This window comes from Microtus pennsylvanicus, chromosome 3, assembly GCF_037038515.1.
Source record: "Microtus pennsylvanicus isolate mMicPen1 chromosome 3, mMicPen1.hap1, whole genome shotgun sequence".
Classification (NCBI taxonomy): domain Eukaryota; kingdom Metazoa; phylum Chordata; class Mammalia; order Rodentia; family Cricetidae; genus Microtus; species Microtus pennsylvanicus.
In genome coordinates this window covers 53,574,703-53,696,598 of record NC_134581.1, presented here as the reverse complement: position 1 = coordinate 53,696,598, position 121,896 = coordinate 53,574,703, and the positions used below count along the sequence as shown (strand labels likewise).

The 121,896-nt window shown below is 41.4% G+C and overlaps 2 protein-coding genes, 1 non-coding gene and 1 pseudogene across 3 annotated transcripts; 2 read left to right on the top strand and 2 right to left on the bottom strand.

The window, feature by feature from the left end:
• Positions 1-16,232: 16,232 nt before the first annotated feature.
• Aph1b (aph-1B gamma-secretase subunit) lies at positions 16,233-38,424 on the bottom strand. The gene is made up of 6 exons (XM_075965403.1): positions 38,191-38,424; positions 36,812-36,982; positions 29,501-29,574; positions 28,876-28,998; positions 22,548-22,675; positions 16,233-16,766 (listed from the first exon to the last, which is right to left on the bottom strand). The coding sequence occupies exons 1-6, from the start codon at positions 38,301-38,303 to the stop codon at positions 16,599-16,601; spliced, it is 777 nt and encodes a 258-aa protein (XP_075821518.1). The 5' UTR covers positions 38,304-38,424; the 3' UTR covers positions 16,233-16,598.
• A 7,596-nt stretch (positions 38,425-46,020) lies between these two features.
• On the top strand, positions 46,021-46,130 carry LOC142847476 (small nucleolar RNA U3; annotated as a pseudogene).
• A 1,725-nt stretch (positions 46,131-47,855) lies between these two features.
• Rab8b (RAB8B, member RAS oncogene family) lies at positions 47,856-114,851 on the bottom strand. The gene is made up of 8 exons (XM_075965402.1): positions 114,644-114,851; positions 64,775-64,835; positions 63,091-63,151; positions 56,733-56,810; positions 55,988-56,077; positions 54,877-54,942; positions 52,686-52,736; positions 47,856-51,909 (listed from the first exon to the last, which is right to left on the bottom strand). The coding sequence occupies exons 1-8, from the start codon at positions 114,765-114,767 to the stop codon at positions 51,817-51,819; spliced, it is 624 nt and encodes a 207-aa protein (XP_075821517.1). The 5' UTR covers positions 114,768-114,851; the 3' UTR covers positions 47,856-51,816.
• Positions 70,421-70,528, top strand: LOC142847499 (U6 spliceosomal RNA). Its single transcript, XR_012910245.1, has one exon. It is a non-coding gene; the product is annotated as a U6 spliceosomal RNA (small nuclear RNA).
• Positions 114,852-121,896: the final 7,045 nt, after the last annotated feature.

Genomic DNA, 121,896 nt, shown 5'->3' with positions numbered 1-121,896 from the left:
GGTGTGTGGGTGTGCCTGCCGACCTGTGGGAGAGAAGAAACATGACCTCCATTCCCTCAGCATCACCAGAGTTGTTTCATCTTTGTTACTGTTTGGTTTTATTATTTATTATTTATTTTATTGCTGTTTTGTCTGTGTATGATGTGCACAGCTGGTGCCTGGAGTAGCCAGAATAGGTCAGCAGAACTTCAGAACTGGAGTTATAGACAGTCATAAGTCTTCACAGAGGTGCTAGGAAACCAACCTGGGTCGTCCGGAAGAACAGCCAGTATTCTTAACCATGGAGCCATCTCTTCGGCCTCATGTCGTTTCCTCTTAATGGTATTCTCTCCTCAGGTGTCCACACCTCTCACCCTTCTCCGTTCAGACTCGCACGGTTCTGGGGTTGAACGATGCCTCCCCTGACTTCTTTCTCTACAGACCCTGGTTTTCACTTTCTGGCTCTTGTTGCTGTTGGTGTCCTCTTCTCCTTGTGCTTGCCGCCCACTAGAACTAGGGATTGTGATGTCAGAGATACTCTGGAAAAGGCTCCGATCCCTTTGAATGAATGAGTATCCAGGGTCCCCTCGTGTCCATGGAGTTCACTTACAAAACTCACTTTTGGAGCTAGTAACAATGTTTGTTTTTTATTTACTCTTCTTATATTTGTTTTTTATGTGCCACAAGTCTAATTAATGTCTAATTGAAATTTACCTGAACACTTACTTACAAGTCAGTTTGAGACCAAAAAAATACAAAAAGATAAGCACATATAGACATAGTATCCATACATGATCAGACTTAAAATGGGCTTTTTTAGCAAAGATCTTGAATGTTATTGTTTGTTGGGATTATCTCTCCTGTAATCTTCAATGTAAAGAGAAAAATTACAAGAAAGATCGTTAGCAAAGATATAAAACCTTACATTTAGCGGTTTTATATTAAAAAAATTTGGATATGAGTTATGAATGAGAATAAAAAGCTAATTATTTTTATAGCTATGTCATGGATTTTTTGAGTTTGATGGTGGATTAATGCATAAAAATATATTCAATAGTAAAAATGGAAAACCCATTGTGAAATTCTACAGCTCCCATTCTGAATAGCTATTCTAACAGTATAGCAGTTCACTGAAATGTACAGATTAGGATGATTTTGGTGTAATTTTTTAAATATGTGATATTTTTATAATAAAGTTTTAAAAAGAATATTTCAAAAAGAAATACAATTTTATTACCTCTGGTTGTTATATTAATGAAATAAAATTATCTTGACCTACTTAGAACCTGCTTTGGAAGGAAATCCGTATCAAAAATCCCTGCACATAGCAATTTGGTAGCTTAATATTTATCTTATGACTCTAGTGAACATTATTTTATATAAACAAATAGCACTTTAAGGTTTTATTTAACACTTAATAGCCCCAAATTTTAATAAGTTTTAAGGTATTTCAAGTCCCCAGGTTTATAAATCTGTAAGTAATAGCCAAGCCTTTTAATATATCATCCAAATTTGGAATGCACATTTTGGTTGGGTGTGAAAGTAATAAAATAATTTTAGCACACAATAAAAATAAATTAAAAAAACTAAAGTAGCCACAGTTGGCAAAACTTTTTTTGGCATAAACAGAACATAAAAGCAATTGTCATAGGTACACATGACACAGTTTCATGAAGTCTAGGAACACCTAGTAAAAACGGAAAGCTTATATCTCAACCTCCATAAGTGTGAAAAAGGCTTGGTAACACCGAAAATCAACAGTTGGAGTTTGCATGTAAACTTAAGGTAAAGTCCTTTCCTTTTTTTTTAATATTTGAATTTATTAAGTAATGTTTTATTGACTTTACTAGTTAAAAATATCTTTTAAACAAATAAAAACATCACACACCAAAATTAACCAGACTTAAACTCTACAGAATTTAATGAACTCATAGGTAGTTAGAATTGGCATGCCAAATGGAAGGGTGTGGAGCTTGACATTAAACTTTACACTTTGCGTATTGAATATGTGATTTGCACTTATCCACCACCCAAACCAGAAAAATCCTTTTTAAGATCTAAATAGATGAGGGCTAGATGCCTTTATTGATGAAATGTTTTTCTTGGTGTTTGTTACTTTAGGCCAAAGGTTTTGGAAAGTGTTTTTAAGACTTCAGATTATGAGAAAACAGGTTCCCAGGAGGCAGCCAAAGTGACTGGGTCAGCCCCCGTTCCCATTGTTAGGAGCTCACAAGTAGACCAAGCTGCACGACTGTCACGTATATGCAGGGGGCCTAAGTGGGTCCCATTCAGGCTCCTTGGTTGTTGTTTCTGACTCTGTGAGTTCTATGAGCCAGGTTAGTTGTTTCTGGGGTTTTCTTGTGATGTCCTCTTGACCCCTCCGACTCCTCCAGGCTTTTCTCCCTCTCTTCAGCCTAATGTTTGGCTGTAGGTCTCTGCATCTGTTTCCATCAGTTACTAGATGAAGGCTCTCTGATGACAGTTGGGGTAGTCATCAACCTAATCACAGGAGATGGCCAGTTCAGGCTATGTATCCGTGTGTAATACAAGGGGAGGTGCTTAGCCTTACTGCAGCCTGACATGCCATGCTTTGTTGATACCCATGGAAAGCCTGCCCCTTTCTGAACAGAAACAGAGGAGTGAATTGGGAGGGGATGGGAGGAAAGGAGAGGGGGAAACTTGCAGTCGGGACGTAAAATAAATAAATAATTTTTTTTAAAAAAACAAAGACTTCAAATGAAGGCCCCTAATTGAGACTCGGCTGTTTCTAATGCTGGTGCCGCTGCAGGAAGGCACCCTCATCTGTGGTCAATGGTGATAGGGGATCCAGGGTTCCAGCATCCACCTGTTGCTCTTCACCTGAAGCTCACTGCACGTGGCCCCCAAGCAGGAAACGGGCAAGGATAGAAAAACCTAGGTCAGGGCCTGAGGCACAAGCCACCTCTGAAGGAGCTCATCCAAATGCGAACACCAAGACACCTGGGGCACAAAGTTAATAAGGATGCTGCCAAGACCTGGAGACCTATAGTTCTCAGACACAGGAGAAAGGCAAGGTGCGGACTCCAGGCAGCTTGGGAGGAGGAAAAGGCAAGTGTGTCTCAGAAGTCCCGGGAAGAGTTTTGTAGAGCGCGGGTATGCCTGATTGGCCAGATGCAGCTCACCAGGGAAGAATAGATGGATGGACGGACTGCTTTGCAGGGCCAGCAAGCACACAACCACAGTCGCACTGATTGGTTCCATCTGGGGCCACAGCAGCAGTACCTTCTGATCCACGTGGTAGCCACGCCCTCTCCACGCCATTCCTATCCTTTCAAGCACTGAGCAACCTCCAGGCTCAGTCATACCGGTGGTCTTGCCCTGCCCCTCTCTCTGACCCAGCAGGAGCATCTCGAGGTCCTGCCCCACTCAGTAGCCCTTCAGTTTGCTTTGAGTGAACTTGGAGCATTTAGGAGGTTAGTCCTACTCACGGTGCATTCCATGCAGTTAAACAGAATAGACATATAAACCAAATGCTGTGAGAGTATACACAAACTAAAGCATATCCACCCAGTGCTTAAACAAGCAGCTCAGAGTAAGCAAATGAACCACTGTCTTCTCCCACCTCTCCTGTTCGAAAGCTTCCCAACTTGCAATGTCTCCTACCAGCACAGAAATCTGCCTTGCGGCAGGTAGAGCAGCTTTCCTGGGTCCCAGGAATAAACAGAAACTGTGCTTTCATCTTCTGGCCACCCAGACCCAAATAATCACACAAAACTTTATTTTATTTTATTTTCACACAGCACTGATTATTTTAAATGCATCAAAATACAGATTTGCACACCTATGTTACAGTGGAGTTAACACCATCAGCTAAGGATCGTGGCAGGTCAGTCCGTCGGAGTCCGATGGTGCTGATGCAGGCTTCCAGACGCTGTGAAGGCGGCCCGGGCATGTAGGGCACAGCTGTACCTGGAGAGGCCTGAACTGACGTGACTGGGAAGGCAGCCTGCCAGGGGGCTTGTTAACTTCTAAGTAATTATTGAAAGGTGGACTTTTATTTTTTTCCTTTCCAAACTGCCCACAAAGACCATCTCACATATTAAACAGGGGTTTTAAAGGCACAGCTTCAGCACAGCATGTAAGCTGATAATGCTCCAAGCAAGTGAAGTGTTCTGTAACTTGAGGCCTTTTAGGAACACAGGGGAGGCGGTGGGAACATGATTGGTGCTGGGAGGTTTTTAACCTGGTTAAACACAATCAGCACAGTTTAGGGCAAGGAACTTACAGAACCAGATTTGGGGTTTAATAAACATCAGGTTGATAAATACACATCTAGAGGAACAAAATCCTTTTGCTTTTATGTGAAAGCCTGTCTACTAGGTACTCCGAACAAAACACTCACTCAAAAACACAACTGCAAGACGTATCTCCAAACACGACATGTTCCTTACACTGCAAAATGGCTTTACATGTAAACTTCAAAAATCACATGCTGTATATTAAATTTTTAGATTCAAAAATATCCCTGTTTTTCTAACCATGTAAACAGTAAAACTGAGGGTTTCAGTTAAAGGGGATAATACATAACAAAATTCCACTCTTTAAACAGTGGTTGAACATAAACCTCACTAATTGGGATTTGCCTTGGGTTACAGGAGGATTTTAACCCCTTGCTCATCTTTTTGCAGTGGGAGGTGTAGCTCCTATTGCCCCAAACTATGCACCTTTCAGGGCAGTTCTGCATCTGTTTTGCAGAATGCATTTCTGCGGCTCAACACCAGGGTCTAATGATGAGAGTCTCCAGGTGAGAAAAGAGAAGCAAGCGGTTTTTCTGGAAGCATTTAGGTAGGTGAAATTGTAGACAGTCTTGGCATCGGACTCTTGGAAGATGAAGGGCTCAGCCTGGGACACTGGGGAGGGGTGACACGGTTAGGACAGAGCCCTGAGCCAGTACACAGGGAAATGCTAGCATCCTTCTGCCTGGGGCTGTGCGCTTAGGCAACCATCATCAGGAGTAGTCTCTGTGCGGGCCAGGAGTGTAACATTTGAAGTAAATCGATCCTTCTTTTGATCGTCATCATTGCTATCATCACCATCATCATCATGAACACTCTCACATCTTACCTCAGCAAACGGAGCTGCAGTTTATTTTGCGGTACTGCCACGGCTGCGCTGACATGCATTTCCTCTTTCCCTCCCCATATGCTGTCCCTTCATCTACCCATTCAGCCACAGCTGGAATCAGACGGGGCTGGTTGTTACAAGCTCTGATTCAAGCTGAATGGTTTTAATTAATTAATATTAATTAATTATTTTAAAATGTGTGCTAGAGCGTGTGTACACATACCTGTGCGCACACACAGAGTCAGAAATAGCTAGAACGGTGCTGGGGAATATCAGGTAGCTGTTAAAGCGAGTAGCTCCCCACTTTAGTCATCTCGGCTTGAAGATGTAAACAAGGAGGTTTGCTTCCTGCAAGGTGGGTGCTTCATCGGGTTTGGTTGTAACTTTCCCACGCCGAAGCCACCACCAGCCTTCCCGTGCTCATGTCCATACGGGCCATGCAGGAGGTTACGTCAAGATGTGCCCAATAAAGTCCAAAAAGCACTTTGAATACTGTTCTGGATTCACTGTTGAGATCTCAGCTCCAGCGCCATGTTTAACAGTTTTTGCAGCGTGGGCAGCTTTCGTTTCCGCATCATAATGAGTAAGAATGTCAATAATGGCCATGAAGTAGACCTCTTTCCTGGGCGAGTTTTCATGGCATTTAATTGCATAACAAAACTTTATTAATTACAACACTGTTTGGCCAAATGGCTCAGGTGTATTCCTAGTTAGCTCTTATATCTTTTTTGTTTTGTTTTCTGTTTTCTGAGACAGGGTTTCTAACTCTTACATTTTAAATTAACCCATTTCTATTAATCTGCGTATTGCTATGAGGCTGTGGCTTACCAGTTAGGTTCTGGACATCCTCCTTCAGCAGCTACATGACATGCTTCTTTAGGCCTGCATTCAGTTTAGCTTTCCTGCTTAGCCCTAATTTGTCCTGCCATAGGCCAAAGCAGCTTCTTTATTAACCAATGGTAATAAAACATATTCACAGCATGCAGAGGAGAATCCCACATCACCCAGGCCCTCATCCCCATGGGCACACTTGCCCTCTCTAGATTAGGCTAACTCCCACTTAACTGCTGAGCTCCTTCCTTGGTGGCATTGTTCCATGGGCTCTTGTTTTGGTGGCCCCTTGTGATCTCTGGCCCTGTGAGGACTTACTGGCCTTAAGGGACCCCAACAGCTTCTCAGATGACCACACCCTTGGCTGACCTGGAGGCAGCTGTAGGCATGACCAGTGCTGGGGATGCTTAGATTCCAGCACAACCCCAATTAAACTGTCATCAGGAGAAGCTGGATGTGGGATATATAATCCCAGCACTCCTATGGTGAGAAGGGAGCAAAATGGACAGAAGATTTGCCTGCAGGTTTTCAGATCAGTTAGCCTGGAGTATAAACCACAATGGTGGAAACAAGGGAGAGACTACCTCAGTAAAGTGGATGGCCAGAACTGTCTCCAAAAGGTGTCTTCTGACCTCTATATGTGTACCCATATAGACACAAGAGTGCATACACATACACACATTTCAAGACAATAACAGGTTTAATATCAGGAATATATGACGATTACAAATGTAAAGTCATCTAGCAATAAAAAAACATAAACAAGATCTGAAAATTGAAGAAAATAGACAATTCAAATGGAAATTTAAACCTTGTGTAAAATATTCTAATCGCTCTCAGTAAATGATAGAAACTCTGGGCATTAACCCAGAAAGGCTCTAAAAGACCCGTTACACAATTACCTGACAGGTGCTAACACCGACTCTGTATTTTCAAGAACATAAGAAACATTTTCCAGATCAGATTAAACACTAAGACAGAAGGCAAATCTTCATATATAAAATAGATTTTACTTAAAGTATGGTTTTGTTTTGTTTTTTGGATTTTTAGAGACAGGGTTTCTCCGTAGCTTTTGGTTCCTGTCCTGGAACTAGCTCTTCTAGACCAGGCTGGCCTCGAACTCACAGAGATCCGCCTGCCTCTGCCTCCCGAGTGCTGGGATTAAAGGCGTGCGCCACCACCGCCCAGCTTAAAGTATGATTTTAATAGATATGTAACTAAATAAGAACCAGCAACACAGCTCCTTCAGAAATATGTGGGGGGGAAAGGATGTGGAAAGTCAACATCATATTTCTTAATAATTCCTGGGATATACTAGAAATTTTAAGGAAAGAATTGTTAATACATTTTGAGATGAATTAAACAGGAAACATTGGATATCAAAGTGCACACTATTGACCGGAAAATGTATCACTTTAAACACATGCCATTTTCCCTCAGACACAGCATCTCAACATACTCCTTCACCAGCTAGTCGGGGACCTGCTGTGTCCTAGAACAAGGCTTACCATCCAGAGTCAACACAGATTTTGTTTTCCCTGGAGCTCATTGAAATCAGAGGAGCTGGACCATAATTAATAACTTGCTTATGATTATGTCATACGATTTTTTGAAGAATTTGGTGAAAATATAACATGTTAATATAAATAAAAGTATTCCAAAACTATTTCAAATTATAGACACAAATCCTCATGTGTTAATATTTAAGATATTAACAACCCACCTTTTAAAATTAGTAGTGCATAAACCAAGCAATCTGGTTAGGTTTAGTGGTGAATAGCAATGTCCCCTGAACTCATTTATGTCCAGTGCAATCCAGCAGCAAAATGGCCCCAACGTTAGACTGTTCCACATTGCTCCTTTTTCCCTCTGCTTTGGCAAAGACTTCACATAGCCACCTCTACAGTTGCTGCGTTTTGGTTTTAATTTTTATTGTATATAGTCATTGTACAGAGTTTAGGTTGTATAAGACATTTCCACATGAGTATATATTGTGCAGTGAGGAAATTTTCCCATAACACCTTACCCTCTTTCCCCAGTTCCAATTCTTGCTAGTCTTATATGTTCTTCTATGTAGTTTCTTTCATGCAATATATACATACATGTTTTTCTATCTAGATAAAGCATGTGAGTCACAGATGGGAGAAATGTATGACGCTTTTGTATTTGAACTTTCTGAGACTGCTCTGTTTCACTTAATAGTATTATTTCCACTTGCATCTATTTTCCGGCAAAGGTCATAACTTCATTCTTTATGACTGGAAAATTCCATTGTGTACACACACTACATTTTCTTTACCCATTCCTTTGTAGATGGGACACCCAGGGTGCCATAGCTCCGACATGAATGTGCTGCCATAGGCACTGTATCACTGGAATGTGCCATGACTAGCAGAGAAGTCACATGCTAAGTCTATTCGTATTACTTTGAAGTGGTTGGAATACTTTACATCCCACCAATCATATACAAAGCTTTTCTTTTGTCTACATCCTCAATAGAACTGTTGTTGGAATTTTTTTCATAATGGTTGTCATTATGACTAGGGTGAGATGGAATGTCAAAGTACTTTTTATATGCATTTCTCTGGTGGTGAAATGAGCCTAGAGTAATGGATAGAGTGTGTAGCTTTTAGTCAACTCAGCATAAGCCAGAAGAATCTTAGAAGTGGGAACCGTAATTGAGGGTTTTTCTCCATCAGTCTGGTCTGTAGACAGGTCAGTGGGAGCATTTTCTTGATTAATGATTAGATTAGGGTAGGAGCACCTACCCATTTGAGTGGTGCCATCCCTGGGCAGGTGGACTAGGTTGTATGAGAAAGCAGGCTAAGCTAGCTGCAGAGAGCAAGCCAATAAGCAGCATTCCTCCACGACTTCTGCTTCAGTTTCTGCCTCCAGGTTCCTGCCTTGAGTTCCTGCCATGGCTTCCCTGGATGATGGACTTACCAGTAAGCAAAATTAAGCCTTTCTTCCCAATCTTGGTTTATCACAGCAATAGCAAACAAGCTAAGACATGGGGTATTTAGTGATTTTTTTTTGAGAGAGAGAGAGCATCTCACATGGTCAACTCTTTTATCTACAATTTTTAAGGCTGGACAGGATGGTGTTGCCAGTTAGACACAACATGAAGCCCCGATATATATTTAATATCAAGGTAGATGGGCAGTAAACTTTGTCTTGACATTCCTTGTCTACCTATTTCTTTGAGTTACAGATTGATCCATCTTTTTCTGGAATCAAATAGTCTAATAAACAATAAACATTGAGCTACCAAATGCTCATTCTGTGCCAGACACCCTTCTAGGCAAAGGAGATCTAGCAGGGAATATACAGTCGAGGAGCTGTTACAGAGGGAAACCTACTCTAAAGAGAAGATTGAACTCAGGAGGCGGAGGAAGAGGCAACCTAAATTTAAAACAATACCATCTACCAGATTAGCCTGTTGGCAAGCTTGTGGGGCCTAGTATTAACTGATAATTAATGTGGAAGGGCCCAGATCACTGTGGGCAGTGCTATCCCTGGACTAGTGGTCCTGGGTACTATAAGAAAGCAGGCTGAGCAAGACATGAGGAGAGAATCAGCAAACAGCCGTCTCCCATGGCCTCTGCATCAGCTTCTCTGCATCAGGCTTCTGCCTCCAGGTTCTTGCCTTATGTTCCTGTCCTAATTTCCCTGGATGATGGAGTCAGAGCTGTAAGAAAACAAAAGCAAACAACAGAAAAACCTCTTTCTTTCCCAAGTTGGTTTTAGTCTTTGTATTTTATTGCAGCAAAAGGAATCCTGCTTACGACAAACTATAAGAGCTTGTAACATGGACGACAGTGAAAAACTGATGACAAAAAGGAGCCAGAGACCAAAGAATACATAATGATTGCCTGAAGGGCTACAGAGTATATATAGGCATTATAGCCAATGTTGTTTACTAATACTATTGTGTGTGTGTGTGTGTGTGTGTGTGTGTGTGTGTGTGTGTTGGTGCTTAATTGTAAAAGAGGGGAAATTAAGTACCAAGCTGATTAGTAGGAGGGCATATAATTAGGCAATTAAATCATTTCTGCGTTTAAGGCAGTTTCTTAACTGTGTTATATAACACATACTTTAAAATGGGTAGAAAACACGATGCACTAATTTATTCCATTGTCTAGGACTTAAAATCCACTTTCAGAGCCCTAAATAAAACTCCTATTCCCGAAGAAGTAACTTATCCTCTCTGAACACCTCCTGATTCCTAATCCATTTTCTCTACCTATGGGTCCTACACAGCCCATACATAGAACCTGATAAAATTGGCTTATCCTTTGGCTTATTACTTTTAGCATAATGCATTCATTTTAGCATAATGTATGCACACTGAACCTACATCAGGACTTCATTCCTATATGACTGCATACTTTTCATCCTTGTACATATAGAGCCTTAGGCTCTTGTACAAGCATCTGTTCAGGCCTTTGTTTTCAACCATTTATTATACAGGAGTGGTTTTAGTATCTGTAGTTTTTAGTTACTAAAAAGCAGCTGTTTTACATATTCCTATCAGCAATTTGCAAAAGCTCCATTTTTTTCCATGTTCTTAGCAATCTTCTTTTCCTTTTTATTCTAGTAACTGTGAAGTTGTATTTCACAATGATCTTGATTTTTTTCTAATGAGTGAAGATAATAAGCATAAAGTGGTGACTGGCCATTTGTATGTCTTCTTGGAGAAAGGCCTACTAAGGTTCTTCACTGATTTTTATTTTTTGAGATTATAATATAATTGCACTTTTCTTCCTTTTTTTCCCCTTTATTTTTAAGTTGCATCATTCACCTTTCTGCTGTTGAGTTTTCGTTCTATTAGCCATACAATGTACCGGTATTTCTCTAGGTTTTCTTTTCATTTTCTTGATCATCTTTTGATGTGTAAAAGTTTTTAATTTTGAAGAAGCCCAGTTGTCCGTTTGTGTTGTTGTTGTCCTAGCTAGGGCTTACCTGCCAAACCCAAGGTTATGGAGGTTTACCTAACATGTGATTCCTTAGGAGTTTTACGATTTAGCTCAAATATTTGGATTATTGATCCATTTTGAGTGAAAAGCCATGGGTGTGTGCTGACAGGTGATCTTATCTAAAATGGGTGAAATGTTAGAAATTTTCTTTGGATGGTCTATTCTTGGGTAGTGCCTGGGACCCATAGACAGACCCATAGACAGACCCATGGGAGTATATGTACACTCCACAAGGAAAACTCGTCTTGCAGTGTAATCTACTGACCTTTTGCTCTAAACTAGCAAGCTACTAATATTCTGTATTTACCATTCACGCTGATTTCAATGAACATAAGATCATAGCCCAGGAGATGAACTGTTTATGCCTTTACCTCTAAAGATATAGGAAAAAGGCAAGGGTGGCTAAACTAGCCCTAAAGAAATTCCATCTCACCTGGGTGCCAGGAGGTACCCTGCTGGAGTTACAAGGAAATTCAGGTATTTGATGAACATACAAATCAAACACTTTGACCCATGGGTTGCTTTGGTTACCAAAGCTGTATTCCCAGTTGCGGGGGAAGAAAGCAGAAACAGCATTGCTGTGTTTTTCTACAATTATTAATCATAAACTTCTAGCTTAATTAGTTACACTTAAGAAATGTAGTTAGCGCATGAAAACATCTTCTTAAAATTTTGTAGTGATTTAAAGTCCCATTCTTAATTGATCCTCCTGGCATTTCCAGGGGAGCTTCACAGCCATGCCTCCTCCTCTGAGAGGCCTCCTTTACCTTCTTTTGCGATTCTGTGAAATGCATGCTTGTTACTATTCTTACTACCTATGGAATTGCTAACTTGTCTGTATGTGTATAAAAACTGAAAACCTTGTGGGGAAGAACCCTTTTTCTTCCTTGCCCAAGGAATAAAAAAATAAGCAGAGGAAACATGTTTGAGTCATCTTGTTCTGCCCCTCAAATCCCCCTTCTCAGCCAGTTTTTGCTTGCTGTAGAAGTCCTGTTCTGAACCCTAAGGGAATGCCGTGACTGGTACTCAGTAACTCCTGTTACTGCTCAAATTTGCTTAGTCTAAGCAAGGAGAAATGCAGGCAATTATGCTTTCATGGTCATATTTCTGATATTGGAGTGGCTTATGATGTTAGACCCTAAGCTAACCTGTAAGTCCCACCTGCCCAAGGACCAGGTAACTTCCTGGAATTCTGGGAGTTGTAGCTCTTGGAAAATAACAACAACCCTCATTGGAAAGTATGGTGGCCTATGGGTTTTATACTTATAAACCAGACAACATATGCCTTGGGGCCACTTATCTGGAAAGTTTCTGACCAAATTCCCTCTTGTTTGGTACATGGTCAAAACAACCAACACCCCTATATCCAAAGATTCTGGGATGATTGGAACCGTCACCCCAGTCCCTGGCATTCATTCTGGGATATTTGGTCATAAATATCACCTCAGTTCCTTGTCACACCCCTATATCCAAAGATTCTGGAATGTAATATTAAGCTAGGGGCATCACTCCAGCTCTCTAACACTCCTATATCCAAGAAGTCTGGGATGATTGGAAGCCCCGGGCCTGGCAGTCGCCTTGGCTTGGACTCCAACTCCCAGCCTGCCAAGCGCTGACCCCTCCCCAGGGAGGGTCAGGACCATTCCCCCAGGTTATTTAGGTTTGTGATGGAATCTTTCCCCTGCCATGCAATGGTTAGAGAGGGGTGTTTTTTTTGTTTTGTTTTGTTGTTTTTTTTTTTTAAAGATCTGTGTTCATTTTCTATTTTTGTGTGATGTTGTTGGGTCTTTCTTTGTCTAGTTTTGGTATTGGGGTAATAGTGGCTTTGAAAAAAACAATTTGGAAATGTTCCTTGAGTTTCTATTTTGCAGATTTATTTGAAGAGCATTAACATCAATTCTTCTTTGAAGGTCTGGTTGAATTTTATGTTGAATCCATTTAGTCCAGGGTTTTTGGATTGGGAGATTTTTAATTACTGCTTTTATTTTACTAGGGAATATAGATCTGTTTAAATTGCTTATCTGATCTTGATTTAAACTTTGGGAGATTGTATGTATCAAGAAATTCATCCATTTCTTAAAGCTTTGTCAATTTAGTGGAATACAGATTTATTAATTATATGCTTATTATTTCTCTGAATTTCCTCTGTGCCTGTTGTAATCTCCCACTTTGGGTCTTCTCTCAGTCATTTATTTAATTTGATAAAGGATTTGTTGTTGACTTTATCAAAGAAACAGAATCAACTCCTCATTGATTTTTTTTGGGGGGGGGTTGTTGTTTGCTTCTATTTCATTAATTTCAGTCCTGAATTTATTTCTTGCCTTTCACTCTTTTGGAGTATTATTATTTCTTTTTGTTCTAGAGCTTTCAGGCATGTCACTAAGTTATAATATGGTGTAGGCACTTAGTGTTATGAACTTGACTCTTAGAACTACTTTATTATATCTCATAGCTTTGGGCATGCTGTGTTTTCATTTTTATTCAATTCTAAAAGGTTGTTAATTTCCTTCTTGATTTGAATCCTAACTCACTTTTCCTTTGGTAGTGAGTTTCCACACATCCGTGTAATACTTTCTGCTGTTTTTGTTGTTGTGGATATTCAGCTTTAATCCATGATGCATCCAGAAAGGATGCAAAGCATTATTTTGATTTTCATTTATCTGTTGAGACTTGCATTGTGTCCCAGTATGTGGTCAGTTTTGAAGGAAGTTCCATGAGCTGCTGAGAAGTATGTTCTTTAGTGTTTGAGTGGAATGTTCTGTAGACATCTGTGAGGTCCTTCTGATTTATGGTATTATTTATCTCTAGCATTTCTATTTAGTTTTTGTCTGGATGGCCTGTCTAGTTGTAGGGGTGGGTAACTGAAGTCACTTACTATCACTTGTGAGGGTCAACATGTGATTTTAGCTGTAATAATGCTTCTTTCATGAACTTGGGTCTCCTTGTGTTTCACACATAAATGTTTAGAATTGCAATATCCTCCTGTTGGATTTTTCTTTGATGATTATGTAGTATCCTTCCCCATCTCTTCTGATTAGTTTTGGTTTGGTCTATTTTGTCAGATATTAAAATGGTTACACCTACTTGCCTTTTTTGGGTTCGTTTGGAATACCTTTTCCATCCTTTTACTCTAAGGTAATGTCTATCATTGATAGTGAGATGTGTTTCTTGGATACAACAGAAGGATGGATTCTGTTTTCTAATTCAATCTCTTAGTCTTTGTCTCTATATTGGGGAATTGAGATAATTAATATAGATAGTTATTCATGAGTAGTGTTTATTGATTCCTATTATTTTGTTGTTATAGTGTGCCCCATCCCCATTTTTTACTTACTGTTTTGGGATTATTTATTGCTTTTGTCTTCTTGGTGTATGTAGTTAACCTCTTCAGACTGAAGTTTTTCTTCTAGTGCCTTCTATAGAGCTGGATTAGTAGATTATTTAAATTTGGTTTTCTCTTGGGATGTTTTCTATCTTCATTTTTTGTACTTGATAGGTTTTTTTTTGGGGGGGTATAATACTCTGGGCTGGCATCCATGATCTCTCAGAATTTGTAGAACATACATTCAAGTCTTTCTAGCTTTCAGAGTCTCCATTAAAAAGTCAGCTGTTATTCTAATGGTCCTGTCTTTATATGTTACTTGGAGATTTTCTTCTACAGCTTTTAATACCCTTTCTTTCTTGTGTAAATTTAGTGTGTTGATTATTATGTGTTGTGGGTAATTTATTTTCTGGTCCTGTCTATTTGGTGTTTTGTATTCTTCTTGCACCTTGATCAGCACCTCCTTCATTAGACTGGGAATTTTTTCTTCCATATTTTGTTAGCAAATATTTTCTGTGCCTTTGACCTGGGTTTCTTCCCCTTCCTCTACACCTATTATTCATAGACTTTGTCCTTTCATAGAGTCCCAGGATTTCTGGGTATTTTGTGCCTGGGTTTTAGGTCACATTTTTTTTTGACTGAGCTATTTATTTATTCTACCTTGTTTGCAAGACCTGAAATTCTCTCTTCCACATCTTTTAATCTATTAGTGAGATTTACCTCTGACATTTTTGTTTGACATCCAGGACTTTTCATTTTCAGTTTTATTTCAAATTGCATTTTCTTTAGTGATTCTCTTTCTATTTTCATGTCTTAAAGTGTTTTATCATTTCACTCAACTGTTCACTTGTGCTTTCATGGTCTTCATTACAGCATTATTCATATCCCCTTTAAGGTCCTTGAATATATTCATAATTGCTATTTTGAAGTCATTGATGATTCAACTAAATTGTGTTTCTCAGGGCCTATTACAATACGGCTACTGACTTCTGGTGGAGGAATATTGTCTTGACTATTCCTATTTAGGTTTTTGTGCTATAATGTAGTATATGGAGTTATGTTTGTCCTTTATAGTCCAGGGAAAACCTTATATAAAGCTGCAAATCCACCAGCTCCAGCAGAAGCGCTGGTGTGGCAGTGCTGAAGTAACCTTTAAGGGGATAACCACAGAGGTTTCTCAGTGATTTGTAGTCTTCCTAGGAGCTTTACTGCTCTCGCATCTCTGCACTGAGACACTCACATGTTTAACCAATTAAGGTTTAGTTCAGGGGTAAGAAGCACACAGGTTCTTGGTGCCGGCACAGTGCTGTCAGGCTCATCTTCCATGGCACTGCCAAGTCCTCTCACTGCTGCTCCTGTTTCTTTCAGAAGATGCACGATGAGCTGGGGTCATCACTTTCAAGAAGACGTAGTTTCTAAGTCCCAAAAAAACTTGGATTGGGAACAGTTTCCAGTTAATACACTCCCAATTCAGTAGCATTTCATCGTAAGAAGAAAGTGAGCTGACTTATTTAGAAGACCAACAAAGCCTCTGGGTATTCTTAGAAAGGGAACTGTTTCACTGTAACCAAAACCAAGACAAACCTGCTGAAGATTGAAAGTCACATGCCAGCTTGAAATCTGGCAGCTTAATGTCTGTCTCAAACTTCCCCCTGTCGCATTTGGGTGATGGTGCTGTTTAGTGTCACCGGAGCAAATGAAAAGTCAACATCACACTACTTTGTGCTTTCAGCTGCTCTCATAAGGTCAGCGCCATTCTGCCAATGATACATCATTATCTCCCTGTCCGGCTTCTCAGAGATAAGAACAGTGAGCTTTACCTCGACCAGCCCAGCTCCAGACAGCACACGCAGCAGCTTTTAACTGAGAAGGCTCACAGACTTGGAACAATTTTAGACTCCCCCAAGGAAGCCAGCATGTCGTCACTCTTAAAGAGCCTGGATTTATACTAAAAAGAATAATTTTATCCTACAAGAAGAAAAATGTAAAATGAAAAAACATAAAACACAGGGCTACCCAGGTTACCACATCGAGAAATTTACTTGCTCAGCAGAAGTTAGCTTAGGAGACAGGTAAGTACCAAACCTCAATCTCTTTGGGGATTCTCAGAACTTCCCATTGGATCTGTGATTCTCAGCTGTGCTGCACACTCAGGACAACCAAATCTGGGGGGGAAGTCCAGAAGCATCAGTCTTTGTTTCCAGGAGGCCTCAAATGTGCAGCAGGCTGCAGGCCACACGGCAGCTCTTCCAGAGGCTGCTGCATGAAAGCACATGGACAGTTCTGCTGCTTCCAAGTGCCAGGAGCAAAGGGTCTTTTTAGAAAAGGACACAGTTGTGCTTCCTTTAAAGACACAGGCTGCTGTTTGGAGTGCCGACTGCCAGAGGTTATCTGGAGCGCTGGTTGTAAAGAAGAAAGTCTTTGTCTTGGCAGAGCAGGCAGAGTTTCAGGCTTCGGCAGCTCCCCCCAGCAACAAAAAATGCCCAGATGCCCATGAGCACCATGATTATGTATGCTGATACAAGATTTACTCCATAATGAGGACTGAGGAAGGTCTGCAAAGGAAAAATAAATCAGCCTGGGTAAAAACACAGCCTTTAAAACCTGTGGAATAAACAGATACTGGAAAACACAGAACCTTTCAAAATCTGGACAGCATCTCATAAATATGGGATGACTGACACATGTTAAAGACTCAGGAAGGCACAGCAGACACTGGTCTGTGACTTGCACTTTGCTTGACTCAAATGACAACCAGCTGACTGGAACTGGTTATACAGAAGTGAGAAGACACATAGGAAAAAAAGAGCAAGGTTTGACATTTCCTTTTGATTTCAGGACCAGTGAAGAGGAATGTCTCTTCCTGGGTCTATTGCCAAAAAGCAATGTCAACTGGTTTGCTTCTTGGCTTCTCTTATCTAGGGTTTTGTTTTGTTTTGTTTTGTTTTTGTGGTAGTGGTTTTTGTTTGTTTGTTTGTTTTTGGTGGGTGGAGGGGTGAAAGTGAAATCCTGTTAGCTCAGAGAGGTTGAGTAACAACTAGTTGACTTTCTCTCTTTGCAGGTGTCTCTGAAAGAGAGTCCATCTGCTACAACAAAATAAAAAGCCCATGCCACACAAAGTCCCTCCCTATGCCTTCCTGTGCATCTCTATCGTCTTACAGACACCCTCTGACTCTCTATTATTACTTTCTGTCAACTAGTTGCTAACTCTGCTTCCTGGCCCAAAGTTGATTTTATTTAATTATTCCACATGCAAACTCAGGGTTCACAGTGTGATCAAATAGCCCGCTACACAGTGACTCACACAAATTAAAATAAAATAATCTTAAAGACTTCCAAAATGAACAAACAACAATATCATTATATTTGAAAAAGTGAGAGTTTGGAAGGGTGGTTTGAGCAGAAGCCAGACTGGACTAGAAGTCTGAGGGATAAAGTAGAAGAGACAGGACCAGTGAGATGGCTCAGTGGATAGAGGTTCTTGTTGTCAAGCTGGATAATATCAATTTGACTCTCTGGAACCACATGGTGGAAGAACAGACCAAGTTGTCCTCTGACTTCCACACCATGCACACACACCTGCGCATGCGCGCGCGCGCGCACACACACACACACACACACACACACACACACACACTAATAAATACATACATACAAATAATGATTTCCTTTAAAAGGTAGAGACAGAATTTGTGGAGACTATACTTTGAGATTTGTGGTGTTATGAAAGCAAAAAATGTTGTAGGAGGGGCGAAAGTTGTATCAGCAAGTTTTGTGTAAGATGTGTCTCAGTGTACAAAAAGGGACAGACTGGTCCTAGACGATGGTGGCACAACCAAAAGTGGGAAGTACTGGGGGCAGGATAGATCAGGGTCACAGCCTAAACAGAGTGGCCTTAACCTGGGAGCCAGATTTTGTCTCTGTTGGGCCAGAGCTAGATTTAGAGCCTAAGTTCCCACCTAGCTCCAGCTTTATCCTAACAAAGGAGAAGATTTGACTGTGGCAATTGTTAACCAGATGATTTTAAAATACGTGTTCTGGGATTCACTAAGTAACCCCTCTCATCTCCACGCAACCTGTACGTGCTAAGGTACTGAACTTGACCTATCAACCCTGGCCAGGGAAGTGGGTTCATTTTGCAGGTAGCACCTCATACAGGAAGAATGCTGCATTCTAGAGGCATCTGTAGGCATGGCAGGTGTTGAGAAGTTTATGAATTCTTTTCTCAAATAATTCTAAGGCCAATCCCATAAAATTTTCATTTATATTTCAGAACCATCGATGAAGTCTTTTGCATTTTCTTCATTTATTTCCTTTAGAACAAGTTTCTCTTTTAAGCTATCACAAAAAATTTTTATAACTTTATTATAAAATACATGTAAAAGTTACATAAAATCTTACAATTTTATAACTTTATATAAAATTATATATAATTTATATAAATTTATTATAGAAAATGAGAACATACAAATGAGGAAACTAATTTTTAAGACTTAAAGCTTAGATTATTTAGTCATCAGAACATAAGAAATAATAAACCCCAATTAATTAGGTAATATAAAATGGGAAATTGGGACTGGGGATGTAACTCATGGGAGACTTGCCTATGTGGGAGCCCCAGAACTATAAACAAAACACCTCCAAAAACAATGTAAAAGCTGGATGTGGCAGCTGAGACAGGAGGATTGCCATAAATGAGACTGGTGAGAGCTCCAGAGTGAGCTAGTTTGGGCTATAGAATGAGACTATCTAAAGAACAAAACAAATAAATATGCTGTAGAAGCTATTTGTAATACATACACCCAACTAAACCTTTTTATAAAAAAATAAAAAGAATTTATAAAAATTTAAAGACAGTTGGAGGTAGATAAAATATTTGAACAACAGCTTGAAAAAGAATTCTCCAACTGACAGCAGACATATGAAGATGTGTTTATTACCAAGGGAATAAAAGTTCAAAGTTTACTGTGTGTCTACTATATTCCTGGAAAGATAAGAAAGTTATAACAAGTGTTGACAAGGACAAAGAGGAGTTGAAGCTCATGAATAAATGGTTAGTGTATAAGTCACCATAACCATGCTGAAAACTGAGTGATCCCACCAGCTGACTTAGTGATTCCTCCAGCCCAGCCAGAGTGCTTCTGGGCATGTATCCAAGAGAAACGTGCACACGTCTTTGCTGAAGGACATATGTGTAAACACTTAAGAGTCATTCTCTTCACAACAGTTAAACACTAGAGCACTAAAGCTATGACTCAGTGGGTGAAGTGCTTTGGGTGCAGCAGATGTGCCGCAAGCCTTTAATCCAGGCATTGGGGAGACAAGTACATGGATCTCCGAGAGTTTGAGGCCAGCCAAGGCTACGCAGTGGAAGCATGTCTTTAAAAAAATGACAGGTAGGTCCCATGTCTCTCCTCAGTGTGCTTGGCTCCCAGGACACTCAGCTCTCCGGGTGACCTAATTTCCTACTTTCAGTTACTCTTTGTGCTTCTTTGCTGACTCTCCTTTTTAGTCTAATCTCAAGGATGGAGTGTCATGGGCCTCTGTTTACCCACAATTTTTGAGCCACCTTTTATCAACCAAACTCCTCCCCAAAGCTACCCCTTTCCATCCAACTCTTATCTGACCTCTACCTTGAATGTTTAACAGAGCACCTTCTAAGTAATGGGCCCGAATAGAACCATGCCTCTCAAGCCCTCAAACTCAGCTAATGGCACTACTATCCTTTCAGTTGTCCAGGCCAAAAACATTAACCAAATCCTCTGCGCCTCTTCTTCCTCTCATCTGCCTCATCCACTCTGTGGAAACATTGATGGATCTACTTCTGATACGTATTTCCTTTATCTGGCTATTTCTAGATCTTCACTGCTCTTTCTCCACATCCTCCTTGCCTTTCCCTTAATGAGGAGACCTCTCCTAGCCAGTTTACTCTTAGTGTAGTAGTCAGAGAAATTCTTTCCATCTGTATGTCAATTATCCTTCATCTTCCCCTCCACTTCATATTTTAAGACAGAATCTCATTCTGTAGTCCAAGCCCAACTAGGCAGACAAATACATGCTTGGCTTTACACAGATGCCATCATGATAAAGGCAACTTTAGCGGCCACAAATACTGCAAGGTTTAACCATGTAAGTACGAGGCAAACAGACTGAATGTTAGCCGGATTAGAGGGCAAGAAACCCAGTGGATAAAATATGATAGGAATTCTAAATAGACAGGGAGGAGAGAAACAGAAGTAAGGTTCCATCAGTAGAGAATTTTTGTTTTTAACTTTCTATTTATTCTTTGTGTGTTTCACATCATGCATCTCCATCCCACTCATTTTCCCATCCTTTCATATCTGCCCTCTACCCTTGCAAACCATCCCCCGAAAATAGAATACAATTTAGGAGAAAAAAGAAAAAAAGAAAAGTAAAAGTCTCTCCATGGAAGTTGTAGTGTGATACAGTGTCTCACACAGGAAACCTTTTGTCCATATATATTTACTTGCAAGTGTTCATTGCCAAGAGTCATTGGTCTGGTTTCAGGTCTCTGGTTTCTGCTATACTATCTATGCTGCACCCTCACTGGGACTCCTCTTGGCTATTCTGTTGCTGCCCTCTGTTGTGGAGATCCTGCAGCTTTGGGTCTTCAGGATCAACCCCTTCAGGTTCTTCTGAAGATTATGGATGGGGTAGATGTTACTGTGGTCCAACTCATAACCCTGGTTCTGGACCTGGGTAGTTATAGGGTTGGTTAGTTTGCTAGTCCCCAACCCCCATGTCCTTACTATCAGGGTGAGCTCTCTAGTGTGCCCTGGCTAGTTCACCCCTTCCAGCAATTAACAAGGGGCAAGGCCAGTTCTCCTGCTTTCAGATCCTAAGGGTCAGCTCTCCCACACCTGGACCATCAGGGCCAGATCTACCTTGTTGCCCAGGTGAGGTGCAGGGGTCATTCTCCTGAGTGCTGCAGCTGGTGAGGGGCAGGGACAGCTCTCCCACATGCTTCAGGCATTGAGGGGTTGTGGGGAAAGGGTATCTCTTCCCTGCCCATGCCACCATATGACAGATGAATGTTGGGGCCAAATCTCTCATACTCAGATTCTCAGGCTGGCTCACGGGTGCCCCCTGAGAATATCGTCAGCTCCGCTGTGCTGCCCAGACAAGGTACAGGGCCTGCTTTCCCGAATGTTGCAGCTGGTAAAGGGGAGCGTCAGTCCTTACCAGCTAGAGGCAGTAGGAAGGAGGCAGGACATCTTTCCCTCATTCCCACCACCATGGAGCCACAAACAAGAGAGGTGGTACCAGCTATGCCCCTCTCACATGCTCAGGTGTGGCTCACCCACGCCCCTGTCTACAGAATCAACTCAGTAGAGACCTTTTTCTTTTAAGAATCATTTATTATGATTTGTGTGCGTATGTAACGCACATGCCAAGGTGCAGTTGTAGAGATCAGAGGACAATTTTTGGAAGCTAGTTTGGTTCTTCTGTCCTTCTCCAATAGCTCTGTAGCTCAAACTCAGGTCATCAAACTTGCCTAGCTTTACCTGTTATCCATCTCCCTGGCCTAGGAGAAACTTTTTCAAATTTCACATAAAATGCACAAAGGGTCTAGACAGGGCCATGGCAGGGTCATTTTGATAATGTCATGTATATAAACGACCAATGACCATGCAGATCCAAGTCCTTACACACTGCTTGCTGTGGAAAGAAATCTGACAACTGTTTTAAGCCTTACTTTGCAGACTGGTGCTGTTTTAATGTCAGTGAGGGACTGAAACCAGCACATCTGCTGCTGGTCAGAATGTGTGAAGTGTCGTCACTTTACGGAGCCCGTTTTAGCAGTTTGTATCAAGGACTCAAAATATTCACACCATTTGACTTCACAGTTCCCTGCCTCAAAACCTAAACACATGGGGAAAGTTCCATGCACATAAATAGTCAAGAAAGCTTCACAACAGCCAAAAAACAACAAATGGGAAATGATGAACCAAAATAATCAAATTAAAATAATTTCCACCTAAAGATTTAAACGTAAAATATGTGTCTTAAGGAGTTTATAATGAAGGAAAATTGCTTCAGATATGCTTCTTCACATGAGCATGATGCAGACTATCTTAGGCTTGGCCATACATCCACTAAAGGACAGACATGAGGAAAATCTCTAGTGAGACACCCCCCACCCCAAATTAGCAGAGACTGTCATTCTCCTAAAACTCACATGACCCACTGTCCACTTCCAGGGCTGTTCTGACTTGCCCTCATTTTCCCATGAGCGTGTCCTTCATTTGGGTGGAATTCACCACTCAGACCCACTTGAGCTCTGCAAGCACTGAGAACACAGAGACAACACTCACCTGGGTGGACACCAGCAGGTGAGTCAGGAGAACTGTAAGGAGTATGTACCACTTTTTCTTCTCACAGCCATCAAAAAACACAATGCCCCAGAACACATGCAGCAATATGATAACCAGCGTCATGAAAGCTGAAAAGACAAGTCAGCAATTAGCAGCCAGTCCTGCAGACAACAGACACCAAAGCCGGCTGAACCCCATCACTGTGCACCGGCTCTGAGGGTCCCCTGGCTGCAGTGATGGAGTCTGACCACAAGTGCACAGAACTGGCTTGATAAGAACTCCATGTTAGCTGGGCGGTGGTGGCGCACACCTTTAATCCAGCACTCGGGAGGCAGAGGCAGGCGGATCTCTGGGAGTTTGAGGCTAGCCTGGTCTACAAGAGCTAGTTCCAGGACAGGCACCAAAGCTACAGAGAAACCCTGTCTCGAAAAAAAAAAACTCCATGCTAACTCTTGGAGAAGTTATATTTTCTCCATATCTTTGTAGAAGTTATTCTTCTGGAATATAAACCTGTTGGACAAAAAGTCAACTTGGCTTTGGCTTTCAAGGAGTTTCCCTGAGGTATGCAATGATATTAGTATGAAATCTATGTAAGTATTTGTTTAAAACATATTTATTATTATATGTATAGACAATTTGTGTGCATATATGTCTGTGTGACACATGTATGCCTAATGTCTGAACAGGTCTGAAGAAGGTATCAGATCTCCTGGGACTGACATTATAGATAGTTATGACTGCCTGCAGCTGCTGGAAATTGAACCCAGGTGTTCTGGAACAACTGTCAGTGCTTTTAACCACTGAAACACATCTCTAGATCTAACGTAGCTCATTTTCAAAAACCCTTCAGCCCTATTTGTAGATAACTTTCTCAGTTGAACAGAGCTTCTGTCTAAACAAGTCTCTGCACTAAAGGGGACTTTTTCTTTAGAACCTTTTAAAAATGGTGTGATGAAAACAAACAAGAATGAAACTAAAAGATCTCTGTAATTATCTAAGATTCTTCTTCCACAAGTGGCAGTGATCAGCAACCTCAGGTCTCTAAGGAATACTGGCTACGTAGGTGTACTGTGTCCTGCATAACATTTCTTCTTTAAAGCAGACAAGTACCATATATTCTGTATACTTTAACATGAAAAAAGGCATATAGATTACCCTTTCCTGCCACGTAGTAAAGAGACCTTGAGCTTTAACCCACCAGACAGGAAAACCCAGGCTATAGTCCTACATGGCTTAAATTAAAAATAACCTGGTATTGCCAAGCAAAGGAGAATAGCTACAACTATTCCAGTCCAGAAAGGCATTTGAGCTACACTATAGACTAGAGACTGTATACGCTATACATTCTATCTGTACTACAAACCAGTTAGGTCTCGAATCAACAGATCACTATCCCAGGGACTTGTTACCAGTGTAAATTACTAGTATCCATCCCACCGTGGATCCGAAGCAAAGGGGCAGGAGCCCAGCAAAGCCAGTTTAAACAGCCTTCCTACAGATTCGATGCCTGGTCAAGTTTAAGAATCCTGCCAAGGAGGCTTTCTTATAAATGTGCATAAGGAGATACAAGAATATTTACCCCAGCGCTGCTGTAAAAACAAAGAATGCTCACCCTTGGGTATAATAAGTAAACTACAGTGTACTCACACAGTGGACTACTCTATGTGACCCACAACACGTATCATCTCGAGAACACAATGCTGAGTGAGAACAAACACACTGTGAAAATGCATATTATTCATGTGAAGTAAGAGATCCACAAAATAATACTAAAAGAACATAACTGGTGTGGCTAGAGGAGAATAAGCTGTCACATCTCTGTGACAGTGTTTTCTTGTCAGACTCTGAAAGATGACATAAAAGGATTCAGTTCAAGTCCAGCCATCATTCTGAAGAGGACAGTTCTTACACAAGACTCTTATCAATGGTGTGACACTGAGACCACTTAAGATGCCCAGGGGCTAAGCAAGGGTTTTCAAATTTCTCTGAGTCAAAAAAAGACCAAAACTGACACAGTGGCAACTTTTCTCTTAATCATAAAGTGTTCATACTCTAAGGAGGGGTTTTCTAGGACCCAGAGGAGTCCCTATCACAGGCATTTGCCATTTGCCTGGCAGTTTCTGCTTGCCCTTCTCTGTATGCATGGCCATGGGTACTGAGCTAGGTGTGCTCCCAGGGTTGCTCTTACTGATGACATTTTCCAGCTTGTTCTTAACCAGTGTTATTCTACAAGCTTCAGGCAAGTATCCTCTGGGCCTTACTGGTCCTGATCGTGCTTCCAGATTCCAGGTCTGAATGTCTTGATGCTTCCAGCTAAGAAGTCTGATGATAAAATGACATCTCAGACTAGCATTCAAGTTCCTGTACAGTCTAGACCCAAAGGACTTTAACAGCAGATTCTCCATGACTCCTCAACTGCTTCCTTGTGTCAGAAACACAGAACTCAAGCCAGGCATGGTGGTGCAGTACTTGGGAGGTAGAGACAGTGGCAGGTGGCTCAGAAAGTTCAAGGTCATCCTTGATTTGCTTAGAAGACTTTAAGTTATAAAAAGTAGAATTTAACTAAGGGAGTGCTGCCTCCATAATACATAATAAAAGGTAAGTAGTTTGCTAACCAAGTCTTTTAATGATAAACTAAATTTAGGATATAAGTAACTATTTGATCATCAAGATTAGGCTCCATTTCCATAACAGAAGTCACCCTAACTTAATGTCAACCATTATGCCCTACCCAGTATCAAAGAACATGCCTCTGACAGACAGCTCAAGAGGCAGCATAGGGTCACAACCACTGTCAAGTCCTGATGTGCCATAAAGCCCACAGTTCCCTTCTTGAGATAGCATAATTCTGCTAGATGGACAAAACGATCCCTGATCACAACTATTTGAAACAAACAAACAGATTGGCACACTTAAAATAATTCTGGCAATATCTTTACTGTGTAAATCTCTCATCTGCAAAAATTGCCAGATTTGCATCTTCTATCTCTGTTTACATTGTGTAGCCTGAGTGTGGGTGGGAAGGGGGGCGATTTAAGAATAAAAGCATATATAAAATGCATAAACCTAAGATGCATATATAAGTTAGTGGAATCTACTATTGGAGGCTGGCTCTTTGGGCACTAGCCATGGCTGGAAACACACTATTATTATTATTACTCTCCAAATGTGTAGAGTGACTTCTCAATGGGAAGACATAATATTTCTTTAACAGTGGCAGGAGAGAACTGATTCCAAGTTGTCCTCTGAACTCCACACATATGCCACGGTCATGCATGTAAATTTTATTCCACAACAATAAAAAATTTACAATGTGAATGCTTCCTCTAGAAATCAGGCCATGAAAGCACACTGATGTGCATAATCTGACTCTCACTATCAGAGAGGTGGGGAGGGAACTGGCACAGTAGAGCCAGGGCTAAACTGGAGAAGTGGCTGTGGAGCAAGTTAACAAATACCAAGATGCCTAGTCCATATGTCCCACACAGTCAGAGAGCCACATGGGTTCTAGCTGAGATAGTTGAGGAAGTCTAGACTAATAGAGCTTAAAAACAGTGTGAAATTTTCCCTTTCAGATCTTTATAGTACTGGGTTTATTTTCATTTAATGCTTAATGACTCTGAGCTGGGCATTCTTTCTTCATTTTTTTGTTTTCTTTAGACAGTGTCTTACTATGTCCCTGGCTGGCTTCCCTCACGGCAATCCACATGCCACCGCACCCTGAGTGCAGAGATGTATAAGTGTACACCACCATGCCCAACTTTTGGTCATTACTTCTGTCCTTTCCCAAAAAACTAGAAATTGAAGTCTGCAGGGAAGAGGTTTCTTCCTTCTATTTGGAACATCCTTCCCTGAAGCCCCTTCCTTGGTTTGTATAACCATTATTCATCTTTAAGTATAGTTCTATTCAAATGGTACTTCCTCCATAAGCTGTGAAGTGGCATCTAATAACTCTAGTAACAAAGGACTCCAAGAGGCGCTGAGGATGGAATTGAATGAGATAGCCATAGCTCTTGCTTATAGTTTAGACACAACTGAAGAGAGAAGTATTAAACAATAGTCATTCACAGCTGGGGCATATGTGACAAAGGCAAAGAACTTTACTGTCCCAATGTCAGTCAACACATCTCTTCTCTGTACATTTATATTATGCTTTTTGTTTGTTTTTATCTGGAAGGCATGGAGAAATCTTCAATAATTATTTATAGAATTCATAGTTAAATAATCAATTGGACTTATATCAAAATATTAGTGAGCTAGGATATGATTTGAACTTGGAATCTAAAGCCCATACTTCTCTACCAAGAATTTCCAAGAGACAGCAATGAGTTTAACTCGCTGCTGGCCTGCTCCACAAACACTGAAAAAAACTGTCTTACATGTGTACTTCATAAACTATGATTGCCTATAACATAAAAATTCATGTACATACAGGTATCGTACAATATGTGTATTATTAACATAACAGACACAGATATAGATGCTAATTAATGGCTTCATATCCCTTTCTTAACCTAATTACCATTTTAGGAACAAATCTACCCTCCCAAGGGACTCATTTTTAAATGGACTTGAAAACAGCCTGCTTTACGGAAGGAAATTAGCACCATCTAGAGGACAAAAGCCAGCAATACATGAGGATGGAAAGAAAACAGCTTGTCTTTTTATTTTCTACTGGGCTCTGATGGACATTAGCCATTAAAACTACATTTGCTTTTTACAAATCAAGTATTATTATCATTTAAATTTTATGCAGGGGGCTGGAAAAATGTCTCGGTGGTTAAGAACACTGGCAGCTCTTCCAGAGGACCCAGGTTCAATTTCCAGTAACCGCATGGGAGCTCACAACTCTCTGTAACTCCAGTTCTGGGGGAATTGACACCCTCACACAGCCATATATGCAGGCGAAGCACCAATGCTCATAAAGTAAAAATAAATCATAAAAAATTTATGTCAGAAATATCAAGTTTGGGAATCTGCTGTGTTGGAGGGAACATTAATAAGCACAATCCATTAACACACTTTCCCTTAGCTCACAGCCAGAGTTAAAGAGTCTGCACTGTATGCTGTAGGCCTCAGAGAGTCAAAGGCTTTCCAAACAGGGGAGACTAGCTTGCTGGCTTCACAGAGGACGGATTCACTTGAGAAGCTGACAGCATCAATGCCCACAGGGGAGGCTAAGATTTGAACTAACAAAGAAACTAAAAATGGTGGAGGGCTGTCTCTGGGTTCAGGGATGGACATGATGTCTCTAAACTATGGCAGCTTTTCAAAATTGGTCATTTCTTGTTATAACCTTTTTATCCTATTAAAAATATATCAAAACCCTATTTAGTTCTTAATCATATTCCCCTGCAAGATGGTAAGCTTCCTAATGACCTTTAGCCTGACTGTGATCTTTAAATTGAAAAATAAGTTTTAATTGAAAAACTGTGCATGTGAGTTCACTATTTTAATGACATAATTGCTGTTGGTCTAGACAACTACAAACACAACATATTTTTTTCTCTAAAAGAGAAATTTAATAAAATAATATTCTAATTATAAAACAAAGTTGTGATCATTGTGTCGAAACTTGTAAATAATCAATGTGAAAAGAGTTGGTTCTTTTTTACTGCATCTTTGCATAAAAAGATTAACTCATCTATTATCTTCCCCTCTGAATTTAAAGATCAAATCACCCTGCCTATCTGTAACAGGCACTGAGTTATAGATTAATCAAAAATTAGAATTTAGGACTAGGGGTCTTGTGTTGATACCTAGTACTAGGCCAGAAAGTAAAGGAGGGGCTTACAGGTTTATATTGAAGACGAATATAAAATGACAAAACAAAGAGGATATAGCTCACACAAATTAGCTGCTAATGTCTCAACTGTATTGTAACATTTTAGTATAGCCAAATGAATATAAAGAAATCTTTGGTTGGTTGGTTTTTGTTGTTTTTTTATGTTGTTTTGGTTTGGATTTTTGTTTTTTTAAGATAGGGTTTCTTCTGTGTAGCTTTGGAGCCTGTCATGGAATTTGCTCTGTAGACCAGGCTGGCCTCAAACTCACAGAGTGAGTGCTGAGTGTGTACCACTATGCCAGAAAAATATATAAATCTTATGCAAGATAAATTCCCATAATATTCTGAAGTACTCCAGTTATACCCCTGAACCCACTTCCAGGACCTTCACTTGTAATACCTAAAAATATCTTCCCTTAAAAAAAAGCCCTCCTTTTAAAAGGCTTTATCATAAATCGCCTTTACTTGAATTATGAAGTCAATAAATCACAATAAGGATGATCCGTTAGCACAGAACCCTGAACATACAGCTACGACACATACCTGAATTAAGGAAGAACTGAGGAGAATCACCATGAATGCCCACTGTGCCTGGCCCCAAGGAGTTAGACAGGGTGTTCACAAAGGAAAACACTCCACTCATGATTCCAAAGCCCAAGCCAGAAACTAAAGAGAAAGAAAAACACCGTTAAGCCCTTTTCCTGTTATGCGTTCAGCTCAAAACTAATTTGCAAGGACTGGGGAATACTATTTCACTGCAGGGAACAGGGTGCACCTGCTGCTGCTGAAGCCTCAGCAAGCTGGAAGGCTAAGTGAGAAAGGAGAGGAGGAAAGGAAGCACAGGATGTAAGAGTCAATGACCAAAGGAGAGGCGCAGAAGAAAGGAGAGGAAGAAGAGGGTAATGTGCTGAAGGCCCTGGCTTTGGTTTACTGTAGCCAGACTGTGAGGGAGAAACTGTGATTACAAGGTGAGATCTCTGGGCCAGACTGAGCTAATTCTACATGAAGACCTAGATCCAGAGAGAGAGAAGAGAGAGAGAGAGAGAGAGAGAGAGAGAGAGAGAGAGAGAGAGAGAGAGAGAGAGAGAGAGCATGCACTTGTGCCTGCATGAGTGCATGTGTGCCACTTCTATTCCCTTTCTTCCTGGCACCACAGGCTCTAACTTACCATAGGCCAGCAGACGCATTGAAGGTGCTGTCTCCTCCTCAGGGTTTATGCTTTTCAAACCCTCACTGGCTCTTCTAAAGTAAAAACACATTTTTATTTTTATTTTTATTTTTAAAGAGAAAGTCATATATCAAGCAGGTCACAGTACCTTTCAAAGCTAGATACTTAGTAAGGTTCCTGATCAGGTTACACTCCAGAATCCATTTATGTGAAACCCAGCACATTTTTGATAACTGAAGTTAAACAAAATTTCTATCAACCTCATCTAGCTTATGTCTCCATAAAAGAAAAATTTTAAATATTAGTAACAAGCCAATAGGGATTAAATTCAATAGAAATAATAGCAATGTTTTAATTTCTGGAATCAATAAGTATTTATCTCATTAGTCCGAGGGAATCTACCACTCTGAATTTTCTTTTTCCCAAAGGCTTATGTTTTTATCTCCAATTTACTGGCATTCTGTTGTATATTTCATTATGGCTATATTCTCTGAACCTTCATTCTGCTTTCCACTCCAAAGAACCAAAATCATTCTCACCCTTTTAACAGCAGTTTGGTATTTATTTATTTATTCATTTATTTATTTGTTTGTTTGTTTGTTTATTGTGTACACAGTGTTCAGCTGTTCAGCCTCCTTGTTTGCCTGCATGCTAGAAGAGGGCACCAGATCTCATTACAGATGGTTGTGAGCCACCATGTGGTTGCTGGGAATTGAACTCAGGACCTCCGGAAGATCAGCCAGTGCTCTTAAACCTCTGAGCCATCTCTCCAGCCCTGGTTTTTTTTTTTCTTTTCTTTTTTGGTGTAGTAACTAATCTCATGCCTCATACAGGCTAAGAACATGATCTATACTGAGGATCCAAATTCTCACACTGGTACTTAATCATAAGGTCTTTGATTCTAAAATATTTTACATGTTTAATTCATATTCACAATTCAGGAGCATATAAAGTCTGATGTTTCTATAATAGCCTGTATGAAATGCTACCTTTAGAATAGGCTATAAATACTATAATAGGAGAAACAAATACTTCTCAGTAATAAGTCAATCCAGCATGATCATATCCATACTTCTGTTACAGCCAGTTCACAAATATACCAAGAATCTGCTTCTGCCCCTCCCCCATCACCATGCAGACATATTAGAAATGATAGATGTGATTTGTTATACTACTGTCTCTATTACTAGTCCTGCTGCCCAGAAACTCTGCAATCACTTAAAAGCCAACTGAAAGAATATTTAAATTAAATCAAACATACTGTACAGCATATATATTAAAATAACAAAAGAACCAAAATACTTTGGAAGGACCTGTCAGTGCTGAAACAAAAAAAGGAGGTGGGATGAACTCTGAGAAAAGACAAGTTAACCAGAACATACCTATTTCCCAGAGATTGCATTAATTTAAACTCCATGGAAGCCAGGTGTGGTGTTTCATGTCTGCAATCCTAGCACTTAGGAGGCTGAGGTAGGAGAACTACTGTATGCCCAAGGCCAAGCTGGACTATACAGTGAGACACTATTCAAAGGGCCAATGTAAAATAAAATTTAAAATATCAAGGAACACATAGTTATTACTGTTGATCTATTCATTACATCAACACAGAATCACTGCACAAATATAAATTTCACTGATTTGGTAATGTAGAATTCAACCAAAATAGCCATGTGAATAGTAAAAAGTATTCTCTGCTTTTCTAGAATCAAAAGGAACAGTGTTGCCCACTAGGAAGCACTGTTTGACAGGAAGGATGTAACCCAGATATTTATGTGACTGTCTTCATATTTCTCTGGCACACCAACTAACTAAACTGTATAACTTTCCATGATAAAACAAACTTACTCGTAAGAGGAATTCTGCTAAAGATTAGTTCAACCTTATGAGTTATTCAAGAGCAGTAATCTACAGCAACAAATGTACCCATGTAGTTTATTTATTTATTTATTTTTGGTTCCCTGACCGGGAATCGTACCCATGTAGTTTAATCGATACATTTGGGAGAATTTTTGTTTTGTGTAAGTCTTTTCTCTCTATTAAATACAGTGTGGTACTGCAATTAGGAATATATTAAGTTTCTAGGCATGGTGGCTCACGTCAGAAATACCAGAAAGGTCAGAAGTTCAAGGTCATTCTCAACTATATTGAGTTGGAAGTCATGTGGGGACACATGAGACCTCCACTTTTAAAACAAGTTTTAAACTTTTAAAATAAAATAACAAAGCAAAACCACAGAAAAACCCAAATGGTGTATTTCTAGTCAGATCTCTTGATAATCTCGCTCTCATCTGTACACTCAAAAAAGAGTAAATGAGTCAGAGGTAATAGAGTAGCCCTTTAATCCCAGCACTTAGGAGACAGAAGCAGTTGGGGCTCTGTGAGTTTAAGGCTGGCCTGACTTATATAACAAGTTACAGGCCAGTCAGTGTTATATAATGAGATGCTAGCTTATAAAAATAGATAGATAGATAGATAGATAGATAGATAGATAGATAGATAGATAGATAGATAGATAGATAGATAGATAATAAAATAATTTATCAGTAATTTTGAAAAATTTATATTGTAAAAATTGGAACTTTCAATTTTTGTTCTTAGGAATCTGGTAGCGAATGCAACAGAATTTCCCCTTCAGTAAACGGAAGAGCCATCCTGCCTAGCACAGCCAACCATCTATTCTGTTCACCAGGAACTGAACTGGGAAACCCATCACGTTTTGTACTTTAAACTGTCAGTGCTGCAACACTTCCTCTCACAAACTCTGTAACATAGAACGAGGAAGTTTACTCAACTTCTGAATTCAGGTAGTTAAGATATTTGGAGTTTTTCCTTTTGCTTATTTGTTTGTTTGGTTTTTGAGATAGTCTCATGTAACTGGCTGGCTTCACTATTATTACGGAGCTAAGATTACAGATGTATACAACATGCCCATTTTATTAGGTCCTGGGGATAGAGCCCAGAGCGTCATGTTTGATAGGTAACTATTCCCCAACTGAGTTACACCTTGTAGCCCCTCATACATCACTTTAGAAATTTTACAAAACAGTGACAATTTAAAAAAAAAAAACTGTAGCTAGGCTGGGCTGGAGAGATGGCTCAGTGGTTAAGAGCATGGACTGCTCTTTCAGAGGACCTGGGTTCAATTCCCAGCAACCACATGGCAGCACACAGCTGTTTGCAAATCCAGCTTCAGGTTATCCAACATCCTCATACCAATGTGGGGGTGTGGAGGGAATATAGGTCAGTGGGGGAGGAGGAAACAAACCCACAGGAGGGGTTACCTTACCTTTTTTCTTTTCTATAAATGTTAAGATTTTTCTAAATTTACTAAATATGTACTTGTATTATAATAAAACTAAATTAGTGATGTGGGATGTCCTTCTGTATATGTGTTGCTTTTATTGGTCAATGAATAAAGCTACTTTGGCCTATGGCAGGGCATAATATAGCCAGGCTGGAAGGGATATAGAGAGAGTAGGCGGAGTCAAGGAGATGCCATCTAGCTGCCAAAAGAGACAGATGCCCTGGAACCTTACCAGTAGGCCACAACCTCGTGGTGATACATAGATTAATAGAAATGGCTTAGTTTAAGATGTGAGAATTAGTAAGAAGCCTGAGCTAATAAGCCAAATAGTGTTGTAATTACTATAGTTTCTGTGTGATTATTTGGGTCTCGGTAGATAGGAAATGAAAGAGTAGCCTCCATCTACAAATTAGGTACAAAACTTTCAATTCAAGCATAATAATTCTATACATTTTAGGAATCACGCAGTAGTTTCAGGGAACAAACAGTTACCAAAGACATCTGCTTTAGGTAGTTAAGTTATATTTTAGGCTACATAACTTAGAATATTTTAATATTTGTATGCCCACAAGCCAGTTTCTTATTCTACAAAGCCTTGTCATGCTGGCAGTTAAATTCATTCACCAAACAAACAAACAAAAACAAACATTCATGTATCTTGAAAATGTTAATTTAAAAGTTTGATAAACATCCACATTCTATGTTACAGAGTTCATGAGAGGAAGTGTCGCAGCACTAAAGGTTCTTACTATTAATATTCACTCATTAATCCATTCATGAGGAAGGAACTATTCCTCACTCATGGAAAAAAAAACTTATTTAGCTGCAATGGTTAAAAAGCAAATTTTAGACCTTAAAATAAAAGGCTCAATTTTTGACAAAACCTATTTTTGGCAGTGGGATATTTAAGTAAAATTTGATTAAAGCCAAATCTTTATCTTAATACAGTGTAGTATAAGAGTTTGATTTAAATGTATCCACTTACATGTTAGTTATTAACAACATGCTACAATAAAATTGTCAAAATTCTCAAGCTTGCTTTAGCATGGCTATATAATATCCAACAGTGGTAAGTTCTCCAGGAATCTGAGAAGTGTGTTTGTTTTGTTTTGTTTTGGCCTGGGGATTTTGTTTTTGTTTTTTGACATAGGACCTCATGTTAATCAGGTAAGCTTTAACTTGGAAGTAACTAAAGGTACTCCTGAACTCCTGATCCTTTCAGTCCAGTCTCTCAAGTACTAGGATTACAGACCAGGTCTGATGGAAAATTTTTGTAAATATACCAAAAGCTTATTAAATATGAATTCTGCAATGCAAACAAAGGCATTTATTAATGCATGTTTCTTTGACCAACTGATTGCAAATTTCCCAAACATCCTTTAAGAAGAACAAGAATAGCTTTCCTAGGAAGCCAAAGAGGTTTTTCTGAACTTCTTAGCTTGATAACATGCAAAATATCAGGATTCCTTCTTCACACAGTGCCATTCTCTTACTATTCTCATCCGAAAAGAGGACCTACTTTCAGTTTATAGTCTCTTGGAAACTCCAATAGTGCCAAGGAAAGGTTGTTGCTTCATGTAAAAAACTGAAGACATGGGCAGGAAAGAATAGCAGGTACCACATCTAAATCTTGGCAGTCTGGCGAAGCCAGGTCTTGAAACAGAGGCTACTAAGCCTATGTCCAAAACTGTAATACTGTATTAGAAATTAAGATTTTTCAAAATTAAAACTATCATCTAATGTCACAAAGGCAACAGGAGCCAGGGACAATGGCAATAGAAACTTAGTATTCTATGAGGCTGAGTTATTAAGAAAACAATGTCTAGTCAAAGATCACCCTGTAGTATAAGCATTTGTGGAAAAACAGACACCAAGAAGAGGGGGCCTGTCCACTGCCAGAGGCAGAAAAGGGCTTAGGAGACACAACTATGCCTTTGAAGAACTGAGGAGTGCTAAGACTTGACAGGAACCCTGTGACAAACACCATGGCACAGGCCAAAAGTAACCGTTTTGATTACCCTCACAGTAATAAACAGTTACATTTTAGGTTATAGATTGAGGGTTGGGGTATGAACTCTTTGCCTCTCCTGTGCAAGATCCGGGCCTCAATCCCTTGTACTTTCAAATTAAAACAACAATAAATTCAATCTTAGGATGGTAGTAACTAACTTCTGTATACCAGAAACATTCAATGCAATTAGATGTCAACACAATTAGATGTCCTCCCTGTAAAAATGTAAATGTTACTTTTTGTTTCTTTGAAAGTTCTGGGCTCAAGGTCTTTTCATTTAAGTAGCTGAGGCTACTGGGTGGTGGCCACCATGCTCAGCTTTAAATGTTACATTTTTTTCTCTCTTTGCTTTTTATTTCTTTTACTTTTTAAAAAAAGAATACTGGGGAATCAAAACCACCATGACGGGCCGGGCCGGGCCGGGCGGTGGTGGCGCACGCCTTTAATCCCAGCACTCGGGAGGCAGAGGCAGGCGGATCTCTGTGAGTTCGAGACCAGCCTGGTCTACAGAGCTAGTTCCAGGACAGGCTCCAAAGCCACAGAGAAACCCTGTCTCGAAAAAAAAAAAAAAAACAAAAACAAAACCACCATGACTCTGAGCATGCTGACATGGGCCCCACCAACTAAGCTCCATTCCCAGTTTTTAATATTACTTTCAATATTTACTTAATGCTCTCAGTTTTCCCCAGAGACTAGCAGTTGTGATTTTAAACCTTTACAAAAAAATCTTTTTAAAGTTACATGTAGTTGTTACTTATTTTCTCTGTGTGCATGCAGGTGAACACAGTAATGCTAAATGTAAAGGTCAGAAGACAACCTGAGAGAGTCTTTTCTCTTCTTCTATATGGACCAGGGGATTGAACTCAGGTCATCAGGCTTGGTGGCAAGCACCTTTATTCACTGAACTATCATCATGCCAGGAACCCAAAAGCTATGATTTTTTTTTTTTGCTTCTAAGCAATGGCTTCCTGGTGTTGAATTTATAATAAAAATTACTTCATTATAAAACAGATATCTAATATCTATTACTAAATGTTTTTTTAGTCCAGAATAATAACATATTAGGAAATCAAATTGCCAGAAGCCCTTCAAGGTGCTGTTGCTGAGGCTCACATTTTATCCATGAAATCCATGGAGAGTCTCAGTGACCAAAATGAAAACAGGACAGAACATTCGTCACTCCACTGAGCTTTACTCCACAAGCAAAGCTGATCTCATGACTTACTGAAATCACATGGGGTTCTGAGTACAAGCTGTGTCTCAAATTCGTGGTTTCCTATGAGGTCCTCATGGGTCTGACAGATGACCACATCTTATCCACAAAAGGGAGCTCATCCCTTGGGCTCTTAAAAAAAGTGTATTTTTTTTTCATTTTGCAGACTTGAAACTACAGAAAATGTTTTAAAATGATTTTTTTTCTCACCAATAGTCAAAACAATGAAAGGCATAATCTCCATAAGAATAATGTATTTCAGGTGGTAGGAGGGAAATATGATGTCCAAATGGAAAGGCTCTTGGTTGTTTCAGTATTTCTCGGAGCTATTTTTCTTCAAGGTACTTCTCATCTTATATTTATTTATTCATTTCTTGCTAGTTTCCTCCCATCATAAGCTTCAGGAGGTCAGACCTTCCCAGGTCTCACTATACTCTGGCTGTCCTGGAACTCACTGTGTAGACCAGGCTGGCCTCCAGAGATGCTCCTGCCTCTGCCTTCTGAGTGCTGGAATTAAAGGTGTGCGTGGACAGAACTTCTGTCTCTTTGCCACCTTTGTAACTCCAGTCTCTACAAAGTGTCTGACACTGGGCAAATTCTCAAGAAACACTTTTTGGGAGGAAGGAGAAGAAAGAGGAAAAGAAAAGGGGAGGATATGAAGGCAGGTAGGGAGGCAAACCAGGTCATAAGTTTAAATACTCCATATTTTCAGGGCAGAAATGTGCCAATCACCAAATCATAACTCAAGTCTAACTGGGAAAATAAAGCAAACATTTAACTTACTTTAACAGTCTATAATATGCAAGTCTGAACAGTTCTTGGATACAGACAGAGAGCAACACTCCGAAGATGAGCAGGTACTTCTGAATGGGTCCATCTTTGTTGTCAGTAATGACTCTCACTAGGTACCAAAAAACAGATGAAAGCAGAAGAGATACCAACCAGAAGAAAGCACTAGAATGTAGAAGAAAAAAGCCACAAATTAGCAGAAGCATAAGATTGGTAATGACTTTAAATCTGCTGGAGAAGAAACAAAGATTTTGATTTTTTTTTTAAGTTGGGAAAAAAAAATCCTCGAAGTGGTGTTCTGGATCAGCAGTTGCTGATCAATGATCTATTTCCTCCAAGTGAGAAAAACAGTTCAAGAGGAGCCAGAGTGCGCAACAAGAGTGTGCTCGGTGACCCTGTCATGTGCACACTAAGACACTGTGTCACGGACTGGCTAAGTGAAACTTGGCAGCTATTTTTTCTAAGCGATGTTTTGCCTCTTTGGTATGCCACAGAAATGCACAATTCGTCACTCTTGCGATTTTCATATCCTCAAAATTCTCCAGAAACTATGGATTTAATGGTTAGATATCTGTAAAGATAAGTGTCTTTTTTTCTGACAGAAAACAAAGATCTAAAACCTGCATTAAATAGCATGCGCCATGTAAAATTCAGAAGCCGCAAACCCGTGCGCTGATGTAGCTGTTTTCCAGGCCCGGTTCGTACAATCTCTCCTGCGGATTTTAATGACGACAGCAAGCTTTATAAGCCATTGGATCAACAGATTCTATTGTTTTTAAATTGCAATAGCGAAGGAGCACTATTCAAAGTGCTCAGTCCAGTCAAAAAGAAGCTCAGAAAGGAGGGAGTCCCTGGCCTAACTAGCTGGCCTGACGCCAAGTCCCAGAAACGGTCTCAGCAGGTGCAAAGACCGAGGCCACATTCACCAGCAGAGTTCAGTAGTCACCAAGCTCTCAGGAGGACGTGCCTCGTCCGGTGATGCTGCGTTTTCTCGGGCTTCCACCCTCGGCTGCATCCCCATCATCACCCAGGGGTCTACAAGAAAAATCTGAGCCCAAACCCCTCACAGGCATTCTGAGTCCGAGGATGGGGGTTGAGGAGGGGTGGGCTACTGATTCCCAGCTGACTTTAATGGCAGAGGGTGAGAACGATCTTCGGTGCCACCGGGCACCGAGTGGAAAGGGACCCCTACGGAAAGACGAAGGCTCCCACACTTAGCCCACGGAAGCCCAGACGCGCCTGCTCAGTCCGCCCTTCTCAGCGCCTCCCCTCCTCTCAGCCCCGGCAGTCCCACAGGGGGTGGTGACCCCGAGGTCGTGGGAACCCGGGCTCAGGAGGGGGCCCGCTGCGACAAGGACTCTGGGCAGTCTCACCCGGCGATGAGGAAGATGACGCGCAAAGGGTCGGTGGCGATGGTGAAGACGTAGAGAGCGAGCGCGGGCCCGAAGGCGATGAAGGCGCAACCGAAGAATACGGCCGCCGTCATGACGACCCGACCGCAGAAGCCAGTCCAGGGAGCCTGAGGGGACCGAGGAGCGTAGGGCGCTGTCTTAGCGGGTTGCCGGGCGGGGCCGGCTTGCCAGGTGCTCCGCGCTCCGTCAGAGCAGGAGGCGGAGCCTCGAGGTGCTCTATAGCAAGGCGGGGCCGAGGGCGGGGCTGGGGAGGCGGGGCTTCAAGCTGCTCCTTAGCTTGTCGGGGGGGGGAGGGCGGAGCTCTGGAGGCGGGACCTCGAGATGCCCCACAACAAGGCCGAGCCGTGGGCGGGGCGGAGCTCGTGAGGCGGGGCTTTGAAAAGCTCCACGAGGCAGAGCCGGGAGTGGGGCGGAGCTTGGAAGGCGGGGCCTTGAGCTGCTCTATAAGGCAGGGTCGTGGGCGGGGCGAAATCCAGGAGGCGGGGCCTCGAGCCTTAGTTTGTCGGGGGGCGGAGCTCTGGAGGCGGGGCCTCGAGATGCCCCACAACAAGGCCGAGCCGTGGGCGGGGCAGAACTCGGGATAAGGAGGCTGGACTGCACTTAGCTCTTGGTCGAAGAGGCGGGCCCGAGGCGGAGCTCCAGCTCGGGAGATAGTTCCGGGTGGTGCTCCAAAAGTGAACCAGGGGCTCAGGAGTCGGTTTCCTGAGAGGCTCAGAGTGCAGCCAGAGCCTTCGCTGGGGCTTCGAGAGGCTTCATATGTTGTTAGAATAGCGGTTCCTCGAGGGAATCTGCTCAGTGCAGGGGGACCGGCCTCGAGGGGCTTCGCATGCTATCAGAGCTGTGGCTCCGCCGGGAAGGATGAAGTGTGCTGGCAGGCAAGGGCAGGGGCGCAGCCTCCCTGGACTCCAAGTGCTGTCCGATGCGAGGAGCGGGGGGGGGGGGGGGGGGGGGGGGGGGAGGCTTGAGCTGTGCTGGCCTCAGGGCACGCGGGGCTGCAGGGCGGGGGCGGAGATGGGGAGGGTTCCTTCAAGATTTTCTGGAGCAAAGAAAGTTGCATTCGGGCTGAGCAGACTTTTTGGTGTGGGGAGATCCAGCGCCTGGACCTCCGGGGACTATGAGCTGCCCCAAGCCTCAGACCTGGCAGCGCTCCAGATCCTTATTCCAAAGTGTGGCTCACTGTGGACTTATAGATGTGCTCAGAGTCCTCATCCCCACACTGTCACTGGCGTCGGCAGGCTGTGAGGTGGCCTAGAAGGCTACTAGCCCACTTTTGTGCTGCAGGTCAACTGAAATAAACGGCAGGACAGAGGCAAGGTTCCTTTTTTTTTTTTTATTTTTAAGTACATTTTCCCATATGCACAATTGCAGGAACATCATGCACCATCATATGTTAAAAAAAAATCCAGACTGGCGTTACCGGTATGACCAAGGTGACGGAATTGTTCCCGATGGAAAAGGGATGAAAATAGTGATGAATTGTTCTGACAAGCTGGTTTCCTTGCCACTAACTCCTTATTTTCGAAAAATAAAGTTGTTTTTGAAGGCATTCTCTAAGTCTGAATTTAGATTTCACAGCCTCATCTGGGTTAAAGATTGATATTGACTAATTACAACTGCATGATTGTGGAGAATTGTAATCTTGTACGGAGCCAAATTATCTTGAGCGCTCTAGTGCACGGCTATCCATTGCCCACCTCTGTGTCTAAAGTCCTTGTGACTATCACATGATGTTTGTTCCCACCATATTAACTACTAGTCTCCACCAACCCAAAAGCTAACAATGTCATCAGAGACCTGTAGCAGAGATTTCCCTGCTTTGTTGTGTATCTGGAAGGGGCCTTGACTTATCGCTTTCTTTTATTTTGTAACTACAAGACCTTCATGTGCCCATTTCCATGTTGGAACACAGTATTTGGGGCAATCCTCCTAGGCAAAGATGACTCAAAATTGGCTCCAGAATAAACAGTTGTTTAAACCCTTTAAAACGAGAGCTGTGTTTTGCTTGGACATTCCTATAGCAACAGCAGCATTGCCTTGCTATATACTCTAACACAGGCTCATTTCACTGGCTCATCTTTCTCTTTAAATGTAAACCTCTAGAGGGCAGAGATGTTATTTCTCAGTGCCTAGAAGAAACTCACTAAACTACTTTTTCAAGGGATAAAGTGATTTTAGAAATGAAACTTAGAAGCATCTGTAATTTAATAATTTCTGAGAGGTTTGGAAATATTGTAAAGTCCCCTGGTCATTCATCTTTAAGATCCAGCTTTATTCATGTTAAGTGAGAATAATATCTCATTACTGGTCCTTGAGGACCAAACATGGCCCACCTGAACATTCTTTAATATTCACTGCCATAGTCTGAACGTGAACTGCCCCCTTCAGGCACATGTGTTTGAACACTTGGTCCCCAACTGGTGGCACTGTTCGTGAAGGCTGTGGAAGCTTCAGGAGGCAGAGCACTGATGGAGGAAGTGCTTCCTTAGGGATGGGCCCTGAGGTTTTGTAACCCAATCCCATTTCCTGTTCATGATCTGCTTAGTGACTGTGGGTGCAATGTGACTGGTCACTTCCCCTCCTCAGCCTTGTCTTCCCCACCCTGATGAAATGTAAGGCCCTCAACTGGAACCAAAACCAACCCTCTCTCCCTGGCACTGCTTGTTAAGTACTTTGTCACAGCCACGAGAAAAATAACTAACATATCCATCACAGATAGTTCTTGGAAAGTATTAGTCAAAAGACAGACTGGTAGGAAAAGCTGGGGACTGACAGAGGCATTTTGCTTATCACCTAAGAAAATAGGTATTTATTTCTTATAGAAACTCATCTTTGCTACCTTAAACAGTCACAAGTACAACCCATTTATTCCACTGAATACTTTGTCATTTTAAAAAACAATTTATTATTATTATTATTTTGAAACAGTGTTTTACTGTGTAGCTCTGGCTGGCCTGGAACTTACTATGTAGACTAGGCTGGCTTTGACTCATAAAGAGCTGCCTGCCTCTACCTCCTTAGTGATGGGATTAAAGATATATGCCATACTCAGCCTTATTTTTATTATTTTGAACTATGTGTAGGTGTGCGTTTGCATATGGGTATGTGCATGTGAAAGTGATACCCATGGAGGACAGAGGAATCTGACCTCCTGGGACTGGAATTACAGATGGTTCTAGGAACCACACATGGATCCTCTGGAAGAATACCAAGTACTCATAACAGCTAAGCCATCGCTCCAGCCTGTACCACTTCTTTTTAAAATTATCTCATCCTGTTAAAACTGGTGTGCAGACAGAATGTTTTGCATTGACCTAGAATCAAAGTTATCAATGCAATTTGGCTACTTCAGTTCCAAGCAGAAATAGCTCCACAGAAGTGTAATATACTTGCCTTGAATATAAATTGAAGTTTCTCCTATACATATATTATTAAACTCTTGTTCTATTTTCTTTGAGATAAAGCCTCATTCTGTATTCCAGGTTGGCCTTGAACTTACTGTGTAACCCAGCCTGGCTGCTCAAGTTTCCCTGGTGCTGGGATTATAGGCATGAATCACTTTGCCCCGCAATAGAACTTCTATTTGCCTTTTCTTTTGGCCAGCTCTCGTGTTCAGACTGAAAGCTAATTCAGCATGTTCAGGTGTCCTTTGACTCCTAGGCAGATGGAGGTAGATTTAAGATTCAGTTATAGCAACTATTATTTCTGTGTGTGTGGTTGTTGTAATTTCTTCCTTGGTTTCAAAATAAGATTCTTTCCCCCATGTTTTAATGATTTCATTACCACTATTTTAGCCAGTCCCTACGTCTCTTCATTAAAGCCACTCATTTTAGAAGCATAGAAAAGCCTGTATGGCGGTGCATATCTGTAATCAGAGTACTTGGGAGACAGGGAGAGGAAGGAAGACCTTGTCTGGAGAGGGAGAGAAATGAGAGCAAAACTTTAAAATCATCTTAATTACATGGTTGTTTTTACTCAGTGTGCGTTCATGTGTGCACACACTTGCCATGGCCTGCATACATGTGGAGGTCAGAACTCTCAGTCAGTTCTCTCCCTCCACAGTGTGGGGCTCAGACTCAAATTCAGGTTGTCAGGCTTGGCAGCAAGCGTCTTTATCTGCTCAGCCATCTCACTGGCCCAAGAGCAAGCATTTTAAATTACAACGATCACCTCACTTTCCTGTGCCTTGTTCATTCTGATGACTTCTGAAGATCACTATTTTAAATGTTCTTAAATACCTACTATGTGCCAGGTGTCGTACAGAGGAACACTGATTGAAAACTAAAGGTTCAGTCCCTGTACTTCTTCAGGAGCTACAAGATTAGGGGCTAAAACTGGGGGGCTAGACTGGTGACAGTGCTACTTACTACCACAAAGAAAAGAGAAAAAAGTTTTCCCTCCTGGGCCTGGGTTTACTGGTAGTTACTGAGGAACAGAGAGGATGGTGCTGGGGACCAGAAATGGTGTCGACTGAAGGGCAGAAATCTAAGAGGACGTTTTTGTTTTTGGGGGGGCCTGCCACTCAGTTCCCAAATAAATCACATATGGAGAGAGAGACTTATTACTACATATGCCCAGCATCAGGTTGACTTGTTTCTAGGCAGCTTTTATTATCATTAATTATCACATCTATCTTTTGCCTCTGGGCTTTTATCTTTCTGTTTCTGTATGCCTTTCTTTACTTCTTTCTTCGTGTCTGGCTGTGTAGCTAGGTGGCTGGCCCCTGGTGTCCTCCTCTCCTTGTTCTCTTGCTCCTCATTTCCTTCCAGATTTCTCCTCCTATTTATTTTCTCTGCCTGCCAGCCCTGCCTATCCTTTCTCCTGTGTTGCTTTTGGTCGTTCAGTTCTTTATTAGATCATCAGGTGTTCTAGACAGGTGAAGTATCACAGCTTCACAGAGTTAAACAAATGTAACATAAAAGAATGCAAAACATCTTTGCATCATTAGAACAAATGTTCCACAGCATAAGCAAATGTAACACATCTTAAAATAATATTCTACAACAAGGACATAAGAGGCTAGGGGTAGAGATACATTTCAAAGATGTATTAGTGGCTTGTTGCTGCTACACCAAATGTCCACAAATGTTCTGGTCAAAGCAGTACAAGCAGATACTCTTATAGATCTCAAGGTTGTAAGTACACAAAGTACCTTGGAGGATAAACCAAGGTGTTGGGGGAGGCTGGCTCCGCTAGGCAGCTTTGTGGTGGAGACCCCTTTCCTGGTTTCAGAGGCTGCTTACACTCCTTGGTTCACAGGCCTACACCGCATTACCTCTTCTTGCTTTGATTCCATGGTCATATAACTTTCTTCTAATTCTGGCATGTCCCTGTGTCCCTCTCATAGGGTCATGGGTCACTGGGGCTCCACTGGATCCACCTGGATCACCCAGGTTAGTCTCTCATCTGATGAATTTTCACCTACAAAGTCTCTTTTGCCATATAAAGTAACTCCGGTTCCAGGGATTAGGACTTTGACATGGTCAGTGGCATTATTTGGCCTCACCAACTGAAGTCATTTAAAAAGCCATGAAAGAAGATGGAATTACTCTGAAATCAGAATCAGAGTAGGAATCAGAATGCTGACTGAAGTTGAGAGAAGAGAACATGTCTTGGACAGAGATTTAACAGGAAAATTAAAATTGTCACTACTTGGCCAACCAAGCTGTTGCAAACACGGTATCGATGAACTGGTGGGGCAAGATCTAGACTGGGTAAGGAATAAATGGAAAATAAACAAATGAGGGTAGTAACTATGGGGTTGGGAAGAGCACTTGCCACCAAGCCTGACAATCTGAGTTAGATCCTGGAACCCACATGGCAGGAGGAAAGACTGATTCCCACAAGTTGTCTGTTGATCTACACACAAATACATGTATAAAAATGAAACAACTTTGAAAAGACTATAGACAAGTTTCATGTGTTATATTTCTTCCTGTGACAGGCCTTACTATAGACCTGCCTTTTCCCTCCGACTGTTGGCCTGCACAGATGTCCACCACCACAATGATTACTGGAAAGTCTTTTTTAAAAGCTTGATTCCAGTAGAAGACCAAAAAAGGAGTAATGTGAAAGTCACAAGACAATGGCAAAAGAGTCAAGGAGACTTAGATGTGGAGGGAAAGAGATGGAACAAGATGGGTTTGAAGACATGAGCTCTGAGCTCCCTGAAAAGTAAGACAGGGTAGGAAGATGACCCTGGAAGCAAGCGAAGAGCCTGGGTAGGAAAATGCTTCTGTCACCAAGAGAACAGAATGGGGATGAAGGAAGCTATACATCATAGAGAAGGCGCTAAATGCCTCAAGGCTGCTGCTAGTCCCTGGGAGGCCTTAGAGCAAACAGGTTGATCAAACCATGAAATGATTTTGAGACAGACAAGTGAAACAGGAACACATACAACAGCAGGAGAGCCACAGGCCTGACGCCATCTAAGTGTTTTATCAGTGAGAACGAAACAAGAGGAACCAAGTTTGCAAGGTCTGAGGAAGGCAGGATAAGCAATGTCAGGTTGTAGATGCTCCAACAGGACAACCTTGCTGTAGTCTGAACTAAGAACAAGCAGAGGGTCTGGCCATTTTGTCTTTAAACATATCGGGCTGAGATAAGAAGTTTGCTAAAATTTCACAAATCCACCACAGTTTAAATCACATACTTAGAAAACCTGAAGAAACATTTTTAAAATGTACAACCCCATTAATGGAAACAATTAATGGAGGAAGATAAAAAGTTACAGAAAGGAAAAATTCTTTGTTAACCATATTTATGGACGACAATATCCAGAATATCATCATCATCATCTTCGCCCCAGCTAAATGATGCTTAAGCATGCATGGGCAGCCTGTTTATGGTGGTTCTCCAGTTGTTCCTATTCTGAGCAGTCCTAGATGCTTGTTCCACATCCAAGGTTCCACAGTCTTCCTTTATGCTGTCTATGCAGCGTTTTGGGGGCCTTCCTCTATCTTATCCTGTGCACTCCTCCAAGCAGTGCTATCTTCGGGTATCTGCCATCATTCATTCTTATAACATGGCCGAAGTAGCTCAAGCGCTGTTGCCATATCTTGTAGTTTACTTCCTTCTGTAGATGGAGATGTTTCTTAATGTCATCAATGCACAGATCTTGATGCTTCTCTCTTAAAGCCAGAGGGGGGGGGCTGATAGAAATGGACAGGAAAGACACTTCCTCATGCCAAAAGTCACCACAGTAGGAACCTGGAACATGAAAACACTAGATAGTAGCTGCCTCCTTGATGGCAAGACTGGAAATGACCAGCCAGGTTCTCTGGAAACCTGGGGAATTTGGTGTGGGTGAAAAGAGATCCAGGTGGTCGGTTAAAGGCTACCACATGAAGAGGAAGAGACCTGGTCAGTCATCCTCATCAGCTCAGACCATGAAACCGAACCGAATATGGACAAGTTCAACAGAAACACCTGGGTTAAAGCCCCAGAATCTGACAGTGTGCCAGTACCTCCAGGTCCTAAGTGCAGGACAGATGATGCTTCTCTCATAAAGCTGAAATGGGGGAGGGGAGCTGACAGAATGGACCAGAAAGGCACTTCCTCATGCCAAAGAGTCACCACGATGGGGACCTGGAACGTGAGAACACTAAGCTAGATATCTAAAATATACAAAGATACAATTTAGAATACAAAAAGCTAAATAGGACTCATAACCACCTAGTCAATAAATGGGCTAAAGAAATCTTCACAAAAAATGAGGTACAAATGGCCCACAAACATTTTATAAAGTGTTCAATCTCACTAGATATCAAAGAAATGCAAATGAAAACTACATTGAGAAGACTACTTTCAGGGATCGTTTCTATAGTTGCTTATCAGAGAAATTTCTCTGACTGTGTAGAGGACCCAAGTGCAACAAGGAGGGCGTGATCGCTATTCTTGGTTGTCAACTTGATCACATCTGGAATGAACTATGATGCAGAATCCGTGAGAGATTCTTTTTGCTTGGGTGAATCCAGTTCTAGTATGGACCTTTGAAGTACGAAGACACACACCTTTGATCTGAATCTTGAGGCTGAAGACACAACTTTAATGTAGGCCACTCCTGCTGGAAACCTATATAAAAACACAGAAGAAGGAAGGTTTTGCTCTTTGCCTACCTTGCTAGCAATCATTCCTTCACTGGCATTGGAGCCTACTCTTCTTTGGGATTCCAGCATATACTTTAGACCATCGGAGAGATCACGCTTTGTGGACTGAGCAACTACTGGATCCTTGGACTTTTCATTCAGTCAGCCATTGTTGGATTAGTTGAACTGCAGTCTGTAAGTCATCCCAATAAATCCCCTTTAATATACACTAATGTATTACATATTAATATATTGGTATCTTAATAATTATATTTAGAGAGAGCAAGAGAGATTAATTCTCTAAGTTCTGCTACTGTAGAGAGCCCTGACTACAACAGAGTGTACTTCACTGAGAGAATGACCTCACTAGACAAGGACAGGCACAGCCCTGCCTGAAGTGTGAGAAATGTGGAAAGACGCTGCCTTTGGGGCCTTGCTAAGCATGAAGGCAAGCCTTGCTGCAACTATTTCTATTCGTCAAGTACATTCAGGCCCAAATGGGCATGGTGGAGCTGAAAGCCATACTTCAAGTAGTCCCTGGTTGCGGAATTCCTCCGTTTGCCTAGGCACATACTAGACCTTACCCGTAGATTCCAGGGGCTCTCAGTAACTGTTCATGCCCTTAATACATCTGAATCTTTGGGAGGAGGAAAATAAACTACAGAGAGAGATCATCATAGCCCAGTCTGAACGGTAAGAGTTAATCAATAAAACAAAATCAGGGCTCACACCTTTAGTTCCAGCACTGCTGAGGTAGAAGGCAAGGGGACTTCTGTGAGTCTCAAGTACTATACAAGGCCAATCAGGGCTACACAGTGAGACCATCAAAAAAAAAAAAAAAAAGGAAGAAAATACTGGCAGGAATGAAGGGTGTGGACAAAAGGAACTCTTATACACTGTTGGTGGCAATGTCAACTATGGAAGTTGGTGTGGAGCTTCCTCAAAGTTGAAAGTAGATCTTCCAAATGACCCAGCTATCTGAAGAACTCTACGTCAATACATCACAGAGGCTTTGCACAGCCATGTTTATTGTAGCGCTCTTTGTAGTAGCTGAGTCATTAAACCAACCTAGGTGTCTAACTATAGAGGAATGGATAAAGAAAATGTGGCATATATACACAAGGGAACTTTTTTAGCCACAGAGAGCAATGCCATTTGCAAAAAATTAATATAACTAGAGCTATTCATATTAACAGATTGAAAACAATCTTAGATAAATATCAGATGTTTCCTTCATTTATGGGTCCTAGATTTTATAGATACATAAAACCGTGTGTGTGTGTGTGTGTGTGTGTGTGTGTGTGTGTAAAACATCTGTCTAAGGGAATAGAGGAGACTAATAGGAGAGGGAAGGAAAAGATGGGAAGGTGAAACGGTCGGTACAAGGAGGTAATATACTCAACCTACCTTATTTATATACTTGCATTTAAATGTCCTTATGAAACTCAGTACCATGTAAAATGAACATAGATCAATTAAAATACAGTTTAAATATATATATATATATATGTTCTAAAATGTACAATCCACTTAAGAATCATGAACATTTTCATTATGTAGTTTTTATTTTAGATGAACATTATTGTAAAAAAAAGTCCACCGGGAATAAAACCCATTTTTTTTTTTAAAAAAACACAGCTTCAGTATCAGCATAGTTAATGAAGTGGCTTCAGCAGACCAGCCACAAGACAGGTCTGTATTATCCACAGGAGCTTTCCACAGTAAGCCACTGGGGCAAAGGAAAATATGTTTAAGCACACAAGTCTATGAAAAACCTCCATCGTTCCCACGGGGGCATGATTTTCATCAGACAGTTCCCGGCGTTTTGCATTAAGGGAACTGCAGCATCAGCTGCAGACAGTCAAGACAAACCCATCTGTAAGGCCATTGGAATGAACAATCAGAAGTTCACTTTTTAAAAAGGTACAAAGATGAAATATAAAGTTCTGTTAGTTCCTGGCATATGGCACACATCTCAAGACACAAAGTTAAAATCTGGAAATCCTTAAAACAAATGCTTGCTGATTTTCCTTTCTGTGCTCAGTCGTTTACTTTCTTTCTAATGAACATGGCGCTCATAAATTTTATTAGTATCTCCTGACCTGCTATGTCCTTCTGAATCAAGGAATTTCATTTTCAGACAGTCTTCTCTGCCACTGGGTGTAATGAGAAGGATAACGAAGGTTTCTTTGTTCTGTTTAATTTTTTTTTAAGTCTAAAAAACTGAATTGAAGAAATTTTGAGATCAGGAAACCAACATAATAAAACACGGTTTTAAAATTCTAGGCTTAGAATCTCATCTTTAAAGATTAAGATATATTTTTAAAATCATTTAAGTCATAAGCTTAAAGAGAAAGTCTGCTAATTTGTTGTTCTACTGCTCAGAGGAGGAAGATACTTCATCAGCCCTAACAGAGATTCCCAGGACTTGGAGCCTCTACAATGCAGCGGTCATTTCTCACTTGGAACAGTCCCTTGTATATTGCACAACTAAGTTCATTACCTGACAGGGCGGTAACATTTTTTTTTTTGTATGCTACTGGATATTGACATGTAGGCTTTATTTGAAACTAAGGTGTCAATTCCTCTTTTCCAAGGATGTCTTCAGTTCAAAACAAGATAAAACATACTGTCTAAATTTTGTTGAATGCTTAGAGGCTGGCTCACTGTTTTTCTTCCAGGTATTAGAATATTAGTTAGCTAAATGAGGTATAATGAAAAAAAACAGTCCTTCAAAGTAAAGAGTCTTCAGGAAATTTCTAACAAAGACTGCATAAAATGTCCACGTGCAGTAAGAAGCCCTGCAGTTTCCCTGACCGCTGTGCAGGGAGAACACTTCATCATCTGAAGAAAGAGGCTAGAATAGGTTCCCAGTGAAACATTGTGCAATCAACCGATTTACATGCTACTTAGTTACAGCACACTTCACTGTCTGATACCCTCAGACTCCCTTTGAAACTCTTGAGTCAAACTATTGTCAAAAAATTAGCACAATGATAATAAAGTGCAGCCACTGACCCACTAATACTGCTGCGAAATCTTTATGTACCCCATCTGTAAGATCACAACAATGTGCACACACTCGCGTGCACACACACAAAAAAGAAATCTAGATTTCTTGAGTTTCAGCAGGGAACAGACAATTATCTGTCACTAAATTCATCTACAGATAGAAAAAATAATGCACCATATGTACATCATTAAGCAAAGTTGTTGGGTTGTTTTTACCATGCAGAAAGTGAATTTCCTATGGTCTGAGTTCAAATTATATACAATTTAGCAGAGCTAAATGTAAGAAAATAGCAAGGACAATTTATTTCTATATAACAGAGAATATACTCCCAGTTTGCTGCTACTTCAAAGAGCACTTTTAGACTCACCTAACATTTACAGGCTCATTCAAAGAGAAGAGTTCATGGAGACTAGTTATTAACCCACAAAAGACACAAGAGTGAAGAATCAAAAGCAAAGCATTCTGGTTTGTTTGTTTAAAAAAAAAAGCTGACCACAGAACATGTCAGTTTTGGTTTGCAGACAACCCCTGAGATAGAAACCAAAGTGTTAAGACACCAAACAGTCAGAGGTAAATACTAAGAGAATTACATTCGTATATGGTGTCACAGCTCCTGCTGTTTGCAAAGTACTTTGCTATCATTGTAACTGCTTGAACTTTTCCCCCCAAAAAAGTAGTGATAAGACATTTCTAAAAAAAAAAAATATCATCTTTAATTTGAATGTATTTAATTTGAAGATGTTAGACTTACAATCAATTCTCACTGAGAGAACTACTTACATCTGGACAGTAATATGTGACTTTAAGCTGATAGGTAACTAGGGAAAAAGAAGAAAAGGCTAAAGTTTGTCCACAGTAAAGTCAGCGTATCCACCAAAAATAACTCTGGTATGCTTGCAGCCACTGGAATGCTTCTGAGTCTTCCCACAGACGGGAAGGCCTGACTGGTCCAAGTACTGAAGCAGAATTCCCATGTAACCAAATATCCATGTCCATTTCCACTTCCAGGTCTTAATGAACAGCACAAGAGCAGGGCAGTGACTGCTACCAGTTCCTTTCCCTTGTCACCTGTTTCTAGGCCCTCTACGTTAGGACACTGAAGGCTACAACAGCAGTGACATTATGATCTGTATTTGGCACGTAATTTAACATTAAACACCTCCTACCCCCTCTAGTGTGTTTTATCTACAAAAGAAACATCAGAACCAGCATTTGGTGAGAAGGCAGCAAAGCTTTCGGTTGGCTCTGGCCTAGACAGCCACACCACATCTCTAACTACAAACCTAAATGCAAAGGGCTGGGTCCTATACATTCAGCAATGGCTGTTTGAAAGCTGAAACCTGGATCGTATGTGCTCTAATGAAAAGACAAGATTTCTGGAGAATGTGATAGGTCTAATTACTTTTATATATATTTTTAAACACCAAATAGAACCAAAAGTCATCCTTTTCAACATTGCTAACAACTATATTACAGCAACATGTCTAATTTCTCTCCATATAGGTTTGTTTTATGCAAACTGAAATCTAAATCTAACCTTTGTTAACTCTCTCACAGATGGGGACTATGGTTAAAAAATGGGTAAGACAAGCTAATGGGTAAAACTAAGAAAGAATATTTACATATTCTGGTGTGATAACAAAGCCCTAATGACCATTTCTCTCCCTATGTGAAATCCCAATGCATGAAGTTCACAGACAGACACAAGAGTTCTTACATAGATTATTGGTTTTAGATTAGTAAATAATGACAAGAAGTCTGGCAGGAAAAGGGACAGCAAATACGACCCTCAGAAACAGTGAGACTACAGTGCTTTCTACACGCTGTTTCAGAGGAGCTAGTGGCAGCCAACTTAAAAAGAATACAGCTACTCAGGGATGAGCAAAATTGATAACCACCTGAAAAGATGAAAATGATGTGGCCTCTGTGAATAGATGGGTATTTTATGAATTTTAAAAGGTAATCAGAATTTAATGATTTGTAAGAACACTGTAAATCAAAGTCCTTTAATAAATGCTACCAATAGAAGAACTTCTGGCCATATGACCCAGACCAACCATCCTTTAATTTTAGAGGTTGCTCTGTTTAATGTTCTGCTGTCTTTAAATATTCCCAAATATGTAAGTCTAGAACTTCATGCCACTAAAGTGCTCAGTTAGGAGTCTAAGATTATGCTGTACCACAGAAAGACTGACACTCATGTGCAAAGAAAGATAGCAGCTTCCAGGACAGGCAGTAAAACAAGGAAAAACCAGTTAGATCCTGCAAGTGTCTCCAAGTAATTGCTTCCATGTTTGAAGAAAGGAGCCTGCTCTTTTGCTAGGCCATGAGGCTGGAATCCACTTGGTGTTCTGTGTTGAGAGGTCTAGAGTTCCATGGTGCTCTCCGCAGCAGTCGGGCGAGGTGGCTCTGAGGCTGGGTAACCTGTGCTTTCAGAGAAGCAGGGAGGGCCTCTAGGTATACTGCAGTCTCTCAGAAACGAAGAGTTCATCAAAGCAATGAACAACGGAAGAAACTTGTCTTCTTAGACCGGTTTTCTGTTATTTTCACTGGCCCGCCTGCTCCTGATGAATTGCTGTCATTCTGAAAAACAGGACATGAAGCTGCTAAGGAAACAAAAATTTTAGGTTTGACCCCAATTACCTACAAAGTAAAAGCACACCATGTGAGGAATACACTCTAGTACACTCTCTCCCGTGCTCACTGCAAAGTTCTACCAGAGAAGGAATTAGTTAAGTCTCAGCATTGTCTTCTTTTTTGCAAGTGGTGGATTAAGAAAAGACAAATATTCTTAGGCTAGTTAGCACTTTAGTTTTAACCATGTGTTAGGGAGGACGATCCTCTATCTAGTTTAAAGCAATTTCAGCCAAGGCCTGTTAGGTGTCAAGAATAATGATGGAAACAGGGCTAAGGCAGTAGCAAGAGGAGTTGGTAATAGAAGGGAGATACTTTTCATGAGGACCCACGGTAAAATGAACTTTAGGACGACCTAAAGATTCATATCTGACAGTTCAAATTGAAGCAAACTTGAGCAACTCCAAGATCATCATTACATAGATATAAGTATGTATTATATGAAAATTGAACTAGACAATTTTATGAAAAAAAAATTTCTACCATTATTATTTTCACTATTCTGATAAAAATTCAATTAACTACCACTTAAGGAGCCAGAGGAAAGAGACAGCTGTGGTGCAGAAACAACCCAAAGCAACAGAAAATAGAATCATGATGCAATCATAAGAAAGCATCGGGAACAAGTAAGATTATGTGAGCATATTATAATCATGCTGTCCATTCTGTTGAGTACCAAGCTGAAAGGCTGTAGCATAGAAATAAAAACTATAAGTGATACAAACCATTTTTCTGTTGAGTTTTGTCATTATATCCCGTGCAAGTGTAAAAAATGCCTAAAGGTAAAATAAACAAACAACATTATTGTTAAATAATTGTATTTCAAAACAGAAGTATAGAATGTTTATTATTTATTTGTGAATATATCACTGCAGAGTTTCTAATTGAAAAAATAGTATAATTAAAATTTTAGCATATCGTCATTGGCTTTTTCAGTTATATCGCATTTTCCAGTGTTGTCACATTGTCATTCCTTGGTCAAATATTTTATGCATGTAATGTTTGCCACAAGTTCCTAATGTGGCACACATAGTTATAAGTAGTTTTCTCAATACACTAAGAACAGGGGAGAGGCTCAGTTTAAACCACCCTGCTCCCCTAGGGAAAGGCTTCAACCTCTGGCCCAGATGATGCTTGCCTTAGGGTTACTATTGCTGTGATCGAACCCTATGACCAAAGCAACTTGGGGAGGAAAGGGTTATTCAGATCATGCTTCCACATCACAGTTCATCATCAAAGGAAATCAGGACAGAAATTTAAGCACAGCAAGAACCTGGAGCTGATAAAGAGGCCATAGAAGGTGCTGCTCACTGGCTTGCTTCACATGGCTTGCTCAGCCTGCTTTCTTATAGAACCTAGAACAACCAACCCAGGGGTGGCACCACCCACAATGAGCTCAGTCCTCCTCCATCAATCACTACGAATTAAGAAAATGCCCTAAATCCTGATCTTACGGAGGCATTTTCTCAATCGAGGTCCCTTCCTCTCAGATGACTTTAACTTGACCTAAAACTATCCAACACAATGTTAAAATCTGTTTAGGAAGTGCCCTAAGAACAAGTATGGGTTAACTATAGCACTAAGAGTCCGTCTCACAAAAACCTATACCTTTCCTTTCTGACCTCTTCTGAGGACATACTTAAGTATGCAGAATCGGCCATGCCTTAATACTTTGAACTGCTGGTTCCCGGAACTCACCTAAACCACATGTGCGCACACGTGTGGAAATCAATTTAAAAGGAAGCTGAGAAAACCCACTTCACTCACTGGCTTCTTTAAAAACATCTGTCATCATTTTTACTTTGTTTCCACAGAGGTATGAAATTCATTCTGGGGTCAAGATTGAGGGGTGCCCCACAGGAGCTCCCCTACTTTGGTGGAAGGAATCTGTTCACAAAAGAAGGAAGTTTGCTTTTCTTTTTATCTATGCTTATGAAAATAAATCAGTGTCAAGTTCCTGTTTCTCAATACTCAGTAGGCAACCTGAAAATTAGTGCTGACTGTTTCACAGAAAGCAAAAGTCCTGACAGGAACCCACTGACCACTAAGGCCACTTAAGTCTTGCTATTTTAGCCACTGTGTAAAGAAGAGAAGAATCTAAGACACTACAGCTTAGTTGGAACTGTGAGGACCATTAAGCACAGGTACTAACTCTATTACATGGCAGATAAAGATACAGATCATCTACAGTTTTCTAGAGCAGGTTTTCTTCACAAAGGGTAGAAATACTGGTGATATTTTGTTAATTTTTAAAAACTGATCATAAAATTATAATTTTCATCTGTCCTTTGAAGACCTTAGATGAGCTTCTTAAAATTATATTTTACTACATTTTAATTGCTTGCTGTGTTTGTGTGTATAGATAATGTTCGCCACAGTGCAAACACATAAGTCAGAGGACATGGGTCCTAAAGCTCAAACTCGGACCCCCTGGCAAGCTCCTTTGCCCTCTGAGCCATCTTGCCAGCCCCCCAGATAATTCTGTTATAATGGCTAACTTAATGGAAATGTATTAAGACTAATCTATGAAAACTACTTTCTTATATCTACTAAATGCCATAGTATTATAGTGTCATGCTTAATCTACTTCAAATGTGTACACAAAGGGACTCCATTCAAGAGACAGCAGTTTAATTCAAGTGATTGTGCTTGTCTGCTGACGGCTAGCAGGGAAGGACGACAAATGAGCAAAGGACACTGAGTCTGCAATTGCTAACTCCCAAACAAATAGCTGCACCGAACTTAATATGAACTTGTATCTCCTCTCTTCTGAGAATCTTAATTGAGCAATCTTAACATAACCCATGTGGAGGCCATATGCAAGAAATCCAGGGGGCAGAGTCAAGGCATAAAAGTACTCAGGACGCTTGGATTGGGTTGAGCTGCTACCTAGTGAGACCACCATACATTCCTTACCTCTTCTACATTTGTGCTGGATTTTGCACTTGTCTCCAAAAATTTAATCCCATAGTCAATTGCTAACTGAAAGGCAAACAGAAATCAAATTTAGTGAAAGTGGCTTGGACATACAAAGCCCTTAGCAGAATATACATTTGTCAAAGCCCCCAAGAGTCTATGCCAGAACTCATGGTTTTCACTTTTGTTTGTTTTCTTATACTGTGCTTTAAATTCTATAATTTAACATAGTTTAAAAATGACACAGCTTCTGTTTAAAATGTCACATTAGAAATTTGTTCTGTTGTACTTGTGAGTCTCTAACAAACACACAAGAAAAACTATGAGATGGAGTCTCAGCCTTACCACCACCTGGGATTCATTTACTCCTTTATCTTGTCTCCAGGAGCAGAACTTTCCAAGTGTAACTAGCCTGACCTTCCTTTCTGAAAGAACTGCCCTGTGAAATAGAACAGCAAATCTGAACTCTTTTTAGAGTTCTAACCCATGTAACACTACTCAAATCAAGTGAAGGTTTCTAAGGACACGTTGGTGCTCACACTGAAAGACAAATGGGTTTGCGCCCATCACTGCAGAAAAGTCTCTCAAGAACTGAGAAAATACAATAAGCAAACGTGACAAAAAATAATCATTTACTCTACAGATGTAAGATAGTCAGGTGCCTGTAGATGTCACCTCTGACACCAGGAGCTGCTGCTCATGAACTGAAGCTAACTTTCTATACTCTTAGGGAAAACAATGAACTGAAAAGTGATTATGGCTGAAATTTCACCTACACTAGTATAGTTTTTCAGAAACTGAGTTATTGTAACTTCAAAGCTGAGCATTTCTCACAAATCTGAAAGAGCCTGAACAAGAGTTGCTGGATCTTAAGAAAGGCCAGTTTGTCCCTCCCAGCATTCTCTAGGGCTAAGTCCTGACTGGATGCTATAAACGGGGTTGGACCTGAATACTAATGCCCACTATCCAAGTACAGACTACATCTCACTGTTGTTTGCTAGTCAGTTCTTGAGAGACTAAAGCAGGTATTTTAAAAACGTAAGTCAGTACCAAGAAAACAAACGCTGAATGGCAGTGGACTCCACCCTTTACTCATCTGGTTCAAACTCACCTTCTCCCCTCTTTCTTTTGACACTTGTCTTTTGTCATTCATATCACATTTGTTACCCAGGATCATTCTTTCAACGTCTGAAGAGGCGTGCTGCAGGGAGAAACAGTACAACATAGAAACAGCCTGAGCGAGACCACCCCAACCTGTCGGAAACATGGCAGCTTGACTATCTTTCACTCAACACAAGCCTAATTCAGAAAGACATTTAAAGGTAGAAGGGAGAATTACTTCAGCTCAGAGCCTTCACAGAGCCTATATAAACATCTTTCCCCAAAGGCTCACACTTTGTAACTCATATACAACAGCCAAACCTTCCAACAATTATTCCAGTCAAAAATAGAAGAAACTTAAGTACTGAGTCACCCAGTAGAGAAAGCAACCTGGGTTCTAACTATATAAAAAGATCAATTATATGGGTTCAATCAAATGTGCTAAATTATTTCCTACTTAGTTTCTTTCTGAAATACCACGGAGATTTCAAAGAAAACTTAGTACCAACTATCCTGGAACTAACCCAAATTTCTACTATCTATGGAGAAAAAAATGTTAGAAAGGGAAAAAAGTTGCAGAAATCTATTTATTTATGCTAGTGAAAGAGCTGGGAACCAGATGTCTTAGCTGTAGATAGTCTTCAGTGGGCAGGGTGGGCCTGTCCTGCCCTTTCTGCCCCTCAGCAGCAGCCACCTCCAGGAGAAAGCGACAGCCCACGACATGCCCAGCACTGCTACTCTGCTTCCAGACATACCTCTTCAATGTTTCTTATCCAGTTTTTAATATTGTCAAAAGATTTTTCATTGGTGATGTCATAGACCAGCATAATTCCCTATGGGAGGAAACAAAAGGCTTTATGTCATATTCCATATACTTACAGCTCACAATGCAGGACACCTGCCTTTCTTTTGTCTTTTTTGTGGTCTTTAAACTTATTCATAATAAATTTGAAAAATAAAGAGGCAAAAACAAATGAATTCTGCTATTGTTTCACTGTCTAAATGAACTGTTAACATCTTCACTGTTAACTTTAATGACTTAGTGATTGTGGGAAAGGTGAGCCGCTCTTTATACCTGACCTCAGGTGATAGTGATCAGCACCAGCTGGAGCTTCAGGCCTGGCTAAGTAAGACAGGGACAGTGAATGCTCAGAGGAAGAAGGACATTTCCAGGGCATATTCACTCGTTACAAATGGAAATAATTCTTTTTATCCCTCTACTGAGACCGAGACCATACTGTTCTAAATTTTTTGTTTCAATACAGGTTTACCTGTATTGAATACAGGCTTTCAATATAGGCTCACAATGCTACCATTTGTCTTAACACTAATAACTCATATGAAAGCATAATGTATTTATTGCATGGGTTAGTTAAGGCATTGTCATTGTGTTTTTAAAGATTTCCCTGCCTGGTAAAAATCTAAAAGATTTATCTTCCAAATTAATTCAAATAATGCCTCTATGCTAAGTGCCCAGACCACTGTTCAGTATTGTGAGAACTGTGTGAGCCAGTCACGGGTGCCCTTGCAGAAGAGAGACTGGAAGAGGTTAAGCATGAAAGTAGGAAGACAGCTGAAGACCAGGCAACAGCTCCAGGAAAGGCTGATTAAGGAGAATCTAATAAGCTGGTACATGAGAGGAAGTCAGGCTCTGAAAATATCGAGTCATAGGATCTCCAGGACCATTCTCAGTACTGTGAGTGCTATATGCACTTAAGTATCAATCCATTCAACAGTATGGAGTTGGCTGGCAGTACAGTGTAGAGTGCTTGCCTACCGTGGGTAAATCCTCCAGCCGGATGTCCAGCACCGTAAGAGAGTAGACAGAAAGAGAGACAGAGATACTGATTTCATGGCTGACCATGCACATGTCTGAAATCCTAACATTCAGGAGGCAGAGGAGAACTTCAGGCCTGCCTAGGATCCACAGTAGAACTTTATCTAAAATAACACACACACACACCACTAAAAAAAAAACCTTCCAACTCCTCCCAAGAATTTGATGAGTACCTACTATGTGCTAGATACTCTGCTTATACTAGATATTCTGAGCAGTGATCAGGATGACCAAGGTCCCTTCTTTTCAAGAATGGTCAACAAAGAACACAGAGCAATATACAATTAACTAGAATTCTAACAAGTGCTACAAAGAAGCATGTGGAGCTTTGAACTAAAACAACTGGGGCATAATCTTATCTGGTGAAAAGGTTCAAGTAGTGAGGACAGTTTCTCTAAAAAAATGAGTAAATGAGTCAAAAGCCAAGGCATGAAGACCAAGTAGAGTCAACCTGACAAAAGGGCTGGGACTGATGAAGAAGGAAGCCCACGGTGCCCGCCACTTAGCAAAACAAAAACAAAACAACAACAAGAAATCCAATAGCATTCTGTCATTGAACATCCAGCATACACTCAACAGACTCAAAGGAAGCTTAAGGGGCTGGAGAGATGGCTCAGTGGTTAAGAGCACTGGTGTTCTTTCAGAGGTCCTGAGTTCGATTCCCAGCAATCGCATGGTGGCTTGCCACCATCTATGGTGTGAATAAAGGCATACATTCAGATAGAGCGCTCATATGCATAAAATAAATAAATAAATAAAATCTTTTTTTAAAAAAAAGAAGATACACAAATCTATTGAGAAGAAGGACAAGATGGGTCCAAGAAGGCAGACCAAGCAAGATGTCCTTTAGGGAACACTGTCTAGACAGCAGCTGTTAGGTATCTCCTATAGTCACCACAAATTCTCACAAGTAAAATAGAAGAGTGTGAGTCCCTCCCAAATCTCCTACTCTTCCTTTACTATCACACGGTGACGGGCAATAAAAGCCTGGCAGCAGTGTCAACAGCTGGGGTTTCCCTCCTAGCCAGTCCCTAGGACCTGGAGAGCCTGTGGTCAGTGTTCTCAGAGCCTGACCTCCTCCACTCAAGTACTCAATTATTAGATTCTCCTCAGTTAGCCTTTCCTGGAGCTGCTGACCCAATCTTCAGCTGTCTTCCTGCTTTCACTCTGACCTCTTCTGGTCTCTTCTCTGAAAAGACACCCATGAGTGACTGGATGCTCAAACACTCACAGTGCCCTCTACTGTTCTCAGAATTAAATTCCACAGCATGGCAGGCAAAGTCCTGCACAGGCGGGCTTCCAACTTTGTCAGTAACTATAAATGTAAACATATACAAATCATATAAAACACATGAGACAAAAAAGCCAAGAAATAAAAAATATTAAGAGTTCTCTCTCAGGAAGATAGGATTGAGATGATTTCTTGGAATTCCTAAAGCTTTTTTATTCCACTTAGATCCATTTTAACAGCAAGGGGAAAAGTATTGTTTTGTTTGTTTAAGACAGAGTTCACTACATAGCCTTGATTGACCTGGAACTTGCTATATAAACCAGCTGGCCTCGAACTCATAGAGATCTGCCTGCCTCTACCTCTGCCTCCTGAATACTGGAAGAAAAGGTGTGTAAGTTTTAAAATGACAAGCAATATTCTCCTCTACCCCACCCTTCCTTGCCTCAAATGTTCATTTCACTTTGGCTATATACTTTGTAAAAGATTTTTAAAAAAAATAAAAATGAAAAAGTGCACTTTTAAAATGGAAAAAGTATGTTTTATGCTACTTATCATTTACCACAATAAAAAATAGCAATAATTACTGATGCAAAGTATTTTGCTAGCTACAGTTAAAATTAACCAAGTAACTACTATAGCACTATTATCTATCGTTTGGGCTAAATAATACCCTGTCTGCCTCAAATGTCCCGTCCTTTGGTCAGCACAGAAATTGAACAGCATGGTGTGAAGGGTAGAGGCTCTCAAGCCGGATGCTTCTAGTTTAGGTATTTAACAGGGAGATCCTGGAAGGCAGTATTTTAGCTTTCTCGGTCTCCAACGTGAGATTCTTCTTAACTACTTAACCCAGAATTCAGGACATAACTTGGCCTCAACAAACAGCAGCTATTTATTACGAACTTACTTCTTTAATTTCAGTAGCAAAAATCATTACACTACTTCCTATGGTTGTAAGGTAACTGATATTAATATGAACCTGCTAGAAATATAAATTAACAGTACCAGGTAAACTTTATAGATCTAGTATAGTCTACAATGAGAATTGTTGCCTAAGAATCCAGAAGTTACTGCTCTATGTGAAATAGCAATAATGTAAGGACATGGCCCTTCTTCCCCTTGCAGCCTAATTGTCCAAGCAGGGTTTACTGTGAAGTCTGTAAACAAAACTAAGGAATCTCCATAGTGGCAGACTCCAGAAGAATATTGCATGCCTGATCAAGCCAAACAAAGCACAGCCTGACCACCACCTGCTGGGAACGGCACACGCCCTGCAAACACAACAGCCCCATAACTCAGGGGAACAGCCCGAGAGAACCACGACTACAACAGAACAGCACTGTCAGCAAGTATTTACTGAGCATCTACTGTGTCCGGAACCGCAAAACTAAAGAGAAAAGTTCTACCTTCAGACTGGAAAAGCCAGTACTATCCAGAACAGCTGATAGGAAGGAAGATGAGGGAGTAGAAACATGAGAAAGCCAGATAATCCTTGAGTCTAAATTAAGTTACTCATCCCACTGGCCTCTTTCTTTGCACCATGTCCTAGAGCTAAATATCCAAGTGAGACAGCCACTCCACAGGCGGTGTTCCTGCCTACTCTCAAGGGAAAGGGAACAGAAACGGTGGGACCACCTAGTCCCAGAATGTAAAACACTGGCCAACACAAACACCAGTGTGTCTAAGATGCTTCTAATCAAAAGTTACCTGTGAACTACACCAAACCTTCCCTGTTAAATGTTCTTTTTTATCGTCCTTGGAGAAACAAACACCAACAAATATATCTTTGGCACAAACAAGAGGTCCCTTTCCTCTGATTCCAATCTAAGCAAAATAAAAGAGCAGTAATCGCCGGGTGGTGGTGGCGCACGCCTTTAATCCCAGCACTCGGGAGGCAGAGGCAGGCAGATCTCTGTAAGTTCGAGGCCAGCCTGGTCTACAAGAGCTAATTCCAGGACAGGAACCAAAAGCTACAGAGAAACCCTGTCTCGAAAAATCAAAAAAAAAAATTAAAAAAAAGAGCAGTAATCATTCTCTTTATGATAATAAGAACACTTTACAATCTTAAAGGTATCTGCTCTGGCTAGTTTCTTTTTTCATCTTAATACATACTAGAGTCATCTGAGATAAGGGAATCTCAACTGAGAAAATGTTTCCGTAAGATCGGCCTGTGGAGCATTTTCTTATTGATGGCTGATGCAAGAAGGTTCAACCCACTTGAGAGTCCTGAGTCCTAAGACAGCAAAGTGAGCATGCCATAAGAAACAAGCCAGTAGCTAGTACTTCTCCATGGCCTCGGCGTCAGTTCCTGCATTTAGGTTCCTGCCTTGAGGATGATAGGACTAGTTATAAGAAGAAATAAATCCTTTTTTCCCAGTTGATTTTGATCACAGTACTTTATCGTAACAATAGAAACCCTAACTAAGACAGTATCACAGAGCCAAGTGTGAAGAACACAGTAAATGGCTAGTGGTATGCTAATGTGTTAACAGGAACCGTCATTCTTGTGGTAGAGATGAGTTACTAATACTCAATAAATGGTAGACAAGGGGAAATAGGGGAGGAAAAGGTGGCAGTACTGTAGTGGAAGGACCTATGGATCCAGGTCATATCTTTCTGGATGCAAAGAACAGCCATCACCCCTTCAGCTCTGTTACCTTCTGTCATTCCCAGGAGTCTCAGTAGCTGTACCTTACAACCTATCAGGTGGGCTCCATGAGCTTAATGTTGTATCTTTCAAAGACTGAACATATCATCAAAATTAAAGGTTCAAACTTGGGCTTGGCTTATACCTTCTTAATTTATTTGGTTTTGGTACTAGAGAGTTAACATCAGGTACATTAATCACACGTTCTACCGCTGAGCCACATCCCCAGACTCAGGCCTAAAAGCTAGGGATGAAGCTCTATTCTGGGCCTGACATCCCAAGCACAGCCATACACTTCTGATTCCAAGGTGCTCACCCACCACTGTGTTCCCCACACCACACAGGACCTGCCCAGAATCAACAGACACTAAATGCATTGAGTAGAGAAGCATGTGAGGGCAGAAACAACCAAGTGATGGAGCTATGATAATAAGGACATGGTCAGGAGTAGCCCAGAAGGTCCTGGCAGCCAAGGTCCTCTAGAGTTATGAATCATCCAGCCACTTCCTAGCCAGGCAAGAAGCCATAATCAAGGCCAGGCTGCAGGGGTGGATAGAGATACAGAGTGATGTGGCTATAGGACTGAGGGATAAAAGAGACCAAGAAAGGAACACTTAGTCACAGGGTTTGTGGTTTGCTAAGATTGCCATCAAGTACTAATAAAAGGAAAAAAGATAACAAAAATATAAAAATACCTCAGCAGAATGTAGAGCAGTTCTAGAACATCTAAGAGTTAATGGCTTGATTACGTATTATTAACACTAATAGAAAAATATAACTACTAAAAATCAAATACAATTTTCAAAACCCTTAAAATCTCCTGATTTCACATTTAAAAGTTTATTTTTTTTTTCACTTTACTATATAGGGAGGAGAGGAAGCCCTTACTGAATTTGTGAGGATCAAACGGAGTCCCGACGGAATGTATATTATTGACAAGGACACAATACCCTGGACTCATAGGAATTATGAAAGGAATCATAGGAATTATCAAAGCCTTCCTCTGGTCTATGTGTGATTGTTGACAGTGTACAGGAAGCATCTAGGAAGACTCCCGTTTCCTCCTCCCGGATGTCCAGTGCCTAAACTGCCCCCAGATGACATTAGCCACACTCCTCCTGTGGAGACCAACGAGCCCTTCTTCCTCTTGTGCACACTGCCAATGCTCTGATACAGTGTGTGCATGTGCTGCTTCATCAAAGCGAGCACAGCCACCCAAGCCCAGCTTTTCTGTCTGTCTGTCCTGTCCTCATTCCCTGTTTGCTCCAGTAAGGTTTCCAGGACCAAGCTTGCTTTGCTGAAGAAGGTAGTTGTAGACTCTAGCTTCATAACTATATATAGGCGATGAATACCCCTATTTTATTTTCGCCTGACGCCATAAAAACCCCCAAACCCACTCACCATGGCTCCTCTATAGTATGCTGTTGTAATTGTTCGGAATCTTTCCTGGCCTGCTGTGTCCCTAAAATTTGAAACAAAAAAGGAAAGAGTGATTTAAAAAGTTACCAGCAACACAGGTGAGGACTCCAAGTTCCACGAGATAGAATCCCAATCTGCTCCCAGTGCAGTGTGGCTGGGAAAAGGAGCCTGAGACACAGACAGCACACTGTGCTTTGAGAGACAGAGGCAGCGGTGGCCACAGGAGTCTGTCAGATCTCACAATGACTTGGATGAGAACCAGGATTTGATGGTAAAAGCAGCAACAGGAAACCAAATACATAGGTCCGCTAGGAACTGGCATGTGGGAGGAAACAGAATAGCTCTAAACTCTTGGGCTCCTGGAGGCAGCGGCAGTCCTTTCTCTAAGTGCTACATGATTAAGGCATTTTGCTTTCTTGACTGCATTGTGATGTCTGTACAAAGCAAACTGCTGAACCGGACTTACAAATGTGTACATCCTGCTCAGCAGAGCAGAACAAAGCATGGCTCCTCCAGAGCAGAGCCTGCAGTTAACTACACAGGAACCTGGAGTCTAACATCATTCTCCAAGTTCCCAAAGACTAACCAGAAACATCTCAAATTTTTAATTTGTTTTTTAAATCCACAGTAGCCTGAATCAAGGCAAGGCATTATTTGTTTTCTTCCTTGCTTTTTCAGTTAAATAGGCTCTACTTAATAAATTATAAAATACCAGGGCTACTGAAGACCTCTACTCTTTATCAGTGTAACTCATTTACAGGTGAGAAAAAGCAGGGCCTGGGAAGACACAATGGTTTGGAGAAGCTTCCCCCAATGGCCACATCTTCAAGGCTTAGTCTTTGGGGTGGTGATACTGGGAGGTGGTGGATGGAATCTTGACTAGGCTTAGTGGGAAGTCCTTATGTCACAGGAAGCACGTTCTTCAAGTGAACTGTAGGATCCTGGGCCCTTCCTTCCTTCCTAGCCTACAAAGTGTGCTCTGCCACGCATTCATTCCCTGACATTGCTACCCAGCACCTCATCAGAGATCCAAACCAATGGTTCCACCAAACCCAAGACTAACTGGACCAAAGCAAACCATTTTTTCTTTATAAATCCTGTGTCTTGAGTATGCTCTCTCTCTCTCTCTCTCCATTTTTTTTTCTTTCAAGACAGAGTTTCTCTGTGTCGCCCTGGCTGTCCTGGGACTCACTTTGTAGACCAGGCTGGCCTTGAATCAGAGATTCACCTGCCACTGCCTCTTGAGTGCTGGGATTAAAGGTGTGCACCACCACTGTCCAGCAAGTATTCTATCTTAGTGATGGAAAGTTCTTAATTTAAAATACTGTGGCTAGAAGAAGTCCATGGTCTGTGACACTTAGCCATTTTGCTGCATCTAAGTCACAGTGGCAATTCCAATGAAGAACTATTTTATGTTTTTGAGAATTTGTTTCTTCTCGTATAGAGATTTGGAAGGATGGGCTCTGGACCTCTTCTGGATCAGTTCTGCTCCTCACCTCCCCACCCTGCCACACAGGGATGTGCAGCGCTTATTCCCCTTGGTTTTTAGAAAAGAACAGTCTGAAGGATTGCTCCATGTCTCTAATACCCTGAATCACATTTTAACCCCATTTTCAGGTCCCGATTCAAATAGAAACTCCATGTGTCTTCATTTTTTTTTACTTACCATATCTGAAGCTTAATTTTCTTTCCATCGAGTTCTATCGTTCTGATTTTAAAATCAATCCCTGCCAGAAAACAAAGAAGGATATGCTAAGTTCCTCAGATTCAATCCAAGTCTTATTAGGGAGGGAACAAAGATTTCTATTGAAGAAAAAAAGCTCTCCAACGCACTGGCAAATGTGAGCGCACGGAGGGTGTGAGTGGCATGTTTCCTCTGAATGCAGGCTGGAGAAAGGAATGCTGATCCCTCTGCAGAGCGTTCCCACACATGTGAATGCACATTACAGGCCTCATGATCTGGGCACAAATGGACTACATCCTGCAAAGTTACATAACTCACAAGGACTGAGAACATATTTTCTCCTTCCTGAAATATATATACACAATGCTTTCAGTCCACATGCCCCAACCTTTCCCTACAGAAGGCCATGGAGCCTCTTTAAAACAATTTTCTTTCCCTCTCTTCACTTGCTTAGTCAGAACCTGCAAACTTAAGAAAAAATAAAATGAGATTCTGCCTATTTCATGGCAAGGGAGGGAAAGCTTATTCTATTTCATACAATTAGGAGGGATTTCATATACATCTTAACAAATGTCCTAACGGAAACAGCCACCGTGGTTTTCAGCCCTGGCCACACTTCAGAATTCCAGAGAGAACAACGACGACGACAACAAAGAGCTCACTTGACGAGGCCTGCCTCCTCCCAAACTGCTGACACCCATTGAGTCTGTCACAAGCAATTCTCAAAGCTCCCAGTGTAATGTGAATCTGAGACCTAAACTTTACAGGCCTGAAGGGTGACACAGGAAAGGCCTTTGGGACTCTGGCACTTCAAACGTTCACCATGTCCTCACCTATCCCCAAATCATGACAGCTCAAAACTTGAAAACTTCCTTAGGACTTCTACTACAAAGAAGTACAAAACCCTTGTCTTACCAGCATGCTTTAACATTTATCAGGAACTTTTTTTTTTTTTGAGATATAGGGTCTCATTAGCTCGGGCTGGCCTCAAATCACTATGTAGCTGAGAATGACCCTGAATTATCTTGCTGCTTCTCTACCTTCCAAATAGTGGAACGGCACACTTGTGCACACCGCTCCACCGCCCCGGCTTGCTTATGCAGTGCTGGGGAACTTAGGCCTTTCTACAAGCTAGGTAAGCGAGCACTCTCCCAATTGAGCTATGCTCCAACCTCAGGAATAAGGGCTTCTGTGGGGATGAGAGATGAATATAGCTGGGCAGCAATTTGCTAAACCCCCTCATCTGGCCTCTCAGCTGTATTTAGTTGTTTCCCCCATTCTTTCACCTTTTAAAACACTGAACTCAGTCTCCAGTAGTTTTCAACAACACATATAAACTGTGTGTCCTATAAATGGTCTTGAACAGTACGGCAGCATTTGGAGTGTGCAGGGGTATTAAACAGCCATGTATAATACTTCTTCACAGGGAGGTGGAAAGCACCCAAAAAGATTGCTTCCCAGTTCCAGCTCTCAGTAATGCATATGCATAAACCAACAGGATTTCACCCTCTTCTCTGTGTGGTACTTTTCCATGGGGGAGCCTTTGTAGCTTCTGGATGTAGAAACAGACAAAAATGCCACCCCAACTGAGCTATCAAACTAGCCTCTTAATCATTCTTTCCTCTCACTAATGGTCCTGGACTGAGCAAATACAATCTGATCCCAGTGTTCCCGGGTTGCACGGCTCCCATTTCTTCTACAGTAGATAGTATTGAAGGAGTAGCTGGTAACAGAAGCATGACTACCAGTGCTGCATCCCACAGCACCTATGTCTACCCTCACTTGTTTCAGATGGAGACACTGGTTTTTATTGTGAGCCGATTTTTTAAAATATCCCCAAATCCAGTGTCACAATGACCCTGTAGAAATCCTCTTTTGCACAGGCAAGGGGGCTACGGGGCAACAGCACTTTTCAACCTGAGTTCAGTGTTGAATCTCAAGTAGAAAGAACTAATTCCTTTCAGTTGTTCTTTGACCTCCACACATAGCAATGGCAGGTGTGTTCCCAGTGCACCCCTCCCTCACCACAGATACACACAAACCTCGAGTATAAAATAAACTAAAACCAAAAACCTACCCTTTCCTTTTTTTGGCCCCCACTAAAGAACAATGCCTAACACTCAGTAGGCATTCAATAAATTATTCTTGAAATTAACATTAAAATGTTTTTAACTATTTTTAATTATGTGTATATGTGTGGTTGCATGTGTGTACAGAGGTCAGAGGTGCTGATTCCCTGGAGTTACAGGTGGTTATGAGTCACCTTATATGGATACAGGGACTTGAACCTGGTGGCAGACACCTTTCATTCCAGCATTCAGAAGGCAGAAGCAGGTGGATCTCTGAGTTTGAAGCCAGCCTGGTCTACAGAGTGTGTTCCAGAGCCATGTCTCAAAACAAAACAAAAACAACAGCCTAGGTCTTCTGGAACAGTAAGTACACCTAACTGGTGAGGCACCTCTCCAGCCCAGAAATTAACATTTAAAAAACGATACTCATGCCTTTCCAGATCAGAGAAATAAAGCCAGCAGGAGGGGCAAAGGGGACTAGAAGGTAAGAAGTTCTGCAGTGGACCTCACAGTCAGGAAGACAGTACCCATCACTAAGCTGCATGCTTCCAAATGGGAAGGCAGTGGATTTGTGAAGTGTGGTTTTTGCCACATTAACTCAAACCAAATTTGGCTTCATTCTCAGATGCTCAATAGATGGGGGGAAACACAACTCAACTCAGTACTAAGATTATTCGATTTGCTTTATAAGAAATAATGGCCTCGGTTAATCCCATCAGCCAAGCTTTAGTGAAACGAGGCTCAAAATAAGGCAAATGTCAAGGTTTAGTCAACGGGTGTAGTGATATTTTATTTGTATTTTAATAAATAAAGCTAGACTGAAGATCAGAAAAACAAAGCAATCAACCACTAGAGAGACCTTTTACCTCTACCAAATCTACCTATCAGACCGATAGTGTGAGATCCTGTCTCCATAAATCTTCAGAGTCCACACACCAGTCAGTTCCTGTTTCTTTCCCTTTATATTCCTCTCTCTGCCCAGCCAGATCGCTCCTGTCTCCACCTCCCTAGAGCTGGGATTAAAGGTGTGACTCCCAAACACTGGACCCCTTTCTGGACTGCTAGCGTGTAGCCTAGGGTGGCCATGAACTCAGAGATCCCTACGCCTCTGTCACAGTCTCAACCTCCCAAATCCTGGGATTAAAGGTGTGTACCACCACTCCCTGGTCTCTAGGGGCTTAGTGTTGCATTCTGATCTGCAGGCCAGCTTTATTTATTAAATACAAATAAAATATCACCACAAATGAGCTATCTCTGTACCTCACGTCCCTTTTCTGTAACTGTTATCCAGCCATGTAGCAGACCAGTCCTAGAGTATCATTGAACCTACCTGATTCATGAATCATTCTGGGCTCATAAAATGTCATTAAATGTAATTTGTTTAAAGAGTGGTTTTCTTTCTTCCCTTATTATTAGCATATGTGTGAGAAAGAGCTCTACTGTGCACTACAGCTGAGCGTGGAGGTCAGAGAACAACTTCCTTGTGAATGACGGTATTTGGCATTGGTTCAGCTGCAGCGTATTATAGTGGATTAGCTAACTTGGAAAAGCAATCAGAACCTTTCACTAAAAATGGAGGGTATTAATAGTACTGATAAGAACTGAACTGAAAGACCTAGACAGTAGGCTTAACTATTCTGGACTGCTGTATTCTCAATTATCAAAAAACCAAAACAAAAAAAACTAGAAAGGAATACATTCCATGTGTCTATTTATCAGAGATAGGGCGTGTTGCATGGGGGCCTGAAAACAGCTTGTGGGGATCTGGTCTCCGTCCACCGAGCGAGTACAGAGGCAGAACTCAGGGCGACAGGCTTTACAGGGCTTTAACCATCTCACCATACTCTCCTCGCCACCTTGCTTTTTCTTTTCTTTCTTTCTTTTTCTTTCTTTTTTTTTTTTTTTTGTTTTCGTTTTTGTTTTTTTAGACCAGGTCTCTTACTCTCTTATTTGACTGGAACTTGTGACGAAAGGTGAGGCTGGCTGGCCAGGGAGATTCGAAGTTTCTGAGCATTGGGATTTCAACACACAACTTTTTTAAAAAAACAAAGAAACAAACAAAAAAACCCCATAGAATTGAACTCAGGTCTTTGTGCTTGGAACTTTCCATCTAAGCTCCCTCCCCAGTCCCTGGTGTCTCATTTCTTAAGGGCTTGTCATAGGAACATCATATTCTGGTGGGCTAAGGCCAAATATGTGCAGTAATCAGTGCCATGGGACTTACCAAGATTAAACTAATCTAAATTCATCCAAGATTTACGTTAAGGCCCATCTTAACTCAAAGACTGGAAAGCTTGTTTGGTATGAATCATATATTTTTGCAATATTCAAATATATTTCATTAATGAAATTTCATATTTGCATCCATGTGAAATGGGCAAACAATAACCTGTGTCACCATTCCCTGTCACAAACATTCCTCCATTTACTGATTAACTGTTGTAGTTTTCTGATGGTAACTTCACTTAGTGTTTAATCACCAACCAGAAAATAAAAAGGCAAGATGGTGAGCAATCCAGGAATCTGACACATCCTCTGCTAAACTCTGATGGTTCCAGCCAGGACAGTCCTCCAGCCCAGCTCTCCTGGCTTGTCCCCGTTCCCCAGGACAGTCCTCCAGCCCAGCCCTCCTGGCTTATCCCAGTTCCCCAGGACAGTCCTCCAGCCCAGCCCTCCTGGCTTGTCCCAGTTCCCCAAGACAGTCCTCCAGCCCTCCTGGCTCGTCCCCATTCCCCAGGACAGTCCTCCAGCCCAGCTCTCCTGGCTCGTCCCCGTTCCCCAGGACAGTCCTCCAGCCCTCCTGGCTCGTCCCCATTCCCCAAAAGACTAGAAGCTGAACGCAGGAGGAACTGTCACAAAGCCAGCACCAATGACCACAGTGCAGGCCTCTGTGAGGTGTGTGAACACACATCCAGGCAAAACACCTTCACACACAGATAAAATATAAAAACTTAAAAGAATAAAATCGAAGAGAACAACTGCATCTCTAGAAACACAGCTTTCTGAAGCACTATATTTCCTGATTCAATAGACTTTAAAGAGCATCAGTTTTTGGCAGCAAATAATACAATAATTTGTGTTCAAAACAACAGCTCTCTGTCAGCCTGACTCATGACCACTCCACGAACACAGACTATGTGAGTGTGACCCACTCAGCTGGCAACCTAAACCAACATCTACCTCAGGAGACCAGAGTTGAGTAAACCCAATGGGATTTTTTTCCATGGTTTTAAAACAGACTTACTTTTCCCATTAAAATTTATCTATTCAAATAACACAGGAAACATACTGTAAGAAAATATTCCCAAGGGATTCAGGCCATTTTCATTTTGATAGTTTTTTCTGAATTGATTCTTATGCTAAATGGCTGCTTATAATTGATCATGTTATCCACTATATGGAGGCAGAAGAAGGGATAGGACCAAGAATCACATGTCTGGGAAGAACCTAGGAGATTAATAGCACAGGTTTGCTTTTATGGCTAAGAAAATAGATCCAGATAGATGCAGGAATTTAATTAGTCATAAAACCCAATACAAATGATGAATTAAAAATCTGTGTGCTCATTTCGGCAGCACATATACTAAAACTGGAACAACACAGAGATTAGCATGGCCCCTGCACAAGGAAGGATCCCATGCAAATTTGTGAAGTGGTCCATATTTTTTTATCCACTTGGCACTTCATCTTAAAGTACTGCCTTGTAAGGGAATTATTAGAGATGCCAGGTAATGTAATGGAAATGAGATTTATTTTAAAAAAAAACAAAAACATTTCTATTGTGTGTGTAATGTGACCATGGGATTTTCAGGCCATAACAGATATGTGGAGACTGGAAGACAACGTTGTGAGATCTATTTTTGTCTATCTTTACCTGGTGATCAAGGTTAGGTTGCCAGCCTTGCACACCACAGACATTTCCCACTGAGCCACCTCACTCATGTTCACATAAGGTTAGCTGATACACTATACCAATAAACTATGGTCTTCTTCTCAGATTACAAACATGCTGTCATCTAAGGATGGAGGAAAACAAGATAATATGAATAAAAAATCCTATTTGTAAATAAAAAATTAAATTTTGTTATTTTAAGATCACGACTGCCCCAAGAGACATGAACAAGAATGTCCAGGTCTTGTTGTGACGCCTGTTCTTTAAAGGTCATGGGAAAATACTGGCAACACCACGATGTCCACCACCAGGAGAGGAATACCAAGAACACACTCTTGGTATTTGAAGAGCGAATACTCTGAGGCACTAACAATGCCACATCTATCAACACGGCGGAATCTAACAAAACATAGCATTAACTGGGAAAAAAAACAAGTTGCAGAAATATAGTCAAATTATTACTGGAAATATTTAAAACTGCTAAAAATAAAGTCTGTTTCATTAGCACAGACATCCATCTGTAAAGTAGTACAATTACACTTACATCAATTGATAATTAAAGCATAAAACACGGGGCTGGAGAGATGGTTCAGCAGTTAAGAGCAACAGCTGCTTTTCCAGAGGACCGGGGGTTCAATTCCCAGCATTCATACGGCAGCTAACAACTGTCTATAACATTAGATTCAGGGAAATCCAACTCCCTCTTCTGGCTCCATAGACATTGCACACAAGAGACGCACAGATATTTGTGCTGGCAAAATACCATACATATAAAATAAAATTTTTTATAAAGCTTAAAATATGCATGAAAATAGTTGGTAACAAATTAAATAAAATAATACATAGTAAAATAATTATTATTTCTGGAAAGAAATTAAGGGAGGATTAAATTGAGGATTCACATGAGGATTGATTTCTATATTAACTAATTTTTAAAAAGATTTATTTTTAAATTGTGTGTATGCACATGCGTGGGTGCGCACATGAGGGCAGGTTCTTATGAAGGCCAGAGATGTTGGAGTCCCCTGAGCTGAGGTTAGACTGTGTGTGAACTACATGATATGGGTGCTGGGAATTGACTTCAGATACTCTAAATGAGCAGAGCAGTATGTGCTCTTAACTGTTGAGCCATCTTTCCAGCACTATAATTTCATTACTTTTAAAATCAAGCAATGGGTACGTGGATATGAGTGTTTTATATTAGCAATGATAGGTACTGGATCCCCAGTTGCTGGGTTCCTCTGCCATAGATGAAATAAGCCAAATCAAACCTAACTGATAAATCCAGGTTAAATGAACAGGTCAAAGCAACGCCTGGGTGACCCTTGGGAAGGCAGGGTAGTAATCACATGGCTACCAGGTCTTATATAGCCTGTAGGCATGGTCTTGAGCAGCCCCAGGGAGGGGGGCTGATTTTTGGCAGGCTTTCTCAGGGACAGGATTTGGAATGGGAAGAGTGAGACCAGAGCATGGACTGCCCCTAGCTGGAGATCCCCAACGTCCCAACCTTTCTGGGTATATACGGATGGTGGTAGAGCTTCCACCTAAACAAGCAGTATTTTCATGTACACGTAAGACTTTAAAACTTCTTTTACATGTGTATACATGTGTGTTGCCTGTGAAAGTATGAGCACATGTGTGTGGACATGTGTGCATATGTGTGTGGGTATCTTCAGAGGCTAGAAGAGGAAGTCAGATCTCCTGGAACTGCAGTTACAGGCAGTTACAAACAAAAATGCTTTTTGAAAACAAATATTATGGTTGGATGATGCCTCAGAGGGGTGATCAAGCATGAGGACCTTGAGCCCATGCTAAAAATACTAAAACAAAACATCGTGTGTGGCACTCTGTATCCACAACCCCAGCACTGTAGGGTAGTGATACTCCAGGGTGGGCGTGGCCCTCACAGGCCAACCAGCCTAATCAAAACAAGCTCCAGGTTTGTGGAGACATCTGTCTCGAAAAAATAATGTTAAAAGTCACAGAGGAAAACACCTGACATTGACCTCTGAGCCCCCAAATACATATACATAAAATAAAAGGTAAAAAATAAAAATGTAAAGCAAATATTGGTTGCTTGGAAAACAAAAAAGAAGGCAGACATCCATTCACAATACATAGGAAAGCCATCCAAGTTTTAATAATGAAAGGGACTTAAGAAGATCTAGCCGCAGACAAAGCAGGCCCTTCCAGCCTTGTTCAATATAGAAGGCCTGTGAGCCCTATAATGTTACCATGTTGGGTAAGTACTCTGTGTGTGTGTGAGACTGGATCAGATAAAGGAGTCCTGATTTTCCATTCAATAAGAGAAGGAAGAAGACCCCCATTTCTTCCCCCAGGGGTAAGATACTACTAGGGCTCTGCTAACATCTCTGAGAAGAAAGCATTTTATGGGATACCCAAGGACTCGGGGCTTCAAGGAACTAGAGAGGTGTGATGTGGAGTGTGTGCCCATTCACAGTTCTGCTTATAATACAATTCTCAGAAACCAGTGAGGCAGCTGGAGGCAGCTGGAAAGATGAGTTTCACCAAGACTGGGGAGGGAACACAGAGCACAGCCCAACCCATAGTAGACAGACTTCACAGAATGGGCCACCTTTCATCCTGCAATTTAGAAAGAGTTTAATGCGGAGAAGGAGCAGATTACTCCCAACCATTTCACGCTGAAGTTGAACTAGTTGACAGATGTGAATATACTAAGCACCTCCCCCAAGAAAGGAGAGGCTGCCCTGGGTTAGTGGCAGGGCAAAAGGATACCACTGGCTGAGTGTGGGAAAGACTGCTTTTCGGCTGGCCTTGGGAACTCTCTATGTGGGGCAGCAGGCCAGCCCTCCTGACCTTCAGCATGAGCTGTGACTTGATGTACTCTGTGCTGTGGGTGCTACAGTTCATAACTATATACAACTTCTCTGTTTTGGAGACTCCTGGAACTTTTATCAGGGGGGCGAGGGTACGGGAGAGGCCTGCTGCCTGAATCATTAAAATTAAAATCATTAAAAACCGAGAGGTCTTCAACTGGATTTTCCCTACCTGTCCTACTGAAGTTTAGGGGCTTGCTGTTGTTACATTAGGCTTTGTCTTAGGTTCTGATCTTTTGGCTGCAGGCACTAGAACCATGGTGGGAAGGTACATTATCTGGATCACTCAGCCTTTCAATAAATGATAGCAAAGCACAATTCCAAGACTACGTTTACTCAAAGCACTGAACATTTTTCTACATCGATTGTCCATTCCCTTTGATGCACTTTAAGAGGCAGAAATTTAACATCATGTTTTTACAAGTGGAAAGAAAAAGATTTACTTCTGTTTAAAAGCACAATTGAAAACAGCTGGAACCCCAAGTTGTCTGCATATGTGTTATATGGTTTGTCGATTTACATTTCTGAGCTATTTCAGTGGAGAGCTTCCCAAATATTGAAATTTACTTCAGAGAAACCTATATATACTCTCTTAATTACAAAGGTTGATTTTTTTATTTTACATAAATTGGTACCCTCAGAGGTCAGTCAGATCCCCCAAAATTGTAGTTCCAGGTGGTTGTGAGCTATCATATGAGTGCTGGGAATCAAATACAGGTTCTCTGGAATAGCAGCAAGTGCTCTTTACTGAGGAACCATCTCTCCAGCCCCCCTGTTTTTGGTTTATGAGTCAAGAGCCTTGCTATTTAGCCTAGGCTGGTCTCAAGCTCAGGATCTTCCAAGCCACCCTCCTAAGTGGTGGGGCCACAAAGATTTTTACTATTAGCAATTCAGACGCAGCACAGGCTGCTCAGGCCAGTTTCGAAACTCTCTGCCAGCCACATTTTGCCTAGGTTTGTGTGTACTTCTGAACACAGAGAATAATGAAATTTGAGCTGGCTTCTAGGTGATTATTTAAAATCTCTATCTAGTGAAATTGGATAAAATGAGTCACAGACTTACTTTAAATATTTTTTTACAAAGAAAAAAACTTGGAGAAAATGTATAAAAGTAGAATTATAATTAAGAATGCTACTTAGATTTTAAAAGGGAGGGTTAAGACATTATTCTCTTATAAATAAACATTCTGTTAGTTTTAAATCTATTGTCACCATATAGCCAGAGCCTTCCAGCTTGAAAATTTTAGTCTAATATTTAGGAGGCAAACATTTAGATGAGACTTTAGATAGCCACTGAAAGCTATGCGTATTTGTTAGCTCAGTTAAGTCGATGCAAAGAGAACTGTTAAGGTGAACTAGCAAGGGCTCATAAACACAACTTACCATTTACAAGACTCCTGACAGCTGGGCAGTGGTGGCACACGCCTTTAATCCCAGCACTTGGGAGGCAGAGGCAGGCGGGTCTCTGAGTTCGAGGCCAGCCTTGTCTACAAGAGCTAGTTCCAGGACAGGCACCAAAGCTACAGAACAACCTTGTCTCAAAAAAACAACAAGAAAAAAGGACTGCTGACATACTAACAAATGCAGTGGAACCTTTCATGGTTCTTCAGGTCTTCTACTCTATGAACAGGAAGTGGCAAGCTAAGTCCATCTGTGGTAGAAATTAACCCTGACACAAATCACCACTTCCTGCTTTAAAAAGCTGCATTGCTTTGCACTATTTTAGAATTTTCTACTTATATCTCAATTAAATAAGACAGCTGTACCCATTAGATCTGATTGAACTAACAAGAGATGAGAAATCAGGAGTTAGTTCTACAACCTGGGGAAGAATCCTCAATTTTTCTTTAGGCCACAACATACATGACAGAATAAAAGCCCTACGGTGAAGCACAGATTAATTTCTTTGGTGCTGCCAGGGAGAGAATTCTGAGCCTTGGAAATACTAAACAAGTACTGTGCCAGTGAACTGTGTCCTGAACCTGTGCGTGTACTTTAACAACTTATGTGTATGTGCTTCTGTCTTAGTGTTGCTGTGACAAGCTGACCATCTGGGGTTTTTGGAGGAATGTGGAAGACTAGAAAAACAATTGTACACTGTAAGTGGGGTTAAGAGGCCATCCCAGTTGGAGCTTTCTAACCGTAGAGCTGAGAACCAAGTAGAATATAGAAACCTGGCTCGAGAGGCTTCAGAGAACAATGTTAGCAATCAGACTAGAGACAATTCTTGGGATATTCTCGCAAAGACTGTGGTTGCTTTCTGCCCCTGTCCTAAGGCTAACATAAAGAGTTTGTACTAACTTTGTTGGCAGAGGTGGTTTCAAGACAGGCTGATATTGACTCCATTATGTAGTTACGCAGGTCTAAAGGAAAAGAAAAAGTAGGGCAAAAAGAAATAAAAATTTACACTTTGAGAAGAAAAAGTACATCAGGAAATTTAATGTTGTAACCAAGTCTTATGCTCAAAGGTATGAGAAGTTTAAAGAAAGGCCTGATGGTAAACAAAACAAAGGAAGTGGTGCACTCAAGGCAAGAACCCACTCCCTAGTACCAACTTGTCTTAGTTCCTTTTCTGCTGCTGTGAAGAAACACTATGGCCCAGGCAACTGAGAGAATCGAGTTTACTGGGGGCTCACAGTTCAGAGGGTATGGAAATGATCAACATGGAGGATAGCATGGGGGGGAGATGGGGGGAGCAGGCATGCATGAACCTGGAGCAGCAGCTCAGAGCTTAATCCTGATCCACACGCACAAGACAGAGAGAGCTAGCTGGGAACGGCATGGGCTTTTGAAATCTTTTACCTGCACACATACATGTATCTCACACACACATGCATATGCTCACAGGTACTTATACACACACAGGAAATGTGTCAAGTGTTAGTCTAGAAGTAACAATGAGTTTGACATTTATCATGAGAGGAATTTAAGATTGGGAACAGATGTTTTGTCTTCAATCAAATCTCTGTTCACAAAGAATTTTATATGCGAACTCTTCTTGAAAACTCAAAGTTCGGAAAGCTCTGAGATTTCCATTTTCTCCCCGTAATTAACTCATGATCACCTCAAGAACCAAACTTCTCAAAAACGAAACCAGCTGCATCTCCTCTGCTCCATCCATGTTGCCAAGAAAGTCACCTCTACAACAGGAAAACCTCTATATGAGTCACCAGACTCTAAGCCAGGAACTGCCTTGTCTGGACTTTTAACAAGTCAGTCGGGCTTGTTCACTTAGAGGTTAAGGAAAAACTATAGTCACTGAAAAAAAAAATCTTAAAAACAAACAGCAAATCCCTCACTTTACACATTACTGCAATGGGGAAAAAAAAACAGATTGCCAAATCACTGGAGTTAATTCTGGGAAAAATGACAACTACATTCCAATGATGCTGAAAAAAATATGCATCAAGACATGGACTGGATCTCCTGGATCTGCCCATGTACTGAAAATTATCATTCTATCCATTCATTTAGAAGCTGAGAAGAAAGACTAGAAGCCAGGTGTAGTGGTATGCACTTTTAATCCCAGTGCTTGGAAAACAGAGGCAGATCTCTGGGTTTGAGGCCAGTCTAGTCTACAGAGTAAGTTCCAAAACAGCCAAAGCTACATAGTTGAGACCCTGACTCAAAAAAAAAAAAAAAAAAACAAAAAAAAAAAACAAAGGGGGGAAGGGAGGGAGGAATAGGAAAGACTAAAATAACAGAATTAAGTCACAATATGACAGTACAAAAACTGCAAACAAAGGATAGTCTTGCTCCCTCTCAGACTCAGTTCTTTAAATAGGAACTATAAAGAGTGTTATCCATGCCATGGGGCTGAAACAACCTTGGCAATAATTTGTTTTCTAGGAAAATTCTGAGTCACTTTGTTTAGAAGAATTTTAGGTTATATAGTGCAAAATATAAAACTTAGAAATTTACCTCACCCAGTTAATATGAATCAACAAATTGGGGAAAGGAGCAGAGGAGGAAGGTCTGTACCAAATTACTGGAGGCAGAAAGAGAACTCTAAAGGCATACTCGCTCCTGCAAGACCACAGTTTCTTCCCAGCTACCCTCTCTGTGGAAAAACACAGTAACTAGAGGTTGTAAAATCAACCCAAGAGAAAACTCAGCTCTGAATCTAGTTTGCAAAGCCTCCTCCATCAAGTCCACTGGCATTCCAATGCTGTACAAGAAGCCACTGACACCAACAATGTTAAAACCAAACGATGGATTATGTGACCGTGAAGAGAACAAAATCAGCAGAAATGACACAAGTAGAACACTAGTTTTCTAATAAAAAATGGAAAACTACTAATGATTACATCATTCTGATTTGTAAGCACATTCCCTTCTGATACAATAATTTAAAGCTCACAGCTGTGAATATCATGTTTTGAATCTGAACTGTACCTCCAAAGTTCATGTTCTGAACACCCAGTCCTGGGCTGTGGGTGGAACCCTGAAGGCTGTGGAGCCTTTTGGTGTGACCCAGCTAGTGGAGGTAGTTCACTAGGAAGGTCATACTCACTTGGGATCCATGTTTGGCCACAATGTGAGGTACAGGAGGTTCGGGAAAGCAGCCATGCCTTTGCTGCCATGACAGACTGAAATCCTATGTAACCATGCACCAAAATAAATCTTTGAAGCTGTCAAGAATCTGGTCACATGCATGCAGAAGTAATTAGTACACTTTATAACCTCCACATACCCAATAAGCCCGTCTATGTATGTAGTCAGTTCCCACCTTAAGATCAATTTTTGTAACTTTATAGGTGCTGAAGGATTCTGTAAAAATTTCTTCCCTGGTTTAGTCTTTAAAGCAAAAAAAAAAAAAAAGAGAGAGAAAGAAAGAAAGAAAGAAAGAAAAAACAGACGAGAAAAAAGAAAAAAAAAGAGTTTTAAACAGCAATTAGCTTCATAAATCTAAGCTCTTTCATCTAAGTTCCAAACCTAGAGATTTATTCTGGTCTGGCCCAGGGTTGAAGATGAACACACACATTTTCTTTAGTATCTTTGTTCATACAGTCATTTACCTCCTTAAGAACACAAAGAATGTGGAACAACTATATTTAAAGTATAAAATGTGGGAGTTGTCGACACATGCTGCAGCAGATCTTGAGTTTAATCTGTATTTCCGTATTTCTCTGCTGCAGGATTCCAGTATGCAAACAAGAGAAGAGCAGGAAAGGAGGAGAGAATTTTTGCAGCATGCACATGAGATATCTTACAACGCCAACCCGACACTGTCATGGTCAGAGAACCTTCAGTACCACGCTCCATACATTTTTTTAAAAGACCAAAGACACATTTCAAATTATTTTTCAGCTTTTAAAAAATAAAAACAGATTTAAAGTAGGGACTGAGATAAAGGCTTTTCTAGCCCTCTGGTAGCTAAGATGGGGCCACGCACACTCCTGCCCAGGCGTCAGTGTTCACTGGGATAGTACCTGCAACAGCTAAACCACTGTAATTAACCTGAGTATATGTCAGTGGGGCGAAGGGCAAAGGGCGTGTGGGATACTCACACAATGGAATTTTTCTTCTGTCATGAAGAAAAAGAAAGTTATGCTGTTTACAGGAAAATGGATGCAACTGGAAATAATCACATTAGGTCAATTAAGGCAGTCTCAAAGACAGATAGCCTACGCTTTCTCCCTTTTGTGGCTCCTAGACTTTAGAGATCTGTAAAATTGTGTATGTATATATGACATGGAAGCACAAGAAAAGCTATTGAGGGGGATGGAGAGGACAGGAGGGGGAGGAAGAAATGAGGACAAGATAATAAGTTCAACATATATTTTATACAAAAACTTTAAATATATATAATATAAAATTGTTTAAATGCACAGGTATTTCCACCAACTCATTCCCAGTGTGGGGTAGGAAAATCATTCAATTTGTGTTGCCTTTTCTCATTCTTTCAAAACTGACAGCTCTTTCTAGATCCTGGAGATGAATGTTAACAATTACCCAGCATCCATCAGCACCTGCTTTCCTCAGGTACACATTTCAATTTACAAAATATATGCTTTTTAGACATGTCATCCCCAGGCAATTAGTTGCCCCAACTGACAGACATGTGAAATACAAAAGACTCATTTGGAGAGCTCTAACCTGAGGTCATGGGCACAGAAGAGATGGCTGGAGGTGAACAACTTCCTTGAAAATGGCTTTGTATGTCTGTCCTACCCCCGCCTCTTACTTCTTGTCACATCAGTCACTGAAGACTTTGTGCCTTATCCACCATGGAGCAATGCTTTGAAGATATTAAAAGTAATCTTTGAACATTATCAAGATTACATAGAAACTTTCTAAGTATTTGTTATGACATTATAAAAGCAGCAAAACTAGCCAGGGGCAGTGGTGGTGCACGCCTTTAATCCCAGCACTCGGGAGGCAGAGACAGGTGGATCTCTGTGAGTTCGAGACCAGCCTGGTCTACAAGAGCTAGTTCCAGGACAGGCTCCAAAACCACAGAGAAACCCTGTCTCGAAAAACCAAAAAAAGAAGAAGAAGAAGAAGAAGAAGAAGAAGAAGAAGAAGAAGAAGAAGAAGAAGAAGAAGAAGAAGAAGAAGAAGAAGAAGAAGAAGAAGAAGAAGAAGAAGAAGAAGAAGAAGAAAAGCAGCAAAACTTAAAATTCACTATGTCTACAACTATGTAAAAACTGGAGTTATGCAAAGTAACATGCACTGCAGTCGAGCAGTTTACATCAGGACATGTGTTGGCATGGCAGGATTCTCAACATCAGGAGCTGAAACTGGTGCTTCCTCTTACATTACTCTTGTATTAAGTAACTTCAAGGAAAATATTTCATCCACTGTAACTGAAACAGCACTCAGTGTGACTAGACTTCAAATTCTGGATTAGAGCAGCTCTAGGTAGCCACCCCTGCAATGATTTCAACATCTGTTGTTTATCTGGGGGCATAAAGAGGCACACCAAACTAGCTCATTTGTTCTGTGTGAAAAGAAGATTGCTATATGGGGAATTGTTAGTTCTTTGTTAGTGTTTTTGTTATTATCAAGATTCCTCAGGAAAGTGAGCTGGCCAGAAGCATAGCTAATGAAAGTGAAACAGGAAAGAAATAGAATTAATCACGCCAGTCTGCCTTCAGCAGTTACTCTAGCACTGAGAAGTAGGAGGGTAGTAGCTATTTCCAGGGAAGTATGCCAGCTGGGGGCTACAATCTCTAGCTAGCAAACTGCTCAAATTTGTTCCCCATTCCCTACCCCTATACTTCGTTTATTTGCTGCCACCTGTAAGAGAATGTGTAAAAACAAAAGAAAAGATAAACACCAACTTCCACTTACACTGTATGTTTGTGATATCTACACAAACAGACCCCGGCAAGCAGGCATCCCATGTAGATGTCATTTGTCCATTCTGTCGCTATTTCTAATCAGCTCAGATAATTCCAAGTTTGCTGTACTATAATTTATCCAATTAATCTAATCAGCTATAAAACAGAAGAGGGCAACAGTGCAATCTTTGATAAAGTGAGCTCACTGGGCTTTAAAAACTGCTCAGCTGAGGACATAGTTAACTTCTATACAAAGGGCAAAAGTAACTTTGGTAAATACTCTGCCTTTTTTTGAGATGGGGACAAGAAGTTGAGGTTGGACAGTCTTGAATTCAAATTCATGATCCTCATACCTCAGCCTCTTGAGTGTTGGAATTATATCATTTGCAACCACGCCTGGCTTACTTTCTATATTTTTAGCTCATCTTTCTATTCATAAGACCCCACATAACAACAGGATGTTAAACCTAAGAACAAAATAAAACAAAAAATAGGCACACACAGTATTTTAAAGTAAATTCAAGGGTGCAGAGATGGAAAGTTCTATATTTCTACATGTCTGGGAAGAAACCCAGAATGTTTCAAATAGAAACAGTTGAGGGCTTCTGTTTGTTTGTTTCAAAGCAAAAAAGAAAAACATCATCTGAAAATGTTACTTCTGCAATCAAAAGGTTGATTCCCAATGTTAAGCTCATTTTCCTCATTTGTGACTGATACAAACTGTTCCGGCTGTAACCCTAAGTGCCTACCACAGAAAATGAAACACAACTATGTACTCCCCATGACCATTTCACAGACACGTGGTCATTTCAAGATGTCCCCAGGCAAGTCTGGGGCAGAATTTCCATCTCTAGTGGCTCCCAGTTTGGCCCAGTGCAGTCATTAGGTCTAGAAATGCACATGACAGTGATGCAAAGAAGTTGAGAAACAGCACAATGACTGTGTGGTTTTAGCCCCAAATGGCCTGCGAGGAGAATGAGACACGAGGGAAAATGCTGCTGGCCATGTGGAAATAGAAGAGATCACTACCACTGGGACAGCAATGCCTTTCAGGAACTTCTGAGGGTGACAGAAGAAAGCAGTGGTGGGGAATGGGACTACATTCTGAAAATTTGATATTTAACCTACATTGGGTAAGTAATGCACATTTCCTGGCCTCCAGGCTAAAGGCTGAGACTAAAGCTGAGAAGTGGCAGGCTTGGCCGTTTCAGAGTTTGCAGTCCAGTTTCAGTAGCAGAACAGGAAATGTTCTGAGGCTGCTTCACAGGCTGCAGGCAGGAAGATTTTGATGCCAGGATTTCATTTTCCAGAGACTGGGGCACCTCCTGGTGCTTGATGCTGAGTCAGGCATTGCGTACTCAAAGAAGAGTGGTTGGGTTCTGAGGACCTACAGATAGCACCAGAATGTCATCACGTGCTAAGCCTGCTCCACACTTGGGTCTCTTCAGAAGCAGGAACTAACACAGATGATGAACCTAAAACATCAAGCTGCCTGTTTAATGCTGTTTCTACAAACTAGTGCATGATTGTGTCCCCAAAGGCGGGAATAAATAAGTGTCACCTGCCTATCACAAATGGAAACTACAACAAGGGAAAACTTTTCTTCTTGTTTATAAGTAAATTTGACTTAAAATTTAAGACAACGTAGTATTCATTATACTATCCCCTTCATGTCACCTCTTAGCAGCCCGGCAAATCAAATACATTCTGGGTCAAGTCTGAAATTCTCACTAAATCCTAAGGGTTTTGATGGCTAGACAAGATTGAAAATTATCAAATATAATTATAAAAATGATAATATTAGCCAGGCATGATGAGGCATGCCTGTAATCCCTAGCACTCAGGAGGCTGATGTCAGAGGACTGTGAGTCAGAGGTTAGCATGGACTACACAGTGGTACCCTGCTCCCAAAAATTCTCAAGAAGAAAAAAAGAGACATAGTATTAAAAACAAAACAACAAAAACCTATTGATTTGGTTCACAGTAGGTCAGCCTACAGAGAATACTGAGCTCCTGACTCAAAAATCCCTCATCTGATAAGCACAGTGACATAAAAGATGTGACTACATTTACTGTGTCCTCTCAAGGGCCAACCTTTCCCCTGTTTCAGCAATAAAGAACCTGAGGCAGCAACAGGTTAAGTACCTTGACTGAGGTGCCATAGTAGTGTAGTCTTCACCCATGAGAGATACATTCCAAGTTCACTGGATGCTAAAAATTGGCAGTACCAAACCCTCTCAACAGATGGTCCCTGACTATTAGTAGTGTGATAGAAATGTATGCTTAGTAGAAGTGGTATTTTGAATTTTGGTCTTTTCTGTCTTGTATTCAGAATGATGCCCCCCCCCTTTTTGATCCCTGGAAGCAGCTGTACACGGTAACAAGATGCAGCTCCCTATTGCTGGGCTGCTGTGAGAATGAATAGCTAACACTCCCAGTACCTTGTGTCACTGATAGTTTAAGACAGAGACACACAGAAGACGGTCAACCTTTACTATGATGTCGTGTTCAGCTGAAACCTCCAGCTCACTCCTCTTGGTCCAGAAAGTCCCATTTCTCTTGCTCCAAACCCCACTGTCTCAGAGAATCTCCAACTAAGAAAAGGTGCAAAAGAGCCCAGTTGTGCATTCTTGGCGGCTGTGGCAGCTCCTCCCCTGAAGTTTCCAGTAGCCCAAGATCCCACCTAAAGTGGTTAGCTTTTGACCACACTTAGGCACAAACCCAGCTTGTGGAGGGCATGTCATCACCCCTCACCTACAAGGTATATAAGCTCCCTGCTTTAGTTTGGCCATGTGACTTCTCTGCCCCCACCCCCCCATCTCTGAGGCTGGAGGACCCACCTGGGAGTTGCTTTGCTCAAATATACCTGTTCTTTTAGTTTTAAATTTGGCTTGGTTTGGCTTATGGCATCAGTGGAGAAACCTACTATCACAATACAGAAAACCCATTAGTAGACATGTGTGTCGTCATCTGACTGCCCACACTTTAAACAGGCTAGGCCATGTGACTCTTGAGAAACTTGTCCCTACTCTTGGGCATGTACTGTCCTTTTCCTAAGCACCTCTTTCTCCCGTCTGTTGCTTAAATTTCTACTAAAATGGTTTTTTATAATAAACTTCAACTCTGCTTCATTAAACAACTTACATGCCATGGAAAATGCATATGTATACACATATATTCACACATACACAATTACATGCACAACTGATCATCAGATATATTTTGAAACATAGTTCTAGATAAACCAAAAATGACCTGCTCATCCTTTTTTTTTAATTTGTAGTGATGATATTGGTACTCTGAGCTACATCCCCAGGCTCACCATGGCATCCTTTGAACTAGAAAGGATGCTATCAATAAAGATCTACTTTGAGTTAAAAGTAAATCTCTCCCTTATAGAAAGACTCAAATGAAAGGTTGGGAGATGGGCAGAGGAAATTTTCCGCTCATAGGACTGAAGTATCTCATGCAAGTCTACTGGGATTGTGACATATTGTATTCAGGGAAAGAGCCTGCTTCTACAGGGAGGCCATGAAAAACCAGAAACCAGGGTACTAGCTATGGTCAAACTATTCTTAGCATTTAGAGTTATCTCTTAAATATATAGAAATATCTTCTAAGATAAGGTGAGTGCCTGATATAATTTTGTATAATTGCTGTATCTTCCAATTCTGAGTTTATAATGAGAAAGAAACTATACTGCAACCAACAGATATCCATAAGAATTAAAAAAAAATAACAGCCTGCAACTCTGTGACATCACTGAAGCCCATGAACCACCAGAGTGAACTGAGAGTTTATAATGCATTTCTTTGTTCTGACCATCACAGACTACCTGCAGATGGAGGAAGGGATAATAGAAATTTATTTCCACTCAGAGACACTGAGGCTAAAGCCACTGTGCAGTAAGTGATAGGGCTTGGATCCTGGACCCAGGATTTTTCCCATTATATCATGCTGCTTCATTAGAAGTCATTTGTGGGAGAATGAGAATAGATGCTTCTTGTTTGTTTCTGTTTTTGGAGAAAGGGTTTCTCTGTAGCTTTGGAACCTGTCCTGGAACTAGCTCTTGTAGACCAGGCTGATCTCGAACTCACAGAGATTCGTCTGTTTCTGCCGCCCAAGTGCTGGGATTAAAGGTGTGTGCCACTGCCATCCAGCAAGAACAGATACTTTTATACCTGCTTCTGAGCTTAGGTTGTACTTTAGGGGGTGGCGGGAAAGATGGCAGGCAAAAGAAAATTTTCTTCTTTAAATAAATGTCTCTCAGTCAGGGTCTAACAAATCATTTCAATAATTTATAATGGAAGGAATTTATTGTATACTAAAAAGGTATCAGCATGTAGACTTTATTTTAAAATAGGCCTGTTTATTTTGTGGTGCTAGCAATAGAACCCAGATCTTTGCACATGCTAAACAAGTCCTTTCCCACTGAGCTCCTATCTTCAGCCCACAGCAGAAAGAATTTAAGAAATGGAATTGGTTATACAAGCCATGAAGCTGCTGAAAGCCAAACTGGTAGAAGGTTTAGCATTAACAGGGAGCATACAATTCCAGAGACCAGAGAAAAATGGTGTTACTGGAGCTGAAGGCCTGGGGTCTCTTAAAGGAACATGGAAGCAAGGTGGATCTGCTTCCACAGGAAGCAGGACCACAGGAAATGTCTCTGCAGAAGAAGCCACCCCAAGGGAAAAGGGAGAACTCTCTAGCTTCTCTTTCTCCTGTTACATACTCTCTCACCAGTCTCAGCCCCCTCTGAGGCCAGCTGCTTAGGACCCTGGATGGAAGAGGGACAGAGAAACCTGAGGGGAAACTATGAATTACAGCTGACACTATTAGAATCAAATGAGTGGCCCTGTGTAAGCCTCTGAGATTTTGGGTTATCAAGCCCCAGCAGAAGTTGATGGAAACAGATCTCCACAATAACGACCAGATAAAATAAATATTCAGGGAGAAAAATGAACTAGAGACTCAGAAGTGAAATAGTGACAATTATCTCCTATAATTTCTTTGAGGAAAACATTTCCACTGTTCATCTGTGAGCCAAAGGCAAAGGCAAAGAACAAGTACACAGACCAGCCCCCTCCCATGGTCTGGTGCGCAGGACCTCAGCTAGAAGGGAAAAGCAGGCAGAATCATGACTATGGGAGCTTCACAATCAACCGAGCAGTTTGGGACAGGCTGACCCAATGACCTGAGAGTGTCATATGCTGTCAAGTCAGGAACCAGGCCCTCTAAATAGGAAGTCTGTCCCTGAGTCAGCACCGTGGCCAAGAAGTACTAATATAACTCACAGGCAGCCAATGACAGGTCTGGGGACTCCAAGCTTCTTGGTTACACCACTTCTATCCAAATACAGTACAGTCCTGTTAGTAATTTACACTTCCTTCTCCCAAAGTAGAAAGAAGCACCGCTGGATATAAGCAGCCTTTTTAGCTCATGTAAAAAAAAGTACAAAGTCCACCTAAAAGTACAAAGCCCCACCCAACATACCCAAACCTATTTTTCTTTTCTTTTCTTTTTCTTTTCCTTTTTTTTTTTTTTTTTTTTTTTTGGTTTTTCGAGACAAGGTTTCTCTGTGGTTTTGGAGCCTGTCCTGGAACTAGCTCTTGTAGACAGACTAGGCTGGTCTCAAACTCACAGAGATCCGCCTGCCTCTGCCTCCCGAGTGCTGGGATTAAAGGCGTGCGCCACCACTGCCAGGCTTTTCCATAGGACAAACCACCTCAGAAATGCCTCCTTCATCCTCTGGTGTGTGGCGTGTCTGTCTCTTAGGGGAAGGATTCTCCTCTGGGGAGGTAGTACTCATCCCTTAAATCCTGACCTGACAGTGCCTCCATTTGCAGTAACTCCGCCTCTGGTCTCCAGGGGATCCTACATGCTACTCTCTAATCTAAATCCTCACAGGACCTAGAATGGGTATGGTTAGAATACATTCTGTTACTTTTGTTGTTCTGCATCATAAAGTTTTACTTTCCCAATTTGATTTGAGCAGAAGGCCCAGCACTGTGAGCAGCTGGGTGACATAGCTGTCTGAAAGACCGAGTGAAAGGAGAGCCTTCAAAAGGCCACAGCCTAATCTCTTCCTTACAGCTCTTCAGTTCTGTTTGCCAAGTGAGTACCGGGCACTCAGTAAATACTTCCTGACATTGATTAATTACTTTGGACTACGGTCAGGTTCACACAGCTCTAAATGCATCTACTGGGATGCATCTTAATGATGCTCTGAACAGAAGTTACTATTTGGACAGCTTTAGTGTATAAACATACAAAAATGAACAGGCACGGAAGCCGTTTTGAGACATTTAAATTATTAGAAAAAGTGCAAATGAAAGCACAGTAATTAGTACACATAAAACAGACATCAAGAATTCAAGAAGGAGAAGAAAACAGCAGTGCAGTCCTGAACAAAATGGAAGGGAAGGAAGAGTTCTGCTACTATTTCCCAACCTAACCTTTGAAATCATCATTTAAATTGGCTTGGGGGCTTTTGATTTTAATCCACATACAACAAAACAAATGCCCACAATGAGATAAACCCCAACTGCGTAATTATATTAGGTGACTAATACACAAACACTAGCTGAGTAAAAACCCACCAGCAAAATAAAAAGAACTGGTGATTTCCTGTTGGATGGGAAAGTCTCCTTTTCCCAGAAGCCACCTTTTCTGAAAACTTGGAAAACAGACACAGAACTGTAGGCTGCCGAAGTTTGTGTGCTGTGTGGGAACGTCTGCCATTGCTCCGACCACCAGAAGGGCTTCCAGGGTCCGTGGAGAAAGACCAAAAAGCAGGAAGCCCCAAACCAAGAGAGACAATAGGCTTATTACCCAAGAGACCTTAACAAAAACACAGCCAGCCAAGGCAGCAGCCAAAGCTCCATCAATAGAGCCTTGACAGTGAAAAGGGCCAGTTTCTTTCATGGAAAAGGGGGATCTGTCCAGTCAAATGCAGCCTCTGTAGAAAGGACTTGTTTTTAAAATGAGCTGAATCTTTAGTGGCAAAATGAAGGGACAGCAATGGCTTTCGAGCTTTTCTGACCCACAGGGTAGAAATACTTCTTTATGACATATCCCCCCCCCACAACACACACACCAAAGTTTGATAAAATCGTATCTGTGTATCTGACTTATACTTTTTTTGACACTATCTTACTATGTAGCCTTGGTTACTTAAAACTCCTTCTGTAGACTAAGCTGGCTTCAGACTTGAAGCCCCTTCCTATTTCTGTCTTCCGAGTGCTGGACTCAGAGGGTGAGCCATCGTGCCTGGCTGACCATGCACATGAAGTGGACTCTGCATTCTGCACTATTTTCTTCCCTTCCATTAAAAACAAAAAGTTGCTATGGACACACTAAATTGACTTTATGATCCAATAGTGAATTGCGACTCACACCAAAAAAAAAAAATTGGCTTATTGAACACTCTGGAAGTTAACCAAAGGTCACATACTCTTTCTTTTGTTCTTTAAGATCTATTGTTGGTAAGGAAAGGCCACTCTTTGGATGGAGGGAGGGAAGGTGAAATGAGAACTTCAAGACCTTACGTGTAGTTGAAACTAAAAAGCATTACAAGGAAGAGGACAATAATCCAGTACTTTCTTTGTGTTTTGTAGAGAAGGGGGTACAGATGGGACTCGGAAGGATGGGCATAGAGAACTCCAACGGTAGAAATCCTGTTCCAGCATGGTGCCTGCCCACGTTTTCTGCCTGCATCTGAGAAGCTCTCATCTAACAGCTTCACTAGAGGATAAGAACTACCACAAAAATGTGGAAGAGTTTGACAGAACTCGGCAAATGACCTTACTGTAAATGCATGGAATGGAAACACATCCTTTAAATGAGAAACCAATTGCTTGCAAAACCACAAGCTCCAGTTAAATCGGTTTAGAGTGGTTATAGTACACATTGTACAAAGAATATAATGAGCCTCTGATTAGATAATCTTCATAAAAGATTCAAATAATATCCTTTGACTGTATCCTGAGACTTCCCCAGCTCATCAGATAAAGATGTTGACAGCTATAGCATAGGCTATCATTATTAAAAATCACTAGTGCTTGCTGGGGGAAAAAAGTCATAAACAGTCTTATCCAGCTATGAACACTGAGTTACAGTAATAACTGTCCTGGCAAGATATGTCCATTGGTACAATAGTGGCATAAATGTTATGAGGTAACCAGCCTACTTCTGATTGGATTTAAGGCCTACTCCACAAGAGAGAACTTATGCCTGGTACTGGAAACCTGTTCAAGAATCCATGGGTATCTATAGGTTATAGGTTCTAACTTCTACTATTATTTTGCTAATAATATAGTTTAGTATCCAAATGCCTTCTAAGTACTTATCTTTTTAGCCCTATGTCTTAGCTAAAGTTTCTATTGCTATGATGAAACACTATGACAAAAAAGCAAGTTGGGGAGGAAAGAGTTTATTTGGCTTATACTCCCACACTGTAGTCCATCATTGAAGGAAGCCAAGACAAGAACTCAGAAAAGGCAGGAATCTGGAGGGAGGACCTGATGCAGAGACAATGGAAAGGTGCTTATTACTGACTTGCTCATAGTGGCTTGCTCAGCCTGCTTTCTTTTAGAACTTAAGACCACCAGTCCAAGGATGGCACCACCCACCATGGGCTGGGCCCTCCTCCATTGATCACTAATGAAGAAAATGCCCTACAAGCTGATATTTTTTTTTTTTTTTTTTTTTGGTTTTTAGAGACAGGGTTTCTCTGTGGTTTTGGAGCCTGTCCTGGAACTAGCTCTTGTAGACCAGGCTGGTCTCGAACTCACAGAGATCCGCCTGCCCCTGCCTCCCGAGTGCTGGGATTAAAGGCGTGCGCCACCACCGCCCGGCCCTACAGCTGATATTTTGAGACATTTTCCCAATTGAGGCTCCCTCTTCTCCAGTGACTCTAGCTTGTGTCAAGTTGACATAAAACTACACCATATATTAGTGAAACACTCAGCCTTAATCAAAGAAGCTTCTTTTTGCAGGAGACAGTGGTTAATACAAAGACAACTGGTCAAGTTCAGAGAATAAGTGGTTATGGAATACTTAACCCTAAATGAGACATCTATGCCATACCCTCTTCCCCCAAGACTCAGCAAAAGAGTAGGCATAAAGATTTCAGAGCCAGAGATTGAGAACAACTGTAAAGAAAGTGTCCTTCCGGTGGGACCAGGGTCACAGCTGGTGAGTTGGGGTAAAAATACGGTAACTGGTCTCAGCAAAAGCAGAGATCTCTTTGTCTGGAATGCGGAAGACCATCAGAATGACTGTGTACTCCTGGGCCTAGTGCTAATGTGTTAGGAGGCACGCGGACAGAAGAGCTCTATGTACCCTGTCTGAAGACCTACTTAAGAAACAAGAGAAACCAAAGAAATAGCATATGCATAATCCATAGAAAATACCTTCCCTTGTTTCTTTGGAGTCAGAGAAGGATGACATGCAGTCTTTAAGTTAGAAGGGAAAAGTAAGAAACATGAACTCTCAAAAGCAGAAACTCACATCTCAAAGTTAGATAAGAGAAGAAAAATAGAACACCAGAGACTGGAGGCAGGCTAACTGTCCTGGCCACACCCCTAGGCCACACCCCTGGTCATGTCCATCATTGGAAGCTGAGACTTTGCAGGACCTGGCAATGTGCACACCCATCTTCAAGAAGTTCTGCAGCCAGATTGTTTTCCAACTGAAATCAAGCTCTCATAACTGTATGATAGTCTCTGCCTTCCAACCACGGTATCTGGGAATGAATGACCAGGCTCAAGTATAATAACAGGAACCGCTACAATATACAAGTTGATCTCACACGAACAAGGCCATTTCTTTATCGTTCTTGAGGACAGGAGAAACAGAAATAGATCAGAAATATAGAAAATTACTTGAGAGAATTTAATTCCTTTAAGTTCCAACACAATATAAATAAACAGCTGGGGAGATTTATGGACAAATTCTCCATGGCCAGAAGGAAGACAATGTTCTATGTGCATGTGCATGCATCTGTGTGTCCGTGTGTGTGTCCCCATACTATAAGTTAAACTTACAACTTCCCGTTTATCATTATTTTTACATACAAAAGCTATCTCATCTATATTCAAAAACAGTTTGCTAAATTTATAAAAAGCACACATTTCAGTTTAGAGATATGGAATCAATTTGAACAAGAAATTCTTTTTTGTTGGTGGTTCTTTTGTTTGTTTGTTTCAATACAGGGTTTCTCTGTGTAGCATTGGTGCCTGTCAAGGAACTACTTTTTGTAAACCAGGCTGGCCTTGAACTCAAGGAGATCCGCCTGCCTCTGCCCCCCCCCCCAGTGCAGGGATTAAAGGCGTGCGCCCCCGCCACCACCACCACCCAGCGACCAAGAAATTCTTTAGGTAGCAGAGTGGACTGTCTGAGCATTTAGCCCCACACAGAGTACCGTAATGTAGTAAACAGCAGTCAGTTTTCCTAGGCACATATGGAAGGCCCTTCTCAAATCATCGTCTAGAGTCTCCCATGTGTTTGAGGTAATGAAAAGGACATTTACATTTACAAGAACTTATCTGAAGAAAGAAATAAAGAATCATGCAGTAAGATCTCAGGTACTCCCTGAGAAGTACATAAATGAAAATCTATGTAAAGGCTAGAAATAGTGAGTTTGAAAGAAGAACAGGGCTTGGGAGGCAGCTCAGCAGATCAAGTGTGCAAGTGTGAAGACTGGCATTTAGAACCCCGGAACCCACATAAAAGCTAGATGTACTTGGTAGTTTGCATCCCAGCATACCTTCACAAGATGGACAGGAAGGCAGAGAGTCCCCAGAAGCCTGTGGGCCAGCTAGCTAGCCTGACATACAACATGAACAAGAGACCATGCCTCAACAAGGTGGAAGACAAGCACTGATGCCCATGCCTATGTTCACATGAACATGCACACACACACATCATATATACACATTAAAAAAGAAAGAAAACTGTCAGAATCTAGAGTCCCTTTTCATTCCAAAGAGAAAGAGAGGAAAGAAAAAGGAGTGAAGGAAAAGATAAAAGAAAGGAGGGAATAAGGGAGAGAAAGGCAGGGAGGGAGGGCCAGCTTAAGACACCAGAACAGGCTTTAGGTTTCTGCCAAAGTCTTGTACAAACCTAACCCAAACCTCAGTGTTTACTGATAATCACATGTGCTTTTAATTATATTCTGGAACTACGCAAGCAAGCCAGGCAAGACTCCCACCATGGCTCTCAATTACATGTCTCCACCCCCTCAGAGGCATCTGGAGGACTGTATGTGAAGACCACCTTTCACAGTCAGGTTTCCGTGTCCCAGTGTCCTTCTACTCAGACCTCAGTCATGTGTCAGTTCTCTGGGGCTGTTTTAGTGAAAAGGGAAACATTTGGGGAAGTCCAGAAACTACCCTCCTCTGACTTCAGAAACTACCCTCCTCTGACCATATACGGAAATTTTAGAATTTCCTCCTCCCCCTCCCCCTGCCGCCTTATGTTTTTCCTACAGTAAATCTCAGAGGTAGTGTTTCTTTTCTCATATAATTTTCCCTTGAATCCGACAACACTCTGTGAGGATGCTGTTATTCTTATTTCCTGAGTCAAAAGTAGCATCAGCTCATCACTACTATCTTTTCTGATTCTCAGTCAGAATTCCCCTACTCTTGCTGAAAAGTGACACGTTTCTAATACAAAAATAAAATAATTTATTTTAAATCCACTCAAAATTGGATTGAATTAGATGGGTTGGTAGGGCACACCTTTAATCCCATCCCAGCACTGAGACAGTGGCAGAAAGATCTCTGAGTTTGAGGTCAACTTGATCTATAAAGAGAATTCCAGGACAGCGAGAGAGAACAGAGAAACACACAGAGCCACATGGAGAAACCCTGGCTCAAAAAAAGTGGGGTGGAGGTGTCGATCTAGAAAAAAATATGAGTCACAGTTAAACACGAACTGAATAGAAAATGTACTGGTAAAAGCCCTCCCTCTACAACTCTGTCTTACAACAATTCAAAACGTAAACATGTAGCCAAGGGCAGCCCATTGTTACTATTTGTTTTCTGCTATGGATGGTTTAGCATGCATTGTTAGCTACACATCAAGGACACTGCTACACTAACCCACCAGAAGTGACTGTCAACACACTGGGCAGGAAGGTCACTTCTAAAGGAGGCAGAATGATCAACCAGGAACTTTTGGATGACCAGTAAATAGGGCACTACCAAGGAAAAAGGCCCATCAAAACTGTCTACGGACTTAACAGGAGGTTCATTTTGAATTCTAGACACACACCCCTACTTTCAGCATTTTTACATTTAAAAGGATTGTTGGGAAATATAGTACCAAGAAGCTTTGGGAGGGGAATTTCAAACTAAGGCTCTTGCTAAAGTCCTGCTTCAGCATTCTTTCCTGTCCAGATGTTCAGGTTAAAGACACAGCAGATTAAGTAAGCTTGTCATTCAGAGGTCTGCTAAGTGTGTATCCTGGGGTGGGATGCAGTTACAGCCTCCCTACATCCCAAACACATCAAGAGAAGAATACACCCAATCTGGCTGTGGCCTCAGGGGCATCTCCATAATATCTACCTTTCTGATCTATAGAGGGTTCTTTTGTCACAAGAAAAAAAGTGAGGTAGGCCAGAGAAGCCAAGAGGAGAGCTTAACACAAAACACTCACTTAAGCTAACTGCAGGCTGAGCTTTCTGTTTGATTTGGGCTTTTGCAGCAAAGACACATATCTTAAACTAACCATGGAATTCTCTCCTGGCCTCTTTTCCTGCTCTTATCTTTTGATATCAAAAGGCTGTGGTGGGTCACTTGCATGATAGTATCACCTCAGGCTGAGTTGAACACAGACTCTTCAAAGTTATTAGGACCTCCTACACAGGAGGGTGAGCATGCAGCTTGCAAGCACTGGGATGTGAGGGTAAGCCTTCATTCTCTTCAATCTCTCATCTTTTATCTGCCTGTCACTCAACACAAAACCAGCCCACAACTTACTAAAAGGCCAAAATCTGGTCCATTGGTCACTGTCCACAGGTGCAGCCATCACCTGAGTCACCGTGCTCACTGCCCAGGTTCCACCCTTCCAGAAGAGAAGACTTTATAGAGGAGATGGTGACATGATCTCCCACTCCTCTCAGTGTCTTCCCTGGCAGAAATCCTGACATTTTTTTTTCTCCAAATCTAAAATCATCTCTCAGGGCTGGATTCTTAGCTCAATGTTGTTTAGCACACACTGCCACCCACCCACCCCAAAACCCACAGACCTACAATCCCAGCATTTGGGAGCTAGAGGCAGGAGGATCAGACGTTCAAGAACGGCTTGGGCTGCATGAGATCTTGTTTCAAAAGACAAGAGCTGGGGATGTGGCTGAGTGGTAGAATATTTGCACATCAGATATGAGGCTCTGGATTTGATCGCCAGCACTGGAAAAAAAAATTAATCTCTATCTCAGTAGGAAAAAATCCAAAAAACGAAAAATACTTGAAAACGTCTCTGAAGAAGTCACTTGGACACCAAATGTTGCCTCGCTGTGTCACCAGCTCTGCTTTTACACAGTTCAGATCAGTAACGAAGAATTTCAGCATGCCAAGCATGACGGTGCACACATCACTCCAGCACTGGAGGCTGAGGATGGAAAGTTCCAGGTCAGCCTGTACAACTTAGCAGACCATGTTTTTTAAAAAATGTAAAGGTCCAGGGATGGAATTCAATGGCAGAAAGTTCTCTAGCATGCGTGAAACCTGGGTTTCCCCAGTAATGCAAATGCAAACAGGCAAACATCTTGGGGTGGAAGAAGTAAGAAAGGAGAAAAAAATAAATTCCAAGAATACAAGTAACAGGCCTCTGAATAATGCATACACACACACACACACACACACACACACACACACACACACACACGAGAGAGAGAGAGAGAGAGAGAGAGAGAGAGAGAGAGAGAGAGAGAGAGAGAGAGAGAGAGGAGGGGGGGAGGGAGGGAGGGAGGGAGGGAGAGAGAGCGCAAAAGGTCTGTGAATAGTACATACATGATCTTTCTTACAAGCATAACAAAAGCCCCATCCAGATCAGGCCAAAGTTAAGAGTACTGACAGCTCTAGAGGAGGTCAGAGGCAAAGAAAGGTAACCTGCCACTTGAGAAAGACTTTTCAGGGCTTCTTCTGCAAACTAATCTCAAAATCAGCTTTAGCAAGAAGTCTGCCATATAAAATTAGTTAATTACTCAATTAAACTACCCAAACCACAATAGGCCTGAACCTGGGACTATTCATCTTCAAAAGGTTAAGTGAAGACTCATTCCTAACGTGATTCTAAGGGAGCTGGAGATGTGGCTTAGTGGGAGAGGACTCAACTAGCATACATGAAATCCTGGGTTTGATTCCCAGCACTACAAACTTCCCTAGCCACGAAGATAAGAATTTCACTTCATCAATTATTTCATCAGAATTACTTGGAAATTTCAGTTAAATGGCATTTTTTGAGCACCAAAGACTCAAGTATAGTAATCAGCAATACCAAGAACCTAAAGATGAAACAAATTTCTGTCCCAAAGACATTTCCCACAAGAATGGGGAGGCTGGGAAGGAGAAAAGGAAGGCAGGTCTCCTCATAACACAGAAATAACATGGTATGCACTAGGCAAAAGTTCAAAGTGTCACAGGGTACAGAGTACCACTGAGGCAGGAGAAAACATCCTCAGGTTGGCAGGGAACAGGGGAGGGTATGTAGGGTAAAGAAGACTCTGAAACTGTCATAATAAAGATGATATATAAGGAGCATCAAGAAAGACAAGATCTTAACCAGCAGAAATAAGGTGTACCCAGTATAGCCATCATGGAAAACAGAATAAGATTATGCAAACATTAAAAATAGGGAGTCCTTATTGACATATTTGGCTATGGATTTAATACCCAACACCACATAAATAAATATATAAATGCTGTATGACCCACCAATCTCAGGATATCAACACTGCCATATTACTGTACTTTTTTTTTTGATTTGTCGAGACAGGGTTTCTCTGTGTAGCCTTGGCTGTCCAGGAACTCACTCTGTAGACCTGACTGGTCCAGGTTGGCCTTGAACTCACTGAGATCCACCTGCTTCTGCCTCCCAAGCGCTGGGATTAAAGGTGTGCACCACCAACGCCTGGCAAGATAGCACAGATCCTGGATTTGAACCAGAATCTTCTGTTTACTAGACAGGCACTTTAACCAACTAAGCTGCAGTGTCCATACTACTGCAGTATTTTTAAAAATAAGATAAATTATATTTATTTACCTTATAAAACATGTTAGAAGTATATACACTGTACAATGACTAAATCTAGCTAAGTAATACATGTGCTGCCTCACATAGTTGCCATTTTATGGTAAGATACGAAATGAACCTAAATGTCCATGAAAGAATGAACAGATAAAGAAAATTTGATACATACATACCTGTATACGTGTGTGTGTGTGTGTGTGTGTGTGTGTGTGTGTGTGTGTAAGAATTCTATCTTTGGCACAACACAGGTGAACAGGGAGGGCATGTATGGGTGGAAACTAAACAAGGTTGGGGAGATACTGATGAAAGGTTACAAAATTTCAGTTAGATAGCAGAAGTAAGTCCAAGGGACCTATCTGCAACAAGGTAACTATAGTTAAAATATATTGCAATTGGATAAATTCTCTAAGTTACAAAGTATTCTTATCATAAAAGTTTTGTAACTATGTGAGAAAACATCCTATGGATTAGCTAGATTTGGTTATTGCACAATTTATATACTTCAAAATAGCATGTTGTGCATGGTAAAGACAGACTTTTTCTCATTCTATCAGTTAAAAAATAAAATGAAAATTTTTTTTAATGGAGCTACCCCCTTGAGTATAGCAGTGATCTATACTCAATCACATTACTTACTTAATAAGACTCCCCCCTCCCCGAAAAAAAAAGTGGTTATGAAAAGAATGAAAGAAGTTGCAGGAGCTGGAGAGATGGCTCAGTGGTTAAGAGCACTGCCTGCTCTTCCAAAGGTCCAGAGTTCAATTCCCAGCAACCATGTGGTGGCTCACAACCATCTGTAATAAGATCTGGTACCCTCTTCTGGCCTGCGGGCATACATGCAGACAGAACACTGAGAATACTGTATACATAATAAATAAATAAATCTTAAAAGAAGAAGTTGTTGAAAGCGGTCAGACTGGTTTACCTACTGAGTTCAGGACAGCAATGGCTATGTAGAGAGACCCTGTCTCAAAAAAAGGAAACAGAGAGAGAAAAAAAAAAAACAAAAGAGATTGAAAAGAGACTGAAAGCTAGCAACCCTCCGCTCCATAAAATTTGCTTAGAAGAAAATAAGTGATCTGGAACTGGTCTTCTCTCTCAAATAAAACAGCAAGAATTCCATTATGATATTTTGCTTGCTTGTTTAGTTTTCAAGTGAGAGGCAGATAAATTATGGCCATTTATTATCATCATCATTTTGTAAATAAAGAAGCATTTTTTCATTATAAAAACTTGAAAATGGTATTCCTGTCTTAGTTAATTTTCTCAAACAAAAATACCATGACCAAGGCACCTTATAAAATGAATCATTTTATTGGGCTTATAGTTTCAGAAGTGTTCATCATGGGGGAGCAAAGGCATGGCAGCAGGAAAGTTGGGTGCTCATATCTTGATTGGCATGTAGAAGGCGAGAGCTAACTGAGAATGGTGTGAGCTTTTAAAGCCTCAAAGCTCACCCCCAGTAAAAGCTCAGCCCCAGTGACTTACCTCCTCTAACAAGGCCACACCTCCTAATCCTTCCCAAAGATTTTCACCAATTGAGGACCAAATATTCAAATATATAAGCCTATGAGGGCCAGTCTCATCCAAACCACTGCAGGGTCATTAGCGATTTTACACTTGCCAGGTGAAGTGGTGCTACAGTCCCACCCAGTAAGCCTCAGAACCCTGGGATATACGACTCCTAGTAAGAATAGGAGGTACAGCTAATACCACATTATGGGGAGTTCACAACGACAGACCAAGGATGATGTGTCTGATCAAGCAAAGTAGAAACTGTGATTTTTAAAAATAAGGAATTAATAGCCAATGAGAGCTATACCCTAAAGTTAATTAGTTTAGTGTTGGACAGAACCAGGGACAGGAAGATGCTGTCCAAATGAAACTGAAAGTGTTCAGGCCACTTAAGAAAACACCGAGGTGTCTAGATGAACATTGCTGAAGGCCTAAACCAGGGCAGATAGAAGACTATAAAGAGACAAAGATAATGTGCAGGGTTTGAGCCTGTATACAGAAAAGAATAAATGGCAGTATTATTATTAGATAGGTAACAAGTCATGAAATGGTTCTTTATGTTTATGTTAGAGGATGAACAAGAAGGAACTTGTAAGAGGATAGGAATATAAAGTAGAAACTTGGGGAATCATAGGTAATGAAGGAAAGTACCTAAACCACAAAGGATTTTCCAAATTTGTTATATTTTATTTATTCATTCATTTGCATGTGTGTAAGACACATGCACACAGGCCACGGCACTTGGGAGTTGGTTCTTTCCTTCTAATATGGGTGTCCAAGAAATCAAACTCAGGTCATGAGACTTGGCAGTAAGTGCTTTTGCACTGGGCTGACTGCAATAAATCTGCTTTCTGCACTCATTCGGTTAGCAAGCTGGCAGGAGGGACAGACATTAATGCAAGAATCATACACATGCGCATGATTACAAATTGTATTAAAAGTGTGTCTAATTTCCAAAAGAGAAAAATCATTTGGAAAACAGCTTTAATTACACAGCAAAATGAACTAACAATGGCAACAGAAGGCACAGTTAGAAGAGGGGAAGCCTGCTGGAGCTGACAATTCTGGAAGATGATGGGGTGGGTAACAAAGGGTGCCAACAACTAGTTAGATGCTTCAGGGTACAAGTACTGAGCAAGTCACTGGCTATGACAGGCCATGGTGATCTGAGTTCTGAAGAAAATGGAGTAGATCTTAAGGAATGAAGTGGGGTGACAAGAAGTCTTTGAAGAAGATAAAAATGAAGGTATGGAGATGATTTCAATGGGACTGAAAGCAGAACCAAAAGAACCAGATGAGACAGAAGAAAGGGAACGGGAATGTATGATACCAAGAACATGAATCAAGTTAGCAAAGACTCCTGAGAAAGAGAGGTGAAAGAGACGGAGAAGGAGATGTGCTTGATGTCAACTGAACAGTCACTCGAAAAACATTTCCTGAAGCCTTTCTATGCACTGAGAACTGTGCACGTATGCAGAGGCATCAGTGCAGCCAGCAGACATTTATTATTTTACTGTACATCAACACTGAGTGAAAAAACAAGTTGACTGTATCTAGAGAATGGTTCTAAGCAATAATGTGATAATTACACAGCCTTTGAAGTATATTATGCATTTCCAACAAAGAAGAAGCACTACTGCTTAACCAAAGAGTCATTCCTGGGAAGGAAATTATACACAGTGCCAATGCATGCAGTCCATGAAGAGATCTGTGTGCCTGAGCACGAAACAAAAGGTTCTAAAGATGCAGGTCATAGCTCCCGTCCTTCTGAGAGCTGCTGTTCTTACCCTTTGAGGCACATTTCATTGTTCAGTACTGAGCAGTAGCAAGACTCACCATCACAAACCTTCACACTGTTCAAAAGCAAAACTCTGACCATCTGAACATTTTCTTACACACAAATCTACGAGTGGTGTATAAGTGTATGGAGGACAGATGTAGACATGTGGTGTCTTCCTCAATTGCTCTCCACTTTGAACCCAACCTATCCAGCTGGCCCTAAAGATCCTTGGCTCTGCCTCAAGAGCACAGGGGTTACAGGCAGGTATCCACACCTCTTCAGCTTTTATGTGGGTGCTGTTGTGGTGTGAGAGGTCCTTCTAAGTGTTGCTTTTATTGGTTAATGAATAAATCTGTTTCAGCCAGAGGTTTAGCAGAATAGAGATAGGCTGGGAAAACTAAACTGAATGCTGGGTGAAAGAAGGCAGAGTCAGTGAGATACCATGGAGCCGCAGTGAGCCACCAGCCGGAACCTTGTTGGTAAGCCACAGCCACATAGATATACACAGATTAATACAAATGGATTAAATTAAGATATGAGAGTAAGCCAGAAATACACTTAAGCTATTGGCCAAACAGTATTGCAAATAATATAGTTTCTGAGTGATTATTTCGGGTCTAAGCGGCTGGAACAAACAAGCTGTCTCCTACAACACTGCTGAGAATCTGAAATCCAGTCCCACAGCAAGCACTGAGTCATCTCTCCAGTCCAAATACTTTAAAATTTTTAACAAAACAACTTTCATAGATGCAACATAATTTTTGAGGAATGAATGGAAACAAAGAGGTCCACAGCATGTTTTTTGTCTTGTTTTGCTTTTGAACCCAAAAAATGAACTCTTAAAACCAAAGCAATCTTTAAAATTTTAAGCCAAATGTAATACAAATTTGAATATAACCCTTTCAACTATAGTCAAAAATAGAACCTACCCTCTTACTTGTCCCTAAGCTCCTTATGACCCCATCCCTGTCTCCCATTATCTATCTATCTACCTACCTATCTATCTATCTATCTATCTATCTATCTATCTATCTATCTATCTACCTACCTACCTATCTATCTATCTATCTATCTATCTATCTACCTACCTACCTACCTACCTACCTACCTACCTATCTATCTATCATCTGCCCATCTGTCTGTCCACTCATCCATCCATCCATCTTCTCATCATCACCTAGCCTGGGCTGGTCTGAAACTCACTATGTAATTCAGCTTGGCCTCCAACTTAAAAATCTTCCTGCCTCAGCCTTGTAAGTACCAGGATTATAGGCCACTGAGATTAAGGTAAGAGTACCATTCCAAGCTATCTAACTTTTTTTTTTTAAAAAAAATATTCTTATTAACTCTTTGAGAATTTCACATAATGTATTTTTAACATAGCTGTGCCCTGCCCCCAACTCCTCCCAGATTCTGCCCCATCAGTTAGCTATCTTTAATGCTAAAGGCCAGGTGGCACATGCCTTCAATCCGAGCACTCAGAAGGCAGAGGCAGATGGATCTCAGTGAGTTCGAGGCCAGCCAGGTCTACAAAGTGAGTTCCAGGACAGCCAGGGCTGAGAAACCTTGTCTCAAAAAAACAAAACAAAACAAACAAAAAAAAAATCAACAACAAACCCAAAAGACCAACAACAACAACAACAACAACAAAACCCCAAAACAAGACAACACTTTTAAGTTCTTACCTCAGCTTCCTTTACCAAACAAGATCTATATAAAAACAAAACCAATTATAACTTTATATAATCATCATCTATTAAAGAGAGGAAACATTCAGGGGGAATCATACTTTATGCTTATGCTGACACATTTATTTCCCTAATTTTCCTAATAAGACAGCTTAATGGTTACGAAGAAATTAATAGCATGTATTGATGCTATAAAAGCATGATTAATGACTTTTCTAAGATTAAAGTATCATCATCTTGATTATTAGGTAAAGAAAAACTATTAACTAGCTTTCAAGCTGGGTAATTTACGCCATTAAAATCAGATACAATGCTTCAAAATTTAATGTATTATTCAAATTCATGTATGCAAACAAATTCATTACAATTCATGATTTCACTCTGAAACTCATTGCACTAAAAATTCAAAGCCCTAAGAAAGGCCATGGAGCTAGAATATTTAAATTGAAATATTTGTCCCTTCTGGACAGATTATTCTACACTATTTTTTGTTTGTGTTTTTCTCCAAATTCTCACTCCCCTGAGAATATATAGTAGCTGGAAGCCAAGAAACTGCACTTTACACTGACATATTGTACAGGGGTCTCCTGATGCCAGATGAGCGAGGGCCTTCACTCTAGAGATGAGTCTAGACAATATTTCTAATAATGTAAAAAAATACACATAGTCCTAAACTTTCTACAACACTGATGTACACCTCATCAAAATAAGCAAGATCTTCCTGTCCATATTTTTATAGGATCCATCCTAATAGGTGCCTCTTTTTTTGGTTGTTTGGTTTTTCAAGAAAGGGTTTCTCTGTAGCTCTGGAGCCTGTCCTGGAACTAGCTCTTGTAGACCAGGTTGGCCTCGAACTCAAGAGATTCGCCTATTTCTGCCTCCCCAGTGCTGGGATTAAAGGCATGCGCCACCGCCACCTGGCATAAATGTTAGCTCTTTTGAAGGGCAAATGCTATCCAATTAAGTCCCCTGGGATTTCCAGGGTCCATTTAGCAGTCTAGGCTTATATGGTTAACTGGAACTAACTTGATTTATCCAGTTCCCACATATGTAACTCTGTTTGCATGTGTGTGAGAAAGAGTAGTTTTAAACCTATGCTACAAACAATAATGCATCTTTTTCTCAAAAGTCCTAACAAGAAGTTCCTTTATTAATTAAGAAAATGCTAAAGTTAATTTACCTTAAGAATCTCCAACAGGAAATGTTAAAATCAGAAGTTCAACTTGGGGGTTTCCAGGACAAAAGCCCAAGTTCTTTTACATAAACTGTTTGGGTTTTTCTGTCTACTCTCCCACTTTGTCCATTGGTTATAACTTGGATCAGAGCTCTGAAAAAGACTTTAGACTCTTCTGCACATGAAAGTTCATTACTGACGCGTCTGAAACTGTGTGATGAACATCTTTTCCACAGTACCATAATGCCACTGCACACTCTCAGGGATCCAGAGCCTTCAGCTCTGCTTCTAGCCTCCCAGGAGTCGATCCGTACCAACACGCACCATAAAAACTGAGACTGTGGAGCACCCAGGTGCATATTCATGTGACAAAGTAAGTGGACTTGTCACATCAAGCTTAGCTGCTCAGACTTTTCTTTGTCCTGGCTCACAGTGGCATGCTGGAGGCTCAAAGTTAGAAAACAAGCCAGATATAGGTAGGTCTACTTTACAACACCACTGAGGAAAACTTTGCCAAACAGGTTTTCTAAACAAAGCCAGGATTAGACAGAATTTCACCCTCAAAATAAAAAAAAAAATAAAATAAAATAAAGGATAGGATAGGCTAACAGGAAGATTAAACCTGACATGAGGAAGGAAGTTCACAATTAAGGTAGCTGTCCCTAGCAAATTATAGCCTATATAAAGCCAAGCACACATAAATAAACCAATGGCACCATGTGGAGAGGCAATGCAGAGATTTCTGATATAATCAGTTCCCTTTTCACCAGAGTAGGGCTTATAATTAAACTCTGGCCCTTCTACCCGCATTCTGCTGTGCACATATCTGATTTCTTCCTAAAGGACTAGTTAGTGGCTAAGACAACTTGGAAACCACAAGTTCACTGACCTCCCAAGCCAAGAGGCAACATATGCACATCAGCATTAGCTGCTGCTGGGGCTTGTTCATGTTCCACTCAGTACCCTTAAGGGTTTCCAGGTTTATCTACACAGTTCTTCCAGATCACTGGGCCTAAATAAAAGCTCAACACACTGAAACCCATAGAAAATGCCAATAGCCACTTTAAGAGATTCAGCTTGTCATGGACAAAGGGCCCAGAACTGGTGTGAGCTGCAGGTTTGGGCTCCATTATCTACTTACAGGACTGACAGAGTCCATTCTCCAAGCGTCAAGCTCCTCACCTAGGACAGGGCAATCATCTCTTCACATCTTCTGTGGTAATGTCAAGGGTTATATACAGAGACAGGAGTGGAAACACTCTGCCAATAGTAACAGCCCAAGGGAAGGAAGAGGCACCTAGGATTGCTAACCCTAACTGGCTTCCCTAGGTGACATCCTTCCTTGGCTCCTTGCTGCTAAGGCCCAGCCTTGACTTAGGAGGTTAAGTTTCTCCCAATCTGCCCTCTAGCACCCTCTACCTTTACCTCTGGTCACATCCTCTACCACTGGCCAGGGAGCCAGAGTTCCTCCAGGAAGCTATGCTGGCCATGCAGGCAGTAGCCCTTGCCCAGAGAGTCCTCACTCCCATTCTAGTAACTCACCCCTCCTTCGGATTCTGACAAGTTTGCATGTAATTTTCTCCTATAAGCTCTCCTCAACCTCTCTTTGGTACTTTCATAACACCATTATTTATCCTGCTGCAGTCTTTCCTATTGCTGTATTAAAATGACTTGGATACTCTTCATTTTTTTCCATTCTCAAAGTTTTTCAGACCCAAAATGAAAGTGGTTGTGCCTGGAGAGATGGCTCAGTCAAGTATTTGCCCCCCAGAGTTCATATAAAACCTGGGCCTGGTGGCATGTGCTTATAATCCCAGAACTGGCTGGCAGAGGCAGAGACAGGAAGATCCCTGATCCTCACTGGCTAGCCAGCTTAGCTGAATCAGCAAGTTTCAGGTTTAATGAGAGATTCTGTCTGATGAACAACAACCGAGGTTGACCTCTGGCCTCTACACATGAGCACACACATGTGCACACCCACATACAAATGTTGATAGAACAAACAAAGAAAATGCTGTGTTTGAACTGAGTAGTTGACTAGTTACTGGGTTTTTCGAGACAGGGTTTCTCTGTAGCTTTGCAGCCTGCCCCGAAATAGCTCTTGTAGACCAGGCTGGCCTTGAACTCACAGAGTCCCACCTGCCTCTGTCTCCTGAGTGCTGGAATTAAAGGCGTGCGCCATCACCACCACCTGGCTCCAGCTATCGCTTTATAAAACCCAAAAGTCCTTGGAGCCCAGATATCTGAATTTAACCCCTTCATTTTTTTCTTTCACAATATGTTAACCACATCCAGATTTGTACACTAAACTATTAGTTCCTTTTTAAAGCAAGAGAATTGAAGGCAAATGAGGTGTGAGAGAAAGGAGACACGAAATCAGAGAGCCAATGCTCATGACAGGATTAAACAACACCGGACAATCTCTTCAGTGCTACAAATCTTTAGCCAGTCTACAAGAGCAACACAAGGCTACTACTTCCTTACCCTGACTTCTAACGTGTCAAACACTAGTGCCCACTGGTGAGAAGAAAGCATAATCATTAGTGGAGAATAAAAAGGGAAATCTATTCTTCTTTATAGATAATGATTTAACAGACTGGCAAAATGCTGCTGCTGGGGGACTCTGAAGACAGGGAAGCTAGCAATCTTTACTGTTGAGGAAGAGGCCAGCCTAAGGTCCTTGAGAGGAGCTTGTGCAATAATGGACGGAAGACTGAATTTACAAGCAATCAACAAATAACAGTACAGGCAGTCATCATTCTCTCCTAGTGGATGTGTTTGTGTGCTTTTGTGTGCATTTAAGGAGATGAGTATTTCGCAATATCTCTTTCAGATAAACATAAGAAATAAACTAACAGGTCAATGTTTGATGTTTGAGCAGTTGAGGAGACGAGAGAGATGGCTGCATGGTTAAGAGCATGCACTGCTCTTTCGGAGGACCTAGTTTCAGTTCCCTGCAAGTTCCCAGCTTGCAATTCCAGTTCCAGGGGACCTGACACTCTCTGACCTCCTCAGGCATCTGAACACATGTGCTTATAAAACTCACACAGGCACACATAAATAAAAAATAAATTAAATATATCTTTAAGAAGTTTACCCTGTATTTCACAGCAAAACTCGATCATCATTTTGGGGGATTGCCCTTCCATTTTACACTTAGGAAAAACGCCTGTACCTGGAAGGAAGCGCATAGCCATTGTTTTGCACAATACTACAGGTTGTGTTTACAGTAACTAAGAGACCATTTAAACAAAAAAAAATATGGCAAATTAAAGGAGAGCACAACCTAAATTTACAATGTAATGGTATTTATCAAGGTTAAAGACTGAGAGACCAAGACATGGAAACATCTTTAAAGATAATCTATATACAGGTTCTATATTTTAATTTACAGTGAAATTTTACATATAGGAAATTAAGTACTTAAAATTTTCCATAAAAGCTTCATACTGTAGGGTTATAATATTTTAAAATAATGTAAGTAAACATAATAGGAAATGCACCAACTCAAATACTCTGGGTAACAGCCTCATTCCTGTGTCATTGCTCACTGCTGCTGGGACTAAGTAAGACAAGCATCGTTTTCTACCATCCAGCTCTAAACAATATGGAAGGGAAATAGCAAGAAAAGGTCACTATTGATTCTCAGACTGCCAGGCAGGAGTTTTCTAAATCCTCACCCAATGGTTAATTTTAGCTGCCAACACGAAGCAAGACACCGAAGAAGGAACAAAGAAACTGGTAGAAGGGCACAAGGTATGGTTTTCAGTCTCTTCCTCACCCACGGCAAGCCCTTCTCCCCAAGTACAGTAGGAGTGGGGCGCTAACAATGGCCAGTGAAATGAAAAAATAATCTGAGTCTCTTTAAAACTGGAATAGAAAACTCTCAATAAAGAGCTGTTCTCTAAGCTGTTTTAGATTTTATCAGAGTACTTTAGAAAACAGTAAAGACTTCCTCGTTGAAAACCATACAAAGCAACCCACCCCATCCTGATTCATAAACAAAATCCTAGCACTCAGGAGGCAGAAGCAGGCGGATCTCTGTGAGTTCGAGGCCAGCCTGGTCTACAAAAGCTAGTTCCAGGACAGGCACCAAAAGCTACGGAGAAACCCTGTCTCGAAAATCCAAAAACAAACAAACAAACAGGGTACAGCTGGCCACTGGCATTTCACAATGCAAGCTTTTCACCTTTCTATTGGCCTTTATGTATCTACATGTGTTTATGGAGATAATGAATACTTCAGAACACCTATTCCAGATAAACATTGCATCATGTCATAAAAAATACATGCATGTAACTCAGCTTTCAATTAGTTTACCCTATATTTCAAAACAGAACTTGAACAATCAGATTGTCCTTCTACTTTATATATCAGGAAAAGTATCTGTGATTTATTAAAATAAGTATTGACTAGTTCTTCAACAAAACAGCAAAATTAAATATGATGTGAGAAGCCCTGCCAGTCCAAACTCTGGCAGCCAAAAGCTTTGGAACTTTATGTATTGCCTAATCTCTCTGTGGTTGACTTTTACCAGGATGAGATGGGATTCCACACCTAATTCTGCTTTTGCAAAGCACCTTGAAATTGTGCCATGCTGCCACCAGCTGCCACTGTGGTCTGTGTTAGTATAACCATACACCTAAATCTGATGATCATGATACCACAAAGAGCTTTTTTTAGCATTTACTCTGGGAGCCAAGAAACAAAATTCTGGACTGAGGAGGAAAAGAGCTCCTGGGGACCATCCAAAGGTTCAGCAACAGGTGAGCCTATTTAGCCGGGTTAGGCCCTACAGTAAGGCAGCAAGAAAGCAGCTTGCATGGCGGCTGGGAAAATAAGCTACCACTTCATGTGGCTTCCCAAAGGAAGCCCTGAGCAGCTAAGCATCAAAATCTTATTAGTTTCTTTTTCAAAGAAGCCATTCCTTTCAGGTTCTTATTCATTCAATTCAAAATAAGAAAAATCCCCTAACTTAAAAATTGAGCATAGAAACCACATGCAATTCCAGTTCCAAAGATGTGACACCGTCTACCGGCACCTGCACACACACGTGAATATGTGAATATATACTCAAACAGACACACAAATAAGAAAAATAAATAAATCTTTTTAAAGAAAAATGACACATCATTACATACAATAAATCTAATAATTACTGTCTATTATTTGTTAATACTGAAATTTAGTCATAACATGTTGCATGAACAATAGCCACCTGCTCATGTTAGAAAATAGCATATGTGCAGGAAGGTGTCACCCCCCCACCCCGCTTCCCCATGACAGATGTTAGGAATTCACCACCATCCTCCATCTTGCTGGGCTCAGACAGAACTTCAGATATCCACAGAAAGTAGCCTTCCAGCAAGCCACACCAACCTACCGACAGTGGCATTTCCCTCACAGTGCTGAGTACCCCTCAACACACTAAGCCAAAAGACGCACTGAGTCTTTAAAGAAAGCTGCCTCATGAGAATTTACCTCAAGAAATGCCACAAAATGGCAATTTCACTGAAAGCATAAAATAGTAATTTCCTTTCTTCAATAATGACAGAAAACATAACTGTATGCATTAGTTTTCCTCTAGATATAGGCTATCTCAGTGGTACATAATTGGTTCTATATAATTATAATAAGCATATATAAAATAAATGTTTTAAAATAGAATTTGATTGTATTCAGTCCAAAAGTCCAGGTTATTCCTAATCCACTCAGTACCCTGTGACTCAGACAAGTGCTGTGCAGAACACAGACACAAACACAGCTCCATCTGCTAATTAAAAATGGGCATGAAACTGTTAACAGGCATCTGTTGCATTGTTCGAAGCTAATGGGCAGAGACAAAGCTGAAATGGCTCTTCTAATACACACCCAGTGATTTCACTCATTTTCTGTCTGGTATTTATGAAAGTGGGGGGTTGGAAGCAGGCTGTTAAAATGGCTTATTATGCACACCAAGAGATAAGTGAAATCACTTTTATATTCTAAAACTGATTACAGGAAGGTAAACAGCATTTTACACTAGAGAAGACAGCATTTCTATATTAACAAGTCAAATTAAACACTTATTTCAATTCAGATATAATCTAGTCATGTCAAACACTATGAAAGACAAAAAATTCATGCAATGCTTTCTCTACAGTCCGTAACTGCTTTCACAATCATCCATCTATCCATTCATTCACTGCACACTTCTATAAAATAGGCCTTGGAGATTTACTGATTCTGACTTGATTCTTGTCTTGGGAAACTCACAGACCCTGAAAACTACGTACAGATGATCACACTCCATCACTGATGGATCCGCTAAGGCCTGAGAATGACTTCCCCATCCTGGGCCTCCACTCTAGGAAGAGGATGCAAACCCATCCGACTCAGGACCTGCTGCACCCCTGAATCCATCATGCCATCTCCCTGCCGCCACATTCTGCTTCACCTACCTAGGAACTGAAAGTGACTAAGGGCTTATTCATGAAAACACAGTCCTGATGAAGGATCCATTTTCAAATACTGTAACTACCATTCATCCTTGACCACCATGCCTGGTTTGTAAGTAGGTGGTTCACAAGCCTCAACTAACCACAGATATGTCTGTTTTACCTGCACCACAACACGGTTTAGCTACTTTTAAACTGCCCATACGTTTGTGGTTTCCTAAGAAAAGTTCAGCCTATCTTGAGGGCAAGATTTTCCAACGTGGCAATGATAACAACGCAGCTGGGAGACATACATTCCCTTGGCCCAGCTGGCCAAGGTCCACACCTCTACCACCTCCCATTCAGGCCCTTATTGGAGCTTGCACCCTGACCCAGGCAGGAGCAGCTGATAATCTTACTCTGCTTTTCTCGCTTCATCTTCCCACAGCTGTATACATCTCTTGCTCCACAATCTGACTCACTATCTAGCATCTACTCCTCCATCTGGAACCCTCTCCTCATCCTGCTATGAGAACCCTTGCCTGGAAAATGTTCCAGGTGCCGGCTACAACACACAGGAGCGCTGATCTGCAGAGAGCTGCAGGCAGGTGGCAGAACAGACCCTGGGGCTGCCCCAGGTCAAGCCTGCAGCTCCTATTACCCTCATTGCTGCTGCATCCTTCCTTCCAGATTCAGTTCAAAAATCAATGACTAAATTTTTCTTCATCTTCAAAGACTAAACTTATTTTCCTCTAAAACAATATCCAAACTGATTCCCCTCTGGCTTTTTTCAGTAGATACAGACAGCATTGCTGTTGTTGCCAGTGAACCCGCCCCCAACTTCTGCCTGCAGAAGGGTGGCTGAAGCTCTTTAGTAAAGAACACTTCAGACAGATCCACATTCATACGCACCACTCAGTTTACCCATGCCTGCATTTCTAGACAGGTTTTCTCATGGGCTGGAACACTCATCATGGAGAGGAGTGTAACCCTTTATCATCCACCACTAAGTCCCACTTCTGCCTAACATTGCTATCAACACTAGCACTGAGAAGGGAAGCCTACCCGAGAGCTCTGAAAGAACTTGGCATTAAAATAAGGCTTTATGCACAAAATGTTCAATTTGAACTTGCATGTTCTTTGGTATTTTAGTTTGAGAAGTTGAAACCAAGAAAAACAACTATGAAAATTGACTTCTATGTATCTGGCTTATGCTCAGCCAGATGTTGATATAATCTTGGATAAAAATGTAAATATGACAGACTGTTTTCAGTTAGTAAGTCTTGATAAGTTTTGAAAGGAGAACAACCAAAAGCAGCTTTACATTTTAAGCAAGGGTCAACAAACTTGTTCTACAAAGAACCAGTCAGTTAGTAAATAACTTGGAGGGTCACATATAGTCTTTGCTGCTGTCATCTTTAACAATTTCTTTAAAATGTAAAAGCAAAACCAAAACAAGAACCCCATTTGACCCATGTTGTTAACTGACTCAAGGCAAATGAACCCAAGACAAGAATACAATGGGACAGAATACAATGCCCAAAAGTGTTCTGCTGGCATTTAGCATTGACAACTACCAATGTGGGGCTACAAAAATGATTTCATGAGTTATTTCACACGTGGAAGGAATGTTAACGACAGGGTGCACTATGATCTCTTGACCTGAAACTCCAGGCCTGGAAGAAAGGGCAAAGGCTATGTGCCAAGTTATCCCCATACAGAGTCTCTCAGGACTATTTCCCTTAACAGACTGCTAATCAAAGTGGAAACACCTTACTTTCCCACATACACAGGCACAAACCTAATGCACAAAGTGGAATTACTCTCTGGAAAATGTCTTTACAGAGAGGATCACATTCGTATGCAGTGACAAAAGGATAAAGACTTGGATTTAAAGCTTCACCGATAGTTCCACTGAAGGTAGAGTTTTGCATTCGTAAAGCTGGGCCAGGGCATAAAGGAGATAATTTCTACAACTCTCTCTCTGATGTCAAACAATGACTATACTAAATAATGAAACCACTCAGGAAATACTTAACAGGAAGAAGGGGGCAGGGAGGAGGAGAGGCAGCAAAGGGAGTCGGTTTAGAAGGCCCCATTACAGGGCAGAGTACTGTTCTCTCTCTGTTCTACCAGCACCTTGTTCAATACAAGGCCATTTCAAGATGTCAGGGTGCCTTCGGATCAATTAAAACCACACACATCCCACAGGAAACATAACATAGTAAATACTATCACTATTTCCTACTGTCTTTATATTTAAAGATATTTATCTAAGTGTTAATTATGATTATGTAAGGGATGGGGCAGGAGTCAATCAAAACTTTTTCAATTTTCCAATATAAACTAGAAAGCTAGTTAGTTGGTCTGCGGCATTACACCTGTAATTCCAAGAGGCTAAAGCATACTTACTCCATGGTTAACAGGTATTACCTGACTGATAGAGCAGAAGATTCCCAGTAAGCCACGTGAAAGAAAATCTACCTTTACCCTACCAAAGTACAGAAAGGACTCAAAGTCCCAAGCCTTAGGGAAATGAAAAGTATATGAGACAATTTTATCCAGAACCAAAATAACTGTCTCCTCTTTCATGACACCAGAACCCCCATGCACACAGCCTAAGGATGGAAGAACCTCATTTTTAAAAGCACTGGCAAGACACAAAATGAAAGCATGCCTTCATAGTAAAAAGCAGACACGGGACCTATCTGCCACACACACACAAACCCCAGGCCTTCAGAAGGACTCTCTCCTGGGGTGTGGTGCTTATCAAGTCTGTCAGCAGGGTCACAAGAAGACCTTGACAAGCCCAGCCATAGAAAACTCTAGAGTTTACACAAATGGACACTTAAATTATGGTGGGAAAAGATGGGTCACCAACTGTCACCTCGACCACCTCAGATCACCTGGAGATGCAGTTTGGGGTTTGGCAGGGAGTGGCACAGCTGCTAGAAATGTGTTTGCCGTCAGCGAGGGGCGATGGGACTTTTCACTAGAGTGCTACGAACTTCACCCCACTGTTCGAGCATGGCTGCAACTGCAAAGCATTTTAGTTTCAGCTCTAGAAGGTGTCTGGCTGTCTACTACCACATCCGTGGGAGTGCTGGGCCTAAGTAAGAGGCATGGGATCTTCCCCTCCTCCATAGCAACTGAAGAACAGCTTGAAGCTTCTTTTTCACCCCATTTGCCACACAGAGAGTACAAAGACCAAGAGTTCCCATGAGATTCACCACGGAAAATCTATCTCCTAATCTAAGCCATCGAAGGACACTGGTTTTAATAACTGCTATTTCAATCACTAAAAATAATTCACTCAGAAAAGAATCTAACCCTTCACTGTGAAATGTAATATACTACACATACACATACACAAAAGCATAGTAGGGGGAGGGCTTAAGGGATTAAGTCCTGCGCCTCACCCATGTTAAGCATATACTATATAGTATATGAGTATATACAGTATACTGAGTTAAATCCCTAGCCCAGAAAAGTAATTTTTTAAAAAAATACTACGTTTGTATAGTAAATGTCCTTATTGGAAATGTGGAACAAAGTGTGGAGGGGAGGGGGATGAACTGAGAGGTAAATCTATTGTGGGGGAATCCAAAGAATTTAACAAACTGTACCAGTGAAATTTATTCATTTTTCTTTTTTTTCCTTTAAAAAGGTTTATGTGTACTGTGTGCATCTGTGTTTCAGATGAACACATGTGAATGGAGCTGTCCAGAGACTAGAAGAGAAGTTAGTTGCTCTGTAGTTGAAGTGACAGGCCTACGGGTATTGGTGAACCACCTGATGCAGGCGCTGGGAACTGAACTTGGGTCCTCTAGAAGTGCAGCAAGCACTCTCAACTGCTGAGCTACTCCTCTTGCCCATTTTTACTCACTTTCAAGGCAGGAGGAAACCCTGAGTGAATCCCACACAGAATAGACAGAGGCCTCCCCACTCAACTTGTTAGGCCTGTCCTTTACCATCTGTACTGCAGTATGCAATCAGCACTGAACCAGAGTTATTTGGGGTTTTGAAATTGATACCAAAAATGAATGTCCTTTGGTAGCTATACCAGCTTCCACCAAGCCTCTTACAAATACACTTGCGAGATGCAAGATGACATTTAAAATCTGCTTCCTCAGAAAAGAAAAGTCCCACTCAAGACTAACTGCCAAGAACTTGCAACTCAAACTTCCTTAAGCTCAGACATCACAACACCCAGATTTCCATTCAGACTGTATGGAAGAAATCAGAAGAAAACAATATACCTACTTAAAAGAATATACAACTAATTAAACATAGATTTGTTCTTCTGTTTTTTAATTCAAGTATATGAGTATTTTTTTACATGTGCCCATGTAAATGTCTGGTCCCCACAGAGGCCAGAAGAGGGTGTTGGATCCCATGGAACTGGAGTTACAGGCAGTTGTGAGGTGCCAGGTGGGTGCTGTGAACAAAACCTGGGTCCTCTGTAAGAGCAGCAAGTCACTGAGGTAACTTTCCAGCCACTTGACCATACTTATTACCAACACACTGGTTCCCCATTACTTGTGGCTCACTTGGAAAACCATTTGAAAAGTTATCTAAGCTAGTACTGGAAACTAGAAAGATCACCCAGGCAACCAAACAGCTGGTACTTAGGGAACTTAATTGACTGCAGCTATTTAACAAGGAGAATGATATTAAGGTTATTCTACCGAAAGCTTAAAACAAGTTTTGATTTGCTTTTCAGGTTGATAAGTTAAAGATCCGGTTATCTGCACACAAACGTCTTTAACTACAGATATAAGAAGGATAGCTCCCAGGGACGAGTGGAAAATGTTTTTTCTTGAAGTAATTGAGAAACATATAGAATGCTGTGATTCACCTAAAAAGTAATTAGAGTCAAAGAAAACTATATAAGGAGGCAGGTGGAATATGAGCTCAATCACGTGTCTTGGATGTTACTAAATACTCAAGCTCAAGAATTTAAAAAGTTGAGACACACTGCTTCCCAAGAAACGGAGTGAAGGGGTGAACAATACATTTCTGAGCACATCATCCCAAAAGTCGCCAGCCCTCTTAATACCTATTAACAAGCAGAAGAACTTAACACTCCATAGACATTACCCCATCATTAGTCACTTTTAAAATCTTGATTCAAAGAAGTCAAGAGAAAATGGGAACCAGCGTTCCCAGTTACTGGGGAAAGTCCTGAGCCCCACGTTTTCCATTTCCTCTCTTTTCTCTGCTCAGCCCCTGCACTACGTCGGCTGCTTCCCCTTCTCCTTTCTAGCTAACACCCAGCTCTCCTTTACTTTCTCCACCAAGTAGCCTCATGCTGCCCTCTGGTCCTCCTGAGCCCTCTCCCATCCACAATTTCCTTCTGCATTTTCTCTTGGCATCTCTGCGCACACCTTTACAGCCAATGTCGCTTCATTCCTTGCCTCCTGAACATTCATTCATTCCCCCCAATTCCCTTCTGACCGCCTAGTCTCACTTCTCTCGTCCCTGGTGTCCTCTGTCCCTTGACTTCATTTGAAGCCCCTCTTAAGTCCGCAACCCTTCATTTCCCCCTTCACGTTTCCTTCCTCTTTCCTGTCTTTCTAATCCATGTTCGTATCCATTCTACCCCTCCTTCTCTCTTTCCGTACAATTTCCTGTGTTCCCCCGACTCTGTCCCTCTGGGACCCCTCTGCCGCCGCCCCGGAGCCCCCTCGTGTCTCCAACACCCCTGGTTCCCGACCGTTCTGGTTCCCCGTCCTCCGCCCGCAGCCCCGCGTCCCCGCCCGCCCCTCTCGCCCTCGCCCTGCCGGCTCGCACTGCCCTCTCGGCGGCCCCCGGGGTCTCCCTCCCGGGGCGTCAAGCCCTCGCGTGCCCTCTCCCAGGCCCCTGGGCACCCGCCCCCCGTGTCTCAGCTCCTGTCCCGGGCCGTGGCCACTCCCTCACCGATGGTGGAGATGAAGGTGGTGTTGAAGGCGTCCTCAGAGAAGCGGAACAGGAGGCAGGTTTTGCCGACGCCGGAGTCGCCGATGAGCAGCAGTTTGAACAGATAATCGTACGTCTTCGCCATCTTCTCGCTCCGGCCCTCTCTGACCGCGGAGAGCTAGGAGGCGGTGGAAAGAGGCGCGGAGGGGGCCTCGGGCGAGGGGGCGTGTCCGCCGAGCCGCCCGCGGCCCGCCCCGCCTCTAGCCCCGCCCCTTGGAAGGGACCGGCGCGCCCCGCCCTGCCCCGGCCAATCCGCCTGCGTTTTGTCATCATCTTCCGCGACACGAGGCTTTATGGGATTTGTAGTATTCTGGGAGCGCCTCGGGCGTGCCTGGCCCGGGCTGTCCAAGTAACCCCGAAGGATAACAAAATCTGCATGATGTGGAACGGTGCACTAGGAGTTTCCTCTCATACTGGGAAAAGACACTTTGTTTTGAATTCTTCTTCTCTCGCCTTGGGAACTTGACTTTGTCGGTTTTTTGTTCGTGGGGACCTTTCAAATCCAAGACTTCGAAATCTGAGTCCCGCAGTTCGCGTTATCTACTCGCCTGATCCCGGAGCAAGGAAGCTTTCTTAGAGATGCGGTGGTCCTCAAAATCTGCGGATTATCTGTAGAGTATTATCCTGCTTCTCCAGTTTCTGCCCGGGTTCCTAGGTCCCCTTCCACAGCCCTTCATTGATAGATCTCAAGAGAGTGATATTACCCTGTTCAGTTCATCCCCACTCATGCCCTCTGAACGACAGGCCACAGCCAAATAGGATGATTATTTTAAAGGATCTACCTCAGAGGCAGCGCCCCACTACCCGTAGGAGGATGGATTTTTTTTTTTTTTTTTTTTAGAACGAGAAAGAGAATGTGGGAAGACTTGTGCTACAGCTCTGTGTCATGTAAAATAGCATCACCACAGACGGGAACTTTGGCCATGAAGATGTAGAGAGTAAGATTTGGATTTAGTCTTGGCTAAGCCATTTCACCGCTGTGTGAAGTTTAACAGGCTTGGCACTTCTCAGTTTTCTCATCTGTAAGACAAACTACTTCATAGGGTTGTAGTGAAAATTAGATACTGAATGTGAAAGCACTTTGAAACTCGTAAGGTGCTGTGAAGTGTAGGTGTTAGCTGTGTTTAAATTTATCACTCCTCGGGAGGCTTTCAATTAATGGGGTGGCAAAAGGAAGGGAGGAAACAGCACTTTGATGTATTCAATTCAAGCCTTCATTATTTATTACCTTAGACTAATTCTTTATTGTTCGGTGCTCTTTTATCTGCAGGTGGCAGAAACCCAGCCAGATCAAGCTGCTGTGAGAGAAGGGTTTACTGTCCAGGAAGGAGTAGGTGAGGGAAACCAGCTTTATCATGTCAGAAATCTCCATCCCATGTCTGCTTCATTTTCAATTTTAATTTAAAATGTCAAATATCAACAGCTAACACAGCCCCGACGCACACACACACACACACCAGCAAAAGTTCTTTGGATTCCTCAATAATTTTTAATAGAATGAAGGGGACCCTGCTGGACACCAAACTGTCTGAGAACCACTAGGACAAATACTTCCCTTAGAGGCAGGGAAATACCTTCTAGCAGAGGTTGTTACAGGAAGCAGTGGACTTAATCATTAGTGGAAGAAAAAGGGGAAAAAAATTGAACCATTAATTGAGCAAGTCTGCAAACTCTTCTGGGATGTATGTGGATGCCTGTGACCCTATGTACAATATTAATGATGTTGCATGTCTGGTCCTATTGTTGCAGAAAATTTAGTTGGCCCTAATGACCTTTGCTTTCTATGTGGAGAGAAGATGAAAAGCATCATTAACTCACACTTATTGGTCACCCAGTACCCAGAGAGCAGAAGCTGCTTCTGCTACTTAGTATCTAATATCTAAAGTATTCCTTACATGACTGCCCTCACTGTCATGGTTCTGAGGAAAGACTGAATTCCCTTTGGGGAAGGAATCCCTTCCCTCTGGCAGAGACTGAACTTCTTTGCCCCAGCCGACTTCTGGAGCATGCCTCTGAACTTAACTTCACCCAGGGTCTAAACAGTTGTGGGTGACTCAGTTCCATTCCTTGGTCCTCATTCATAGACTAGAAGGACATCTTCAGAGACCACTGGAATCTGCTTAATTTCTCTGTTTTTTTTAATTTAATTTTTTCATGTTTATTAGCATTGTGTGCGTATGTGTATGTGCAGGTAGGGCTATGTATGTATGTGTATGTGCCATGGCTTATGTGAAGAGATCAGAGGAAAATATGTAGTTGGAATCTCTCCTTCCATGTTTACTTAGGTTTGGGGATCAAACTCAGGTCATCAGACTTGTATGCTGAGCCACCTCACTGACCTTCTTCTTTCTTTTTAAGGATTCATATATATTGAAGTACTTCGGAGGCAGGGGAGCTGAAAAGATGACTCAGTGGTTAACAATTCTGGCTGCTCTAAGAGGACCCTGGTTAGGTCCACATCACCCATGTGACACAATCATCCATAACTTCAGTCCTAAGGGACCCAATACCCTTCTCTGGCCCCTGTGAGAACTGCACACATGTGGTATCGTGTGTATGTAGCCAAAACACCCATACATATAAAAAATGTTAAAGGAAATATCTTTTGGTTTCAGTAACTTTTGACAGCCATGTCTGCTGTTGCCGTTCTCTTTCTGTGGAAAGGCACGTACTTACACAGTAAATAATTAATCCAGAAGAGAAGTGAGAGATAAGAAATTTTAAGTCCCTAAATTTCCTTAGGGGAATTTTGTTCATTAAAGGGAATTTTTAAAAAGTAATAATTCTGTAATATTTTCAGTTATTCAGCTTTTTTCTACTGCCGACTATGTACAATATCGGAACTTTCTAGTCCTGCGTTTGTACACCAGCGGTGAACTATTCAGGCATTTTGATAATTTGAAATTTTTTAAAAATTAGATTTTTTTCTTTCATTATGCGTTATTAATCTTCATATTTTGTACACTGGTATATTAGAGATCAGATTCATGGTGATAGTACTGGGTACCACTGATTCTAAGAAGTTTGCTCAAATGTCTCATCCTAAGTATTTATAGAGTCAGGGTACAGCAGGCAATAGATTCCTTGTTGACATTATTTTTCAATTTGATGATATTCTTTTCTAAAATGTCATATTACAGTGATACAAGAAAAACAGTTATATTCATGCTTTTTGCCCTCTTCTCAAACCTATCATCACTGTAGAGAGCATGGACTAGCACATTCAACTTGATTAAGAAAATGTTGGCTAAAGCTTTCTGTACTGTAAGTGTTGTAGATAAAAACTGAATACATACAAACTCTCGGGAGTTTCCCCTGTGTATGTTTCCTGACCTGAACAGTCTCTCTTCCTGACTCTAGAAAGCTCTTCTTTCCTCACTGGTGACTGAATCAACACACACACACACACACACACACACACACACACACACACACACACACAGTCATGACTCTTCTAGCCACAGAGAAGGCACCTCATCCAGACCGCATCAGTCTGAGTTCTTCCTTGTGGACTTTCTAATGAAGCAGATAATAATACCAAAAGGATCTGGTGTGAGTGTGAGGCTGACTTCCTGGCTGGCTTTGCTCGTGATGGTAAACAGTTGCCATGTGTACACATTCAAGGGTATTGCTGTCTCCTGTAGTGGTTCTTCTTTGGACGACAAGGCCCCCCAACCACAAGCAACTCTGACATTCTTGAGAGACACTGTATTATTTGTGCAAAATTTCAGTATAAGTTAAGAATTTGTTTTGAGCCTCGCAGTGGTGGCACACATCTTTAATCCCAGCACTTGGGAGGCAGAAGCAGGTGGATCTCTGAGTTTGAGGTCAGTCTGGTCTACAGAGCAAGAGAGTTACACAGAGAAACCTCGTCTTGAGAAACCAAAAGCAGAAAGAATTTGTTTTGAAATGCGTGTATATACGTTGTGTAGGTGTGTGCACATGTTTGTGTGTATGTTGGGGGTGTGCGTGTGGAGATCAGAGGACAACCTCAGATGGCAGTCCTTGACTTCCCTCTTGATTGAGGTAGAGTCTTACTATTCCTTCTGCATGTACCAAATTAGCTGACACGTGCGCTTCTAGGAATTCTCACGTGTCCGTGGGTGCACTCTGAGATTACAGATGCACGCTACCGATGCTGCACCCAGATGTAAGTGGATTCTGTGGATCTGGACTCTAGTCTTCACATTTGCACGGCATGTACTTCATCCACTCAACCGTCTCCCCAACCCAAGAATTTTGATTTGTTGATCCATGACATTTGAGTATGAAAAGTGCTTTATTAAGGGAAACTAAATGTGGGTGAGGCCTCTACTTGGCAAAGTAGATATTGGTCACTATGGGGATTTTTTTCCTCCTCCTGGTTGTATTCTAGAGGAACCCGGGTGCTTACATGGGCCTGATATATTAAGGGAAGTAGCCTCTGGGCCATGAGACTGTACCCTCCATGTTGATGCTTCCCCTGAGCTACTCTTGGGTGTTGGCCCTCTGCCACTGGTTGAATACAGCTGTCCTGATGGACTACAGAGATGCCCTTCATGGTCACTATCCTCCCTGACCGATTACTCAGTTGTGGTGTAAGTCTTCTCTGTGTAATGGAATAATTTGTATTCTTCCTTGTCTTCTCACTTCAGTCTTGGAACTCTTCTAGAAAAAAGACCTCACTAACTTCTTGTCTCCCCAAGATACCCTGCTGGACACTTTATACACAATAGGTGCTTGGGTAAGTTATTGAATGAATGAGCGAATATCTGTCAGTCATGCCAACCAATAGAGCTAACTTGAACAAAACAAAAACAAACAAACTTTTAGGGAGAACTTGGTTTTTTTTATTGGCTAAAGGACTACATCCTGTGAGCCTCATCAGTATCTTTCTATTTATACTCTGCTTTGCCTTTGTTATTTGTTCTGTAATTGCACTATTCATTGTTGTGTTTAAGAAATCAGTTTGATTATATATTCTTTCTCTGGTTTGTCAAGATCACACTGAAAGATAAGGCCTTAAAAATACCAATTCCCTTATCACCTGCGTGTCATCTGAAAACATTCCATTTGTTTAGTGATATTCTGCTGGTATAATTCTATAATTATCCTCATCAGAGAGAGACAAGCTGTACTCTTCCACCCACTGATATTTCCTGAGCAATCACCAGGTTAATAATGTCTGCTCAAACAAATATTCATTAGGCTCACATCATGAAGCCAGCTCAGCAAGGCCACCTGGAGGTCACAGATAAACCGTCCTGTGGTCCCTGGCCGCCGTTTGTTCTCAGCGAGGTGAGGAATGGGCAAACAAGGGGAAAGCTGAGCGATAAGTGTCAGTGGACATCTTGCTGGTACATGCTGGGCGGGTCAAGGGACCATTTTAATTGACTGGTTGGCTTTCAGTTTCCATCAAATGTGCCCATTCTCATTTACTGGTGTCTGGTTTTCATATCTGAGCATCTGTTCTGATGGTTCAGTCTTCTGCCCTGATTGGCCAAATATTAATGCCAAACCATGGCATATTTTCAATAATGCCACTTGATGCAGAAATGTTAAGCAAAATCAGATACTGTTTCAAGACATGACACATGAAACGATTGTATCTGCTTGCCTAACAAGTCTCTTCAAAGGCAGCCTCCTGTAACAAAGCCAGTATCCAGGAGATGGGAGGATATTATGCATCCCTTAGTGCTTGGCTGATGGCCATATTAAGGGAGGCTCTCAATGGAAAAGGCCCTTAGAATATTGGCAAGGACCAAGGCCAATGTCCAGTTGAAGGCAAAACTTTTCTTGGGGCCAATTGGCAGAACCTTAGTCACCTACAATAAAGAAGGCATCCACGTTGCAATATTCTGGGTGGTTCTTTCGGAATAGAATCTAGGTCTCAGAAAGGAGAGGTATGACTTATCATGCCTAAAGCATAGGACAAAATTCCCTACTCCAAGAGGGAATTAGAAGGAATCCATTGTAATCCCTACTAAATTATTTTTTTGTAATAACAAAGTTTCTAACAATAAAATGTTAGGGGTGTTCACTCCTTTAATTAGCCTAAGTATTGATTGCTACATTATAGGATTTTGTGTCACATAAGGTGGAGGTCAGAGGACAACTTTCAGGAGTCTCTTCTCTACTTCTACTGTGTTGCAGGAATCACACTCAGGCTGTCATGCTTACGTGATAAGCACTTTTACCTGTTGATCCATCCCGCTGGTCCCTTGTAAATTTTTTTCCTTTTTTTTTTTTTTGCAGAGCTAGGTATTAAATCCAGGGCTTCATGTGTGCCATGTAAGAGTTCTACCATTGAGCCTGTTCAACCCCAGCCTAAGAAAGTTATTTGGGTCAACTTTAAATGAACTTTAATTCAATAGCGAAGCACAGCTGTGCCCCCTAACAGGTATTGAGATGTTAAGTAGTAGATAAAAGAACATTATTAGGTCTTGAATCAGATATAGATATGTTGACAAGAGCGACTTAATCCATCAGTTCAGACCACATGCCTGGGCCTAGCTCCTCCCTCTCAGTTTCATATGCTTTTTCAACGTACTTACTTACTTAAACAGGCCAACTGCATATAATATGGTTACAACATAGGACCAGAAACTTCTGGTCTCCCAACTTCCATATTGAAACAGAGAAGAATATAAACAATCCTCTTCCCCAAGAGTTTCAATTCATGCTCTGACATTGAGTTCTTGAGGCACTGATTGCCCTTCCATAAAACAATCAATCATCAAAGAGCCTAAGTTGACTGACTGAAGCTACTAGAATTAAGAGTGAGGTCAATCTCACCCTATGAACAGAATTCTGTTGGATATAAAGAAGGCCAGAGAAGCCATAAGTGAACATTAACACGGTGTGTTTAAGTTGGTCACATGGGGACATTTACATTTGTGTCTGGTTCTGCCACGTAGAGGACACACGGGGCTGAACTCAGGAACATACCCACTTGTCATTCTCTTAAGCAGAAGGATTGATGTCTAACTTTGAAGAAGTAAACATGGCCTCCCTGAGGAGAGAGAGGATGGCCCATGCCAGGATTAACCAAACAGTTGAACAGTTGTACCCTTCCCTACCCAACTTCAGCAGGCAGCTAAGGTCTCGGGTCTATCTATCAGACTCTGACAAGGCTGCCCTGAGACTTTGTCATCAGGTGGCCTGGCTTCCGATCACAGCTTTGTCACTACCCCTGTGACCTTAACAATCACAACAGCCTCTAATACCTCCATTTC

Excerpts from the sequence above, each read along its gene's own strand:
- Aph1b (XM_075965403.1), bottom strand. The coding sequence starts at position 38,303 with ATGACGGCGGCCGTATTCTTCGGTTGCGCCTTCATCGCCTTCGGGCCC. Across the intron at positions 36,983-38,190 it reads GTCATCTTCCTCATCGCCGG|TGCTTTCTTCTGGTTGGTAT; the intron begins GTGAGACTGCCC and ends TCTACATTCTAG. Across the intron at positions 28,999-29,500 it reads AATGCGTCTGCTGGCCTATG|TTTCTGGCTTGGGCTTTGGA; the intron begins GTAAGTTAGAGC and ends CTTTCTCTTTAG.
- Rab8b (XM_075965402.1), bottom strand. The coding sequence starts at position 114,767 with ATGGCGAAGACGTACGATTATCTGTTCAAACTGCTGCTCATCGGCGAC. Across the intron at positions 63,152-64,774 it reads AAAATTAAGCTTCAGATATG|GGACACAGCAGGCCAGGAAA; the intron begins GTAAGTAAAAAA and ends TTCAAATTTTAG. Across the intron at positions 52,737-54,876 it reads CCAGCACAAATGTAGAAGAG|GCATTTTTTACACTTGCACG; the intron begins GTAAGGAATGTA and ends TTTTACCTTTAG.